This window comes from Durio zibethinus, chromosome 16, assembly GCF_047325235.1.
Source record: "Durio zibethinus cultivar Kanyao isolate XHJ-2024 chromosome 16, ASM4732523v1, whole genome shotgun sequence".
Taxonomy (NCBI): domain Eukaryota; kingdom Viridiplantae; phylum Streptophyta; class Magnoliopsida; order Malvales; family Malvaceae; genus Durio; species Durio zibethinus.
The window spans coordinates 20,684,929-20,826,846 of record NC_143177.1 but is presented as its reverse complement, the minus strand read 5'-3'; the positions used below and the strand labels follow the sequence as shown (position 1 = coordinate 20,826,846).

General features: G+C 30.2%; 10 protein-coding genes and 3 pseudogenes across 15 annotated transcripts; 8 read left to right on the top strand and 5 right to left on the bottom strand.

Moving 5' to 3' along the window:
* Positions 1 to 21,479: 21,479 nt before the first annotated feature.
* Positions 21,480 to 27,354, top strand: LOC111294990 (alpha-1,3-mannosyl-glycoprotein 2-beta-N-acetylglucosaminyltransferase-like). The gene is made up of 19 exons (XM_022888314.2): positions 21,480 to 21,830; positions 21,943 to 21,993; positions 22,201 to 22,288; positions 22,419 to 22,481; positions 23,039 to 23,073; positions 23,162 to 23,238; positions 23,333 to 23,378; positions 23,534 to 23,596; positions 23,743 to 23,809; positions 23,889 to 23,957; positions 24,055 to 24,124; positions 24,247 to 24,308; positions 24,825 to 24,915; positions 25,018 to 25,111; positions 25,643 to 25,705; positions 25,795 to 25,833; positions 25,913 to 26,083; positions 26,624 to 26,750; positions 26,920 to 27,354. Exons 1-18 carry the CDS (start codon positions 21,762 to 21,764, stop codon positions 26,738 to 26,740), a joined length of 1,335 nt encoding a protein of 444 aa, XP_022744049.2. The 5' UTR covers positions 21,480 to 21,761; the 3' UTR covers positions 26,741 to 26,750; positions 26,920 to 27,354.
* Positions 27,355 to 27,841: 487 nt separating this feature from the next.
* EMB2762 (CCAAT-binding factor) lies at positions 27,842 to 33,438 on the top strand. Of its 2 annotated transcripts, XM_022888302.2 has the most exons (15): positions 27,842 to 28,449; positions 28,533 to 28,625; positions 28,738 to 28,811; positions 29,159 to 29,220; positions 29,310 to 29,364; positions 29,661 to 29,761; positions 30,094 to 30,188; positions 30,349 to 30,450; positions 30,587 to 30,645; positions 30,727 to 30,901; positions 31,463 to 31,636; positions 31,770 to 31,926; positions 32,585 to 32,642; positions 32,728 to 32,833; positions 33,035 to 33,438. In XM_022888302.2, the coding sequence occupies exons 1-15, from the start codon at positions 28,087 to 28,089 to the stop codon at positions 33,239 to 33,241; spliced, it is 1,881 nt and encodes a 626-aa protein (XP_022744037.2). In that variant the 5' UTR covers positions 27,842 to 28,086; the 3' UTR covers positions 33,242 to 33,438. The 2 variants fall into 2 exon arrangements, with proteins under 2 accessions (XP_022744037.2, XP_089601478.1); XM_089745352.1 differs by lacking the exons at positions 32,585 to 32,642; positions 32,728 to 32,833; positions 33,035 to 33,438 and adding an exon at positions 32,397 to 32,569 and having other exon boundaries at positions 27,935 to 28,449.
* Positions 33,439 to 49,358: 15,920 nt separating this feature from the next.
* On the top strand, positions 49,359 to 50,754 carry HSK (homoserine kinase). Its single transcript, XM_022888290.2, has one exon. The coding sequence runs from the start codon at positions 49,475 to 49,477 to the stop codon at positions 50,567 to 50,569; it is 1,095 nt and encodes a 364-aa protein (XP_022744025.1). The 5' UTR covers positions 49,359 to 49,474; the 3' UTR covers positions 50,570 to 50,754.
* A 39-nt stretch (positions 50,755 to 50,793) lies between these two features.
* On the bottom strand, positions 50,794 to 57,518 carry LOC111294961 (monosaccharide-sensing protein 2-like). Its single transcript, XM_022888270.2, has 6 exons — positions 56,617 to 57,518; positions 56,242 to 56,376; positions 55,398 to 55,964; positions 54,040 to 54,977; positions 53,331 to 53,518; positions 50,794 to 51,424 (listed from the first exon to the last, which is right to left on the bottom strand). The coding sequence occupies exons 2-6, from the start codon at positions 56,318 to 56,320 to the stop codon at positions 50,980 to 50,982; spliced, it is 2,217 nt and encodes a 738-aa protein (XP_022744005.2). The 5' UTR covers positions 56,321 to 56,376; positions 56,617 to 57,518; the 3' UTR covers positions 50,794 to 50,979.
* A 9,790-nt stretch (positions 57,519 to 67,308) lies between these two features.
* On the top strand, positions 67,309 to 68,542 carry LOC111298340 (calcium-dependent protein kinase 4 pseudogene; annotated as a pseudogene).
* Positions 68,543 to 70,229: 1,687 nt separating this feature from the next.
* On the bottom strand, positions 70,230 to 79,120 carry LOC111298339 (uncharacterized; annotated as a pseudogene).
* LOC111298638 (uncharacterized) lies at positions 78,924 to 80,268 on the top strand (annotated as a pseudogene).
* Positions 80,269 to 88,165: 7,897 nt separating this feature from the next.
* LOC149514418 (cysteine protease XCP1-like) lies at positions 88,166 to 89,007 on the top strand. Its single transcript, XM_089745351.1, has 2 exons — positions 88,166 to 88,750; positions 88,870 to 89,007. The coding sequence occupies exons 1-2, from the start codon at positions 88,288 to 88,290 to the stop codon at positions 88,902 to 88,904; spliced, it is 498 nt and encodes a 165-aa protein (XP_089601477.1). The 5' UTR covers positions 88,166 to 88,287; the 3' UTR covers positions 88,905 to 89,007.
* LOC111298637 (cysteine protease XCP1-like) lies at positions 88,870 to 89,876 on the top strand. The gene is made up of 3 exons (XM_022893363.2): positions 88,870 to 89,103; positions 89,205 to 89,345; positions 89,465 to 89,876. Exons 1-3 carry the CDS (start codon positions 89,005 to 89,007, stop codon positions 89,678 to 89,680), a joined length of 456 nt encoding a protein of 151 aa, XP_022749098.2. The 5' UTR covers positions 88,870 to 89,004; the 3' UTR covers positions 89,681 to 89,876.
* A 659-nt stretch (positions 89,877 to 90,535) lies between these two features.
* On the bottom strand, positions 90,536 to 95,110 carry LOC111298636 (damage-control phosphatase At2g17340-like). Of its 2 annotated transcripts, XM_089745350.1 has the most exons (12): positions 94,727 to 95,103; positions 94,382 to 94,447; positions 94,170 to 94,236; positions 93,995 to 94,063; positions 93,470 to 93,610; positions 92,821 to 92,953; positions 92,601 to 92,683; positions 92,012 to 92,086; positions 91,846 to 91,923; positions 91,673 to 91,750; positions 91,184 to 91,246; positions 90,545 to 91,085 (listed from the first exon to the last, which is right to left on the bottom strand). In XM_089745350.1, exons 1-12 carry the CDS (start codon positions 94,894 to 94,896, stop codon positions 91,005 to 91,007), a joined length of 1,104 nt encoding a protein of 367 aa, XP_089601476.1. In that variant the 5' UTR covers positions 94,897 to 95,103; the 3' UTR covers positions 90,545 to 91,004. The 2 variants fall into 2 exon arrangements, with proteins under 2 accessions (XP_022749097.2, XP_089601476.1); XM_022893362.2 differs by lacking the exon at positions 92,821 to 92,953 and having other exon boundaries at positions 90,536 to 91,085; positions 92,601 to 92,687; positions 94,727 to 95,110.
* Positions 95,111 to 103,101: 7,991 nt separating this feature from the next.
* LOC111298338 (polygalacturonase-like) lies at positions 103,102 to 112,506 on the bottom strand. The gene is made up of 7 exons (XM_089744969.1): positions 112,341 to 112,506; positions 112,185 to 112,252; positions 111,905 to 112,015; positions 111,381 to 111,566; positions 110,485 to 110,710; positions 110,048 to 110,326; positions 103,102 to 103,214 (listed from the first exon to the last, which is right to left on the bottom strand). The coding sequence occupies exons 1-7, from the start codon at positions 112,504 to 112,506 to the stop codon at positions 103,102 to 103,104; spliced, it is 1,149 nt and encodes a 382-aa protein (XP_089601095.1).
* A 1,275-nt stretch (positions 112,507 to 113,781) lies between these two features.
* On the bottom strand, positions 113,782 to 115,602 carry LOC111294953 (uncharacterized). Its single transcript, XM_022888260.2, has 2 exons — positions 115,182 to 115,602; positions 113,782 to 114,244 (listed from the first exon to the last, which is right to left on the bottom strand). The coding sequence occupies exons 1-2, from the start codon at positions 115,359 to 115,361 to the stop codon at positions 114,071 to 114,073; spliced, it is 354 nt and encodes a 117-aa protein (XP_022743995.1). The 5' UTR covers positions 115,362 to 115,602; the 3' UTR covers positions 113,782 to 114,070.
* Positions 115,603 to 115,863: 261 nt separating this feature from the next.
* Positions 115,864 to 120,449, top strand: LOC111294938 (putative U3 small nucleolar RNA-associated protein 11). 4 transcript variants are annotated; one of them, XM_089745348.1, is made up of 8 exons: positions 115,864 to 116,061; positions 116,268 to 116,429; positions 116,540 to 116,630; positions 116,792 to 116,883; positions 116,986 to 117,079; positions 117,200 to 117,279; positions 119,655 to 119,738; positions 120,191 to 120,449. In XM_089745348.1, exons 2-8 carry the CDS (start codon positions 116,374 to 116,376, stop codon positions 120,216 to 120,218), a joined length of 525 nt encoding a protein of 174 aa, XP_089601474.1. In that variant the 5' UTR covers positions 115,864 to 116,061; positions 116,268 to 116,373; the 3' UTR covers positions 120,219 to 120,449. The 4 variants fall into 4 exon arrangements, with proteins under 4 accessions (XP_089601474.1, XP_089601472.1, XP_089601475.1 ...); XM_089745346.1 differs by having other exon boundaries at positions 120,140 to 120,449; XM_089745347.1 differs by having other exon boundaries at positions 115,949 to 116,088; positions 120,140 to 120,449.
* The last annotated feature ends 21,469 nt before the right edge of the window (positions 120,450 to 141,918 follow it).

The following is a 141,918-nucleotide window of genomic DNA, read 5'->3' as shown; positions in this document are numbered from 1 at the left end:
TTGCTGTGATTGTTTTGGTTTAGTGTGTTGGTGTTTAATAGGTTTCTTCTTTCTATTGTGGCTGCTTTGTTTGAAGTTCTAGGTTGATGGATTTTGTTTTTGTGTGCTTTATATGCAGAATTTGAATTTGCAAGGTTACTTTTGCGTAGAATTTAGGTTCTTGGGAATTTGGTTTTGAATAAGAGTATGGGTAGATGTGGATGGTAAGTGTGGTTGATTGCTATGGCCAAATCACTATCAAATCAATGTATTGCCTTACTCTGTTGAATATTTCTGCTCTCATAATTGCTTCCCCCTTGATCATTTCTTTTTGTCATTTATAATGAAAAAATTCATGCTAAATCAATTCGCCCTAAATTTGTGATTTTATTGGATTTGATTTGATTTAGAATTAATTTTTCTGTGAATGATTTAAGAATCAAAAATTAAATTTAAAGATTGAATTCAAGATTTTCTTGCAAAATTTTCGTCTCACATTCATTTAGTTGTCAATTTTTATTTATTTTTACTAATTAAAACACTAAAATCAAAATTAAAATTAAAACTAAAACTAAAATTAAAATTTTAATACTTTTAATCTTATTAGACCTAAAGCTTTTTAATGGGGTCCACTTTATGGTTGAAGCCCTTTTGGATTCCAAAAAAATTCTTAGACAAAATAAGGTGTCTATACATAATATTTTTTAGAAGTAAAAAAATCATTCATAGCCTGCTTCTTGGCCTTTTTCTCAGCCTCCAACTCTGACTTTAACCTCATCATCTCGACCAAGGCCATATTAAGCTTTAAGTTGACTTCTTACTAAAAGGACTCAGTTGTAGCTTTTTCGACTAACACGTCTTCAAGCTTCGTAGCTAAGTCTTCCACTTTCTTGTTGAGCCATTTCTTTTCCTTTTTTAACTTAGTATTGTAAGCTTTCAGTTTTTTGTTAGAGTCGATGGCATTATGAAGATCCTGATCATAATCCTTAAGGTCTTACTCAACGCGGTGACAGTGGATGAGAGCTTAGTAAACACTTGTTAGACCTCACCCTATATTTTAGGATATAGAGGTTAAGACCTGTTTAAAGACTACAAAACATAAAAATCAAGCTAAGACTTGGGTTAAAAAAGAAAAATCAAATAATAACAATAGTAATATGAGCTTAAAGACAACTAAACTTTCTTGAAGAGGGTTACCCTTGTGATCTTCTTGACCACATTAGGGTCCTCAAAAGCATTATCATTATAGTCAAACTCCAAGTTTATGGCCACCCACTTCAAGGTGGATTGTAATCTAGTGTTCGATCTAAAAATAAAGACCTCAATCCTTAGTCTTTTTTTAATAGTTTGGCCAACTAATCTGTTTTGCCTCTTTTGGGGCACAAAAAAGCTTGACTGATGTTGACAAGCTGGTTGATCAATTATTTTGTTGCCCTCTCTTGAGGGTGCATTAAGCTAGATAAAAGTTTTACCTCTTTTCTTCGATTAAGATGTGTGAGAAAAATGAGTAAAATCAAACTCTTCCATTTGGGCTAACAAATCTGTAAAATAAATACGAGCTAAATGTTAGAAAAAATTTAACAAAATACATATCACGTAAAATTACCTCGAACCTACCCTAATACTTAATCTATTTGATAATAGAAAGAAAGATAAGCTCTTTTGCTTCTAGAGTCAACTACTTTCTTTGAAAGTGGTTCATTAATGTATCTCAAGCTTTTAATTCTACGATCGTCAAAAGACCCACTGGACATCTTAAAAAATTCTAGGTCTATTGCTTATTTCCATACATTGAGCTTCCCATGGTCATCCTTTTTCTCTATACATAGAAAAAGTAACTTCTAGCCTTTTATTGAGCTCAAGTAATCAGTAAAATTTTTTTTAAGGGTCGAGCTATTACATAGAACTAGCTTTTATCATACGGATGCTTCTTAACTATAAAAAATTATTTAAACAAGGGAATGGTAGGGTCTAAGTTCAACTGCCTACAAAGAATTATAAAACCTATAATATACTAAAAAAAATTTGAGACGAGTTGAGTGATGGTTAAATTATTAAAAAAAAAAGTAAGTTAACAATGAAAAAATGTAAAAAAAAATTCATACTGACCATTATAGACTCCCATAACGCCCAAATCTTGTCGGTGTCCAAAAAAGTAGTAACTCGATCGTAAGTGGTTGGCAGTGTTATACTATATCCTTGTTTAAGAATATCAATCTTGACCTTCAAAACATGTGAGTGATGCATTGAACACATATTAGGGTAGTACTCAAGATTGGCCTTACTTTTTAAGCTCTAAATCACATCATTTGAGGTTATGCCTAAGTTATAAGGGGTATAAAAAGGGATAAAGTTATATGTATCACCATTTAAGGTGACCTTATCCTCGTTACCTCCCCCTTCCTCCTCAGCTTGGTTGGCTTCCTCTACTTGCTTATCTACAGCCTTCTTACTTTTAAAAGTTTTAATGTCAAACAACTCATCTTCTGAGAAGGTAATATAGGCCAGCATCCAAATAAAAGTAGAAACCTCCCTTACCTCAAAGGAAAAGGAAGATGAAAAAAAGGTAGGAGACTTCTTAGACTTAAAAGCCAAACCAAGGTTATAACCTAAGGTCGACGTAGATGGATGTCAAGAAAAAGTGTAAGCAAAAGCTTGAGGTTGAGAAAAAGGAACAAAAGAAAAAAAAAGAGTGAGAGAGAGAAGAAAAATAAAGGTAAGGATGAGAAAAAAAAAAGGCAAAGAAAGAAAGTTAGTTGGGGAGTTGGATTGACCTCTAACATTGGGTTTAAAGGGTTTTGAAGATAAGTGTAGATACTCCATTTTGTCCAAAGATTTTTCAAAACTCATTAGGGGTTCGAATTTTTATTTTGATTATGTAATTGGGTCTTAATTGAAAAAGTGAATTTTGAGCCTAAAGATTAAGTCTTAAATTTTATTTGTATTTTAAATTTTTTAGTTTAATTTTTATTTTTTAGTCAAAAGAGTCATAGTCAATTGGTAAAAAAAAATAGTCAATTGGTAAAATAAAAAAAAAAAGAAGAGATTTTGCATGAAAAATCTTGGATTCAATTCAACTTTAGGATTCTATCTTAGATTTTAACTTTAATGGTTGAATAATTTTAGTAAGACTTGGGGCTCAATATATTGAAGAATGGAATATTACACAGAGAATAAATTTTGGAGAAAAATCTTAGATTTGGTTGAATTTTTTTTTTTTAAATTGAAAGAGATTCAAACCCTACATAAGAACTTTAAATCTGTGATCAAAAGAGGGAGGACTCATAGTAATTGACTGCAAAATGAAACAAAGATATTGAAAAAAGAAAAAATTTGGGCAAAGTTTTGAATCAATAAGGAAAAAGCATTCAAGCAAAAAATTTTGCAAGAAGATCCAGTTGGAATTTTTTGAAGGAAGGCTAAGATTATAGTAAGAAACATTAGTTCTTTAAAGATGAAAAATTGTTAGAACTGTGATCCATTGAGGTAATGTTTACTTTCAATTTTTATTTTTATTTTTACATAACTTTTATAATATTTAATTGCTTATTCTTATTTTTATATTTATTACATGGTATTTATTTTTACATGAATTTACGTGATTAATATTATTGTGCATGATAATTTATTTGCTTAATATTTTTTTTGCACGATTGATGTATTTGCATGAATTAATTTGCTTGCATGATTTATTTAATTGTATGATTATTAATATATTTAATTGCATGATTATTAATATATTTATTTATGTGATTATATTTGATTGCATGATCATATATATTTGCATGAATGATTTTTATGGTATTATATTATTGCATGATAATTTTTACATGGTATGATTTTATATTATTGCATTATTTATTGTATGGTATGATTTTATTTATTGCATAATTTATTACATGATATGATTTTATATTTATTGCATGATAACTTTTGCATTGTATGATTTAATATTTATTGCATGATTGTTGATATTTTGATAGAATTTTTTTGTATGACTATGTGGTGTAAATAAAAAAAAAGAGGGGGGATTGGAATTGTTTAATTTGCATGATAAAATCATATTTGATTAAGGTTTAATTTAGATAATGTATAATTAACTTGGTACCAATTTTGGGTGTAAAAGGATGCTAATACCTTTCATACATCAACTCCCAAATCTTAATTCAGTTGATGTAGACTAGAATTTATTCTTTTTATGGATACTTAGCTTAGGCTTAGGATAACATTAAAAAGGATAGATTCACCTAGGTAACCAATCACATATAAGTAAAAAAAGATTAATGGTGACTCCATGATCTTTGTATCTAATGGGTAGGTTTCTAACCTAGACGTTATGACAATAGGCATTTATTGTAGTGAGAAACTCATCCACCCCATAAAGACTCACTCTTTTTTGGCCCGATCATTATCTTTAACTGACATTGGATTCAGCCAAAAAGTTGCTCAATGATAATCTTTTCCTATAATAATAAAAGGGAATTCATCATAGAAAAGGCCAAGCTAACCTCCCTTTAATTCTACCATAAAACTCCTAAAACTAGAATCAAAAGACATGATTTGAAAAGGATAAAAAAAACGTACCTAGAAGTTAAAAAGTAAGCAGGTCAGTTGAAAGAAGGTTGAAAATTATGAGGTCAACAAATTTAGGTTGGCATAAGAGCTAAAAGACTGTAAGACGAGAAATGGAGGCCCTAAAAGGCCTTTTATATAGTTGATGTAAAGATAAGATGAATGCTCTAGATTGTATCACATGTCTTAAATAGTTACTAACGATGACCCTTCACATTCTTAGTTTTAAGTTTTGTCGTTTAATTTTCTCTCTTCTCATTAAATGTCATTTTTAAATAATAAAGGTGCAAATCAATCATTACACTTACACATATCGATCAAACAAACATGGTACATTGAGTTAGCCATGCACCAGCATAAAAGCCAAATTTCAAAAAAAAAAAACACAAATGTCACGTTAATTCTCATTTACCTTCATTGAATACGGTGTCGGCACGTAAAACATGTCAACAATCATTCATAATTTGTCTAGTCTGATTCTCATTTACCTCAACAACCATGATTACCTATTTAGTACATTCAGATCGAACTAACTAAATAGAACTTTCAAAGCCCACGCTTAAGTGTTTAAGTTTGACACCTATAAACCTAGGCCAGACTAGCGTAAGATAGATTGGCCACGATTGTGCTAAAATAAAAAATAACTTATGTTCGATATTATCAAACACACATCAAATCAGTTTAATCAACACCCTTCAGTTTGACATTTAGATTGCTCGATAAAAAGACAAAATGTTATGGGTATTTTTAGGTCCAATGGACATTTTTGTCATATTTTTTTATTAGATACTGCTAGTAGATAGTCAGAAGCACTTTGATCTTTTGGGCTGACCTAAAATGATAGACTGACCTATAGTTATCCTTTGAGTGGATGGTCAATGTTAAGGTTAGCTCGATTTGTCAGGTCATTCCGACCTTACGTAAACCATGAGTTGTCCAAATTATCTAAAATCCCTTATCTTAAATCTATAAATAAGGCCATACAGAGAGTATCTAACCATCATATTTTTTTAAACCCTTTTTTTTTACTTTTTGTTTTCTTTCCAACCTCTATCTTTGACTGATCTTTAACTTAAGTATTGGAGAGCAAATGCATAGAACACTCCCTGCCTTTGTTCTTAATCGACTTTCTTTCTTTCTTGTGATTTCAGGGTTTTATCGCTAAGGTCGTAACTTGACAAGAACATTACTATATTTGAAATGGTGTTTAATATTTCAATTTTATGGATTTGATACTAAAACTCTGAAGAATATCTATAAATACAATTAAAATTGTCCTTATATTTTTTTTCTTTAATTTATTTGACACATTTTTCATGTCGTAAAAAAATTTTAAGGTAAATTTAGAGATAGAAAAATTATTTTACAAGTATTTGATTTTATCTTTTATTTTTTCCACTCACCATTATCTTAAAAATCAACAATTTTTTTCTCTTTCTTTTTCTTTTTACTTTCTTTCATTATTAAATCAAAACCAACCAAAACACTTTTTGACTATTTCAAACAAAAAATTCCTTTTTTCCCGTTGCTCTTCTATATTCTTTTTTTCAACATTAAATCAAATCCATATTTTAAATTTTTTAACCACAAATTAACCATATCTTAAGTTATCCACATGCCATCTTTTTTTTACCCAATATCTAACCCATATATCTCACATGTAATTCATCATTTCATCTTTTAACCTATCATCTCACCTTGTCATTCACGTTTGCTCAGCTTTTTCATTAATTTTCTTATTCTTTTCAGTATTTCTTCTTCCCCATATCAAAAGAAAATTTCAATCTTCTTCATACTTTTTTCCATTTGTTTTTTTCTATTCTTTTCTTTATTTCCTTTCCCATTCAACCTTTTTTTTTTTAATCTTGGTTATGAGAAACATTAAATAGCAAGATTTGTAGAGATAGCAATATTTTGTAAATTTTAATTTTAATTTCCATTTATTTATTCTTTTTTTTATTATTCTCTAAATTTATTCATGAGACATGGTATTTTTTTTAATTTTTTTAATTTTAATTTGTCAAATTTTAGGAATTTTTAGTCCCGAATTAAGAAGATATTACCACTCAGTATAAAAAATGGAACAAAAATAACACATTTTCTTTTTTTAGCCAAGTTTTTTTTTTCAATTTCATTAGTTTATGTTTAAAAATTTTTTCTATGCTTTTATCTATAGCGTAAAAAATATTCATTATTTCATTTAGACTGATTTTTTAAATGTAGAGTACTATAAGGAAAGATCACGAAAAAGTAATTGAGTTTGTATGGATGATAGGTGTAATTGTTCTATTTGATATATTTCTTTAATTTTTTCAATTGGTTTTATCTACATAGTGTACCGGTTATCATACACTCAAAATGCAATAAAATAATAAATTTTATCTTGTTCTTGTGTTAAACATATTCCCTATAATTGATAGTTTTCATTCAGTTGTAATTGATTATTCTCACTTCAAGCCATTATTACTAGCTTAAGAAAAAGAATTTTTCATTGTATGAAGCTAGATATTTTCGATAAAAGTCACTTAAAGATTGAGTAATTTAACTTATTTCATTAATTTGTTGAGTGTTGTACACGTATTTTTTTGCACCTTCAAGCTTGGCTTTCATCTTTACTTTGTTAAATGCTATTTCAATTTAAGGATGCTAGGGGTTTTGAGGCTTTAATCAAGGGAAAACAATAGATATATAGCGAATTGATATGAATGAAAGGATAACTAGTCTTGAAAGGCTCAATCCAACACCAAGGCCAAGAAAAAGGTGTTTATGCAAAGAATGAATTTTTGAATGTTCTTTTTTTGCATAACTTTTATTTGTTTATATAGCTTTCTAGGTTTCCTTTTCTATAAGGTTGATGGAATTTTGAGTTTTTGGATCTAGAAACCTAAGACTATTCACTATTAGAATCATATTTGAATGAGTTTCATTTTATAGCAAATGATCTTAAATTTTTTTGAATGATTAGCAGTTAATTTTCTTGTTGATCTTTTTTTACTTTGTAAAAGATTCCCTTAGACATTGGAAAAATTATCAAAAATGGATTTGTTTCTTAAGGATGTATATGCATAGGTTACAATACACTTGAAATTGCTTAACTTAATAAATATTTCCTTAACAACTTTATATGCCCGCCTACACAATTATCAGTATGGTCTTCTATATGAAGTGCTCCCTCTTACACTTTATATTGATGTTCAACTATCATATTTCTTTATTTAATCATGCGTAACATCATATTATTACCTGCTTATATAAGTCCTTACTTTCTTAACACAACTAGCCTAGACATTTTTAATTTTTTCCTAGGAATGTATATTATTATAGAAATTTATAAAAAGTTTCAATAATTAAAATTTGAAATAGATTTTATTACTTTTTAAAGCTATATATAAGTGTTTATGACTCTTTATGTGTTTCATTCTAAATTGAAATGTTGACAATAAATTGAGTATTGTTTTGATAATTATATATAATTTTCTTTTGTTTTGATGCTTACATCATTTGCATGTTACTTTCTTCTATTGAACTATAGTAATGGAGGTAATATTTAATTATTTATTTTATATTTATTTTATATTTCTATTACTCATTTATAGCTTCTGATTTATTAATCATTGATAATTAGTTTATATTTTCAATGCTATTAATGTTCTTTGCAATAGAAATATAGTAGAGATTACTAATTGAGTTTCATCATTATCATTTATAGCTTCCATGTGTCTACTCAAACTTTCATCATTATCAATTACTATATTTTTTTATGTAGAGTACCAATTCAATAATACATGTGAGTTTAAAGCTAACATGTAAAAAAATTGTATAATTTTGTGTCAGCAAATATAGCTTCCATATGACTTGACAAACATTTCCTTCAATTCTAAGTTGACAACAAATCATTTTTTACTCAATTGTTACAATTTTTGACATGGAACTAATTTTGTTATAGAAAGTTTATCTACAATTCAACCATCGGATGCCATGATGTTTAAGCAAAGGTATTGGTTAAAATATAATAATTAAGCTAATATTAGATGTTGGCTTGAAAATTAATGTTTAATAACCAGTAGTTCTAAGATAGTAATATTAGAAGCTAATACATTTTTTTTCTCTCTCTGTAGTTTCCTACTATTTTAAGCAAAATATATACTTGAAATAAATTTTCAAATGTATTGTATTTTTATTTTACATCTCTCCATTTTGATGCTTGTATTTCTTTAAATACTTCAACTTTATATTGGTTTAGTTTGTTGATTTTAGACTTAGCTTTTCTTACAATCATCTTTCCTTTTTTAGTTTTGCATTTGATAATTAATACCTTCCATTTCTTTATTTTGTTTTTACTTTTCAGGTATTGAGATGAAGTGAAAGTAAAAAAATAGTTAGGAGCCTTTAAGGGGTTTGTTGTATGTACTATTTGAATGTAGACATTTTTTTCTCAACTTCTTTTGCCATGACCTTTAATTGGTAAGCTTCACTTTGAATTGTTTTTTTACTTTTTTTAATAGATTGTGTTAAATGCTACAAAATATTGCTAAATAAGAGCCTAAAAGCTAATCAATTAACAAAATGTTATTTAAGAAATGAAACTGATACAAGATTCATTGTACAATATGCTAATTAATAAGGGATAAGACATTCATAACCAATATGTTTAGAAGTCTAAACTTCTTGTTACTAATATAGATTTATTGTAGTAAGTTGATAAGAAGGCCTTCATAGTTAATATTATTTTTATCTTTTGTGTACTTTTTATGACTTTATTTTATAAGCTATCTTGGAAAATATTGGAATGCATAATCAATTATGGTGATATCGACATTTAGTTGTTTCACTTTTTTCAATTTTTGTTTAATTTTAGTGTTTATTTTTTATCTTTAATGAAAAACGAGTCCTCATATCTTTACAATAATTAACAATGTATTTTAATTTTTAATTTTTAATTTTTTTCATCCTTATATTTTATGTTTTTCATTAAAGAAGAAATTTATCTATTAAAACAATTAAAACTGTCCCTGAACTCTTTCATTTTCTAATTTATTGGACAAATCTTTGATGTCAAAAAAATTGAAAGGTATATTTAGGGATAGAAAATTTATTTTTTTTATTGAAAATATCTGCCCGAGAGAAAGAAAAGGTCTAGAAAATGATAAGATTGAAAATGAAAGAGACTAATAGGAGAAAAAAATTTCCAAACGTGGGAGTTTGTAGGGGTGACAAAAAATTTCGTTAACAAAATATAAAAGCTTCAAAAGAAAGGATTGACAAAAAAAAACCAATATGAAAAGACAAGGCATGGTGAAGAGAGAGAAAGAGAAAGAGAAAGTAAAGATTAGGGTTTTTTTTCCCTAAATTCTCTCTAAGATAATTTTTTTATCCTATCTTTGTAAGTATTTTTTTTTTTAATTTCAACAAGATTAACTTATTTTGATAATTAATTTTTTGGTTGAGTTTGTAGATGAAAAAAGTTAAAACTATAAAAGTTTTAGGTAAAAGTTGTAAGGTTTTCATTTTCATATGTATTTATTTTTGGTAAGGTAGAGTGTTGAGAAATCAATTGAGAAAATTGAAATCAAAGAACAAATGATATCTTATATATATATATATATAAAAAAAAAAATTTTGATTATATAATTGGTATTGCATTCAACTGGTTATAAATCTTATCTAGGAGTAAATGCATTTATTTTTATTTTAAAAGATTTGAGATATATAATTTTGACTATATAATATGCGAAGTAAAGCATTCAACCAGGTACAAACCTTATCTATGAGTAAATGCATTTATTTTTATTTTAAAAGATCTAAGATATATAATTTGACTATATAATATGTATGTAAAGCTACGACATACATGATTCCCAAATGATGAAGGAATAAAGTCATATTAACATTTACTCTTATTTTAAGGATTTAAGATAATCAATCATTACATAGAATACATCTTTAACAAATGGCTCATAAAAGCATGTTTCCTTTCTTTCATTGCATGTAGTAATTATTTTCTTCATATATCACTTTGATCATTAATTTTAATTTTCAAAACATGTTGTTTGATTATTAGTCTTTAACATGTGTTATAACTATAAAAAAAAAAAAAAAGAAACATGCATATATATATATATATATATATAGTTAAGATTACTTTTTTTTTTTTTTTGTTTAAAGCAATGTCATACACTAGGAAATACAATTTACTATTGTTAGCATGGGTTTATTATTTTTTTGGTCCTATTGAGATATAATTGTATGAGTTTATTTGATATTTTTTATTTTTAAATATTTATATATGTTGATAATTTATCACCTTAGTTCTTTCTTAATGTCTTTTTTCATTTTTTTTATTACATTTATTTTTAAGTACATGATTTCATTTATTCTTTTAACTTTATTTATGACTTTCTGATAGTTAATAATAGTTTGAGATTTCTTTTTATGTAATAATAGCATGAGATTATAAAAAGCCTTATGGATTTGAAATATAAATTAAGAGGTAAGGTTCATATCCTTTTTAAGTTAATTTTGATCAATACTTTATTGTGGAAATGAAATGATTATTTTATATACCATAGCATTAGTTGATATATGTTGCATTATTAAGAGAGGTAAGTTTTATATTCTTTCTAAGTTGATAATAGTGAATACTCTATGGTGAAAATCATATGGTAGCTACATTAGTTTATATTTGTAGAATTGCTCATTGCCTCATTCATTTTTTTTTATTTTTTTATGACAATATGAATTTTAGAATGTTATAGATTCCATTTTTACATTCGGGAAGGCTTCATACTTAATAAGTTTATTAAAATTATAAATTTTTGTTAAAAAATTTGATCAAAATCTAGAGCAATATGACTATGAACTTTTAAAGCTTTTTCATTATTTTTATTGTAGAAAAATTTATAAGAAAAATAAAGCAAGATGGTTAAAATAAATACATGATAGTTTGGCCTTTAATTTTAATTTCAAACTCACTTTTTAATATGTATATATGTTGCAAATATTTTCATTAATGACAACTTCTAAAAATTAATGAAAAAAATTGACTAATTACGGATTTTACTTTCTTGATAGCAAATGTCAAATGGTGATATATTCTAGAAGAACCATGATGAAATGGATTTTGAGTTCTTGGGTAACATTAGAGACACAAGTTTTGAAAATTTTAAATTGATGTTTGTGAAAAAGAAGCACCTATGTTGGTAGAGAAAAAATGTACAATTTTTGGTTTGATCATACAAGTGATTTTCATCAATACAATATTGTGAATTCATTTTCAAATCACGTAAACATCAAAATCTATCCCTTATGTCTTGTATGTTAGTTGTTGTTGTTGCCTTACTTTTCTTTTTCTTTTATTGGTTAAATCCTTTAGTTTTCTTTTCGACTTCAATCACAACATTTTAACTAATAAAATTTTACATGATTAAATGGGAACTTGTTACTTTAAAGAATGTTATGTGAAGTTCTTATTGTAATGAATGGTCAGATTTCTTATTTAGAGAGGTTTATATATTGTACAATATGTACTCTACTTTTGATAATAATGATATCTCCTATGTCATTCAATCAATTTTTCTTCTAATAGAAAGACTAGATTTGTTTTGTTGTGATTTGCTTATTTAGAAAATAGATAACCACAAATAATTAGGTTAGAATTGTAGTTAAGGATTGTATTAATTAATAAACTATGAATTAATGTCAACATATATAGTGAAGATTATGATTTGGTCGTGTAGTACTGGTGATTGTAGATAATGTTTTGCTCAAAATTTTTTTCATGTTTTTGTCTTATTGGTTTATTTTTAATGATTGTTATTTTCTTTGCATATTTTATGTAGACAATATTCCCATTAGAGAGTTTAAAAGAACCACTATTGAACTTATTCATAGATTCTTATTATCAAGGTGTTATTGCTTTTCCAAGCTATCTAAGTCTAGTTAAAGCTATCTTAATTTTAGATTTTCTTTCTGTTTTGAATGTTGATTATTGAATATGTTCAAGTTTTATAATATTGCATTTTCATATGCTTTTATGTTAATTGAAGTGCTACATATATTTTTCTTTTATCTTTATAAGTTATATTTAAAAGATAAATTGTGTTTCACAATTGATTGAAAAGCATGAATATTGCAATGCCTTTCTAAATTTATAATTAATTACTTCGATTAGAAGGTAATGATTTAGAATATATATGTAGGACAATTTTTTGTCATTTTTTTTTCAAATTTATTTTGTATTTTATGTTTCTTGGATTGCTTTCATTGAAATTTCATAAAGGTAAGCTTGCAATATTAATGGTATCATTTTTTTTTGTTTAAAAAGAAAGGCCACAGTCATAAACAATAGTTAATCCCTTTAAGATAGCAATTATCAAACCCAAACATATGTGAATTTTTTACCATCTAATGTTTTGCATACAACATTTAATATAGTTTCCTTTTTTCCATCCCATAAGTAATTTTCTTTCTTAAATCTTTTTTGTATTTTTTATTTCTTGGATTGCTCTCATTTTATGGAAGTAAACTTGTAGCCTTAATGACAATGTTCATTTTTGCTTGAAAAGGAATACTAAAGTCAACCTTTTGATAAGATAATTATAAAATCAAAACATATTTGAATTTTTCATAGTTTGTTTTTGTTAGCTTTTTAAGTGAGATAGTGATCAAAGAGGGGATGAATTGGATTTCTGCAAATTCTTCCCAAACAAATGATTTCAATATAATTGAATGAAAAATAAAACAATAAGCACTTTTAATAAAAATGTAATGCAAACAATAACAATTAATGAACCTAAAATCAAATATTAACAACAATAAATTACAAGGAGATAGGGATAGAGCAATCAAACACAATGATTTATAGAGATTCGATCCTTATTCACAAGACACAATGTTATCTCTTCTTGGTTGTCACACCAAGGCTTCAATCCACTATTCTTGAATTGAAAATATAACCTATCTTTTTCTTTCTAAGGCTTAAGATAAAAACCTCTAATTTTTTATAGTGTTTTATCAAATCTCACTATAAAGCTCTTAAGAAGATACATCACATTTTATTTTTTTCCATCCTTGTATATCAAAGGTAATTTTGCAAACAATAAAACAACCTCTCTAAGGCTAAGTGTTTGCTAAGTTTAGGTACAAGAAAATAATGAATGAACAATAAATATAATTTGGATACAATAAATACAAAGATATGGACTTTGAAGCTCTAAAAATAATTTTCTTGCTAAGTTTAAGTACAAGAAAATGATGAATAAATATTTTGAAAAACTCCCCCTTAAAAAAATGCATGGCAAAACTCTTCCTTAATTAACACATCCTAATCTAACATAACTCAACAAACATATGTTAGTCAAATATATGAAATAAACACAATCAAACATATGCATGTCAAGTACAAGTAAATTTATTCATATGATATATCTCCCTTTTTCTGTCATAGTAAAAAGGCATGAGCATATTAATGAACAAATAAACATAAAAAGGCATCATTAACAAATATATTCATAAAACATTTTTTTTTTGTTTATGCTCTTTATACCAAATATTTAAGTTTCTATATCAATTGCTATAAGCATATAAGAAGAAATATTTCTAAACTCTTTCCCTTTTTTGTCATTTCAAAAGAAAAGAGATCAATTTAAAGTATAGGACAAAATGCTTGATACTAATAATATCAAGAGTATTTTGAAAACATGTAATCAAGTATAATATGCACAATAAAGTTCACATATATGTATTCAAGCACAAGAGCATAACTATATCCAATTTTAGCATTTTAACACAAGTCAACAAATTTACTATATGAAATTTATGAGCAAAGGATAATGAATGATATGCAATTTACTTATAAATCATGTTATTATAAGATGTGCTTAGAACTTAAAACATCAATAGCAATTAAGCATAAATTCAAGCACATGCATACAAGCTCATATCAATTGTTATGCGTACCAATTGTTAAAGATATGTTATCAAGAAGCATACCAATTGTTATCACAAAACAAATCAAGCAAAATTTTATTCTAAGATTTCTCCTCATTTTCAAAATAAAGATTAATCAATTTAAGGCACACATAATTTTGCATGAAAGGTATAAGCTATATCAAGGATAGGCACATAAACAAGTGTATATGAAAGTTAAAAAAAATCTTTAGTAATTTTGATATCAATTGTTACCAATTATTAGCAATTTTATTTAATAACTTTCATAGATCACACATACTTCAAGCATATAAAAAATTTATTCAATACATGCATAAATGATAGTAGTAATCTTTTATAAGCTATCATATCCAAACAAGAACCAAAAGCTCCTATGTATATAATAAATCATGAGTACTAATGAGCAATGAGATTCAATTATCATCATGTCATAACAAAGAGTATATAAGCAAGATTTTCCAAACATGATGAGCACATATGCTATAGCAAAGAAATAATGAAAGCATAATTATTCAATTATAATCCAAATTATTTCAATGTAAAGCAATATTCTTAATCCAGGCATATGCAAGTACATAAATATAATTCAAACATATTTTTCAATCAAAATCATACAAGCATATGTAAAAGTATTTCAAATTATATATAGTAATATACTAATAAAGATACAAACATTTAGACATAATGTGGTACATGCTATCTCAATGATCTTAATCAATGAACATGTATATAAAATTTCAAAAATGTAAGTTCGTAATCCATGAGTCAAGGTAATTAAAAGATAAAAAAATCAATATATTCAACATATTTATATCCAAAGATTCAAACAAATATTCATGCAATAAAAACTATTAATCAAGGCAATCAAGAACTAGGCATGAATATTAATTAATCCAAGCATTTAACAAAGTTAAAACAAATCTTATCAAGTAGCTTGGAGATTAATTTGTGCAAAGTATTCACAAATTCAAACATAATATCTCATTTTTGCATATATCAAAGCAAGTATTTATGAAATCGTGCATTAAACATTATAAATCATAGGCATATAGTATAAATTTAATACAATTACCTCCATCCTTATCAAGTTATATTGTTGTGCTCATTGTAGTTGAGTGAAGCTTTGAATCCTCCATTCCACATCATTTGAGCTAAGTCTTTGATGTACTTGAGCTTCATAAATGCAGATGACATTCTTTACTTGCTATACTTGAAATTCTAAAAATGTAGGCTCATCCATGCTCATTTCAAGTTCTCCTAACATAGACTTAAAAAAATTTTTTGACAAAGGATTTTCATTAGAGGCATTAAGAAAATCAATTAATCAAAATTATGCCAATTGTTAAAAAATAATTTTATATTCTAAGTCATTATAGGCAAAAGAAAATTTATTCAATAAGCATAAGTTGCCAATTACAAGGGAGATATATACTTAAGCTAGAGGCCATATATTCAATTTAAACATCAAATAGCATAAGAATGGCACTAAAGTAAAAGTTTTCATGCAATGTGCAAAAATTAAATTTTTAGATCATTCATGAACACAAAATAGACATATTCAATATTCATGTATATTCAATAAATCACCAAAGAATATGTCAAAATAAATTTTAGACCATATAAAAACTAAAAACTTAAGGAAGACATATTTATCTCAAAAACATATTTAAAAAAATTTTAGCACAAAAGCATAAATATGTCTACACAAATTATAGGCCATAATCAACAATGACTTAAGACAAACATAACCATCATAAGAAAATCCTTTATTTAAGCCATGTTGCAAGCATGTTAAATAAAAATAAATAACATTTATCACATAAGTATATACTTGACAAGAACAATAAATGAACAACATATTTCATTTACAAATAAGTAGTTCATCATATTCAAAATCACAAATTAAGAGATATATCAATTAAGCACAAAGATCCAAAATATTTCATAAAATTAATAAAACATTTAAGCATAAAAATAAATATATTTCACAAAATATATTTCACAATCAAGAGATAAACAATTCAAGCATTTTAAACCACAAACATTAAGGTCAAATTGAATTAATAATCATATGAGCACATATCTTGACCAAAAACATAAAGATGAGCCAAGAATCAATATATTCCATTTAAGCACATAAAGTTCATCAATTTATCAATCATAAGAGAAGAGATAGATCATGAATTAATAAGGATAAAGAATTAAAGCATATTTCAAGACTATTTCATAAGAAATCAAAAAATGAACAATCAAACATCAATATTTATGATTTAAGCACAAAATGATCATCAATTTTTAAAATCACAAATCAAGAGTTAAAATAATTTAGAATATAACGATCAAATTTTAAAAAATATATTTCACACTATCCAAGCATTAAGAACAAATTGAGTAATTTTAATTAATATGGTCATATAGGCATATACAAAATATGTCTCAAGCATTAAATACAATATCAACAAGCATGAAGAATATATTAAAATCATACATTCAAATAAATAAATAAATAAATGTATACTTAACTCAAGCTCGTATTTTCTTAAGATTATACAACATATGTCTTGTAATTAATGTCAACCAAATTTTGCATAATCAATCAAGCATTCAAATTTCATCAAAAATAGGTAATCAAATTCAAATTCTCTTCAAATAAAAGTTTAGAGGTTACCCATCTCCATTGTGTATCTAGAGTATTCAATCTTTAATCTCACATTATGGCTCATTGCTCTAGCACACCTATATGAGAAATCTCATTTGATTTTTGGTACCCAAATTACTTTAGATCCTTGAGAGTTAGTGAGCAAGTTTTTTATTTCTTTAGGAACCCATACCTGTCTAATTTTAAATGAAACTTTTCTTTTAATATGACAAGTATGTATAGTATGACCATGAAAATTATAAAAATTGCATTTAATCATTTTAACACTTAAACTCTTATATAAAAACTCTTGTTTTATTCATCAAAACATCGAATTTCTTTTTCAAATAAAAAATTTCTTTTTCTAAAATTTCATACCTATTTTGAAAAATTTCATACCTATTTTGAAATGTTTCAAAATCTATTTTCAATTTTTCATTTTTTTTTTCCAAAACATTTTTTACATTCATTAAAAACTCATTCTCAACATTCAACTTTGAAATTATTTTCTTATATTTCCTATTCATTGATTCATATTCAAGATATAGCACATTATAAGCATCTTACAATTCATCAAAATCATATGAATTTGAATTAATAGAATTAGATATTACCTCCAGATCTTTAAAAGCCATGAGACGTGATGTATTTCGTTTGGATTGTTGTCTTTCATGTATTTCATTCAATTTCTCCCATATTTAATTTGAGGTTGGACACTTTGATACCAAGTTGAATTTATGAAAGTCAAAAGCTCCATATAATAAGCACTTGGCCTTGGTATCATCTATCATTTGCCTCATGTAGGTTGCATCATTTGAAGAAATTTCAAGCCCTTTTTCAACCACATTTCAAGCTCTAAAACTTAGGCCATTATGAACATCTTCATCCTTCTTCTTCATTCACAAAATTTAAATTTATTAACCATAGGAGCTTTGAGGACTTCCTCATCATCTTGAAACCAAAATTGAGCCATAGGATTTTTACTCAAGGTGGTTAAACCTACAAAAAGAGATCAAAGCTCTGATATCAATTGTTAGCTTTTTAGGTGAGATAATGATCCAAGAAGAGGTGAATTGAATTTCTCTAAATTTTTCCCAAACAAATGATTTCAATATAATTGAATGAAAAATAAAACAATAAATATTTTTAATGAAAATATAATGCAAACAATAACAATTAATGAACCTAAAATCAAATATAAACAATAATAAATTGTAAAGAGATAGGGATAGAAAAATCAAATACAATGATTTATGGAGATTCAGTCTTTTTTCATAAGGCACTTACGTTCTCTCTTCTTGGTTGTCCACACCAAAGCTTCAATCCATAATTTTTGAATTAAAAATACAACATTTTTTTTTCTTTCTAAGGCTTAAAATAAAAACTTCTACCCTTTGTAATATTTTATCCAATCTCACTACAAAGCTTTCAAGAGGATACTTCACCTCTTATTCTCTTTCACCTTTATATATCAAAGATAATTTTGCAAATAATAGAAAAACTTCTCTAAGGCTAAGTGTTTGCAAAGTTTAGGTACAAGAAAATGATGAATGAACAACAAATATAATTTGGATACAATGAATATAAAGATATAAACTTTAAAGTTCTAAAAACTCTTGATTCTTTGAGAGAATGAAAATATGACTTCTTGACTTTTGCTTTTTTGATTCGTCAACCTTTTTGTTGTGTTGAAGTGACCAATATATGGAAAAATTGAAGAACTAGCCATTGGGGAAGCTTGGAGTGAAGAAATACCTGTTGGAAGCATGAAAAAGTAGTCGTTGGAGCATTCTGGATAAGACCTGATCGATCCCTTCCATGAGGAGATTGATTGGTTCATGATTCGAACGAATTTTTCTTTAAAAATCATGACCTGATTGATCCCTTCCTTGAGGGGATCGATTGGTTTAGCTAAAGGATCGATCTTGTCAAGTTGCTTTGTTGTATCTTATTTTGCACTCTACTCACTGATTTGATCATATCTTGAGTTATACAAATGCAAATTACAAACCGTTTTAAGATTTAGAAACTAGACTTAAAGAACTTTCTATCCATATAAAATCCATCTCCTAGTTCATTATGTACGAATTATAGTGAAATTTTAAAGTTACCTCTTATGCAATTTTTAGATAACTATAGAGTGTCTAGTAAAAATTCAAAATCTTTTCTTAAAAAATTTAAATTTTGATTTTGTTTAATCCATTAGAAAGTAGAATCAAAGAGCTTTCTAACCATATAAAATTCAAATATTAAAACTTTGTGAATTAATACAAAAAAATAAAATAAGTTTAATGTTGAAAAACTTTGTTCTTGTAAAACAACTTTTTTAAGTTAATCTATTTCTTAAAACCAATATTATCAAAATTGTATTAAGTCCAAATGAATAAGTTCACTTTAAAAACAACAATTAGATTTTCATTTAAGCTCAAATAAATAATCTTTAAAGATAAATTTAGTTTGAGAAATATGAAAATAAAGAAATATTTGTTTACACTTTGAAAAACATATTATTTATTTAATATCAAAATATAAAATTTAAGAACATGTACTAAATAAATCTTTTTTAAAATCTTGATTAAGCTTATTTAGATTAATATTTTATCATTTCAAAATAAGGATCATTTCAAAACTAACAGTTTTCTTCCATTACATAAGCAATTTAAGTATCAACATTTTTTCTTCATTTTCATATTAGTCATTACTTTTCTTTTCTTTGAATTTGCGATTTAATAGTAAAATTATTGTTTTATGCACTTATATTGACCTTGCTCTACATTTGTTGTTTTGCATCTTACAGATTCATCCATTATTCCTTTTCAAGGTGAAAAAAAAGCTTTTTTATGGTGGTGAATTAGGATTTTGCATTTGTAACTTTTTTTTTCTGGCATAAGTTTTATGGTGAAAGTATTGTTGTATAGAGATGTCAATGGGTAGAATACATATAAGGCAGAACATTCTTCATTCTTATCCCTAAATTTTTATATTATACCTATCTCATACTCATATTCAATGAGTATTTTAAAATTATCATCATCCTTATCCTCGTGGGTATTTAATGGGCATGAGTAATTCTCATACCCATAACTTAAAAAAACAAGTAAAAACTAAAATTTATTTTTTTAAAACTTTTTTTATTTTTATCTTGTATATTTAATTAATTTTTTTAATAAATATATATTAATATATATATTTTTCAATAAAAATGTATTAATTCTAATTAATTTAAAATAATAATTTATATTATTTAATAAAAAAATTATTTACTAAATATGTATAAATATATATAAGGTATGGACATGTGACATGTATTATATTATCCATTTTCAACTCCTAATAAAAATTTAAAATTATACACATTCTCATACCCATAATATAATATCTATCTTTATCCCAATTTAGATAAAAAGTCAAATTTTTTATTAGATATGAATAAAATTGACATTCAATTATTATACGTGTATTTTATCATCGTCTATATTTTTTTTTTTTGATATGTATCAAAGTCTAACACTGATTGTCCTTCTTTTATTGTATACCTTTTGAAAGGTTAGAATTTTATATGTTATGGATGTTCCCATGTTTTTTCATAAAATAACCTTGCTTTCATTTTGTAATTCTCTTGATTATTAAAGGAAGCTAATTAAAAAAAAATTATTTTACTTTATCCATTGAATTTATCGTAATATAAATTAGAACAATAACAATGAATACTAATAATCCCGAAGTGAAACGAGGGCAAAATTCTAGTGTGAATTAAGGTATACTATTAGATAAGCAAAAGTTATCATGTAACCAAATGCTTAGAACAATGAATTAGATCTTGTCTCATAAGAATTAATTCAATTGGTAGTGAGGAAATGAGATTTTTTTTAATCAATTAAGATTTGATTTTTTTAAAAGGGATTCTAAACATAAAATAATCTAATGTGTTTTAAGCTAGGAAGTTGTGGAATGGATACTTCAATTGTTCTAATTTGAAATTATCAATATAAAATTGTTAATTCAGGAATCCGGTAGTGTTTTTATTTTTCACTTCACTTTTTTTTTTAAGAAAATAAAATGTAAAATATATTTTAAAAGGAAAATTTTCTCTTAATTAAATGTGTATTTTCTTATTAACAGAATCTTATAAGAAAATATGTGCCTAATTTTTTATACATAAAAAATCATATGATCGTAAATTAAAAATAAAAAAATAAATTATAAATATTGATATTTAAAATTTAAATTTATTAAATATATTATTTTAAAAAAATATAAAAATATTTATATAAATAAACTAGTTAAACTCATACTTTTATCTTTATTTTCTAAGCATTTTTCATCATCAATAATCAAACTTAATCCAAAATATTGAGAAACTAAAAACAACAACAAATTGTAAAAGGAGAAAGAAAGAACTCGGAAAAAACGAAAAGTAGAGGCGCATGTTAGCGAGGTCTGCGTAAGTTGGACTCAACGCCCAAGTCAAATAAAAATTTTCCATTCACTGCTGCTTCTAAAATCACTACGATTAAATAAATGAAGATTGAATGACAAAAAATTCAAAATCAAATTTGCAAAAAAAATCTGATAGAAATTTGAAAATCTCCATTGTTCTGAGTCAGCCGAAGAAGAATTATAAATGGCTAAGCTAAGCTGCGATTACCGGTTCCTTCTCATCCCCGCTGCAATCGTATTCATTTACATCCAGGTAACCAAACCCTTGCTCCCTTTCCTTTTCTTCTTTTTCATTGAATTCAAAATTTTCAAGTTTTACTTATATGAAATTAGATGCTTATTTCGAAAATTGTTTTCTGTGTTAGATGCGGCTTTTCGCCACGCAATCTGAATATGCCGATCGAATAGCCGAAGCGGTCAGTATCTTTAAGTTTATTGCTTGATTTATCTCTCAAAAGCTTCAGCTTTTTTTTTTTTTGTTAAACTCAGTAAAAACCTAAGAAATATGAACAGTTTATGTGTTGAACATGCCGTCTTTTTCATTCTTGTATTGTCTAGCAAATAATGGAGAAGCTTTTTAATGATTGTTGTAATGGGATATTATTATGCTTGAATTTTGACAGATGGATGCAGAGCACCATTGTTCAAGTCAAATGCGCCTACTCATTGATCAAATAAGTATGCAACAAGAACAAATTGTGGCCTTGGAAGGTGTGAATTCCCCCCTCCTCCTTAATCCTTTATGCATGCTTCCTTTCAGTAGACAAGGTCGAAATTATTATTTTTTTCCTTTTTATTTCTGGTAGTCAATTCATTCACTCTGACCATGTTACAATTTCAGATGGGAAGAAGCGAAAGGAGCAGGAGTGTGCACAACTGAAGGCTCTTGTTCAAGATCTTGAAAGTATTTTCCTATCAGAAATGAATTGTTTATGTCTTGTTGTTTCCTTCTTGTTGCATAGTTAATGATATTTCATTTTCCTTGATTATGAGTATATACTCCTTAAGAAGATCCTTCTATGGATTGTAGGCATACATTAAGTGATGTTCAGGTCATGTGATCTTTCCAAAATTGTGATCTATGTAATTATTATAGTTAATTTATGTTACTGGTTTGCTGTTTATAAGTGCCTTTATTTGCAAATAAACTTCATTACCAATTATAACATTGTTATCCATGTCATTGCATCATCCACCCTATGTAGGTCTGTAGCCAGGTCTTGATGAAGGCTGTTCTTCTCCTTCATCAAAGTAATTTGGCATTTATTTCACTTTTTCCCTAATTATTTTTGCTAAGCATCTTTAAATTTGTTCTAAAATATTATTTATTTATTTTTGGTTTTTCATTTCTGTATGTACGAGTCTTTTTTTGCGTCATTCCTTCAGCTAAGGCATTTTCTTGGATTTGGCACTTGGAATGTTTTACAGACACTTAGCATTCTTTCTTTTTGGTTGTTTCAGAGAAAGGCCTTCAAAGAATAATTGACAAAACACAGGTTTGTGAGATAATGACTAATGAGCATTCTTATCTCCACATATCATCAGTCGTAATAACTCCAACCATCTTTCGGTTGAATGTTTTAGGTACCAGTGGCAGCAGTTGTCATAATGGCATGCAATCGGGCTGATTATCTGGAAAGGACTATTGCTTCTGTCTTAAAGTATGTTGATATTGACATGAGTTTGTTTGCTAGCTTAGTCTGTTTGACCAAATGGTGGGTACTTTTTAACTTACTTTGGCTCAAATCTCTGCAGGTATCAAAGCTCTCTTGCTTCAAAATATCCCCTTTTTGTATCTCAGGTATTTACTTTATAATCTTATTCTTTATTTGTAATAAAAAGTTGTTTTGTCTGACTTGATTGACACATTTATACTTCATGCACAACAAACACATTACTGTTCTTTTGTTGTCATTAATAGAAGCAAGGCTTCTAATTATGATAGTTTCTTCTCAGGATGGATCAGATCCAAATGTTAGAAGTAAGGCTTTGAGTTATAATCAGCTGACATATATGCAGGTAAATTGTGTTTTTCTCTGTCCCCCTCTTTCTCCCTGTTGTAAAAGTTTATTTGGATGAATCCTTTTTCATGGCCTATTCATATGGTTTATGGTATCCTTATTTACCAAAACCAATTCGGTGAATGCTAACTACGGTTCTTTCAGCACTTGGATTATGATCCAGTGCATACAGAAAGGCCTGGGGAATTGATTGCATACTACAAGATTGCTCGTAAGGATTCTTTTCTCTTTTTTCTTCATGTTGACATGGCTTCTACAAGTTTTAGCTCTTAAACATTTGGTTCCTTAAGGTCACTACAAATGGGCATTGGATGAGTTGTTCTACAAGCACAATTTTGACCGAGTAATCATACTTGAAGGTGATGTTGTCTTTTGGTTATTGTTTCAAAGTTTCTTCTGTATATCACTTATGGCAAAAGGAAATTCGTACTGACTGAGAATCACTTTTAAAGACAGACGATATGGAAATTGCCCCTGATTTTTTTGATTACTTTGAGGCAGCCTCAGCCCTTCTCGACAAGGATAAGTATGTCACATGAATGAAATCAAGCTTTCCTCTCTCTCTCTCTCTCTCTCTCTCTCTCTCTCTCTTTTGAGTTGTGATCTTTTTCCGTCTCCCTTCATCTTCTTGTTATTAAACTGTGATAGGTCAATTATGGCTGTTTCCTCATGGAATGACAATGGGCAAAAGCAGTTTGTGCATGACCCATGTAAGTTTTTTTTTTTCTCCAAATAGAATTAATTTTCCAGGAGAACAATCAAGCTTAATGCATTTTTATGTTCAAGATTTAGTTGGTTTGATAAAAATATGGTTTGATAGAACATCTCTTAATCTTCCCATTTGGTGCTTACTTGAAAAATTGGGGTGGACTCTGACTGTAAGGTGGAGCTTTTCATTTTAATTTTATCCTCGTCCTAGCATATTTATCAGAGCATCAGCATTTGGATGTTTGATCATTTTCCTGGCATCCATCTCTCTCTCTCTTCATGTTCAATATATACATGAAGTTCTGTCATTATGCAATCAACTTCTGGATGACTCCTGGTGGTGCAGAACACTAGTAAGCTAATTGAGGGATTAGCTTACTTAAGATTATATTTTGATATTCTTGTTTTTATGGGGCTAATTCTGCATCACTTGGGCTCTTGTTTTTGCATGCACATGCTTGAACAAGATAAATTTTGGTGCTTTCTATTTCTTAATCTGCTTTAATCATTCTATGCAGATGCACTTTATCGCTCAGATTTCTTCCCTGGTCTTGGGTGGATGCTTACTAGATCTACATGGAATGAGCTATCACCAAAGTGGCCAAAAGCATATCCTTCTTTGTTAAGTATATTGTGATTGCACTATTTTGTACATTATACTAATGCATATGATGTAGTTTCATCAATGAATTTTCCTTGACCAATGTTCACTTACTGGGATGACTGGTTGAGATTAAAAGAGAATCACAAAGGTCGACAATTTCTCCGCCCTGAAGTTTGCAGAACATATAATTTTGGTGAGCATGTGAGTATATCACCTTGCTGTTAAGAAGATTTCAAGTTTAAAATTGCTGTGATGTCAAATTGTGAATGTTTTAACCTTTTATAAGAATATTTGCTTGGTAGGCCATCCGGTGGTACATGTGTCTTAGTTGTGCATAGGAACTAGGTAGAACAATGAGGCACACGTTTTCTGTTGAGAATTTTATGTGCAGTGATTCTCGCTTCTGCAAGAATGAACAATAAACTTAGATGACTATAATACCTCTACGACTTCAGTCTATTCAGTTTTTCTTTTTTTTCTCTATATATTTTTAATTAGAGAATTCCCTTCTTCAACTTTTGGAATGACTTGTTCTCATGCTGAAATAAAATTAAGATTCCCATAAATTTAGGTGTGTGTCCCCCTCAGTAACTTCGCATAGGCAGCTTCTGTAATTTTAAATTTCCCCCAGAAAGGGCGTTGACATTTTGTGGTTTTTTGACAGGATCTTTGTATCTCCTTTTTATAACTGTGGACTCATTTCCTGTTTTTTGATCTTTTGATTTCAATCAGGGTTCTAGTATGGGACAGTTTTTCCAAAAATATCTTGAGCCTATAAAGATGAATGACATTAAGGTTGGCATAAAAATTTTCTATAATTCTCTTTAAAATTTCTTATATTCCTGCCATCATCCTAATAATGCTGTTGCTTTTCTGTATGAAAGGTGGACTGGAAGTCACAGGATTTGAGCTACCTAATGGAGGTAAAATCAGTGGAACTGGAAACTGCTTTTCCCTGTCATTTTTTTTACATTTTTCATGTATAATTGTGTTTCTTTCTAGGACAAATACAAGAAATATTTTGCCGACATGGTGGAAAAAGCAAAACCTGTCCCTGGAATGGATGCTGTTCTTAAGGCATCTAACATAAAAGGGGATGTGCGTATTCAGTATAAAGACCAATCAGACTTTGAACGCCTGGCACACCAGTTTGGAGTGTTTGAAGAATGGAAGGTAAAATGTTGTGATATTTTGGGTATTTTTCTTCTCTTTATTTCTCATGAAAATGCTTAGAGTTTCTGGTGATAATAGCAGAGAAAGGCCTGGTTACATATCTGGTTTCCTTGGCTGATAGCCTTATACTTGATTCTTGAAACTTGTGTTTGGTACAACTTCAAAGTTTTGGTGGATATGAGGTTTATTAGCTGTAGAATACGATTTCAGCTTATTTACTAACCACTGCATATGGTCTTTGCCACAATCTTGTACTTTCAGTTTTACCTGATCTTTTGAAAATACTGAAACACCTTGCATGGCCATTGATACTGTTGAAATGACCTCTCTCTTATTTTCATGTGCCCTGTAAGCATGTAGATTTATAAGCATACATTCAGTTTCACCTAATGCCTGACAGAATACGAAATGACGTTGATTTAAAAAGTATTGCTGTTTTAGTTTTGTTGTTGTAGTACAAATAACCACTAAAAATTTTCTCATATCTAAGATTTGATTAGTTCCATTCTTCTCAAAAACTTCCATTGCTTCATTATCTAGGATGGTGTACCAAGAACAGCATATAAAGGAGTAGTGGCTTTCCGATACCAGCCACCAAGACGTGTATTTCTTGTTGGTCCTGACTCTCTACGGCAGCTTGGGATAAAAAATGCTTGAAAACTCAAAGGTTAACAACCATGTCTGGTTTTAATTATTTCTGTTTATTCTATAATTATAGCACAATTATAGGAATAAATGATGGCATGTAGAATTAATGTGTTTTAGTCTTTTTTTTTTGAAGTTAAAGTTTTTACTGATGGTGATTTGCATCTTAATTTTTGGTTTTGTGTGATCAGTGATCCTGATAAAAGTTCGAAGTGAACGGCAGAAAGGATTCGGCAGATGAAGTTATTTTTTAAGGGTAAGAAAGGCTCAACGTAGGATGGAATACTGGTTTAAATAAGAAAGAGCTCCTGGCCATGCTTTTCTTACGGTCCATAGTTTTCGATTAGGGAATTTGACATGAATACATCCCGCAGGCATTCAGGTCTCACATATATTCACAAACAAAGGCCTTGATTTTTGTAGGTTTTGATACGATGGCTTCATCCTTTTATGATTTTTTTTTTTTTTTTAATTTTGATAGTTAGTTCTTCCATGCGATTGTAAAAGTAAAAGTTTTTTTTTTTTTTTTTTCTCTCTGGTGAAACCTTTCTTTTAATCAAAAGAATGTTAAATATTAATTATATATCTAGAAGTTCCAAGTTGTAATATGAAAATTGTTTAGAACATCTTATTTTCTTTGAGCAAAACCAACCTTTCCAAATTATTTTCATGGAAAAGACTAATAAAAGTGTTGTACGAATAGCCAACTGCTCACTCTTTATGCTAAAAGGGGTATAATTTTTTAGTTATTTTTTATATCGCTAGTGAATATTTTTAATTTTACGGATTAAATTAAAAGATTGATACATATTATTAATTTTAATTATTTGTTAGTTTTTAGTATATCTTTAAAAATGTGTCTTTTTATTAATCTCAAATATAAAATCTAAAAAAATAAAGGATAATATAATACTAAATTAAATAATTTTTCTTAAGATTTTGACACATTGATAAAAGAAAAAAATTTATCACGACTTTTTCATGGGCTCTTGATGGATAGAAAATCATTGCGGATTTGCCTTAAACAGTTTTTACCAACTGGCCCCAAACCATATCTAATAGGCACAGCTTTGGACACTTATTTAATTGGGCTAAAACTAAACCCAACAGCCCACTCCACGAAACCCTCCTTCCTTACCCTTCCCGAACACCCCCTCTACCGCCATGACCACTCTTCTTATGTGTCCATACAGTCCAATTCCTAACGAGAACGATAAACTCCACGTGACCAAACAGACTGAAACTGCTAAACCCTTTCTTCAAAACAAACCTAGCAAAACTGCGATATTTCTCTTTTTCACTCCCTCCTCCGTTCCCTCCAAGTTGAAACTAGCTCGAAGCTCTCTAAACTCTCAACAATGGCGTCAATTCTCACAAAAAAACCAAAGAAGACCAAATTGAAAGAGTTGAAAACCATAGGGCAGCAACTGCTCTCTTCACGAGCTCACATCAACAATCTTCCTATCCTCCTCACCTTCATATCGCCATCGTCGCCGCCTCAACACGTTCTCGAATCACTCCTCTCGCTGCAATCCTTCTTTACCACAGTTCTCCCCGACCTCCCTCCGTCTTCATCTTCAATGAAAAGGCAGCGTTTCGATGATTCAGCCAAGGAGGATCCTGAGTTTATCTACAGAACGTGGCTGAGATCAAAGTTCGATGAGTTCATAACATTGTTGATTGCAGTTTTGGTTTCAACGGACACCGAAGAAGCTTTGAGAGTAACAAATCCTTTCCTTTTTGGTTCGTTTTGTGTTCTTAAATTTGAAATTGGCAGCAGCGTTTTGATTGCTTTTCTTTTTAGGAAATTGTGTTGGATTCGTACATGGAATTCGTGAAGCTAGGAAATGGGGGAAGGTTTTACTCCGCTATTTACCACAAATTACTGCGCATTATAGTGAGTGTTTTTTTTTTTTTTGAATCCGTAATTAAACTTATGCTTCTAGGGGTTTATACTTATTTCTATTTACTTTTAATATCTTGTTTGTAATTGGTTATAATATTTTCAGGTTCAGTCTCCAACACCCGTTGAATTTTTATCAGAGTTGCTTGCATCGAAGTATTTTAAGTATATTGATGTCCGGTATGATTTGAACTCTGGATGTCCGTTGTAAATGCCCTACTAACATGTTGTTTGGAGTTTCATTATTTCAGAAATTGTTAAATCCTGTCTGTGTTCCAATTCCCTTCTATTTTTGGTTTTGGATGGCATGCTGACTATTTGTCATTGTTATTGATGGAAAAGGTGATAGTGCATTATTGTTGTAAATTCAATTCCTTCTTGTACTTTTCTACCTTCTTCTTGTCGGCTACCCTTCAACAGCACAAATTTATAGTTTCTGAGACTTTTATGCTATATCTCATAGTGTCTTTGGGAAGAGTCATTTCTTGCTTCATGTTAAATGGTACTTTGGTTTTTGACTCTCACAGGTATTTTACCTTCATTAGCATGGAAAAACTTGCTAAAACTTTGGACGCAAAAGATGTCCCTGGTACCTTTTAGCCATAGTCTCTATTCCAAAATACATCTCTTTTTGGAAACCTTTATTTAATTTATTTTCCATTTTTTTACATGGTTCAGATGATGACAAAGCTGTGCGTGGAGTTGGTGACAGTGGGAGTCAGTCAAGAGAAAGGTTAGATTTGGCAATCATATTGTCAATATCTTTGCAAGTTACTTTTTTCCTCTACTCTTATGATTTGGTGCTGCAAAATAAATCTACTTAAAAATCTGTTTTGTACTGAATGATGAACTTTGGATTGACAAATGAAATTACTGTCATTTTGTCACCTGTTTTCTTTTCTAAATGACATAAAAATTATTTACAATCATCTTATGTTCACCCATATCATCTTTACCTTGCTGGATGGTTGTTATAATAAAAAAAAACAGAACAGAAGGTTTCTGAGTTGCTGCTCTGTTTTGTTGCAGCATGGAGCTTCCTATTCACAATATATATTATATTATATCTCACATCCCCCCTCAGGAAGGCATTGATGGAAAATTTGAGTATGAGATGTGGAGTGGATCAGGTGATTCTTTTTGTTTTCTATATTTAGAGTAGTTGTTCTTTAACTATTTTATTATGGATTTTAATTTCAGAAGAACTATTCTGTTGATAATCATCTAGAGCCTTGATTACGAGGAGATTATGATTCATTTCCTTCCTTCTGCCTGGATAACAATATTAGTATGGAAATTTGCTGATTTTAATCTTCTTTTATTCCCTGTGCTTGATGAGTACTGTGAGTGATCTTGGCAAGTTGTTGACATTTTGACATAAAGTTCCCTTTTAAATTGCGTAGTAAATGTGCTTCTTCATCGGTCAAGCAAAATTTATTTATTTATTTTTTGCACTATACAGGATTTTTATCTAAAGAAGAGCATGATAAAAAAGAGCTTTCTAAGCTTCAAAAAGCAGAAGGCAAAGAGCTTAAGACTGAGAAACAAAACAATGATGTAAGTTATCAGTTATTTACTGATGCAGATGTTGCAATGCTATCATTTCCATTTAGATTAGCAGACAGTCTGCCTTTTTTGGCATATTTTACTTGATACTTTCAATATTAAGTTGTTCCTTTTTATGTTGTTTTTGTGGGTTGGAATATGATGCATTCAGGTGTTGTCCCCAGCCGCTATTGCCAAGAAGATGAAATTGAAGTTTACTAAAGCATGGATTTCATTTCTTAGACTACCAATCCCTATTGATGTATACAAGGAGGTAAACACTATAGCTGTCTTACTCTCTTGCCCTAATATTAAGTGCTGTTCTATATGCATCTTATTTTTCCTTTAATATGAGATATGGACTTTGTTATGCTTGTTCTTATTCAGTTCTCCTACCTGCTATTTCTCAGGTTCTTACCACTCTTCATCAGGCAGTCATCCCTCATTTGTCTAATCCTATCATTTTATGGTAAATTAATCTAACTTCAATCATTTTAGCTCTTATGGATGCATCGTCATAGAAATCTGATTTATCAACTACAATGTGCAGTGACTTTTTAACAAGATCATATGATATTGGTGGTGTTGTTAGTGTCATGGCTCTTAGCAGCCTCTTCATCCTAATGACACAGCACGGTCTAGAGTACCCCAACTTCTATGAAAAGCTTTATGCACTTTTGGCACCTTCTATCTTCATGGCAAAACATAGAGCCAAATTTTTTCAGGTAATAGAAAGTGCTAACTTGATCAGTGTTCTTTTTTAGAAGTTCACTTTTCTGTCTCTAGGATACTGTAACATTTAGCTTGAAATTTTATTCTGAAAACATTTTCTGTATCCTATTTACTGTTGTGATAAGTTGATAATTCCACTTTAGCAATAATGCAAACAGTGAAACTATATCAAACTTGCAAGATACCTTTAATTTACCTACTTATAATAATACTAAATGTAAATGCATTATTAAAAGCTGGTATCAACTTTGACCACCCTGCAACCTTGTCATGCATGGTTAACATTTTCATACTTCAAAAAATTGTAGTGATCTTATTGTTACTGGTTGCTTCTATTGATTCTTATTTCTTTATTTTCAGTTCTGCTTAATGTAAAACTTACTGATGTTAAAAGAACAAGATACGTTAAGTGTTTCTTGTTGTAAGCATTGAGGTCCTGAGCATGGTTGTCTGTACCATATCTAGAATTGTTGGATATTGAAATCAACTGAGAAGTTCTGGTTGCTGCAATTTACTACCTTCTAATTTAATCTGCTTTCTTCCTTATTTTGCAGCTTCTTGATTCTTGTCTGAAGTCACCACTTCTTCCAGCATATTTGGCTGCTGCTTTTGCTAAGAAATTAAGTAGACTGGCACTTTTTGTCCCTCCTTCTGGAGCATTGGTTATCATAGCTTTGATTCACAACCTGTTACGTAGACATCCATCAATTAACTGTTTGGTGCACCAGGTATTATTGTAACAAATGTAGTTAATCTATTTACTCCCTCCCATAATTATTGTGCAAGAAAGTTAATCAATTTGGCTGGTACAAGTGTTTCTCTGGGGGAAATGAATTTTTTTTTTTTTTTGGCATTCTGCAGGAAGATAGTGATGAAACTCCAAAGGGTAATTCAAAAGCTGAGGGCATAGTCAACAAGGCATATGATTCTGGATCTGGCACAGATATTTCTCACAAAAGACCTGGTATTGATCATTTCAATAATGAGGAGAGCAATATTATAAAATCTAATGCCATGAGTAAGTATCTTTCTCAATATGTCTCATTTACATCAAATTAAACCTATTTGCTTTGACTGGCCTGGGGTACTTTGATTGTTGAATATTTGTACCTTTGACCATTGTAAACTGGATGTATATGTATTTAGTATAAAGGATATAGCCTAACAAAGAATTATTGTGCATTCTATAGCAAAATGGAAGTATCTACTTAACTGCAGTGTTAATAACTTATAGGTTTTCAACTCTCTTTGTTCATAGATTCAACATTGGATAGTTTGCTGTTAACTCCTTGGACACCGATTCTTTTTGTTCTTGAGTGCATTGCTGCAAGACATAAATTTCTTATTGTTACCATATTATTCTTTCTTGTCAAAATAAGTGTATTTTGCTTGTAATTCCTTTTTGACTAGGCTGATTAACTTGGGAAATTGTGGTATTTTCCATCTTTCATTTTTAATGTGAATTCCATTTTATTTAATAATCTACAGAAACATCTAAGCTGCCTGAGGCAGAACCGAGTAGGCTTTGCATATGATACAAGTCATGAATATGTACTGTACAGCTTTATCCTCATGTATGTCATTTGTAGTTGTAGACACCAATATGCCATCTAAGTTTGGATGGTGGACATTCCTTTATTTGATGGGATTTTATAGGTCAAAGTTTCTTTGAACAGGAAGTTCACTTTGGGAAATAGACACCCTACGTAGCCATTACTGCCCACCTGTTTCAAGGTAAGAACACTATGATTTATCCTTTTGAACACTGTATGCATTATGCATATGATACCTGATATTTTCTGTTTCCTTGTTCTCTCAGGTTTGTTTTGTCGCTGCAGAATGATTTGACAGTTAGATCCAAAACCACTGAAATGGACATCAAAGATTTTAGTTCTGGTTCATATGCAACAATATTTGGAGACGAGGTAATATCATCTTTATCCTTTTTGGTCAATCTGCAGAAACATGAAAGAGACATTTGAGAATAAGCTTTCATTATTCCTGGGCTTTTTTATGTTGGGACGGCCTGCCATATAGTTAGACATTTTCGTTATTGCTTGTTATTTATTAAGGGAATGATTCCGTTATGCTCCTTTAATTCATTCTTTTACTTTTTTTAAGTACAGATTCGACGTCGGGTAAAGCAGGTTCCATTGGCGTTTTATAGAGCAACTCCCACCTCTTTGTTTTCTGAGTCTGAATTTGCTGGTTGGACGTTCAAATATGAAGAAGAAAGCAAGGAAAATGACAGTCGAAATAAGGATCTGAGCATTGGGAATACATCTGAAGAAAATGATGTTTCTATAAAACGAAAGCGGATAGAATACCCATGATTATGAATTGATTCTTCGGGGAAGACATCAATTAATGGAGAAAAAAAATGTTGACAAAATTTCGAGAAAATTGATCCGTCTTTTTCCCAGTTTTTACCCGGTGATGGATCTCACTATTGCAGTAATCCCTATGTTAACTGAGTAATTTCTCCTTCCCGAAATGTAATCATTTATAAAAGAGAATTTTCTTCGAATAATACTGTTGCACTAGCTCTGGTAGAATTTTCGATATGAAACTGACACTGCAGTAAAATGAAAACATAATATAATTTAAAATTTTAACAAAAATAAAAAATATATTTCGAGATTGATTGTCATAATTTTTGTGTTTTATATATAGTATTTTAGTACGGAATAGATTTTATAGGAATACATAAATTACGGCTAAAAATTTAAGTTTTAGAGGGACAGAAAATCCTACCTCTACGACGCAACGGTTTTTCGAAGAAATTGGTCGGCAGAAAAGAGGCTTTGAAAACATGGGGGCTGTCTTCTTATTGGAACGACAGCGTTTCCAATCCTCGATGCAGTCAAACCAATCACAGAAAGAATTATAGGAGCATCACACTAGGGACAGCGAGCAAAACTGCTTCAATTTCAACTTCCTAACATGTTTCTTTAACTTTCGACTAAGAAAAAAACAATTTTTTCTTTTAATTTTATCCATTTGTTTATTAGGAACACGTTGTCCACTCCCTCGATTATCCTTAAACGCAGACAAAAACGGAGAAAAAAGAAACTATTGTGGTATTATTATGAAAGAGAGGCGTCGTAAGGTTGTTTATAAATTGGTTTTAATAGAATTAATTGATTGATTTAATTTAATTTAATAAATTGATCGATTATTAAATTAATTTTAATTGATTAATAAAAATGATTTTTTAAAATTTTGATTTAATTCAAAAATTAAATTATTGAATTAAATGAAATTTTAATTGAAATATAATATAATTTAAATATAAAATAAAAAATTATATAAAATTGATTATTTTATTTTATAATTTGTTAAAATTTTTAATGTAATTCTTTAATATTTGAATATTGTATTAGATAATTTTATTTAATTTATTTAAAATATAAAAAATTTTAATTTTAATTTAATTTAAATATATTTATTATTTGATTAACAAAAATATTAACTGATTCAACCGGATATATGCCTATAGACATCAGTCAGCGAGAGAGAGGCCAACGAACACGTGAAGTTGTCGCAGTTTTCAGTGGGACAAGAAGCCCCTTCACCATTTTGGCTTCCACTTTCTCTTTTCTTCTTTGTTTGTTTGGGGTTTTCTTTCCACCAATGTGCTTATATTTTTGACACCGACATTTACCCAGTCTCCATTCTTTTGACTCTTTTCTTTATTGGATTAGCTTCTTCCTGTTATGGACTGATCGAGATAGTCACAGAGAGCAAAGAATAAAGCAGAAAAAGATAAGAGAAAGAAAAACAGAATTTGAGAGGAGGAAGGAAATGAGTCAATTCATTCGTTATGATTCCATTACAGTATATTCCTATATAGGCATATACGCCAATCATGAGGAGCTAATTACAATGACATAATCATCATAAATGCTAATTACAATTATTTAATACTAAGTAAGCTGACAGCTGTTTAGTACAATCCTGTGTTTCAGATGATTGAATCATTTATAGAGGCATTAACTTAGAATGTAACATATGTGAGTATGATTCTTAAGAAACAGTGTAAAAGTAAAGTTTCTCACCTGCTAAATACCTCACGGCATAGAGAATTGATTACTGCATTTTCTTTCTTCAGATCTTTCTAAATGCTTTGCCATCCCCCCACCTTTTTTTTTATGCATTTGACAATCAATTTTCAAGAAAAAGATAGGATTCTCTCTTATGTGTAACAACATTATTACTATTATTTTTTGCAGAAAAAGTCATAACTTTAGATAAAAAAAATGATTACAAATGCTAGAAGATGATTGCATGAATAATTGAATTAAGCTTCAAGTTCACAGCAACAACATTCTGCTACTGAGCTTATTGTCCCTCTTGATACTCGTGTTAACCATTCGGTCATAGAATCAAGCACTGAAAGGAAAATGCTGGAATCGCAACCAAGTTTATGGTTGTAGACTGTTGGTTACACTTGGTCTTTTATTATTCCTGCCAACAAGACAAAAAGGCAGGTCTTAGTAGTTGCTGGCTGGAGTAAGTAACGATACCTACTAGAGTCTCCGATGGCTAAGAAAGAAAAGATGGTAAACTCAGCTGCATATACCACAAAAATAAATGAGATCCTCCTGCACAAGATACAAAAAATGTAATCCTCCGATACTTAACTTCAATCTCCTTTATAAAGGGCTTCAATATATATATATATATATATATATATATATATATATATATAAAATATAAATAATCATTCAAAAAATTATAATGATATAATGATTAGATGACCGTATTTGATAAGTACCTTATGATCTTATGTAATAGTTATCTTAGATCACTATCTTATTTATCTTTAAAAAATGTATGAAACTTTTATCACAAAATGAAATAATATATAAAATTAATAATAATCAATATTAAATATCTAATATATGAATTAAAAAATTTTTTAAAAATTGAAATTATTTTATATTATAATTTTTTATATTTTCAAATTAATGTTCAAATTAATTTTCATAATCTTTTATTTGTGTATTTTTTTAATGTTTTATATATAATATATGTATTTTTTTAATGTTTTATATATAATATACTCCGTCTTTCTATTTTTTTGTCCATTTTTTTTTAATATCCTAAAATTATGTTTTTTTTTTGAACATCTAAAACTCTTACATTTTATATTTTAAAATTATTTTTTATGATTTTTTTTTTTACTTTTTGACATTAAAATCATGGAATTTTAATTTTATAAAAAAATAAAATTTAATTTTAAATACATTAAAATCAAAACTTTTTTTAAATTTCATGAAAGTCAATATATCCAAAACCTTTTGGGACAGTGGGAATAATTTTTTTTTTATTATGATTTTAATAGATTATTTTTATTTTTTAATTCAAATATTTTTTTAACATAATTTATATTATAAAAATTAGTTTACTTAATAAATAAATATATTTATTAATTTAAGAATTTAATCCTATTTTGTTATAAAATAAACAAACATTATTATATTTTAAAAATTATTATTTTTAAACAACATTAAAATCATTACTATATAACTATTGCAATATATATGATTATTTTCATATTTTTAAATAAAATAATATTAAATTTTTAGAAATATCAAATATAATAATTTTTAATTCCTATGAATTAATATTATTAATCAAATAAAATGATCTCAAATCACAAATAATATGATTATCTTGATAATAAAATTATTTTGATAATTATATTACCATAATAATTTTAAAAATAACATCAAATACTACCTTTATTATCAAAGGTAGTCTCTAACAGCCTACTCCAATTTGCAACCGATTTTACGAGAATTATATACAATATTCAAAATATATAAATGGATCAACACTAGATATTAGTATAATAAGTTATTTTTTATTAATACTAATTTATAATTAATTACATTTAATATCATTAATAATTTGTGTAAACACCATTTTATTTATTTATTTTTTCTTTTCTTTTTTTTTTTTCAGACACCTTTTCTGCCAGCCATCGGCAGTCGCACTATCAACAACTTTAATAGTTGTTGATTACCACCCTGACAATCATCGGTAGCCACCCTGATAGCCACCCCAACCCTAGGCGGCTAAAATTCAACAATATCTTAGAAAATCTTAGATTTTGATTTTGATCAGCTCTATAAATAAAGCCATAAAAGATCCAAAAAAATAAAGACCCTCCAGAACCAAAAACCCTTTAAAAAATTGAAAAAACATATCAAAAATTTTTTGCCTGCAAAAAACTTTTTTTTGTCAAACAAAAAAGGAATCAAACAGTACAAAAAAACAAAAACAAAAACACAATCCCTGAAACAGGATCTCAGCGTCAAAAAAAAAAAAGAGACACAAATCATTTTGGTCAAATCTTTCAGTCTAAATCTACGTAGTTCAAGGCTGTTTCTTGCAAAATTAGGCTCAGATCTATATTTAAGGGGTTGAGTAGAAGGTTTTTTGAAGTTTTAAGTTTTCCAACAACTAGCGATCGATGGACCACACAGCGCACCAACATTAGATTTTGGGAATAGTAATGGTCGACTGAAGCTAGAAAAAGAGTCTGGGAGAGAAAAATGGGTAAAGAAAGAAGGGGAAAAGCAAAATTGAATTAAAAAAAATTAGGCTTTTATAGTTGTTGTCAAGACCACAATGATCTCGTTTGGAGGAGGACCAAAACGATATCATTTTAACCCTAAAAGATCCTTACGTCGACCTGAGACCCAACTCGGGATCCGTGCACTTGACCTGACGACCCGCATTCCTCAATTGTTGACTGGTCCAATTGAACTACTATTCGATCCAAACTGGTCTAGATAGTAGCCAATTGACTCACCTTGATCGACGTTGACCAGACCATTAACAAATTCAGTTCAGGTAAAAAAAAATTTTTTGAATTTTTTAAAAATATTATTTTATTATTTAGCATAAATATTATTAATATTTATGCATGCTAAAATGTTTAAATTTGTTAGAATAAATGTTTGTAGTAATAATTAATTAATAAATAAATAAAAATAAATGATGAAATATATAGTTAAAATTTTTGATAATTTTGTTAATTTTAAAATAAACTTATAAAATAATAATAATTAAAATAATAATGAAAATAAAAAAATGTAATAAAAAAAATTTTATCCGACGATGAGATTCAAATGTACTCTGAGTAGTGATACCTACAAAATCTCTAGGTAAAAGGATTTTTTTTAAATACTACCCACGTATTGGAGTATTTATAAAGAGTTTTCAATACAATAAAAAATTTTTTTTTTGCTAAAGTAGTAAATAAAAATAAACCAACTTGTTAAAAATAAAATAAAAAAAAAAGAAATTATATCTGATGACAGGATTCTGAAAGTATTTCGAGTAGTGATACTTTATGAAATCCCTAGGTGAGAAGGTTTTTTAAAAATATTATCAGTGTATTGAAATATTTATAGAAAATTTTCAATATAATAAAAACTTCTCTTTTCTTCAAAAATTTAATGAAAAAAATAAAAAATCAATGAAATTTCTAAAGAAGAGAATAAAATGTATGCATCAACATATTAATATTTTGCATTACATACACAACATAATTTTTACGAAAAGTAAATTCGAACCTCCGAGGATGAGATTCTAAGATATTCTGAGAAGTAATACCTAAGAAATTTTTGGCTGAGAAAAAGTTCTTTTAGTATTACCAATATACTGAAACATTTTAAGAATTAATTCAATAAAAAGTTCTAATTTATTTTTCTCGAATAAAAATGGAACAATAAATAATAAAAGATATTAAAAAAGAAAAAAAAACTAAAATTTCAATAAATAAAGGAAGTCAAGGAAATTAATTTTTCGAATATTGAAACTATGACTATTTTTGTCAAAATCAATGGATAACACGTAATTAATTAATACTATTTTAAACGGGTGCTGTGGGGGTACTAATCATTTCTCACCCTAACCGACTCTTGGACCTAAATTATTTCGCAGACCTTAAAATTATCTTTTTAATAAATTTTAATTGATTTTAAGATTTTATTAAAATGATAAATTTTAATAGGTGGTTAATCGCATCTAGCCAAAAAAGATTTGTAGCAACTCCGTTATTTTTTTATTTTTTTTTCTTTTCATTTCTAAATTTGTTGAGCGAACACAAAACCATTATGACAGTTTAGCGATTCCATTGAGAAAACCATTTGTTTTTTAAAGTCAGGTCAAAATTAACTATGTGTTATCATCAATTTTATTTTAAACAGTCTTAATCGGTATTTAATTTTAAGTTTCTAGATTTTGATTCCTTTTAGAAAAATAATAAAAAATAAAAACAAATTGAAAACAAAAAGAAAATTTTCACATGCATTTCTTTACTATGCCTTTTATGCTTTATATTACTCTTAATAAATTAGGATACATTTGTACACATAATGATACGTTGCACTTTATGCATGAGCTCTATACCCGGACTTCGTCTTTTATAGGAGAAAGTAGAGTACATATGCCATCGTGAAGTGATAACATTCGCAATGACAAGTGAAATACTTTCACTTAGATTAAAACCTTTTCATTCGTAGCCTGTAATGGGTGAAGATCAGGGTGCCTTACTAGTCTAACGTAAATGATAGTGAGGAACAGTTTAAAAACCTTTAGACGCGTGTCAACCCGAACCAAGCATATAATAAACCATATGAAGCCAACCTTAGGTAGAGCTTCACCTAACATTTTTTAGAAAATATCTAAGTCCAAAACGTGTAGGACTAAAAGTTGTGTATAATAAAAAACACAAATAAAAATGAAAACAAAACAAAACAAAATCTCAAAAAGAAAAAAAAAACCTTTTTTTTAATCTCAAACCACATCCTCACACTAACTCAACTTTGATTTCCTTTTGCTTTTCACATTAATCATATCATACAATCTTGTATTGAGGTATTTACTCTAGGAAATTTTTCTTCCAAGAAGTTTTTATGGATCCCGTAGAACTACAAATTTGTTCATCCTCCGTCAATGTCCCATGTGAACTATATAATGAAGTATATGTTTAGTCAAAAGAAGCCCAACAAAAATATAAAGATTGCTTGCCTACCGATTATGTGTAAGAGTTACCCGAAAAGGTGCATTTAGATCTCACACAAAATGATTTATAAGACTTAACAACCATTTGGGGTCAGTTAAGTGAAGAAAAGAAAAAAAACTTTTACAAAAAGTATGGGCAAATTGCATCGCTCATTCCGATAGTGATTCAGTTAAGTGATTAAACCATATAATGAAGTATATGTTTGGTCAAAGGAAGCCCAACAAAAATATAGAGATTACTTTCCTACCAGTTACATGTCAGAGTTGCCCGAGAAGGTACATTTAGATCTTATACAGAATGATTTATAAGACTTAGCCGCCATTTGGGGTCAGTTAAGTAAAGAAAAGAAAAAAAGCTTTTACAAAAAGTACAAGCAAATTGCATCACTTATTCCGATAGTGATTGATGAATAGTTGGTTAGGGTAGCTATATAATTTTAGGATCCATCCTATAGATGTTTCACTTTTAATCAAGAAGATTTGGTATCAACTATTGAGGAGTATTCGATTTTGCTTGGGATAGAACTACAATGTTTGAATAAAGTGTTTACCCAAAAGCTAAAATCAAGTTATCGTAAAATATTAGCCAAGCTTATGAGGGTTAAAGTAGAAACCATAGATTTATTCACAAAGCCTAAAGGTGAATATCTCGGTATCTATTGAGATTTTTTTTGAAACTTTATTCGAGAACATTTAAATGATGATCAAGGCATGGCTGTGTTTGCTTTAGTATTATATGGCATGGTGATATTCTTAAATACTTTGAGTTATATCGAGATAACCATGGTGGATTTTTTCTAGCAAATTGAAACCTAAGCAATTAATCCCACACTAGCAATCCTAGCCAAAACTATTAGGTCATTGAATTTTAATCGATAGAATGGAAAAATATGGTTCATAAGGTGTGCACCACTGTTATATGTACGGGTTAGAAGTCATTTCAAGTATGAAAAAAGTTTATTTAAAATTGTATCTTTGAAACAAAGCACCAATCGAAAAGTTTTGTAAAAGCCAATGGTTGACAATGAAGACCAAAAAAGAGTGGATTCTATTCTTATGAAGGCTTACCGAATATGAAATAAAATGGATAGTGCATTGGATGCCTCGTGTGCCCATATTGTATTGTGAAGGAAACAAATCATGGATACCACTGTTAGGACTATGGGATGTTGTAAGTTACACTCCGTTGATGGTGCTTAGGCAATTTGGTGTAAACCAATTTGTTTCAACCACTCATGGCTTGGTCCAAGTAGAATTCATATACGAAGAACCAAATCCACCAAAAATCTCGGAGCAATTAATCCAAGCATGAAAGAAAACATAAAGAATGAGATTAAGCCTCTCATCGACAAAGTCACCCCCGCTTATCAGATTTAAAAAGTGAGATAACTCAGAGACATAGTACTTTTTTTTATAATGGCTTATATCAATCAATTAACCTTTCAACAGAAGTACAATTATCAGAAGTCAAGCTTGCTAGGAAAAGATTAAAAGTTGAAAAATAAGAAATAAAAAAAAAATTGAGACTTCGTAAAAAGATGAAACAGTTGAAATATAAAGCAAAAGTACAAGAGAGTAGATTAAAAAAAGTAATAAAAGAATGGGATATGGTCAACAATAATTTAAAAGATCTGCATTAAAAAAATAAAAGATTGCGAGTCTAATTCAAGATTGAAAAAGTCACCAAGTCTTACCTTAGTTGACAATATGAAATGGATGAGCTTCAAAAGAAAATGAACCAATGGAAAGGCAAAGCTCAACAAAAGTAAGAGGAGGCCACAATAATTTTTCAAGAATGCTAGAATTGGAAGGGGTTATACTCTATAGCTTCAGCAAGATTGGTGGAATGCAAAAAAAAAAAAATGTTGAAATACATGCTTACAAAAGAGAGAAAAAAATACCTTGAAGTACTGAACGAAAAAGAATCACTTTACCTGATGATCCAAGGGTTGGAGCTACAATTGCAAGATTATAAGCACCATATTTCAGTAATAATAGATAAGTGACAGAGAAGAAAAAAAGATTGGATCTTCACATGTGATTTAGAAAGAGATACCCATATGAGATGGAAAGCAAAAAGCTTAGAAAGGTAACAGTACATAGAGCACCTGACCAATTAAGTTTGCAAGGCAATGAAGAAGGCATGAGAGATGGTTGAAAAGGTAGAAGCGTTAAGAAGAAAATTAAATCTCAGGAGAATATGGACAGTGGCTAGTAAACTTTTTAGACAAAGTCAAAGATCATTATGATCAAGTCAAATACTTTTATGGATATAATTTTAGGATGATAAATCTTATGTAACAAAAGTTATAGGAAATTAATGAAAATTTTTAGTGCTAAAATTTGTTAAAGAGCAAATATCTTCTATTTGCATTCATGCATCATGTGTACCATTTTTATTTTTCCAAAAAAGTCATAAAAAAATAAAAAATAAAATTTTCAACACATGGCATTCTAATTTTTTTTAAAAAAAATTTTATGGTAATAAATGTTCAAGAATAGTTCACCCACAAAAAATTTTGACTTGACCTACTTGCCATTCATACAACACAAGAGCTCAAACAAAAATCATGAAACAAAAATAAGCTAATCGATTTGAAAGGATTGAAAAGGCTTAAGGAGAACTAAAAGAGGATCTTAATAAGATAATGGACATGTTCAATAATCTTGACAAAAAAAAAATGGTGAAAGAAAATTTTGGCTTTCAAGAGCAATCGCCAGACATGGTGGATCCTATATACCCTTTAGGGTTTAAGCCATGGTCAACCCAACCTTTTCAAGGAATTAGAATTCAAATTCCTATTCTTAGAGGATATTTCAATTTTTATCCAAGAATGACATCTACACCTACTCCAAGATAGTTTCAAAACTTTGCTAATCCTGTTATGATGAAAAAACCTCTTGAGCCAATCTTGGTTTTTGACTTGGATAATCTCAAAGAGAGAAAAAAGCTAAGGATAAAGATACTTGAGAAAGTGAAAGATACCAATGCCTAGCAGAAGATGAAATTATTAGAAGAAAGACTTAGAATCATAGAAGAAATAAATTTTTATAGCTCTATGGATGCAACTGAGTTTTGTTTGGTCCTAGACATGACCATTTCACCTAAATTCAAGATCCCTGAATATAAAAATTATGATGATACAAAATACCCAATAACTCATATCACCATGTATTGTCGTAAGATAATGACACATGCTCATGATAAAAAGCTGTTACTGTACGTATTTTAAGATAACCTTACGAGATCTACAGTTAGATGGTATATTCAGCTAGGCAAGACTCGTATTCATTCATGATAAAAGCTCACAAAGGTATTCTTTATACAATACTGATATGTCATGGATCTAGTTTCAGACCATCTATCTTTACAGAGCATAAAAAAAAGGTAACAAAAAGCTTTAAAGAGTATACATAAAGGTGAAGAGATATGACCACACAAGTACAACCTTCTTTCACTAAGAAAAAAATAATTGTCTTATTTATGAATACCTTGAAAGTACCATACTATAAGAGACTGATAAGCAATGCAATTAAAACTTTATAGATATAGTGATATTAAATGAAATTATTGAAAATGCTATAAAAAATGACAAGCTCGATACAAGAGAAATAATGGCATAGAGAGAGGTGCTACATCGAAGAAGAAAAAAAAATGAAGCCCAAGCGATAAACTATGTAAGACAACAATTTAGAACCTTCACGCCATACCCCGTACTAGTGTATCAAACCCATTACCTTTTCATAAACAATATTATATCCATCATTCATCTGTATCAGCCATACCAGTCATTACAATAGCCACCTTATCCACATCAATTTCAGCCATCTTTTTGGATACCCACTTATTCATATAATCATCCTACTGCATCTACCAGACTAGAGTAGAGGCCCAATCCAAGTAGTGGGTCAAAAGCCCTAAGAAATACAAAAAAAAAATCACTTTTGATTTTATGCCTATGACATATAGAGATTTGTACCCTTAACTTCTTGAGAAACATTTATTAGCCCCAGTTATTATTAAACCTTTCAAACTTTCTTTTTTCAAATGGTATGATCCCAATGCGCATTGTGATTATCATTATAGAAACCCAGGTCATTCTATTAAAAATTATATTATTTTAAAGCATAAAGTGCATGGATTAATCAATTAAGGGGTGTTAAATTTTGATACCAACTAATGAAAGACTTCAAATGTTAATGAAAACCCTCTACTGAACCATACTAGATCATCAATAAATGCTTTAATTAATGGGTAAGCAAACTACGTGAAAAGAGGGATAGAAAAAGTCAAAACTAGATGGCTAAGGTTTTTAAAGCCTTGGTCAAGGCTAACATGTTAAAGTCAATAAAACCTCAAAATTGTTCTGAAGCGATTAACTCAACCGAGAGCTATAATTATCACAAAGGTGTTTTAAGACATTCTATCGAAAGTTGTGACCAATTTCATTAAAAGGTACAAAAGTTAATGGATGTGGGTCAGATAGAGTTTTACGAGAAAGAGAATAGTTGATGAAAGCTGAAGTGTCTACTATTGATTCAAAGAATAAGTTTATGCATAGACTAGTAACTATTTGCTATGATAAAAAGCTGACACCAAGGCTAAAAAAGCCCATCTCCCAACCAGTAGTGACAATTAAAGTTTTTGGCCTTTTTTCATACCATAATGATAAAGCAGTATCATGAAAGTATGATTGTGATATTGTAGTTAATCCAGATACTGTAAACATAATGGGCATAAAAGGTATAACTCAAAGTGAGAAATGATATATTTTGAAAATACTAGAGAAAGCTAAAAAAAAAAAAGCAAAAATAAAAAAAAAAGAAAAAAGTCAGAGTAATCTTATTGTAGTATCAGATAAAGGATAATAGAAGCTAATTTCTGATAGTGAAACTTGTAAATTTTTAAAGCTAACAAAACATAGCAAGTATAGCATGGTAAAACAGTTGAACAAGATGCCAACTAGATTTTCATTATTCTCATTATTGCTTAGCTTAGAGTCATATCATAATGCTTAACTGAAGGTGCTTAATCAAACATATGTGTCCCATAATGTCTATGTTGAATACGTGAAATAATTATTAGCAATTTGATAATTTTAAACTACATCTCTTTTAGTGATAAAAAGATTTCTTTTGAAGGGCGAGAAAGTACTAAGGCTCTTTAAATTACTGTAAAATGTAAGAGTCATATAATGGTTACAGTTTTGATTGACAATGGTTCATCAATCAATGTTATGCCTATGACTACTTTAGCAAAACTACATGTTGATGGATCTTATTTGAAGCCTAGTCATATAGTAGTTCGAGCCTTTGATGAGACTTGAAAAAAGGTCTTAAGAGATACAGAAATGTCATTACAAATTGGTCCTTGCATTTTCAACGTGAAATTTCAAGTTATGGATATCTCCCCTCCATACAGTTACTTATTAGGTAAGCTATAGATTCATATGGCAAGTGCCATTCCATTCTCATTGCATCAGAAAGTCAAATTCATTGTTGATGAAAAACTGACATGTGTGGTAAAAGAAGAAGATTTACTGGTAACTTAACCAGTAAATACTTTTTATGTAGAAGCAGCAGATAAAGCCCTAGAGTACTCTTACGGATCTTTTGAGATTGCCAATGCAGCATATGTGACTGAAGGATCTAAATTATATTCATCGCACCTGTCTATGACTACTAAAATGACCGTCTTATATAAATATATAAAAGCGAAAGCCTTTGACAAAAATGGAAATTGTTTAATATGGATTGTTTATATAATTGACATGTGGATAATTTTAAAAAATTATCATGTATATTCTAATAAATTAATTACATTTATGTTGTATTATTTATCTTAAATCATTTTCAATTAAATTCACATTAAGGGTACTAAAACTTTAATTGCTATCATTATAAAATAATTTTGTCACCTCTTTTTCAATTGTAAATATTCAACTTTTAAATTAAATTTGTGTAAAAAAAAAAAATCAATAGCCAATTTTTTAACCTATAACCTATTTATTTACTCCATCATATAAGCTATGTTTTATATATATATATATATATATAGACCTATTAAACGTATATATATATATATATATATTATTTTGAAATAGTTAATCGATGATTAAACAATTAAAATTAATTTTGGTATATATAATATCAAATGAATTTCATTATCATTATTACACTAATTTCAAACTCTTTTTTTTTTTTCCATAACTCTCGAACAAGTTAATACACATTATGTTTGATTATTATAATTGTCAAGCATAAATTGCTCTCAATTTAAATACTATTATTGATCTTAATTTAGTTTGTAAATTCATTTTAATCAATTAGTCATTCAAAAATTACGACTCATTCCATAATTATTTTTAAGACGACAAGACCCATCTTATAAATAAATGTATTTCGGGATTATTAAGAAATTGATTGTATCATTTCAATATTTTTTTCTCATTGTCTTGATATTCCTTTTGCCATGTAGTAAAAATAGCTTAGGTTCTTTTTTTTTTCTTTGTGATGTTATATATGCATGTGGATTATATGGACAATTCTTTGTGATGTTATATATGTAGGTGGGTTAGATGTAGAAAGTTTAATTTAATCAATTATTTCTTAAAGTTTTTTATTACTTTATGTTTGGTTTTGTATTATTTTAGTTACTATTCTATTTTTTTCTTTTAAGTGAAACTCTTCCAAATTCATGATTTATTGTAATCATATAATAAGTTATGTTTCATTGTAATCATATAATAATTTTTTTTTAAATATCATTTTGAAAATACATTCCCTTTAAAGTAATTTGTTTGGGTTCTAAGAAAATTAAGTAAAATGTTTTGAAAATTTAATGAATTGGATTTTTTTTTTTTATGTTTTAGCTATTGCTTTTAGTTATATTGTAGTTTAAATTATAAATATATTTGTACATGTTATTTTACATTTTTTTGTAAGTTTTTGTTATGATATTGATTTGTATACCAAATCTTCATAATCCTTCTTTTTTTGAATCATGAAACAAGAGAGCAAGTTAGGTGGTAAATTAAAAGAAAGTGATTGCCCATCACCTATCATATCATATGTATTAAATATTTTTTAAAATTTTTTGCATGAAATGATTTTATTTAAGATAGGATTTTTGTTTTGTTTTAGTCAATAGATATGTTTGTTGCTTTGATATTATCATTTTCATTATTTACCATGGAGCTAATTACTATTCAAGTGTAAATGAAAATTGTTAAAAGTAGCTTTGGATATATTGATCCTATTTTCCATTTACCATAAATGGAGCTAATTATGTCCAAGTGTAAATAAAAATTTTCATTGATTCGATTTTCATTACTTTTATAATTTTATAAGTGTTTATATATTAAATAATTATTATTACAAATTGAATTATTTTTGGTGTAATTACTCTTAATTCTAATGTTATTGTTAGTTTACCACAAGCATTTAATATTTACATTTGACTTTATTTCAAAAACAAAGAAAAAAAATCTATATTTTACTTTATCTTGATAAATAAGATTATTGGGTTGCCATATATTATCAATATGAGTATTAGAAATAGCCTGTTTTACAAAATCAACTAAAATTTTGTATCCATCTCTTACGTAGTTAACTATAACATATTTAAGGCCTTCTCTTACTATAGATATCTTAGCCAACATATGGTTATGTTTACCTTACAGTTATTAGAGATATAAATGATATATTAGTACTCAAAAGTTATTTAGATTCAACTCGAATAAAATTCAAATTTAGCTTGATTATTATTGAATTGAACTCAGTTTGAGTAGCTTAATATAACAATCAAATCAAGTTCGAGTATTCTTATATCCGATTTGAGTAGCTTACGAATTTAATCAAGTTTTTATATTTTAAAATATTCTAATTATTTTAATTAATAAAATATCTCGAACTCGAGTTCGAGCTCGAGCACAAATAATTGAGTTTTGATCGAATATAAAAATCGAACTTATTTTTATATGTTAATCGAGCTAAATCAAGCGAGCTCATATAACTTAATTTTTATCTCGAGTCGAGCTCAAATTTTAAAAAAAAAAATTTCTATCGAGTTTGAATTAAGTTTCGAGCTGAAAATTTTAAGTCGAGCTTAAGCTTAATACTATATTGACTTAAACTCAATTTTTTATACCCTAATAGTTATCCACCTTCACCTTTGTGTCAAAATAAAAAAATTTACATCAAGAGTATGTATTGTTATTCCTATCACCTCAAAACTCTACAAACTATTTTTTTAACTTAAAATTTCAAATTCCTATTAGTATTTTTTTAGTTGCCAATTTCCTTAATCTGATACTTTGATTCTTATTTGATTTATATGATATATGTTTGTAAATATATTCATACAATATAATGATCTCCTTTACTTTATTTAAATATATAGTTTTCTTTCATTAAATTTTATTGATCGATTGAAATGCCATTGTTTGTTGTGTTACATAAGTATTTATTTTGATTTATTAATTTCTTTATTTTAGAATCAATTAACAAATTCAATTTTTAATGTATTAACAATTTCTCTGCCTTATTTTTTTTAATAATTTTGTTTCAAGTCTTTTATAGTATTGATAAATTTAGTTATTCCCTAACATGTTTTTTTTTTATAATGATTATTTTATGTTGGATGCAAACAATTTTGTTTTCATTTTCTTTTAATCGACTTTTAATTTCAAAATTTTAATAAAAATTCAACTAATAAAATAACATATTGGATTGAAAATTTTCAATTTTTAACTCCAATTGCAAAGTTACAAAAGGTACTTTTTGTAACCCATAAGGTTTTGCATTTATTAACATATGTGAGGTATTTTTTTTTAATTGAATGAAAAAAAATTTACTTTTTTTAAGGCAATTTAATGATAAAACTCCATTTAAATTTTTTTATAGTTACTTTTTATTAATAGATTTTTTTCCTTCGTTACATAAGATTTTTTAAAGTTGAATTTCATATTAGTGTTTTAACGTGATTGAATTGTTGTTACATTTTAATAATTCAACTATTTATTTTTCATTTTTCTTAATTAATTATTTTATAGCATTGATAATCAGTAAACTTTTATTAAGATTATTTTTTTTATTATCAAAATTTTAAAGTTATTGTTAAACATGCATATAATTTAATTTTTTTTCAAACTCTTTTTATATTGTTATTTTTTTATTTTAAAAAAATTATTATAAATTAAAATTGTCATTCTATGCTTGGCGCACAGACTTAAATCTCGTATATTTTATATATGAGTTACAAATTGAGAACACAATGAACTTAATTTAGTTTAAAGATAATAACATCTAATAAATTTAAATATGTTAGTTTATTTCTGAACTATGTTTTTTTTTTTAAATATTAAAATTAAAATTAAAATATATTAGTTTTGAAAGCAGTGTTGGACTCATCGCATCTTTCAACCTAAAAAAGACAGAATCCACAAACCCACCTCTGCAGCCATTGCCATTGTTCTCCTCTATTTCACTAAAAAACCCTAATTTCCCAACATAGTAATTTCTGGATGGCGATCTGCTTCCACTTTCAATCTCCTCTAAAACCCATCACTTTCCATCCATCAACGACCAAAGGAGTCCCCATCTTTAGATGCAAAGCCTCTCTTCCCACCATCACCACTACTACAGAGCCCGAGCCCCTCTTTACTTCTGTCAAGTCTTTCGCCCCTGCCACGGTAGCCAATCTCGGTCCAGGCTTCGACTTCCTTGGCGCCGCCGTTGATGGTCTTGGCGACTTCGTCTCCCTCAGCATCGACTCTTCTGTCCGCCCGGGTCACGTGTCGATCTCAGAAATCTCCGGATCCTCTAAACTGTCCTCCAACCCTCTCTTCAACTGTGCTGGCATCGCAGCGATCGCCACCATGAAAATGCTCAACATTCGCTCCTTTGGCCTTTCCCTCAAACTCGAAAAAGGCTTACCCTTAGGCAGCGGTCTAGGTTCTAGCGCCGCATCCGCCGCTGCCGCTGCCGTGGCGGTCAACGAACTCTTCGGCGCCAAACTCGGAGTCGACCAGCTGGTTCTTGCGGGATTAGAATCCGAAGCAAAAGTGTCTGGTTATCACGCAGATAATATCGCTCCGGCAGTTATGGGAGGTTTCGTCCTAATCAAAAGTTACGAACCTCTAGAACTAAAGCCCTTAATTTTTCCCAAAAGTCAGGAACTGTTTTTCATTTTAGTTAGCCCGGAATTCGAGGCCCCCACCAAGAAAATGCGGGCGGCTTTGCCCGCCGAAGTCGGGATGCCACACCACGTTTGGAACTGTAGCCAAGCGGGTGCATTGGTAGCTTCGGTGTTAGAGGGTGATGTGGTAGGGTTGGGGAAAGCGTTGTCATCGGACAAGATCGTGGAGCCGAAACGGGCGCCGTTGATTCCGGGGATGGAAGGAGTGAAGAAGGCGGCGATCAAGGCCGGGGCTTTTGGGTGTACGATTAGTGGTGCGGGTCCGACGGCCGTGGCTGTGATTGATGATGAAGAGAAGGGTAAGGAGATTGGGCAAAGAATGGTGGAGGCATTTCTAGAAGTGGGGAATTTGAGGTCGGTAGCTATGGTTAAAAGGCTTGACAGAATTGGTGCTAGGCTTATTGACAGTGTTCCCAGATGATGATGAATTATGATCTAAGACAGAAGAATTTTGGGTTTTCTTTTCTTTTTCCGTTTCTTTTGTGTGTGGAAAACTTTGAATCAAAATTATGAGCCATCGACATTGGGTTTTGATTTCAATAGTTGTAAGCCAAAGTGCAACAAACTTCTTCACCTTTTCTGAAATAAAAGTGAAAATTTCTGGTCTATACTTTCTTTTTAACTGTCTGTTCTGCCAAACATCTATAATACTTAACATCATTTGAATTAGAAAATTTAATTGAGAAGCAAATTATGTTTTTCTTCTTTCTTTTTTTACATAAATCAAACTGTCTAGTTGCCAACACCTGATAAAATGAAAGGGAAAATGGAAATGAAGATAAAATTTGAAGAAAGATCAAACCTTTCAATATCCATCAAATAACCACCGTCTCAATTGTTCTTGGCAGCGGCAACCTGTTTTGCACCAACGGAAAAGAATTCTGTAATGACTTCAAGAGGCATGCCTTTGGTTTCTGGAACTTTTAAGAAGACAAACACCCATGATATAACACACACGACTGCATACATGCCAAAGACGCCGGCAAGACCAACGGATTTAAGCAGCACTGGAAGTGAATATGTGACAATGATGTCACAAATCCAGAATGTAAGGGCGCATATAGCAATGCAGATGCCACGTACACGTGTCGGGAAGATCTCGGCGCAAAGTATGTTGGGAATAGGCCCATATCCCATGACAAAGAAACAGAAGTAGAGCAACACACTAACAGTTGAGATTGCTGCATGCACAACGTTCCCCATTTTCACTACACTTCCAATGACTAACATGAGGAGAGATATTATCAGGATTGGGATTGTGGTGAGTAGCAAACTCCTGCAACAGAGGAACCAGGGAAAAAAGATTGACAGATGAGAACAGATCAAGTAACAAAGCAGAAGGAAAATTTGTGAATCAGCATGTCAATGTCAAATTCCTTTGCAACTTTAAATTAAAAGAGCTTCTACAATATTCATTTTTTACTTGAATGATAGTAAGCCTTGTTGCACACTGACTCAGAAGCAAAAATGTCAAAAAAAGAGCACGTGCAGTGAATTATCCCGCGTCAAATAGAAAAGAAAAGGTCAAGGACATATAAACGTTGGCGCTATTAATCTCAATAAATCAGCTTATTCGACTTCACATACAGTGTCCTAACAACAGGGGTAGGTAGGATGGCCCAAATTGGCCACTTAACAAAGTGATGGGCTAAGATATAGTAGCAAAGTCCTGATCACACCAACTTTAAGGGAGAGCAGTCAAGCAAGTAGAGTGCTAGGCAAAGTTTGATTACGCTAAGCACTCCAAATGAGAGCAAATAGGATAACGACTGTGAGGTAAGTGTTCAAAAAAAATAAACAGTATGCATTAATTTCAGATTTCAAAGAGAATAGGTAAAATGTATTAATTTCACATTAAATAGAAAAAGAAAAATTGCTGGGTATACGAACATTGGTGCTACACCCAATAAACTTATTTTGTAGAAAAAAAAATAAAGATCACTTGATACAAATAGAGGTATAAATGAAATATTAGTACTCGTAAATTATTCAGGTTCGATTTGAAAAAAACTCAAATTCGGTTCGATTATTATCGAGTCGAGTTCGAGTTCGAATAACTTGACTTATCAATCGAGTTGAATTCGAATATTCTTATATCCGATTTGAGTAACTCGCGAACTTAATCGAGTATTTATATTTAAATATATTTTTATTATTTTAATTAATAAAATATTTCGAGTCCGAGTATAAATAATCGAACTCTTGTCGAGTATACGAATTGAGCTTACTTTTACATATTAATCGAACTTAATCGAACGAGCTCGAATAGTTCGAATTCGATTACGAATCGAGTTCGAACTTAAAAAATAAAACTCGATCGAGTTCGAACCGAATATCAAACCTCAAGTTATGAATCAAATTCAAACTCGAACTTCTCACTATATCAATTCAATTTGATTCGACTTGATTAAACTCTTAAACACAAGTACGTAAATGCTACCAATCACCATGAATAGCATTCACTGACCCAAACAAGACAAGAATGGACCGCCAAGGGGTACGGATGAGTTAGCATTTCTTACGAGGCACTCGGTGCCGCGAAGCATAAATATATTTTTTTATTTGAATTGGTAATACAAGCAAATATCTGCTTAATTTACAACATTACAAAAGGTCAAAAACTCATATTAAACGGAGAATAGTCATAAATAAAAGATAAAAGTAGAGACTTAACATTTTGTATTAGCTGTACTGCTGCAGTATAACCATAACCCGTTTTGGCATTGCTCAGTTCTATTTCACTATTTAGATTTCCATTTAGAACTAGCTCATAGACTTGGCATTTAATAGAGGGCAAAATTTTCAAACTTTGGTGGTTTTTTATGGAAACCACATTGAACATAAGCCATCAATCAAACCTGACTCAACAGTGATGCTTAATTAGTAGGCAGGGCATCATCTAATGAAATTGAAAAATAGAAGTTGTAAAACTAACAACTTCTTTTTCTATCCTGTCAAATGGACACCAGTAATTAACAAAATCCACCATTATAAATATTGGCACATTTGAGACAATAACTGTAACTACGCCTAGAGAATTGTATAAAAAGCAAGGATAAAGGATAACCAATTTCCACAAAACCAAAATTTTTATATTCGTTGTGGCAAAAGATATCTTGTGCTTTCGGTTGACTTGAGACTTCTTATCATTCCAAGGGAACTCAAAAAGGGAATAAATTTACCTTCTACCAGCTATATCCATAAGTCGCATTGCAACAGCTATACTTGGAAGCATCAGCAAGGTTGTAATACCACTGATAAGCAGTGATGCAGAAGATGAACTGATGCCCATGTTAGAAAGAAGAACTCCAACTCCTGCCTGCTCAAGAATTTGGGGAGTGTAGTATAGAACGCCATTTATACCAGAGAACTGCATTTTAAAAGGACAAAGACAAGAAGGATCGTCAACGCTATACCCCACTAACGTTAATGCATCAGCTCCAGTAAAGGGTAAAAGTAGGTGGCAGGTGTTCTGTTGAAATATTTTTGTGTATAAGGTTAAACAAGATTGTGCTATCAAAGCAAAAAAAAAAAAAAAAAAGGCTGTTTGTAGCAGCCATCTTCAATCTCAGACTTTACTGTTTGAAGAGCAAAATGCAGTGCCATGAGTTCTATTCCAGGAATGTTATTTCTGAAGGTTTAAATAAAGTTCTCATTTCAAAGCTGAAAATATCTGTTTTTATAAACTGTATCTAACCTCTGACTAATTCAGTATTCTTAGAACAGTAAAGCAGGTTGTAATACAGCCATAAGAAAATGATTTTAAGATGCGAAACAAAAAGATAACAGAATTCATAATTCTGCATGCACAAGCTAGAAGGGTTATTTGAGCTATTTCTGGAAATAGAACAAGAAGATCAGTAGAAGTTATGGTTAGGTTCTCCACATTACCTGCTGAAGTATTTGAATTCCCACCCCTACCATTAAAGCATGCTTGACTCCTGGTTCAAAGAGATTATTCCAACTTGGTCCCTTTGCAGTTTCAGCTGGATGAACCATAGCTGGCCCAACCGGATTCTGCTTCATAAGCTCCTTGGAATAAAGAGCTGGCTGACTCACCAAAGCTGCAGCCTGGATATACTCACTGTCTGCAGGGGCGTCAGCACCAGGCAGAGAAACTACTGACCCACGCCTAGATCCAGGGACACCCTCTTGGTGCAAATAAATTCTTTTAAATCCCCCTTCCTTTTTTCCATCTTGGCCTTCTTTGTCAGACCATTTCCATGCCAGCTGCCAACCACCACCGATCCCCATACCACCAACTGGTTCTCCAGCATTTGCTTGCATTAGACTACAATTTCTCAGGCTCGTAAGACTTCCATGGGCAGCTGGAACCATGTCTTTTTCCACATTGGTTGTCTGCCGTGAGATCAAAGGACTCTGCAAATTGTCATCAGAATCACCACCAGCACCATCAGATTGGTAGTCCTCACCCTCTCTGGTAACACTCTCCTCATCCCACTCTTCATTTCTAGCTTGATTACCTCCCACGCTGAACATGCTGCCAAAGTGTGGAAAAAGCATGCTTCGCATACTTCCTGTTTCGGGGAGTTTCTCATGGACACTTCCAAAGAGGTTGACAAGAGGATCCACAAGAGCACTCTGGTTTGCTACGCTTCCATGCCGAGAGACAAGACCCAGGCTACTCTGTCTAGTGGCAGGTCTGGCCACCCAGGAAAGACCTTCTTCAGTTCCATATAGCTTGATTCGATCTTTATCAGCAGATATATCAGGGTCCTCAATGTCCCCATTGGCTGGGCCAATTATGTACTCCTCTATGGATGTTTCACCTCCAACACCAAGTCCCTCAACTAGTAAAGCCATCTCACCTGTTCATCTTAATAATATCAGTACCATCCGCCAGATGCATCATTATTCATCATATTGCAGGCCATCGTAGGAAGTAATTGCTTTTTTAAAACTTCTGTCTAAAGAGGATTCGCAATCTCAAAAGTTACAGAATGTTTCAGTTACCAAGAATGATCAAATTAAAAAAAAAAAAAAGAACAAATATGATCACTACATTTGAATATTTTTATTGTCAGATAAATCAATTTTACATAGATGACTTTCTATTTCTCGCTTTGTTAAGGGGGAGCAAAAAGTATTCCTTCGAGAAATACCTATTTTGTGAGATCTGACAAACACACATGAACAGGAGCACGTACTCAAACACAATTTTGGTGACAAGTACAATGTGCACAGAGGTAGTAAAAAACAATGCAATGAGTGGCCACAGATGAACTAACCAGCAACATCTTCCCTGCCGCGTAGCCTCTGCAAAACCATTTTCGCCTCATTCATTCGCCCTTTACTTACTAGCCATCTTGGTGACTCAGGCAAGAAGAATACAGTTAATCCAAAATATATGAGGGAGGGAATAGAAAGAACTCCAAGCATCAATCTCCAATTTGGTAATGTCATTAACGACATTCCAAAAACCATGCAATATGAAAGAAACATTCCAATGGAACCAGTAAACTGTGGAAGGGTATTCAACAGACCCCTTATTTCTGGTGGTGCAGTCTCAGATATATAAACTGGGACCAGAGTTACGGCCAAACCAACTCCAAAGCCATCCAAAAGTCTTGCCAAAAGTAAGACATAAACATTAGGAGACCATATCATTACAATACCACTAAGAAAGTAAAGGACAGATGAGATTATTAGCATAGGGCGCCGGCCTAGCCAGTCTGACATGCCTCCTGAGCATGTAGTAATGCCGGTGGCTCCAATAAGAGACATGGCAACAATCAGGCCTTCTATAGTTGGTTCGCTTTCCAATTTAAACTCTCTCTTTATGTACAAAACAGCGCCTACAGCATAAAAGACAAGGAGGATAAATAATTAATGAATCTGAAGAGAAAGGCAATCACAAACGCTTTATATGGAAGTAAAGAAAAACCGTATCTGTTAACCATTATGGAAAAAAAAAAACTCCATCAATCCAATTAGATCATCAACTCAAATTTACCATAGATCTTTGACACATGAAAGTTATCATTTTAGTCCAAAAGACTGAATTTTCAATGTTGAACTACATGTATATAGCAATTCATGAAACTAAAGAAGAACTTAAAAGGAGTAAACTACCTGCAATGGTCGCATTATCCCATCCTTGCAATAAGTTACCAATAGCTGCTGCAACAGCTACGAGCACAGCTCCTCTCATTTTAACGGAAAACCAAAATTCCAATCCTCTCAACAGTGAGCACTAAACTAAGTACGCTGAAAGTTAAACAAGAAAATCCAGATCATGGATCAAACAATCAAACCAGTTCCTCATATAACCTCTGAAGAGGCAACAGATCACAGTTTCCATACAGACCATACCATGAAAACAGAAACTTGTCCGTGTATTAAAAGAAGGAAAAACCAAAATGGAAACAAACAAAAAGTACAAACACAAAGGTAAAACCCAGATGTCCAAATCCATTATGGGACAAAAAATAAAGTACTTATCTTTACCTAGGGCAGCAAAGGCAGATATGGCAGAAGCAGAAGTACAAGCAGAAAGCTGTTGATAAGAGATTCAGGTATCATCAGATATAAGGAAGGCCATAACAAGCTCCCTTGCAAATTGCCATCACCTTTGACGTCAAACAAAAATTGGTACTTGTTGGGTTGATGAGATTTTATTTTATTTTTACAATAACTAGGAAAATGAAATGCCAAATAGAAAACAGAAGAACAAGGCAAGTGAGCTCATCAGCCAGAGAAAAAGGTAAAGGAAAAGAAAAACCAAAAGGGAAACAGATGGTATGCCTTTTGCAACCGTGCCACCTGCCCCTTCTACCTCTCTCTAACCTGCACGTATTGGATTGCAATTATTTGTCACCCTCTAAAATCTGTGTATTACTTCACTTACTTTCCTTGGGTCTCATCAAAATAAAATTACAAAAGAAAAACACCCATCAATAAAAGCATGATTAGCTCTCCAGTCTTTTCAAGTTTCATGCTTTGTTTAAAGAAAAAAGCAGTATTGGAGAAGACTAGTACTATGAAATAAGTCAAAAAAAAAAAAAAAGGACTTTCATTGACAAAATTGTAATGTGAAAACTGTTTCTATCCTACGTAAGGTAAAGGGAATTGTTTAATTAATGAAGAAGAATAACGGGTCTTGATTGGGATAAGTCCAAAAAATCGGAATCTTCTGTTTTTGTTTTTTTTTTTAACTTAAACAACAATGACAACATATATTTTCAGGAAAAAAAAAAGTTCAAAGATAGATCCAAGGTTTTAAAATACATATTAATATTTCAAACTAATTTCTGAACCTGATTTGCTGCCATGCAAAACGACGAACATGCTGTGTTGCCTGCACGTATAATGTATTCATTATGAAAAAGACAAACAGTAGAAAAATGGTCTTTTTTTTTTTAGATGGACGGATAGTAGAAAAATGGTGGGGAGTCATTTTTTTTTTCTATTTTTTATTTAATTTATATTTTGTTGTGTTCTTTCAATGGTTTAAGAGATGGGGAACTTTTACTGCTGGAAAGAAGGATTACTTCTTCGAATTTTTACCTATTCAACTTCAAGTGAAATAAAACACAATTTATGTCTCAAATGGGTTATTAATGAACAATATTTGAGAATTTTCGAGTTTAATCCTCATTATCAATTTTAACTCAAAAAATCCAAAAAATTTTGAAATTCTAATTTAAAATCTCGAATTTAAATTTAATGACGAAAACCAAGTTTGAAATAAAAATGGTAATCTTTCCGATTATATAATTTGAGATAACCTCAAATTATGTATTTTTTTTTTAAGTTACACTTATAATCAAATATTATATTTATATAATGATAATTATTAATTAATTAATTAATTTAATTAAACAATCAAACTTACACATAGTGAACTTGAAGTTAAAACCTTAATATTCAAGGGTCTCTTCCATGCCATTAAACCAAAACTTCATTGGCTCAAATAATGTGCTTATTATTGATTGTTAATTTTAAATTGGAGTTAGGATAATTAAATATAGTAAGTCTAAAGAATTATTATGATGATCTAACATAATTTTATTTGAACTTATAATTTTTTCAAAACACATAACGTGTCACCATCATAAATAAACTCTTTTCTTAATTTTCGATAAATCTTTCTTATTTATTTGATTGTACAACTCTACAAATTGGTTTAACCTTTCAACTTACAAATTAAAGCTCTCCAATTATTTTAAGAGAATATTCAAATCAACAAATATTTAATTCCAGCAATTATCAATTTCTTCACCCCATTATCACAATTAATCCATTCATGAAGAGGAAATGAAAAGTTTCATTCATTAAACCCAAAGATGATGAAATCTCTTCCTCTTCCTTATTTAACCATTTTCCTTTCAATCTTTTTAATATCGTTGATCTTTCAAAAGCTTTTGTAAGAAAACCTTTAAAAAAAAATACACATTTTTAATCATTTAGTTTTCATTTAGATTTTGCTTCTCGAAAAAAATAAATTCTTTGATTTGTAAGTATTTTTTATCATTTTATTTAAACTCTTAAATTTTATTGATTAATATACTCACTAATTTATAATTTTTTTTGACAAATCTATCAGATAAAAGATCTAACTTATAAATTCGAAAGATATTGAAAGAATCAAATCATGAATTTATTGATTTGTGCTATAAAATTTTAACCTATTTCATTTTTTTTTTTCATGACAGATCTTCACTTTTGTTTTTAAAAATCTTAATATTTTATAAGTGTTTTTAATTATTGTTGTTATTGAACGGTAACAAGGGACGCTAGAATTTAGGTTTGGTTGACAGTTGTGAATGATGATTGCTTCCCAAATAAGCAAATGTATAGGAAAAAACCTCAAATAAACAAACAAAGAATAATAGTATTACTAATGATGATTGGTGGATCTCCCTTGCTTACGGTCATACTTATAGTAGACAGTGGAAAACAAAATACTACAATTTAATTTAAGTACACTGATTTAATAATGACAGATTACTTGTCTTTATTTTCTTAATTTGGTTGTTTCTCTTAATTTGATTATGTGATCACATATAATATGGAGTAAATTTAAATTATTCTTTTATCAGTAGACAAAAATCTTCTTTGATTGTAATCATAACGTTGATTTTTATTTTTTTTTTGGTTAAAAAAAAATTCGGGGTAGATAAATATGTTTAATAGTCTTTTCATTGATCATTTTAAAATGCTGAATCAAAACCAAATTAAAAGATTAAAAGTTTGGTAAATGAGAGGTTGGTACTTTTTTAATTCTTAATTTATTTTTATTTTTATTTTTCAATCTTTATCTACTTAATTTATTTGAATAGAAAATTACACACCTAAATTTTCTTGAATCTAGTAAGTGCTCAATGGACAGGTGTTAGTGTGTCTTAATTATTGGTTATGTAGCAAAGAAAAAGTTCATAGTGGGGTTCCACTTGTATAGTAAAAAAAATATAATTAGTTAGATCCAAAGGTGATATGCAATGCTTATAAGAAAATGTAAAGGTAGTACTGTCTTTTTTTATCTATATTTAATTTTGATTAAAAAAAAGCTTTTTATTACTTTATTGTTACTTCCAAAGTTTTTTTTCTTTAGTGAAAAGAAAAGGAAGAAAATAATAGCTAAAAGATGTAAAAAAAAATTAATGTAAAGAATGGAATTAAAGATGTAGATTTGAGACATATGATACTAAAAATATTAAAAACAAAAAAGAAAAACTTAGATGGGTGGGCGGAGGAAATAACAGATGATTGTGGTCTTTATAAATTATTCAATCTAACCTTGTGAAATAGTTTATAGCCAAAACTCTTAAACTTGGTGGCATGTGGCCAGATTGTTGTTTTAGGAAGAAGCTAACACACTCAGAAAAACAATCTAACTGTCAACTTGGTGGCTGTCGTGGTCATGGAAATGGTCATAAGAGCATCTATTTCTAACCCATGCTTTTTAAGGAGATTTGATCATCCACAAAATCAATTAAATACTATTCTTTTCTTTTTTTACTTTGTTTATTCTTAACTCCATTTGGCATGAAAGAAAGAAAATAATAATACTTTTATAATAGAGATCCATTTATATTAATATAAGTGTTATATATTTTTACCCTTAAATCAAAATTAAATTCATAACACTTATATTTAATAATTTTGATTCAATAATTAAAAAAAAATATATAATTATAATACGAATGTAAATGAATCTCTCCTCATAATTTTATTTTAAAAATATATTCAAATATTGAAACGAATATATGAGATTTACCGTATAAAAGAGTATGGTCTCATAATTTGTAATTTAACTCATTTACCAAAAGAAGGAAGTGTGCAATGGACGAATAAAGTCATTTTTGATGGATTACATAAGGGAATGCCTAGTCGTCTTTGATGCTTAATAATTCAAATTTGACATTCCATGTATGTCATGATTAGGGCTATAATTCATAAAAAAGTAATTTAAATGTTAGCTAGGGCCAGACACTCCAAGCCCAAGATAAAATAGTACGGAACCTAGGTTTAAACCAAGCAGCCCACCCAACGCTGGGGTACCCTGGTGAATTCAGTACAATCACAGATTCTCTTTTAGTGCTTCTACGACGCTGTAGGTGCAATAAACGCACTCCCTAATCCCCTAATTGTCTGAGCATCTTTTGCTTATAAAAAGCTGAGAGAATGTAGGTTTTTTTTTTTTGGTTTCTAATGAATAGAACAGTTTGGCAGTGAGAGATGAAAAGGGTTGAAAGGAGCTTTTATGAGGAGTTTTCACCTGGGTATTATGGGATTTAAACTTTTGGTGGAATACTCATCTTGATGTCTTGAAAGTAAATATGAAGGAGGGATCACTTTGATTCTTTTTTTTATTGTTTTCCCTTTCTTTGAAACTATTAAACATGATGATAATGGATGCTATTAAATTAAAATATATTTATTTTCTGCTTGATTTTTAAGTGATGTCTTTGAGGCTTTGCCTAACATGGCCGTTACGTATCCTTATGTTTATGAGTTCTGTGAACGTTACTGTTCATATTCTTGTTGTGGACTTAAGGCTGCTACTTGGTCTTGCTTGCCGTATAGTTAATTGGTTACTTGAAATACTTGGAAAAATAAGGCTAAGCTTTCCCTCCCGGCTAAACATTCCTCTTTCTAATGCTAGTCTAATCTAATCAAACCATAATTTATGTTGGCCAATGCTATCATTATCTTACTTTATAGAATCCTTACCATAACCTAGGAAAATACAGGGAAGATGGAACTTAATTAGTGATGTCCCTCAATAAATGACAAACTCGGCAGCCCACTTGCTAAGTGCCCGTTTGGATTCCATAAATAAAAAAATAAATGGTATAAATAATTTAATATGTATATCATCTACTTATTTATAAATAAAAGTGTAAATTTTAAAAATATTAATAGTAATCGATCTAAATACTTATATAAAATTTTAAATTAACAAATTTATCTTTAAATATATAATTTTTATAATTTATTTAAGTTTAATTTATATCAATTAAAATTAAAAATAGAGTTTATGAAAAATTAAACTACTTAAAATTTTAAAAGTGTTAAAAATGATTGATTAAAATATCTTTAGTATATTTTTTTATAAATTTAAATTTAAATGAATTTTTTTATTTTTAGACTTTTTTTTTTATAATTAGACTAAAAAAGTGTTAAAAGTGATTGACTAAATATTTAATAAAAATTTAATTTTAAAAATATTAAAAGTGATTAATTAAAATATTATTAGTAATTTTTTATACTAATTTAGTTAGATTAAAAAAGTGCTAAAAGTTATTGACTAAACACTTAATAAATTTAATTCCAAAAAATATTAAAAATTGATTGATTAAAATACTGTTAGTAATTTTTTATGCTAATTTAGTAGTAAATCAATTATACTTTATAACCATATCATTAATAACTTAGTAGTAAATCGCTAATAACATAATAATAAATTAATGATAACTTCTTTTTTAAGTTAAATTAATGATAACTTAATTATTAATCATTGATAAATTTTGTTATACTCAAAGTAGTTTGAAATTAAATCTTAGTTACTAGTAGAAACCTGTATTATTATAAGTAAAAAAATCAAATGAAGTAAAATAAATTGTTTCTAGTGAATTCTTTAAAGGTGCGACAAAATTTATTGGAATTATTTTTTGAATGTGTTTATGCCGAAGTTACATTCATTTATGAAAATTTATGTTGTTAATACTAAAAATGAGCTTATTATAAATTATATAGCTATCACATAACAAGTTTGTTATTTTTAGAATTGAAAATTTCCTAATAAAATATGACAAATACCAAGATTAGGATTTTATTTTATTTTTTAAATTATGTATTTTAATACTTTTATATAATAAAAATTTATGTATATTAAATTTTTTAAATTAAAGAAAATTTAAGTTTTCAATTGATAGAATGTATAATTACATCCAATTGATGGAAGCATCAATGAAAAATTATCTTAAGCAAAAAAATGAAATGTAAGATTAATTGGTTAGGTATAACTCTATCTTTTTCATATGACAAAGAAGAGTAGTATGATATGATGTTCAATGAAAAATATACAAATGTATTTATTTCAAAGTTTTTTAGAATTAATTATCACTATTATATTTAATATAAAAATATTATTATTAATTATAATTTAACGAAAGTTAAAAGTGATTTAAATGCATTTATTAGTAAAATTTATTTGATAAATCTTTATTTAATTGCGTATTTAGTATTTTAATCATTTTAAATTTTAACTTTTCATAATTTTGAGTTGGATTTTAGATTAATGATTAACAGCCAATTAAATTGAGTCAAGTTTTATTATTTACTTCTATTTATAGTCTACTCAATTATTTACCTATGCGATTGAGCAAATTTAACTCAATAATTGGCACATGTTTTTCATTTAAAAAACTATATTCAAATCGTCATAAATCCAAATAAAAAAATACTCCATTGCAATTTCATTTTAAAAAATACTTTTAAAAATTAATTAATTAATTCAACCACAAAGACAATAAAAATTAAACATTAAAGTTGAAGGAAAAAAAGTTTAAATAAGAAACTTTTAAATTGTTATGGAAGATAAATAAATAATATTATATTTTGATGGGGTTACTATTTCAATTTGGATTTTGGTTATATTTAATTATTTAATTTTAAATAACTACTAAATTGTTGACTTTTAAAATCAATTGAAATCAAGTTAAGTTAATTCATTTTTATAATTATGTGTATTATATTATTTTTTAATTAAATTAAAATTTAAAATGAGTAAAATTTTATTTATACTCAATTTGAGTTTTGAATTGTTTTAAGTTTGAGTTGATTAATTCATATTATTTTAGTGGTACTTTTAGAACACCAATAATAAATTTCAAAATAGAATGAGAACATAACATATGGAAAATTTAAATGCAAAAATAATGGAGATACCAATAATAATTCTAGAAGAAAAATTTTATATCCAAATGTAGTGAAGATTAAATGATAAATCTTCTTTTAAGAATTTTGAAATTCATATTACAAAAATATTAATTTAGATCAACGATTATATAATTGTTCATTTATTAATTAAGTTGTTGTTATATAGGTTGAAGGAAATAATTTAAACATTTTATTTGAAAGAGATTCATAGTTTATACTCATTTAGGAAGATAATATAAAGTTAAATATTATTTGAATTGTTATGAACTCTTACAATATTCTTTACTCTTTTTAAATAAAGATGTTGATTAAAAAAGTCAAAATATTAAAAAAATTATTTTGAATGATGGTAATAACAATAAAGCAATAATTAAAAATATACCATTATTTTTTTAATAGAAAAATTTTTTTATAGAGAATACGAAAGTAATTAAAAATATATCATTCATAAATTAGTAGCACATAATTAATAACTTAGTAATAAATAATTGTTAATTTAATTATCAATTATTGATAGCTTTTATTATATTTGAAGTGCCGAGAGATTGAACCTTAGGTATTAGCAGAAATGAAGTGAAAACTTTCATTTTAAGGATTAGGATAAACCTATCATGAATATATTCAATAAAGAATTAGTGAAAAAATTATGAACTTGAATAAAAAATAATGTTAATATATAAAAAGAAAATTATCTCGTATATTATTAGTAAACTTTTAAATTTCATATTTCATAATTGTAAATATATAATACCATATTAGTAAATTAATGATAGGTTAATAAAAAATAAGTGATAACTTAGTAGTTAATAATTGATAACTTAATAATAAATTGATGATAGCTTAATAGTAAATTAGTAATAATTTAATAATAATCTATTTCAATTTAATAGTAATTAATTGATAAATTTAATAGTAAATCATAAATAATTTAATAGAAAATCAATGATAATTTAATAGTTAATCGTTGAAAATTTAAGAATAAATTAATGTAACTTAATAGTAGTTAATTATCAATAACTTAATAGTTAATCAATAATAATTTAATAGTAAATTACGGATAATTTAATATAAATCAATGATAACTTGATAATAAATTATGGTTAATTTTGTAATAAATTTATAATAATTTTGAAGTAAATAATCAAAAATTAAATAATAAATCAATAATAACATGGTAGTAACTACATAATAACATATAGTAAATCATTGATAATTTAAATATAAATTATTGATAAGTTAGTAGTAAATTACTAATAATTTAATATAAATAATTGATAATTTAGTAGTTAATTAGTTGATAATTGATAACTTTGTAGTAAATCATTGATAAATTAATAGTAAATCGGTTATAACTTTATAAATCATTAGTAATTTAGTAATAAATCAATCATAACTTAGTAGTAAATAACTTATAAACTAGTAGTAAATTAATGCTAATTTAATAATAAATCATTGATAATTTAATAGTATATCATTGATAAATTAATAGTAAATTGTTGATAATATAATAATAAATTAATGATAACTCAATTATAAATCATGGATAACTTTTTTTAAACTTAAAGTTGTCTGTAATTGAATCTTGGTTACTAGCTAAAATAGAATTAAAAATATTATTTTGGGAAACTAGAATAAACATACTATAAACCTATTCACTAAAAAAATTTAGTGAACAAAAATTCTAAATTTAAATGAAACAATAATTTTATTGCATAAAAAGAAAATTATCTTATACTAAAACTAAATACATGCTTTTCTACAAGAATCCATTATTAAATATATGATGATACAAAATTTCTTTATAATTACAAAAAATATATCATAAGTATCAAAAAATTACTAAAATTACATCAAGAAATTATTAAAATTTTATTAGAAATTACCAAAATTGTATCATGATTATCAAAATTATACTATAAGTTACTAAAATTATATCTAAAATTACCAAAATTTTATCAAAGATTATCAAAATCAAAATTATATAAAAAAATTATAAAGTTTTACTTATACCATACCAAAATCAAAATTAAATTATTAATATTATCATTATTATTATAGTATAAAAAATTATTTATTGAATTAAGTTTTTAGAAATAAAAATTACACACACGTGTCAAAAACTAGTATATATATATTAATATATCTGGTTTATGGAATGGACTGACCCATCAAGAATACTCCGGATATTATGTGGTTTCTTGACCAGATAATTCCTTTGCCTTTGCCTTTGCCTTTGCCTTTGCCTTTGCTTTTGCCTTAGGGTTTGTGATGAAACTGGAGGAAATAAGCACTAACAGGATGGGAAAGAATAAGCTGAAGGAATATGATTGCAACAGTAAGCTGACAATTGAGCTAGGGAAGGAAGGAACTACGCTGACAATTCAGCTAAGTTAGAAAGGAGCTAAGCTGACCGAGAGAATTGAGCTGAAACAAGATGAAACAGAGCAAGGAGTGGAGCTGAAGCTGGCAGACCAGAAGCTAAATGTGAAGATACAGACAAGGAAGCTGGTACAACTATTTCTGCTGATGTGGCTGCTATTTATTGGTCCATGTGCATGAAATTTTGTATTGGTAGCTGATCACTGGCTAGTCCGTTATGATAGCTGTCAATTACTTTGTCATTTTGTTAGCTGAATTGCAGCACATGTGGTGCATATATGTGTGTATAAATAAATATATATATATTATTATTACAACAATGCTGTAAACGATGATTATGAATGAAACTTTGCAATTTCCTGCTTCCTACTCTCTCTTCTTTCTCTGGTCTATTTATTTCTTCTTCAAGTTCATTTTCTGGTTAACCAAACACTATCATTCTGTTACAGGAATTAAAATTTCCTACTGCTGTTTAACCAATCTTAAGAACGTAGACACCTAGAGGAGTTGCATTCAAGTCATCACAGCTACTTCTTTTCCACTAACATCAAACCTTTTCAAAAAGCAAGGTGAGTTTTCAAACCACAACCTACCTCTTTTCTTCCATAAAAATGGTTTAGAAAAATGTCAAATACACCATCTCCAAATCCATATTAGCAAAGGTTGCCAGACTCCATAAAGATATATTTTTTAAAAATTAATAAATTCATAAATAAATAAAAAAAATGTCATATTAAAAACTTCATCGGCCGTGTACATATGAATTAATAATTTTTATTTTTACATAAAAAATTTTAAATTTCAAATTATATATAATTCGTTTTTCACCTACAGCATTCCTACATGACTTTGTCATCTGTGTATCCAGCTAAACTTTCTCGTCTTAAACAATTCTCTGCGATGAATAAGTTAAAGAAGATGGCTTTACGGGTAAGATTCTCAAGATGTGTGCATGTATGAGTCTTCATCAGTGTATCTCTGTCTGCGCATTAAGTGAAAGGAAACAGGGAGAGAAACTAATGGTCTTGATGTATATTAAAACTAGTTTAAGGAATCAGGTAGTTTTTTCTGCTTGTTATGAAGGGGTAATGCTCAATTGATGCAGAAAAAGCAAGCTGTTTGTCTCATTGAACAAAGAATGCATCATTTGTTTCAAAAATTCTACGCCTCAGTCTGGCAACTCTTTGCATTTATTTTGTTTAGAGTTTGGTAAGCACAGTGTAACTTCATGTTGGCTTTAAATATGCTTCTTTTTAGAGTTAATATGGTCAAAGTCATTCTGACAGAGGAAGCTCTACCTTTTTGTACAATCAGGAGATAACTAAAAGTCTCTCCGAGAAGGAGATTGCTGGTTTGAGAGAAATGTTTACGTCTATGGACACTGATAACAGTGGTGCAATCACATTTGATGAACTCAAAGCTGGTTTGCGGAGACATGGCTATACCTTGAAGGATACAGAGATACGGGACGTTATGGATGCAGTAAGTTTGTTTTGAAACAGATATCTAAATATTTGTTTCCTTTTCTTTTTCTTCTCCCTGCTTTTCTTTCAATCTTTTGTTTCTTTATTTCCTCCTTGCTTGATAAACCTTCGTATTGCTTCTTGTTCTTTTGGTGTAAATGTCGGCTTGTATGTGTTCATCAGTTTGTGAGGGATGCAGCATTTTTACCCTTCTTGATATTTTTCTCTTATGTGGTTACTGTGCTTGATATGTTATTTTATGTGTTAATTGCAACCCAATCATCTAAGCTATTTTATTTATTTTCAAGCTGATGTTGACAATAGTGGAACCATTGATTATGGGAAATTTATAGCTGCAAAAGTTCACCTCAATAAATTAGCGTGAGGAACATCTTGTTGCAGCATTCCAATACTTTGATATGGATGGAAGTGGCTATATAACAGTTGATGAGCTTCAGAAAGCTTTGCTGAACACAATATGACAGATATTTTGCTTGAGGTTATAATCAGAGAATTTGATCAAGGTAATGTAAGTCATCTTACCTTGATTTTGTAAGGGAAAAAAGGAAAGGGGGAGGAGGTAGAAAGGTTACTAGAAGGTTGTCTTCCATCTCGGAATAGAGAGAGCGAGAGAAGGAGGGAGTAAAAAGACAGAAAGATTACTGGATGGGTTGGCTTTCAATTGCATACCTATGTTGGGAAAGATAAAAATGTTATAGATGGTTCATTTGGTCTATGTCTTCACATCAAATGATATAGATTGGACAAAGCAGTGGGGTTTGGGTAAGCAGGTTCTTCTTTCACTATTTTCTCAGTTAGAATAGGTCATTCTGTTTCCTTCATTTGTTGATTAAGCTTCAATGTTCTGCTACTTCTGCTTATTTCAGTGTGGAAGAATTAATTATGGTGAATTTGTTGCCGTGATGCAAAAAGGCAGTGCAGGAATTGGTAGACGCACCATGCAAAACAGTCTGAATATGAGCATGAGAGATGCACCGGTGCTCAATGATTTCCAGCCACAAACGTCATGTACAGGCATCTTTGAGCTGTCTGTTTATACCCTCTTTCTGGTTTCTAATATCTTCTACCCTGTCTCGGGCTGGCTTCTTAGAAGCATCATATCTATTTTGTTATGGAATAGTTGAAGCACTAGTACAATAAAGCAACTTGCAGTCTGTTTAGGTTATGAATTGGAATAAATGGACATTCCGACTCACTTCTAACTTGAAAATTCAAATAGTCTGCGATGGTGTAATTGTGAAGACTCATACAGTAGTTGGTTAAGATTCAAGGCCAGCTTCACCACTAATCTGATCTACTCATTCAAGTAGCTTAGAACTGTTGTGATACTTAGAAGTTATGGTGAAGAATCAAGAACGCATTAGAAACTTTATAATTTTGATGCACAATCAGTGAACGAGCTCTAACTGTGCATATACTTTGTATGGAACTTCCAAGCAGGGACACTTCTGAACCCCTCGGTACCCTTGCCGTATCCGGACACTTGCGACATATCGAAATATATATCGAACTTGACCGAATATGATAAAGAATATGAAAAAAACAATTCTTCTATGGATAATGACAGCATATATATATATATATGTATATATTCTTTTATTGTTGTGTTTATCATCAATTTTTTCTTCACAAACATAAATATTTTTTAAAAATCAGTCAAATATCTATCATATATTTTTAATTGATGATTACGATAATAAAAAAATATTTTTTATTGCCGTGTCCTGTCATATATGTGTCCTCACTTTTTAAAAGTTGTCTTCTCACCGTATCCATACTGTGTCCTACCCTTGTCCGTGTCCGTGCTTGATGGGTATGGAATGATAATGAAGTGAAAAACTCCAATTTAGTTGTATTGGTTTTGCGTTATCGTTAAAGGATTGAGAGATAGATTTCTCCAACTGTGTTTTTAGATCTATCAGACTAGCAACTAGAATTCACAAAAGAATTTTGTCAATTTCTCTCAAAAAATCCGGTCCGCATCATCTTTTGTAGGAACTTTTAACCTTCTGCTAATTTTATGATACCTGGCTGTTCTCTCAATTCTTAGTCCAGAATACTGACGTTTGCTCGTTGGCAGATTGTGTAGCCAAGCTAGGAGAAGATGATCGCCGACAAAGCTTTCAAGAAACAGTTTGGTTCCTGCCATGCTGCAGGGCTGTCCCTGAAAAACTGGTCATGGAGGGTTCTTTGTTTGAGCATTTACTGAGATGCTATTGGTTTATGATGCTATATGACCAATCATAACCTTTCTAAAGTTCAGGAAGGTGAAGTGTTGCAGTTAATCAAATTACCAAGTTATTAGCAATGTCTTTAATTGGGGCTTTTTGTTGATTTTTTAAGGAAACGATTTGCAGACATTGTGCTTTGAAACTGGTTTCTTTTTTTCCTACTTCCCGTATGCAAACGCCTTTTGGGCTTGGCTGAGCAAATAGATGGGCCTATTTGCATGATAGAAGGTTAAAGGGTTAATTAAACATGGATAAAATATAAAAATTATAATATCGTGTTGATATATTAAATATAAAACATATATTTTTTTATTTTTGTAAAATTTATATATAATTTTTATTAATTTTAAATTATATCATTTTTATATCATGTTATAATATTATATTTAAATAGTTATTGCATATGAATATAAATTATAAACTAATATTTTATGGCCGTCAAACTCAAAAGCCATAATTATGGGTGTGATTTCTCTTTCTAGTGTTGGGATCAACTTTAAACCATCCGACTAATATTGGATTCACCAAATTGTGAACTGTGCCTGTCAACCATATGTTCCTTTTATTATCATCCAATAAATTTTACTGCATAAATGCGGATAATTCACAACATCTTTAATTTCCATGCGTTCATATTTGAGTTAGAAATTCATGAAGTTTTATATGTTCAACAAACAAAACCATGCTGAAAGAAACACGATATTGGATGGTGAAGGTCATCCTAAAGGATAATCCACCTTTAAGATCCAGCAAATGCTGCTGCACATGTTATAGGATTGCAGAAAAAATGAAAAATTTTACAATTTATAGCCAAATTCCTATTCTTGTGGTTCCACTAAGATATAAGTAAAACTATTAACGCTGATTGGAATCCACTGTCGCTATAATTCCTCCAAAACTGTAGTTTCGCGTGCTACTGAAACTTCCTGCAAAATAAACAAAGAGTATTGTCATAACAAGCATGAAATGACATCCGTTCCGTAGAGTGGCCATAAAACCCTGGTTTTTCAGCTTATCGTACCCAACCAAATGAATGAAGAAGAAAACGTAGACCAGTAAACAAGAATGCAAGTTGAAAACATACTTTTGGTTTGTAACGTGAGCATCATTTTGACCAAAAAAAAATCTAGGGAGTTTGTTCATATTGGCCTCAAAAGTTAAGTTGAAGCTTCAAGGACCAAAGATGAGATTCTCTATCATAAAACATGATTAAACAAGTGGGCCTTTGGACAGCACATAACCCTTAGCTCTGGTAAGGTATATGAATCATTATTTGGTAAGTAGCTAAATCAGAAAGTTGAATCCTATAAAAACCTGTAAACAAAACTTGCCTTCAACTTCCCCCCACTTGAGAAGCTGCATCTTCATGCAATAGCGTATCCCTAATCATTCAGCCACCCCACCTCACAGCAGGTTTCACCTTCTCCTCTTTCTTTTAGAGAACACCATAATAATGTGGGAAGCAATATGAGATTGCTTTAATCTCTTGTTGACTTCAGCGCCCCGTTATCTTTGAGCTCTTGCAGAAAGTTTTGGAATTTTTGAAAATCAAGTTCACGATTAACAGTGATCAGGCTATAGAACAACATTCTTTTCGTCAAAATCATGCCTAATTGCCTACTAATGACCCAGAGGGATACACAACTAATTTAAGTTGGTGACATATTTGACCCTTGGCTCGATGCATAAAACAAGAAACTAGAGCAACATCTAAAATATTCTTCAAACTTTCAATTCAATATGAAATACAATAATGCATGGAAAGGGAAAAAATTTTTCAGAAACTCAACTATCAGTCCATATGTAGTGAATCTTAATTGGATCAGCTTTTCTTATAAAATCACCAATTTTGATTCACACATCATCACTTAGTTCAAGTTGAAACTTAATGGTACATTAAGTCGTGTTTTATCTTTGAAGATTAGAGAGGGAGAATGCCAAGCAAACGAGCCAGAAGAATTAAGCTATCAATAAAAAATAAGAATATTAAAAGCAGACTTTCAAGCTACAAAAAAAAAAAAAAAATGCTTAGCAAGTGAAGGTAAACTTTACACTCAAGTCCCCAGAACTATCAAAACTGGCAACAGCAATAGGCCCCTGCCGTACACCAGCAACATAAGAAGCTTTTGTGGCAGCTGTTGATGCAAAAGCAAAATCATAGATAGCACATCCACCAAGCTGGTCACCATTCTGAAATGAACTGTACTACTGTTCACAAAAGACTCTAATATTTTGTAGCACAAACTTTGTACCATCCACGCGAGCAACCTGAATTATCCTCACACGAGACTCCCTTTCCCAAGGACTGATCAAACAATACTCCAACTCTCATAGTTTATGTGTACCATTATCTACAACAGGCCAGACAGCAGTGTAACATCCACTAGATTGATATGCAAAGGCAGAAACTTTATTATCTACACCCCCAATGTTCCTCTCATCCATGCTTATAACGTTTTGCAGCATCTGCTTCACATCCAACAGTTGGAAGTAGTTTTATATTTGTGTAAGTCATAGCATTTTCCCCTGGTTCAGCAAGGGTGGGGCACTGGGTCTGCCAATCATAAAGCTTAACCTCCCATTCCCCGTAAGCTTCAGGTACAACAAACTCAGGAAGTTCAATTGGACTCCCTTCAATTGAGAAGTCTGCTCCAAACCCATCCCATTTACGTGACACATTTCTAGCAAATTCTGACCAGGCTTGACAAATAAAAGAACAACATCATGAATTTTGGTTACAATTACAATTTACAACAACAACACTAACATTACGTTCATTGTATCTTCCAACTAATACCTAAAATAAGTGATTTAAATGATCAACTCGTTCAAGAGCAAAAGGGCGCAAAAAGCAAAGTTTCTAAAATGGGTTGTGCGGGATCAAAAGCAAGAAAGAGGAACAAGTAAACGACAACTTAGTATTATCGGCGGCTTAATCATCATCTCTTTTTAATTTTCCTAACCATTGTATTATTGTGATTTGATATTTTCATTTAGAATGATAATAATGAGGTTTAGAAATTTTACATATTATATGATGAAATGATGTAAAAATATAAAAATAATATAAAAATAATATGATTTAAAATTTTAACAAAAATTATATATAAATTTAACAAAAATAAAAAAATATGTTTCGTATTTAATGTATTCAGATAAATTATGGCATGATAAATTTTTTTACATACATTTGATACAAATAGACATAAAATAGATAAACGAATGTTTATGTTTAATTACTAATTTGCAAACTAAAATTTTAATACTAATATAATTTTTTTTTAAGAAAATAAACACCATCAAATTATATGATTTTTACATATTTCTTATTTAGTTGCACTATTATTAATAATTTTTCTCATTTTTTTGCATATATTATTGTGAAAAAAAATGGATAGAGTCGTAAAGATGTTGATTTTGAGCTACATGAATTCCAAATTCATAATTTGTTTTATGTATATATTACTCAAATTTCTCTGCACACCAAAGGCATTTCTTGTGCAATTTCCGCAGACAAACCATATTGCTGATTGTTGCGCCTGAAGCAATAATCACAACAATACAGAAGCAATAGACAACAATTAATAATCAAATGCGCAGAAAAATAAAGCACACCAAGATTTACGTGGAAAACCCTCCAGTGTAGAGGGAAAAAACCACGGGCCGCCAGAAAAATCTTCACTATCAAATAATAGTTATACAAAGTTCTTCTCTAGCTAAAACTAGAGCTAATCAACAACTAGAGAAACAATTGGAGAAATCTCACCAAATAAGTGACTCAACAAATACACCCTGGATTTGTTCCTAGAGAGCTTCAAACCCGATCTTCACCGTTCAGAATGTCAAACTCTGAATCATAAACCTCCTGACAAGGTTCCAACTCAATCGGACCACGGATCGACTTCCGTTCAACCAACTCTCCCTTCTCCTTTTTCTCTCTCTGTTTTTCCTGGCTTTTCTTCTTTCTCTGCTTGGTTTTCGACACACACACAAAACAACCCCACCTCTTTTTTTTATTAAGTAGCTAGGGCTCTGTGTAAAATAAAAGATCAAGGCCCATGGCCTTTACTTGGTCCAAAACCACTTACATGGGACTGGACCCCATTTTCCTAACAATCTCCCCCTCCAGCCCCATTAGGAGGAGATTCATCACCATAGCAGTTTCATTTGGAACTTACCTTGGCCAGGGAACTCATTCCGGCCAAGTTACTACAAAGCTCAAGCTTTTCCCTGGGAAGTATCTTAGTCAACATATCTGCCACATTTTTATCAGTATGGACTTTCTTCAATAGCATCTGCTGTTCTTCAATCACTGAACGTAACCAATGATATCTAACATCAATGTGCTTTGTTCTAGCATGGTACATGGTATTCTTACTCAAATCTAAAGCACTCTGGCTATCACAAAATACCACATACTCTTTCTGATTCAACCCTAATTCAAGAAGAAAACGTTTCATCCAAAGCATTTCTTTACATGCTTCAGTTGCTGCAATATACTCAGCCTCTGTAGTTGACAAAGCAACACACTTCTGCAACTTAGACTGCCAAGATACAGCTCCTCCTGCAAAAGTAAACAAATACCCTGAAGTAGATTTCCTACCATCAAGATCGCCTGCCATGTCAGCATCAGTAAACCCTTCTAGAACTGGTTGTGAAACTCCATAAGTCAAGCACATTTTTGAGGTACCCCTCAAATATCTAAAAATCCATTTCACTGCTTCCCAGTGAACCTTCCCTGGATTAGAAAGAAATCTGCTCACTACACCAACTGCATGAGCAATGTCAGGCCTTGTACAAACCATAAGATACATTAAAGAACCGACTGCAGAAGAATAAGGAATACTAGACATAGCTAGTTGCTCTTCCTTAGACACTGGACAAGATTTCTTACTTAGGTGAAAATGGTTGGCAAGTGAACTGCTAACTGATTTAGCATGTTGCATGTTGAATCTACCAAGCACTCGTTCAACATACTTTTCCTGTGACAACCACAGCTTTCCAGCTCTCCTATCTCGGATAATGTCCATACCAAGAATCTGCTTTGCTGGACCTAAATCTTTCATATCAAAAGACTTAGACAATTGTTCTTTCAACCTGCAAACCATACTAGCATCTTGTCCTACAATCAACATATCATCAACATATAATAATAGGATAATGAAGTTACCATTAGAGAATTGTTTAACATACACACAAGAATCCGCTGCTGTTCTTTTATAGCTATGACTCACCATAAAAGAATCAAACTTCTTGTACCACTGTCGTGGAGCTTGTTTCAAGCCATACAAGCTTTTCTTCAATTTGCAAACTAAGTGCTCTTTCCCTTTCACTTCAAAACCCTCAGGCTGATTCATATAAATGTTCTCTTGCAAATCACCATGCAAAAATGCAGTTTTAACATCAAGTTGCTCAAGTTCAAGATTCAAACTAGCTGTCAATCCCAGTACCACTCGAATAGAACTCATTTTTACAACTGGAGCAAAAATCTCATCAAAATCGATGCCTGGTTTTTGAGAAAAACCTTTTACTACCAATCGAGCTTTGTACCTCACTAGTTTGTCACCATCCTTTTTCAACTTGAACACCCATTTATTCTTTAATGGCCTCTTTCCTGTTGGAAGTTTAACAAGATCATAAGTACCATTCTTTCGCAATGACTCCATCTCTTCTTTCATTGCTTTTAACCAGTGCTCTCTATCCGGAGTAGCCTGCACATCTTGAAAGCTTTCTGGCTCCCCTTCACTGGTAACTAAAATAAAATCTGAACTTGAATACCTGGTAGATGGCCTGCGCTCTCTAGTAGATCTTCTGGGCTGAGACTCTACATCACTTGATGCTGAAGGTAGCTCCCCCTGCTCAACACTCTCAGGTAGAGAGGATTGCTCCCCCTGCTCAAAACTAATAGCATCTGGCTCATCACCAACTGTAGCTGGCTCATCCATATCCCCAAGTTCTGTTTCTGGCTCATTTTCACCATCTGTGGCTCTTTCCTGTGAAATCCCTGTCGGTGTTGAAACATCACACTCAACAGTAACTCGTGTAGTCTTCTCATTTTTTTCAAGATCTGCTATGGTTTCTTTTTCATGAAAGACCACATCTCTGCTTCTGACTGTCTTTCTCTTTACTGGATCCCATACCCTGTAGCCAAATTCCTCATCACCATATCCTACAAACACACACTGTGTAGCTTTACTGTCAAGCTTTGATCTCTGCTCTTTCGGCACATGCATGAATGCTTTACACCCAAAAATTTTCAAGTGAGAGTATGAAGCATCTTTTCCTGTCCATACTCTTTCTGGAATGTCAAAGCCCAAAGGAACTGATGGTGACCTGTTAAGTAAATAACAAGCTGTGTTGACTGCTTCACCCCAGAATGGCTTTGGTAATTTTGCCATCCTCAACATACATCTGACTTTTTCCACAATGGTGCGATTCATTCTTTCAGCTATACCATTATGCTGCGGTGTTCCAGGTTCTGTCCTCTCATGCCTGATCCCATGCTTTGAGCAATACTCTTCAAAGCTTTTAGATGTGTATTCCCCACCATTATCAGTTCGAATACACTTCAAGGGTAACCCTGTCATCCTTTCAACCATGGCATGAAATTTTTGAAAATACTGCAGTACCTGACTTTTATATTTCAACATATACACCCAAATCTTACGTGAAGCATCATCAATAAAAGTAACAAAATATCTGCTACCACCTAATGACTCAACCTCAATGGGACCACATACGTCAGAATAAATTAATTCCAATCTATTTTCTTTTCTCTGAGAACTTTTACGAAAAGAAACTCTATGATGCTTACCAAACAAACAATAATCATATGAATCGAGAGACATACCTTTGGTCAAGGGAATGAGAGAGTGCCTTGCCAAAACCTGTAACCCTTTTTCACTCATGTGTGCCAGCCTCCTGTGCCACAAGTTTGCTGAAACATCATTTTCAACGGTATTTACCTGGTTACCGTTCAATTGCATCCATGTCTTATACATTGTGCAGCATAATTTTCCCCTTGCAACTACCATAGATCCTTTGAGAAGCTTCCACTGTCCATTCTTTTGTCGGCTTTCATATCCCTCCTTATCAAGGACATTAATAGCAAGCAAGTTCATTCTCATATCTGGAATGTGTCTGACATCTCTCAAAGTCAACATGCAGCCTGTACTAGTTTGTACAACAATATCACCAATCCCAACAATCTGCGACACACTCTTGTTTCCCATCTTGGTACAACCAAAGTCTCCTGCTTTGTAAGTTGTAAACAACTCTCTCTTAGGAACACAATGATATGCCGCTCCTGTGTCAACTATCCACTCAATGCCGGGATCACTAACATGATTACAATCACCATGTGTACAAATCAAAGTAACTGAATCACTATCTGAATTCACTGCTGCAACATTGCCATCATCTGAACTCTTGCCTTTCTCATCTTTTCGCTCTTGCTTTAAGATTCTACAGTTTCGTTTTATATGACCCGCCTTACCACAATGGAAACACTTCACTTTACCTCTAGACTTGGATCTATGTTTAGACTTACCACGGCCTTTTGAGTCCTGACCTCTGTCGATGTTTCTACCCCTATTCTCTGTGACCAAAGCTTGATTCCCAGGGTCTACATCTTTTCGCCTCGCTTCTTCATTAAGCATACTGTCCTTTACCATCTCCAATGTCACCTTATAATCAGGAGCTGAATTAAGAACAGTCACAACTAGAGTATTCCAGCTGTCTGGCAATGAACCCAAAAGAAATAATGCCTTCATTTCATCATCCATCTTAAGTTCCATAGTAGTCATCCGATTAAATATATCTTGAAAATCACTCAAGTGCTCTGTAACAGATCGTCCATCCCTGTACTGTAAAGTTGCAATCTTTTTAACAAGCATAACTTTATTCATACCTGTTTTTCTCTCATACAATGCTGCCAATTTTTCCCAAACAATGTGAGCATCTGACTCCTGCGCTACATGATGGAACACGCTGATATCAACCCATTTTCTGATTGTAGCCAGCGTCTTTCTACCTAGCTTCTTCCAGCTTTCATCTTTCATATCTGCTGGTTTAGCCGAATCACCCAATACTGGCTCATACAAATCTTTACAGTATAGATGATCCTCCATCATAGGCTTCCAAATTGAATAATTCGATGCTGTCAATTTTATCATGGAACCTGTATCACCCTCCATGATCTCAAACAGAATTTACTTCTATCCTGGGTTGCTTCTGTATCGATGTCTCAAAATAACCCTCGCTCTGATACCACTTGTTGCGCCTGAAGCAATAATCACAACAATTCAGAAGCAATAGACAACAATCAATAATCAAATGCGCAGAAAAATAAAGCACACCAAGATTTACGTGGAAAACCCTCCAGTGTAGAGGGAAAAAACCACGGGCCGCCAGAAAAATCTTCACTATCAAATAATAGTTATACAAAGTTCTTCTCTAGCTAAAACTAGAGCTAATCAACAACTAGAGAAACAATTGGAGAAATCTCACCAAATAAGTGACTCAACAAATACACCCTGGATTTGTTCCTAGAGAGCTTCAAACCCGATCTTCACCGTTCAGAATGTCAAACTCTGAATCATAAACCTCCTGACAAGGTTCCAACTCAATCGGACCACGGATCGACTTCCGTTCAACCAACTCTCCCTTCTCCTTTTTCTCTCTCTGCTTTTCCTGGCTTTTCTTCTTTCTCTGCTTGGTTTTCGACACACACACAAAACAACCCCACCTCTTTTTTTTATTAAGTAGCTAGGGCTCTGTGTAAAATAAAAGATCAAGGCCCATGGCCTTTACTTGGTCCAAAACCACTTACATGGGACTGGACCCCATTTTCCTAACACTGATTTCTCAGACAAATCAGAGACATTCTTAAAAGAAAAAGCTTTTCTTTTCAAAATATGCTTTCCTATTTACTTGAATTCTACTATTGGAAACAAGGAAGCAGAGGGAAAACGAGAGGGAATGACTGTGAGTCGTAATTAAACAAAGATGATGACCTTGCAACCAACATCCCCAGCCAGTACTGACGGTCCCTACGCTCACAACCCACCTCTAATCTTTCGGCCGCCGTCTCCCCACACCGCAGGCCCCAATCATTTCCAACCTCTTTCTTATCTGGATCCAACTTGTCGATGGCTGCCTCCTATTTTGTATTGCCCTTTCATAATTTGCTTTTCATCCAATTTATACTTTTTTTTGTCTATTTTTTCATTAAAAATAACTTGATAGTACTAAAAAGTTTTTTATATAATGCAACATTGACGTTGCTTTGTATTATTGTATAATTGTATGGTATGTATATGCATAATGGAAAATGAACAGTCAATGGATCTAACTTGGTTAATCATTAATGATTAATCAACACCTAGGTTGAATTTTTAAAAAATGGAGAGGTATAAATAAAATTTGCTCTAAATGTTGAATAAGATCACGCACCCTACTACCATCATCCATTTTCCCCCTACAAAAAGAGAATAAAACAGCCTGTGATAGAGCTGTGAACACTCCATTTCACCTCTTTCTTTCTCCCTTCTCCCTCTTTTTCTTCTCTTTCTTTTCACTTCTTCTCTTAGCAAGAATAAAACAGCCTGTAATACAATTAATTGTCACTCTCTTTGGCGTTTCTTGATCTTGTTAGAGATCAGCAGGCATGAGCTCCATTATCCACTGCTTTCAGAAGAGCCAAGCACTCCCTGTTTCCCAAACCGAATCAAAAGAGCAACTGCCAGGGCTACGAAGAAGGCTTTCCTCTCTGTCTATCAAAATACGGCCTATATCTTCACCAGCAGCGTCATGGGCATTTCACCGATCAAAGTCTTTGTCTTCCATGGGAGAGTATGCTGGTAGCTCCATCAGGAAATGGTGGGTCTGGGGCTGGTCTTGGGTTCTCTCGAGAAAATCCATGTTTGCTAAAGACCTTGAAATAAACGACGAACAAACTAGGATTCTTGGCTGCCACAACAAAGGCAGCTGGACACATGTTTTTTACAAGGTTAGATCTGAGATAAAAAAACCGTTGGGATCTGACAAAGTAGGCCTTCCATAAACTTACAGCTATAATTCTTTAGATTACCCCAAGAATTTTGATGATGGAAAGAAAATTTACAGGTGATTTGGAAATTGGAATTCTTGATCTTCATTTTTGAGGTGTTCAAAGAAAGCTAATCAAGATTCAGATCATAGATACTGTAGAATTCTTTTTTTTTTTGTATGGCTCTTGATTTTTATTTCTTGAATTTCAGCTTTCCTTTGTTTTTATAATGCAAATGTTCATTTGTGAAAAGAAACAATGGCATGTAATTATATATATTGTTCTGTTACATAATGTGATTTTGCTTGGAGGGAAGAGTTAAAACTTCAACTACTTGTTGGTTGAGTTGAATCCACCTTACTCTACAAATTGCACTCTTCTCCAAACTCTCCAACCATACCTACAAATCTACATTGTTCATAAACTCAACTGGCTAGCTTTATGGCTATGGGGTGCCATTAATGAACAAAAAGAAGTTGTAGCACCAGGGTGGATTCACTCTATTAGACAACATCTGTTAGCTAAAAATACAGTTGTTATCATAATTTTTTTATTTCATTATTTATTTCTGCTGCAGGTTCAATTGTAGATTTAAGTGTTGTGTTTAGTTATGTAATGTAATTAATATCGATTTTTTTTTTTGCAAGAGATATTTTTCAATTATTCTAATTAATTTTTTTATAAAAGAAAATACAAAAAGCAATTAATTAAAAAGAAAGATCTCCTCGTCTCACTATAATTACAACACCATTATTATAAATAAATAAATGAAAAATCATTTCCATAAATCACATTATTACATAAATGATAGATCTAGTGGTTTGCATGATATTGGATTTTTCCAGCATTTTTGTGGCATTTCTATGTAATTAAAGTTACAATAAAAATTAACATTATCTTAATTGATTTATATAAACATTTTTAAAAATGATATGTAACAAATCTATAATTCAAATTTTAATATCTCCAAATCTTTTGATATTTAACTACCAAAATATTGAGTCGCATTCTCCTATCTCCACAAAACGTTGGTGATATGGAATAAAGTGTAATTTCAATTAATCATTGTTGGTAGTTTAGAATGTGGAGCATCCTTCATTGGATAGAAAGATTTAATTATTAATGAATAAAATTAATTTTTGTATTAATTTTATTCATATTTTAAATAATTATGTTTGAACACAAACAATTATTATATGACAAACAGTCATAATTATTTGAATATAAATAAATTATTATTCTTAAAAGTTATGATTATACAAAATATCATAACTATCTAAATAGAAGTTTATGTTTATTTACTTATTATGAATACTCTTTTAATATAACAATTTTCACTGCTTCTGATTATAGAGTTTGAAGTTTTGTTATATCCTAAAGGTATAATTGCTTTTAATAAAGTATTCTTCACACTTTAAAACCAAAATTCTTTTATATTATTTCTCTTCTCTTATTTATTTTTTCTAGCAATTTAAAGGTAATTATGATAAATTTATATTTCGCATGAGGAAGTTACAAGAAAAAGAAATTGGCATGATTTGGAGATCAATATTAGATAAGGTTCAAGGTGTCAAAGGATTAATGTTTTTATGGACCAAAATGTTAATTTTCATAAAGATCTTTATTAGAGGAATGTATTTTAGTTTTTGCATAATTGCTAATAAAAAGATTAACTGAATGAGATTACATGTTAACAATTTATTTCATTAGTATGTAAAGTCAAAACATAATATATAAAATATTGATTACATTGCATAAGTTTATGCATATACTAAAATTGACTCCACAATTGGATTTAATGAACTGTATTATATTTATTTGAAAAATCAATGTTTATAAAGACTAAGATGGGAAATAGCCTGAAAACATAAAATAGAAAGACATGAATTGATTTATGACCAAAAGAATTATCACTTGTTATTAAGTAACGAATTAAATTAGGTTCTAATGGAATGATCAATTATTTAATTATCATGTCTTGGTTATATATAAAACAGGCAAATTATCCCATAATTTCTACAAAAACAATCAGAAATGGGTAAAGAAATTTACCATGATAAATTAAATATAAGTAGAGAATATATGCAGAAAAATAAAATTTGGCCACAAGATTAGTTTTATTATTAAATCATGGCACCAAAATTGAGATAATAAGTTGAGTTAAGTTATTTGTATGATTCTATCTTCGTTGGTCGTTTATAAATCAAATATTAATATATATTTTTTAAATTTATTATTGGTTCAAATTTTGATTGGTGTTTAATTTCCATGAAAACTAATTAAAATTAAATTGATATATGTGAATAATTATTATTAAGATATGGTGTTTCATAGATTAATTGGTGGATAATAAACCAAATAATTATTATTATCAGAAATATGGGTAGTGTGACATGTATTACACTAGAAGTGATTTTACAAAATAAAATTTTATTGTGAACACTCACAAAGTGAAAATCATAAAAAGTTGTCAAAGAGTTAATCAATGGTTAAAAAAAAAGTACTGTTGCTTTTCACATATCGGATACTAATTAAACAAAGAGGCATGCCATTAAAAACTATTGAAATATTTGTCAATTACTAGCATTTTGAAAGATACTTATAAATGTCTAATTAGGTATGTTTACAAATTAGAAAAGAACATGCAAATTAAATGTTCCAAAGGCACCAATACGTGCATGTGTTTAATTCGATTTTGTGATGGAATGAAGAACATTGGTACAGTTTGCCATATATTATAAAAATGAACTGAATAGGATGAAATTTTCTTTCTTATACATATAAGAAAGATATAGACTATTGAGATAGAAGTCATCATCCAATTAATACATTATTGGTTAAAGACAATTAAGGTATTTTTACTTCTTGTACCCGAAAAAAATGGCTTTTTATAGGCTATTAAAATGAAAAGTGAATAAGTTTCCAAAGTTTTCAATAGCTTCATGACAATGGCAAGGATGTGGCTGGTTATATACCATATTAACATATGGCTTAGATAATAATATTGGTTTGTGAAAGTCGTAAGCCTTAGAGTTAGCCAATCAATAATTTAACCAATGCAAATTTATCATGAATTTTTGTATGAAATATGAGTAGAACTCATATTGTAATTATTGTTTATACTATTTTATGAAAATGATTCTTTGGAGTCATGTTTCATGAGTTGCATTGATATGGTGATCTAGATATAAACATATTGATCACAAAATGATTGTGAAAGTATTTGAAATTGGAGTTAAATATACTATAAAATTTTATTGTATATAGACATATTAGTCTTATGAGTAAAGTTTGAATTTATTATATATTCAAGAATGTTTTGACCAATTAAAAGTGGTAAATAACATAGATATATAGGCTATACAATGGTGAAAAAATAAAGTTCTCATAAAAATTTGAAATCAAGTTTAGAGGTTTCAATAATCATGAACTTGGAATTGGCCATTGAACAATTACTATATGTATTAAAAACTCATGATAACATTTGAGATAGTTGGTTTTCGCTAAAAGCCATCATTATAAATGAGATAATTTTAATAGCCAAATCTTCATAATTTGTAGGTATGAAATGGATTATTATAGTTGGTTTAGAATAGCCAGAAGCCAAAATTGACGCCGCAATCTTGATCACTTTGTGATACTTTTTGTTATGTATATGGTCTACTTCACGGATTGTACAAATGATTTATCTTTTATAGTTTTATATAGTAAAAATTTTAAAGTATGTTTACTTTGAAAACCATGAGTGATTTAAAGATCTTGTGAATTTGAAACTTTTATAATAGTAAAAAGAATACTATTTGATCCATTTGGGTGATGAAAATGATTTTGTTCATGGTAATAAAAAAATTATTAATAATGTCCGTGATGAAATATATTCATAAAAATATTTATGAATTGACATAAAAGTCTTAAAATGAGACTATAAAAGCATGATTATATTTGAAATCTGCTTATTGATGTAAACTCTTATATTGAGTTAAAATATAAAAATTTTAAAATTTTTTATTGAAATATTAAGATATCAGCTAATTATTTTTCATTAAGGGTGGATTTAGAGGCTTCTTACTTTAAAAAAAAATCACCAAATAGTGAAAAGATAAATGAAATGGTAACTTGATTAAGGATAAATGATATCTTAATAATTGAGTGAGATATTTTTTAATAAAATAATGCATACTTGCATATGGTGGGGGTGATATTAATCAAAAGAAATAAAAAATTATCACCATGGTGTTGTGAGATTTTAGTATAATTTTATGAGCAAATTATACAAACTAATGAGTTTAAACACTTATTAAAGTCATAAAAAGGTCCTTAAAAATCTTAAAAGGATTAAAATCATTCGGTTTATTCATTAAATTTATCCAATTGTAGTAGAAGTATAATTGTATTAAAAATGTATAAAAATATGGAAATAGAATGGTTGCAATTAATAAATATAGAGTTGTGGCCACAACCAAAACCAAATGTTTATTAAAATAATAAGAATGAGACAATAATTTTGGAGTATATAAATAATATGCAGAATGAAAAGTTTAGACATATTAGCCTGAAATGATTATATTAGAGATTAAATCTCAAGTGAGGGTAATTACCATAAAAAAATTGAATTCCAAAATATTTGATTAATAGTACTACAAGTAGAATCGATTTAAACCTTACTATTAGACACCAATAATGAAAACCCGACTTTGAATTAGTAACCTCTAATTATAAAGTTTAATGGATAAAAATAAATTATTGTTATGTGTCTATTAAACACTAGTAAAATCCATTCCAATTTTAGATTGTATGGAGAAGATAAGTTTTTATACTCTTAATAGAGCTTTAAATGTCTAAAGTAATGGAGACATAATGGAAACTCTACCTATATAAACATAGAAGTGGTACCGTTTCAACAAAAAGAATTGAGATCTCTCTTGTAAATGTTTATGAATAGGATAAGCATATGGTTATAATAGTACTAAAAGAGGTTATAAACCTTTGATAGAAAAATAAATAAGTATTATGTGTGCTATATATTCAATTCTAACACTAAAAGTTAAGGTATAATCTGCAGACACCATCAATTTCGTTAAAACTCTAAGATATATACGTTAATTGAAAGTTTAAATTGAGGGATATCTTCTTATATTTATAATATTTATTTATGTGAAAGGTAAAAATTAAGTACCAACATTCCAAACTAGTGGGAGATTGTTGGTAATTTAGAATATGATACATCCTACATTGGATAAAAAAATTTAATTATTGATGAATAAAATTAATTTTTGTATTAATTTTATTCATATTTTAAATAATTATGTTTGAACAGAAATAATTATCATATGACAAATGATTATAACTATTTGAATATAAATAAATTATTATTCATAAAAGTCATGATTATACAGAAGGTCATAACCATCTGAATAGAAGTTTATGTTTATTCATTCACTATAAATAAATCTTTCAGTATAACTATTTTCGCTGCTTTTGATTAGAGAGTTTGAGCTATTGTTATATCCTAAAAGCATAATTACCTTTAAAAAAGTGTTCTTTAGGTCTTAAAGCCAAAATTCTTTTCTATTATTTCTCTTCTCTTATTTATTTTTTTCTAACAATCATTGCCAGCAAAGATAACATGAATACATGAGGATGAGCTTGGGTGCTCACTACTAAGCCACGTGAGCTTATTCTGCAACACAGTTCTTGAAGCCAGCAAAGCCCCAATGATTCTTAAGACCAAACCAAAGCTTCCCCCCACTGCTACAGGTTGAAAGACTTTTTCTACAGCCAGTTTCCTTCCAAGTTACTTGATTGAAGCGTCGTTGAAAGTGTTGGTGTCCCAAGTATCCTCCTACTAAGATTGCCTGGTGGTGTTATCACTTAGCATCACCTTGAACTTACAGAAAAGGTGTCATTGAATAAAATTTTGGATTTATTGATCCATTCTATGGTTTTTTTTTATCTTGTAATATAATAAAAATTAATATTTGATGAATTATCAGATATTGTACACTGTAAATAATTCATACAATGACATCTTATAAAAATTAATTTAAAATATTTAAAAAACAAATACATTTAATCTTAAAAATGTATTTGTTTTTAATAGCCTAATACTCAATTCCATATAACAACGCAGACCTTAAAGTTCATTTTATATAACTTCACTTTTAACTTTAAAAGTATGTTGTGCTCAAACAATAAACTCGACACACTTCACCACCTCACTTATCCTACTTGAATCCTATGATTTATATCATTTTCTATCTCAGCATCGCTATGAATAACTGATCCTAAATATTGAAAATAACTACTCTTTAATACTATCTCACCATCCAATTTGATTACACCAACATTGGCTTTCTTATTATTATTAAACTTATATTTCATATATTTAGTTTTAAGTCTACTTGATTTAAAGGTTTGGGACTCTAGTGTATGTCTCCATAATTCTAATTTAGCATTAAGAACATCTTTAATTTGAGAAAAAAAATTAAAAACAAAGGAAGTTATAAATAAATTCTCATTTTGATTTTTTTTTCTATTTATCTCCTATCAAACAAAAAATAAATAAATAAAAGAAAGTTATTTTTCCTTCCCATTTTTTCTTTTATTAAACACAATATTATAAATCAACTTTAGATTCAAAAAATGAAAAGAATAAAAGAGTCTGTGACCTTGTGTCTTAAAATAAAATTTTGAGATTCTAGATATTTAAGTGTAAACAATTAAATAAATTAGGTGAAATAATAATATAGTAGACATTTTATTTATTTCACATTTGCAAAAACGTTGTTACTTGATGCATATCCTAAAAGTTGGATGAAAATATGGGAATCCATATGACAATTTTTTTTTGGAAGGCATTGTCACATTGATAAATATTATTATTTGTACTTTAAATTAGAACATTGTATTATATTATATTTAATATATATATATATATATATATATATATTAGCATGAATACTATTGTTGTTTACAACTAGAGGTATCAAAAAGTTGGATTGGGTAAGGTCCAAGTTAACACCATCATATGTTTCTCCAAGGTTAAATCTAACTTGTCTATTTAAGCTAAACAACAATAACAATAACAAACCAAAACTTATAACTCATAATTTTGAGCTCGGTTAAATGAAAAGTTAAAAAAAAAAATTATGTTAGGTCGTAATTTTAAATTTTCTTGCATCACTTATTTTTATAAAAAAATAATATTTTTATTTATTTTCTTAACTCTCATATCATTTTTTATTAATTGTATGCACATCTTTCATTGGCTATCTCTAAAAGTTTTGATTTTTCCTAAATTAAAAGCTTATTTGCCTTAACCAATGTACAAATTGCCTTATGTTTCACATGTCTAAACTATTTTGAACGACCTTCTCTTACTTTTTTTTTTCAATTCGAATTACCTTTAATTTAAGCTCATATTATTCAAATTTATTATTAAATATTTTAAAATTAAAATTAAATAAAAATCATTTTATAATAAAATATTTTCTTAAACCAAATCAAGGTAAGGTTAAAGTTGAAAACCTTTATACAAGACTCAATTTGTGGACAAATCTAGTTATGAAATCTTTTACATTGATAATTCATATCTTAGATGGAAAATTAAAAAATTTTGAAAAATGAAATCTAAAAGAGAAAAGAATAAGAGGAAAATGGAAAGATGGTTAATATTTAGTCTTTTTTTTTTCTTTTTGTCAAATATTATATAAATAAATACTAAAAAAGAGAGATATAAAACCTTAAATTCACTGATACGAAGCTCAAGTACTATTTTGGGCCAAAGAAGCCCACATATGTTTGGATATGTTTAGATAACGTGCTTTTCGATATGATATGTCCCTCCAAACCTACGTGAGAGTCTAAACCAAAATGCAAGTCCATTCCTACTCTCTTCAATGCTCAAATTTGAGTGAAGGCTGGTGCAAAGATTGTTATTTTATATTCCAAAATTGACTGTGTCTGGTATTTTCTTGTTATCCCAAGGTTCTTAAACACCCCTGGAAAATATAACAGAACAAGCACATGATCTAATAGCTATTAACATACCTTTACTGGCTAAGCTGAAAATCCTATAGCTAACCGAGTGACAATGTAACCCATGGGCTGTTTCCTCATCTTATAAGCTGGAATTATACGGGTTTCCTAGCACTCCAAATCAAGCTTCCTTGGGTCTGTATTTGCAATAATGTTTCTTGGGACGACTCTTGCCAATTTTTTGATATAAAAAAGTATTTAGTTTAAAAATTAAAGAAAAGATTGTATGTATTAAGATTTAAATTTTAAATTTGTTAAATGTTAATTTTTTAAAAGTAATTGTATAAATTAATTAAATTAAACTTATTTAATTTAATTAAAACATGTAGAATCCAATCTTTGACGAAACTTAAACTTAATGAGCTTGCTTGGAAGAAAAGCCTGTCAAAAGAACCAATCGTGAAGACTTAGTATTCTAGAACCATTTTCTCCAACTTCACTTGAAAGCAACATCTGAAGCTAAATCTATATATTAGCCCCCCCAATTCCCTCCCCAAATCCCACCCACCTGTTCTTCTCAACATCTATTGGAAAGCTGAGTTATCAACAAAAGATGGCTTTCTCCTTGCTTTCAAAATTCTCCATCCTAACATTCATTGCATCCATCGTCATGTTTTCTGCCCTGGCTCATGATTTCTCCATAGTGGGTTATTCACCGGAGCATTTGGCTTCCACGGATAAACTTATTGAGCTCTTTGAATCATGGGTATCGAAACATGGGAAAATTTATGAATCCATTGAAGAGAAGCTGCTAAGGTTTGAGGTTTTTAAGGAAAACTTGAAGCACATTGACAAGAGGAATAAGGAAATCAGTAGCTATTGGCTTGGGTTGAATGAGTTTGCTGACTTGAGTCATGAAGAGTTCAAGAACAAGTATTTAGGACTCAAATCAGAGGTTCTCAGAAAGAACCAATCACCTGGAGACTTCACTTACAGAGATGTGACTGACTTGCCAACTTCTGTCGATTGGAGAAAGAAAGGAACTGTTACCCGAGTCAAGAATCAAGGTTCTTGCGGTAAGCATATGCTCTCTCTCTCTCTCTCTCTCTCTCTCTCTCTCTTTGCATATGTAAATGGTCTTCTTGGGATCAATGCATAGCAATTTTTATGACAACATTGCGAAACATGAATGCAGGTAGCTGTTGGGCTTTTTCAACGGTCAGCTGTTGAGGGCATAAACAAGATAGTAACAGGAAACTTAACTTCCTTGTCGGAGCAAGAGCTGATTGATTGCGATACATCTTTCAACAATGGCTGCAATGGAGGTCTGATGGATTATGCATTTGAGTTCGTCGTCGCCAATGGTGGACTTCACAAAGAGGACGACTACCCGTACCTCATGGAGGAAGGCACCTGTGCAGAAAAGAAGGTAGATACAATATTCATATATAAACATTTGATGAAACCTAAGCCCTACATTGTCATGTACGCATTGGGTTATTACATAATTATGCCTTTGGTTATCTTCAGGAGGAAATGGAGGTGGTGACAATAAATGGTTACCACGACGTACCAGAAAATGATGAGCAAAGTCTGTTGAAAGCCCTGGCTCACCAACCACTCAGTGTAGCCATTGAGGCTTCTGGCAGAGATTTCCAATTCTATAGTGGGGTAAGCTTGTTAGCTTTTCCACATAATCTGTCTCATAGCATACACGTTACAGGATTTCTCAGTCCTAATTTACGAAATGGATGTTGGGGGGGGGGGGGGGGGGGGGGGTGTGTTTGCAGGGTGTATTCAACGGGCAATGTGGAACTGAACTAGATCATGGAGTAGCAGCAATTGGCTATGGAACATCAAAGAGGTCAGATTACATCATCGTCAAGAATTCTTGGGGACCAGAATGGGGAGAAAAAGGGTACATTAGGATGAAAAGGAACACAGGAAAACCTGAAGGTCTCTGTGGTATCAACAAAATGGCTTCATATCCTACCAAGAAGAATTGAAGAACTGACCTGAAAACTTTGTTTTTTTTTTTTTCTTTTTTTTTCATTTAAGCTTTTTCCATAGTTAAAATTTGTTGGCCTACTCTTGCCAATGTTCCTTAGTTAATAAAAATGGCTAAGAATTTCACTTTAATAGCTTCCTACTCATATTGAGAAATCACCTTGAAAGCAAATGATTTTATGATGATTTGCAGGCATCCACGCCGGTCATTCTCTTATGTAAAGATAAATTGAACATATTAAATTGAACACCATTTTAATCAGAATAATAATCTTCTGTTTTTTGGTTTTGTTGCACTGGTTACGAGACCAACAAACCCAATGGGCTTAGGATCTGGAAGGGCCGCAACATCGCTATGGATAAGCAAGTCCAGAAGGTACCCTGAGCTAGAACAGTAACTTTTTCAGCATTAAAAATAAATAAAAATAAAAAAGGGAAAAAACCCCCTCTCTCACGTGGATTATAATGAAAAATTATCTCATACCTGATGATAGAATTTTTAAACTCTTCTAGTAGAGACGGGGCAAACGGATGAGTTTAGGCGGTTCCGACCATTTGAGTTTTTGCTAGTTTCGAGTTTTGAGTAATTACATTTTTTTTTTGGATTTGAATCTTTTCATTAAATCATTTCGAATTCAGATTCGAAATAATCACATCATTTTTTTAAAATTTTATCAGAAAATGTAACATTTTAATATTTTTTAATACGAATCAAATTTTTTCTGATCATTTCTGAATTCAAATTTTTTTAATTTTGAATTTTTTATTTCTTTATCAAATCAAGTTGATTTTTTTTTTTTTTTTGAATTCAGAATCTTTAATTTTTTTATTTATCAAATCAAGTTCAGATTCTTTCCAACAATTTTGGGTTCATTTTGCCATCTATATTAACACGTGGGATACCCGTTGCTTTATATATTTTGTATGCCCCTTTCTCACTTTGTTTCTAAGATGAGTTGCTTGGAGGCTAAATTCCAAGCCGGCTTGCCATCCACATACTCCGGACGCTATCAGCATTTTGTTGGACCTCACTCCTCAGTTGTTATTTCATTTGACAAAAGCATGATGATGTGAAGACCAAGCATAAAGCCTATGCATTATAATTTTTCTTTAATACTTCATATTAAGAGATATTCAGCATCCAAGTTTACATACATGCATAGAATAAAAATCAAACGCATGCAACTAGTTTTTACATTTCATTATTGGTGGAATGGCTGCTTTTGACGTTCAAACATAAAGTTTCTAGGCACTACGACCAGAAAATATATGCATTGAAAGATAAACAAATTGCATTGAGAAGAGTAAGCAAGAATGGCATTATCAACCCAAACCTTCATTGTATTTAAAGACACAATCGTACAGCCTTCCTCCAAGAAACTGAGCAACTTCTGGATGTTTCACCTGTAAAAAAGGGTGACCTATAATGTTCGATGAAATTTTGCAATGTCCTGTTAACTGAAATGCTGCAAAAGGAATGTAGATAGAGGTGAAACCATTACCATTCCGATCTTAAGGGAATCGCACTTAAACCGAGCGTAAAGATTAGTCTCTATTCCACGACCCTGCAAAAAAAGCAATGAATATATCAAAATACCACATACAGTTTGTCAACAAGGATACAACCCGAGCATAGAACATGCAACTGCACATATAGAATAATGATAGACAAACCTAAACTAAATAAAATATAAACCACAGACAGCAACTTTGTCAACCTATTCAACCAATACGTGATAAAGATTTTTATCATTGATGATTTTGCTCATCATTAAACATGTTAAACACTGACTCAATCTATAAACAACATTATAATCCATCCACTTACCTATTTGGACTATAGATAACACTGTTTGTATAGCTGGGGTTCAAGTTTGGTTCTTGTCAAGTTCTCAAAGTCATAAAGATTTAACATGAGCAAACAAATAAAAATTTTCAACCCAGAAATCTTCTGGACATTAACTTAAAGTTGTGGAATATGAAAAACCTACCATGCCTTCCAAAATAACTAGGCCTGCATCACTTGCCAGGTAGGCAAGCTTTTGTGATACTCTTGTAAGATCAATAACCTGCAAAAACAGAAGAGACTATTACTTCAATAACCAACAAATAAATTGTTTATTGAGTTTGGATGCATTAGGCAAATAGCACAGCTGCATCGTACCGGTAAATCATTACCAGAATTGGCAGTCAAAAGATTTGAGGTATCAACACCAACAAGCTTACCATCTTCATCCTTCAACTGGTAAATTAGCATTTAATGTCAGATTAAACCAAAAAAGTAAAAAAAAAAAAAATGATAATTCCAATTCTGTTTTTCTTTATATCACCTTTGATATAATCTCAACCAGCTCAGAATAAGTTACATCATTGATGGAAGGTAAGTCATTAGCCGCCAAAACAACCTGAGCAAATAGGAAAAAATGACATACTAATTGATTTTTTTTCTAATGAATATCTACCCTTACTTAAGATTGATCATACATCAGGAAACAGTGAAATGCTTTTGTAAAGCAAAATCTATGAGTAATTTAATTTTTTAATTAATAACAAAACCACACATTGAAAGAAAGCAATAGTGACTAACTCAGAATCATGTCATTTTTAATCTTGATAGTTTAATCTACTCTTAGCATCCTCGTATGAGGATACATAGCACTATTAAATTGAAAGTAGGAAGACAGCTTCATGACACTAAATATATCTGAGACAGACTTAAAGATTGTTGAAACCATTAACACATGGATGACAAATTTTGAAGCTTCTTTTCTTTTTTATTGTTTTCCATATTATCAGTAAACAGAAACTTTGTTTTTTATAAAAGAACAGAAACTTATAACACCGATACACATGCATATGTATAAAATATATATCATCGAAAATATACATGAAAAAGTTCTTGGGATTTTGACTACAAACCTGGGTCCCACGTCGGAGCAACTCTCTTGCAAATGGCAAAATACCCAAGATCACATCTGCACCAGAGTTGTCAACAAAAATGACTGCCTGCCATTGCAAACAAAAAAAATTAGTTGGGAAATAAGACACATGTACAACAGCATTAACTTCTTTCAACTTTATTCAAAAAGTGAGCACTGCAAATAGAAAAATTGTTTTGCTAAATTCATTATGTACGGACTGGCCTTTTTCCAAGATTTCTTGCTCCATTTTGCTTTAAAAATGTCCAAGTCATCAATGACCCAAGGTCGAGGAACAAGATTTTGACAACTAGCTAAAAAGGACATTCCATCTCTTGAGAAAACCTCAGCAAGCTTCAAAAGGAGAAAGAAAATAGTTCAAACAAAAAGTAAGTACCACTGCAAAAGTTATCCCTATGACAATAAATTTAATTCAGAATGAGTATCGATACCACATAAATCATCTCAACCAGATTGCATGAAACATGGTATAGCATAGGCCGACCAAAAGAGAAGATTTTCATTTATCAATGATAGTTCATCCATGGGCAAAGATGACCACGGCAACAATAACAAAACCATGATCTAAGCGAAAAATGTTAAAAAGGAAAAAAAAAAAAAAGGGTCTCAGGAAGCATGAGAAATACAAGACAATTTCTGTTGTAACAAATCCAGATAAAGCCAAGAGATTATTATGATTCAAGTTGCCTATCTAAGACAACTGTCGTTCAATTCTTGATGGAGATCAGTTCTAAACATAATAAGTTTGAAACCACACCAACAAATACGATATGGCACATAGAGTGAGTGTAAATACTTTTGACGATAATGATGATTGATGAGGTCAATATCACATTATGATTGAACTACCTGTGCAGAACCAAGGTCGAATATGTTTCCAGCAAATATTCCTCTAACCAGATTCTCCAGACGCTTCCCTCCTTCTTCAATATTATCATTAAGACGAACTACATCCGGAAATAGGGAGATGGCCTTTGCATTTTCTTCATCCTGTTGCAAGTTTTCCAAATCAGAAGAACATGGTTAACAAAGAGGAACAGCATAAAACACTGGCAACTATATATCTTAATGCCTAACGCCTCCATTTCCTTCTTTTCTCACATTGCAAGTTGAACAATAGAAATTGTAAGATGAACATAACAAGTATATGCGCACAATCCCTCCTTCCATCCGCAATGTTGGTTTTGTTTGTCATTCCTTGAAAAGGTATCAGTTTACTACAAAGAAAATAAAATCACCAGTATCGTCCATCCAAGTTGATATATTTTCACTCATCAAAATTATATAGTTATAAATCGGTATTCTGACTGCTTGAATGTAAAACTACAGTTTTTAACATTGCAAGAAGCTGTAGCATATAGTGTTAATACTCACTTTGACTTTCTTGAATATATCTCTAAATCCCAATTCTCTAAGAATCTGTTCGCGAAGTCTGCAGAGAAGCTACATAACCCCAAAACTAACATGAGTGAACACATATCTTCAAGAAAAACCATTCTGAAATCCATGAAGTAATATGTAGAAATTAGTTTCAAGAAATTTGACTTACAATACAATCAGGTGGCCCGCCATGGCTTTCAGGATCTTTCTTTAAGTCGTCAAGTATCTCTGCATACCTATCACAAAATTAAGGAAACAAAAACACAAATGCGATAAAAAAAAAAAATATTGAAGGAGACGGTGGCAGATGCTTATAAGCAAACCACTTAGGCATGCTTTGGTAGAGAAGCACAAGAAATTTAGGGGGTAAAACGCCAATACCTTTGAGCAAATTTCTCAGCTTTAGCTGGAGCATCAGCCACAGTATTATCGCTCTCAGCTCGTTTCCTGCATCAAATTGAAGTAATGAGAATAACTCTCCAGAAAACACAGATAGTAAACTTTCATCATTTTAGTTTATCATTACCGCCTAATTATCAGCAAAGCAATTTATTAAAAATAAAAATTAAAAAAAGGTAAAATTCATCAAAACAACAATCATTAGAGTGGAATAACGTAATCGGAGAACCTCAAATTACCCATTTTTTTCAGAAAAAAAAAAAAAAAAAAAAGAGAAGAAAGCAAGATACAGAAAGAGTGGAAATAAAGAAAACGAAAAAGGGGTACTTGAAGGAGGGAATGGAATTGCGGAAGAGGTCGATCGAGGCGATTTCGGTAGGGGTAGCCTTTCGAGGATTATCGGAAGGGAATCTGTAGGGAATGGTGCATGCCCTGTAGTTGGATTCGATGGGCGTCGTCAACAATGGAAACACCACCATCCCTGATTCGCTCTCCATCCCTTTTCTTTTCTTTGCCCAGTAGCTAACCCCCACGCTAAGATATCCTATATAGATCCTCCCTGAAGGTTTGGGTGTTTCTTCTATTTTCTCTTCTCGCAAATGTTTAGCAATCAAAGTAAAACCGACATGAACACGAGAGTTAAAGAGAATCTCTTCTACTATTTATAAATATCGAAAAAAAAAAAAAACATGCTTTTTGTTTGTTTCCTTTTTTAGGCACGTTTGAGGATGCGATGTTTCTCTACTTCAATCGTTTCTTTCTCATGTTGGAACACGCCGTCAAACCAATGTCTTCTTCTTTTGCGTTAATTAGTAAGTGTTTCTTTTATGTTAATTAGGTAAGCACTCGTGAGATGTTGCGGGTTATTTACTTCTAAAAAAAATAATTAAAAAATTAAATAAGGATGCGTAAATATTCAAATTGATATTTTATCTGGAATTAAGTTAATATTGGTTTTAAAAAATATATTTTTATTTAATTGAAATAGATAGAAATTTATTTGATATTTCTGTCAATTGACTTATTTTATTTTAAAATCTATTTAATAAACATATTGAAAAATATGAAATAAATAAATAAATGGAGGTGTTATGTGACATCTTAAGTAACATTTTTTAATAAAATTTAAATAAAATTAAATAAATATAAAATATATACTACGGAGTGGTTTGGATAAAGTATTCTAAATTCATTGTTTATTCATCCCTACTTTTCTATAAACAAAATATCCCATTTGATTCAATACTAATTTTTAAAAAAATGCTCATTATTGAGATTAATTTAAATTTATTGGATTATTTTATCAAACAAAAATATGGTGGCTTAATATTTTTTTTGTTTGCTATCTCTATTTTTTTCTAATTTATTTATTAAAAAATGAAAAAATCTACATAAGGGTGACATATGAATAACTAAATTGACATCTTATTATCACAAAATATATCTAATTAAACAATAAAAATCTAAAACAAAAGAATTTATAGAAAAGAAAAAAAGCAACAAAAAAGTAAAAAATAACCCATAGAATGTATCGCATAGGCAACCCCATAAAATATTAAATAATAATTTTATTAATATAATATATATAAATATAAAATTCACTTAATAATAAAATATATTTTATATTTACCATGAAATAAGTTTGGATAAAGTATAATAAACAAACTTTCGCCTTAATGTCATTTTTATAAAAATATTAATTTTTAAATTAAATTATTAAATAATAATTTGATTAATTAAAAAATAATAAATAATAAAAATAAAATAGGATGTTACGTTTATACATTCATTTTTTTTTTCAAAAAATGATCTTATTTTTAAAAAAAGAAAATAAGATAAAAGAAAAAATAAAAGGAAGAAAGTTGAATTACCACAAGATATTTGAAATGATGAATTTTTTTAAAAAAATTTATATCATGGATTTAAAAAAAAAAAAAGATTGAAAAGGGAAAATAAAATCAAATTCGAGTGTCACATCAATACATCTGCTAATATTTTTTATTAAAAATTATCAAATTAAAAGAAATAAAACCAAAGAATATGAAAGTATATGTTTTAAATATTCATGTCAAATGGACCTATAATAAAGAAATTTTTTTTAAATTTTTTTAAAATATTAATTTAAAAAATAGCTAAAAATTGAAAAAGCTAAAAAGTGAGTTAAATGACTTTACCTGTGGCAAATTCACATACTCTTGATATCAAGTAGATTTAAAAAAATAAAAATTATTTATTAAATATATAAAAAAAAGAAATAAAAAGTTAAAAAAATAAAACATATGACGTACCATTAATATCAAATGAGTCTAAAAAAAATAAAATAAAAAATTATTTTTTAAATTTAAAAAAAGTTTAAAAAAATGCAAAAGAAAAGTAAAAAAAAAAATTGGCATAAGTGTTTCACAACACTACAAGAAAATCTGATATATAATAATGCTCAAAAAAGCATCAGTAAAACTTCAAAATCCATCAGTATAACACCGTAAACCCTATACCGACGGTCAAAATATGTTTTCTTACAAATTTTTTACTGTCAATATATCTCTTATCAATATAGACCTATACTGAAGGTTTTTAATGTGTCGGAATAGCTTACAAAGATATACCTACAGTTCAAGACCATCAGTAAATGTATATTTGTTGGCGTAGCATCTGTTGTGTGTTTCACCATTATACCTTTTATCGACAGTTAACACTTGTCAATATAAACTTGTATGTTTTAATTTTTCTCGCTTATACCAACAGTTAATGGTAGTCAATATAGACTCATATATTTTATTTTTTTTCAACTTATACCAATGATGTCTCTATTAGTATATCTTTTACAAATGGTCAATACCCATTAGTAGTCTTATGTGTTTTAATTTTTACCAATAGTCCGTGATGACTGTTAGTATAGCCTGAAATATTTTAATAGTAAAATATGTCGGTATAAATTTTAAGGCATCGGTAAAAAAATTTTTTGAATTATATTTTTAAGTATTAATATTAATTGATTTATAATCATAATATGATATTGTTTCATATAAAGTAAAAATACACAAAAAAGTAAAATATTTAATAACATTTGAAATAAAACAGCAACCAAATTATTTTATAATCCACAAATTTAAAATAAGTTAAGAACTAACATCATTGTACCAAATCCTAAAAAAAAAAAAAAAAGAACATTAATATCTATAATTGAATGTCTACAAACATGGTGCTCAAAGTTTGCATCAAAGAATCTTCCTAGTACTATTACTAATGGTTGAACCTCAAAATTTCTATATATATTCCTAATAATATTTTGAAGATTGCTCACATCATATGCATATTGATTTGTTGCAACTCTTGTTCCAATGCCAGAGCCACATAATTCATTTCCCAATTAGCTAGATTGTTATTTAAGAAATTCCTATAAAAGCGAAACAGGCATTTAAATTTCAAAAAGAAAGATTTTTTCTGTATTGTTTTTATTTGAGAGGCCTAAGGATAAGCTGCTTACTAGATTAAGAGGAAAAGCTCTTCCCTAGCTACATGTTCCATAGTCACATTTATCAAGAGGCCACCAATTCATAGTAGAACAAATGAAGTTTTCATCAATTTTTTCTATTGAAGTTGTTCCATTAACAAAAATAATGCCCTTAATAACATTTTCAGGCCTTTCTCTACTTTTTAAGGTGACAAAGACAGAGCTAGATTCATCCAATATAGCCAAAAATACAAAAAAAAAAAAAAGGCATGCTTGATGACACAAAATTGAAATGCAAAAAATGAAAAATACCTTTGAGAAATGACGAGAGTCTCGATGCTTCAACTTTGATTCAGCTCTAAAACAAAATGGATGTCAATTGGTTTAAGTTAGTAAAGTCAGTGCGAGGTGGAGAGAGTTAGTGGGAGGTGAAGATTAAGTATGTAGAGCCGGTGAGAGGTGGAGAAAAAAATATGATTTAAATTCATAAGCTCATCATCTTTTTTGGGATTATTCAAAGCGTTTTTTGCCAAAAACGCATGAATAATTCCTTACAAAAAATTCAATGGGGTTATTCAAGGTATTTTTAGCCAAAAAGGCATTGAATAATTCCGTCAATAAATTGTTATGAATGATTATTGAAGAAATTTTTTGGCCAAAAATGCCTTTATTAATCCCCTCAATAAATTTTTATGAGGGATTATTAAAGGTATTTTTTATCAAAAACGCTTTCAATAATCCCTTATAAAATTTTTCAAGAGATTATTAAAGGCATTTTTTACTAAAAATGCCCTTAATAACACTCTTAATAAATTTTTATGAGAGATTATTGAATGCATTTTTTGTCAAAAATACCTTCAATAATCCCCTTAATGAATTTTTATGAGGGATTATTGTATGTATTTTTTTGTCAAAAACACTTTCAATAATCTTTTCCAAATTTTTTCAAGAAATTATTGAAGGCATTTTTAGCAAAAAACACCTTCAATAATCCCTTCTAAATTTTATTGAGAGGGATTATTAAAGGTATTTTTGGACAAAAATACCTTCAATAATCTCCTCTAAATTTTTTTTAGGGATTATTGAATGTGTTTTTGGCAAAAAACGCTTTCAATAATCCCTTCAATAAATTTTTATGAGGGATTATTAAAGGCATTTTTGATAAAAAAAAGGCCTTCAATAATAATTTTCAAATTTTTTTAGAGGATTATTGAATGCGTTTTTTATCAAAAAAAAACCTTCAATAATTTCTTTAATAAATTTTTATAAGGGATTATTGAAGATATTTTTTGCCAAAAATACCTTCAATAATCCCTCTTTAAAATTTTTTATATGGATTATTGAAGGCGTTATGACTGAAAACACCTTCAATATTCTCTCTTCAAAATTTTTGAATGGATTATTAAAGGCGTTTTTGGCTAAAAATGATTTCAATAATCCCATTCAATTTTTTGTAAGCCAATAGTTTTTTTTAAGCCAATACTGATGATTACATTAATAACCATCAGTATATAACATATTTATATTGACGGATAGTCATATATCGTCAGAAAAAGTTTATTTATACTGACGGTTAAATAAAATATTGATATAAGCATGATATATTCTGATCTATTAAAAATCTGTCAATAAAAGTCTCTTTTACTAACAGAATTTAACCGTTAGTAAATAATTCATATAAAGAAATTTTTGTATGGATTATTGAAAGCGTTTTTGGTCGAAAACGCCTTTAATAATCTATTTTCAAAATTTTTTGAATGAATTATTGAAGACGTTTTTAGCCAAAACGCCTTCAATAATTTCATTTAATTTTTTGTAAGCCAATAATTTTTTTGTTTTGAGCATATACTAACGATTACATTAATAACCATCAGTATAAAATATATTTATACTGACGGATAGTCATATACCATAAAAAAAAGTTACCGAAGCTGAGACATAACATCCAAAACCTTACTTTCACCCAAGTTTGATTTAAAAAAAAAAAAAAAAACTCAATCTAAATGATCTCTAATTAAAAGAAAGTGCACCAATTAAATTATAATGAATTGAAACCAATCAGATATGGGTTATTTTGTCATCTATATCTCAATTAACTTTTTTATTATAAAATTTATTTAATAAAAAAACAAAAGTAAAAAAATTAAATAAAAAAAACCCAGAAAAAAAATAAAAGCTTTAAAAAAACAAAGAAAATGAATAAAAAAAGGGAGTTGCCCACATGAACAGCTATGAAGGGATGGAATGCCTTAAATAAATCTCCAACCTGGTCTTATTTTTAAAATAAATCTTGACTTGATCTCCATTTTTTTAGAAAACGCACTATGTTAGATCGTTGCAAATCAAAACCACTTAAATACAAATTGTTTTATCATCCCTATCTTTAGTGACATCTTTTACAAAATTATTTAATAAAAAAATAATAAAAAAGCCAAATTAAAAAGTTAAAAAAAAAAAAAATGGAGAAAGGATGAGATGCCATGTATACATCCTCTCCTTCTTATATTCTCTACAAAATTAAAAATATAGATGCGAAGAAATATCTTTGAAATTTAAAATTTTTATTATGATACTTAAATTATAAATATATTAATTAATATGGTTAATTTCAAATGATGACACATGATGGACAAATAACAATATCACTTTAATTAACAAATTTCTAATTTAGGTACCATGTTGAAAATTTTTAAATTTTGTATATTATATTGAATATTTTACTATAATTCAAGAATTATTTATGATATTATTCATTTATTTTCCTATATAGTATTACTATTATTCTATATTTTTTTATGTAAGGATCTTATTTTAAGGGAATTAACTAATCAAATTAATTTAATTCAAGTAATTAGTTAGTTATCAAATAAATTTAAAGTTGTCAAAAATGATTTTTAAAAAATTTTGATTTTTGATTAATTTAGTTTGATAACTAAAATAAGTGAATTAATTAAAATTTTAATAAAAATATAAAACTTAAAATATATAAAAATGAATTGTTTTATTTTGTAAATTGTAAGACTTTTTAAATTAAATATATTTTAATATAAATATATTTTATTATTTAATTAATTCAAAAATTAATCAAATTAATCATATTAGATTCATTCGGTTAAATTTTAACATAGCAAAAAAAGTGAACCCAATACTAAAAATTAATGATTTGAATTAATTTGATCTAAGACTTTGACATTACCATTAATTCAGGATTTAATAATTGTCGTAAAATATGGATGTTAGTGTTACAATTCTTTTATTAACAGAATTCAAAAGAATTGAAACTTAAACATTACTATTTTCATAAAGAGAGAAAACAAACCTCTTAATTTGAGTATTTGATGGTGATAATAGTTATGCACATACTCCTTTTTTTTTTAACTTTTTGTTTTGAAAAAAAATAGTTAAATTATACAATTAGCTCTTATATTTATATAAAATTTGAACTTTAATCTTTATATAATAATTTATATAGATTAGATTCTCATACTAGTTTAATTTAACAATGTTAGTCCAATTGATAATAGTGTTAGTTGATATCCGTTAAATAGCTAATGTGATCGTTGACCATACTGATGTGATGTTGACTTTAATGACGTAGCAATGACTTATTAACGTGATAATCGAATTGATGAAATCAGTTGTTAAATTATGTAAATCATCTCTGTACTCATACCAAATTTTATATTTAATCCCTATACTTACATAAAATTTGAAACTTAGTCCATGTACTTGCACGAAATTTAAAATTTAGTCTTTATTCTCACATAAAATTGTTATTTGATAGTTTTAGTAACTTAACGTTGGATCACTGGAACTTTTTATTTCGATGGCCGATATGGTCCAACTTTAGATGCTTTTAATAGTACAAAATGTGATTTTTCTAGTGGTATAATTGATTTGTTCAAATGATCTATAAGCTAATTAATAGAATCGAAGTTTCAAAGTAGGCATTATGAATTTGGAATCCAAAAAATTTGACTTGTTTGTGATGATTTGCAAAATTTTGACCTATTAAACTTAGATTTCTTAAAATCATTTTTGCCAAAACAAAATTCTAAGTTGTAATATTACATTTCTATGTGAAATTCATGCTTTATTTTGTCACTAAAAACTGTAAGATGTTATAAATTTTGTGGTTCAAAGTAAGCTAAATATTCACAAAATGCCAAAAAATTTTAAATTTAAAAATTTTATTTTTAATTAATTTTAAAATTATTTTCAACAAATATTTGATGTGTTTAGTTATAAATTACATAAATTTTAGTTATACTATTTTTAATGAATTTTTACTTATTTTAATATATTTTTACTATATTAATTTCAAGTTATTAGCTTGTTATAAAATTATTAAGTTAAATTAAAACTTAATGTAAACAACATTTTTTTCATTATTATTATTATTATTTTATTATTTTTATTTTTCCTTTCTTTTTTTTTCTCTCTTTCTTTCTTTCTTTATTTTTTATTTCTTATTCTTTCCTTATCCGATCCAAATCTAGTGCATTAAATGCACTCTCCTTAAAGTCTAAAATCACCATCGGCAGCCATCGACACCCTGCCTAACGCGTGAATATCAGTCACCAAAAGTTAATCACGCCAATTGAAAAAAAGGATTCGAATCCCAGAAGATATGAGATTTGAATATAAAAAACCTCTATAAATAGAACTTATTACCTGCAAGGAAAAAGACATAGGGGAATCGAAAAAACTGCCAAGAAAATTACCAAAAAAAAAGCATTCTGTAAAAAAAAAAACCCTTACAAAAAAAAAAAAACAAAAAATTTAGAAACACAGTCCCCTAGAACGGGGAACCCAGCATTAGCATAAAAAAAAATGACACACAAACACACAAAAAAAAATTTTTTGGTCAAAACTTTCAGGCCAAATTTACGTCATTTGAGACAATTTCAAGTGAAACGGAAGCTGGATTTGTATTTAGGGAGTTGAAGGGAACATTTTGAAAGATTTTGAAAATTTTTTACATTAGTGATAACGGTCAGAGCTGGCCCTCAGCAAGGACTACAGCGACCGTCACGATGGACGGTCACCGGCTCAAGTTGGCCTAAAAAAAAAAGGAAAGAGAGCTTTCTTTTTCTTGGGAGAGGGAGAAATGAAGTGAAACTTTTTTTTTTTTTGGCTTTTATATAAGCTGCCAATAACCAAAACGACGTCGTTTCATTTAAGGACCAAAACGATGCCGTTTTGAGCCTTGAGGATCCGTGCGTCAATCAGTGACCTGACCCAAGATTCACGCACTTGACCCATAACCCGCGCCTCCTTCAGCCTCTGACCGGTCCATCAGAACCATTGAGACTGAACCGAACCACCTCTGAACCATTGACTTGAACCGCTGAGACTGAACTGGTCCACCATAACCGCACATTGACTGGACCATAGACCGGTTCGGTTCAGGTAAAAAATATATATTTTTAATTTTTATATATATTTTTTGTTATTTTAATTATTATTCTTAATATTTATGCATTTTAAAATGTTTAAATTTACCAAAATAAATTTTTATTATTTTATAATAATAATTAATAAAAATAAATAATAAAATGTAATAAAAGTTTTTGATAATTTAATTAAATAAAATTAATATAAAATTAATAAAAGAGAAAAAAAATTTTTCTCGATGATAAGATTTAAAGATACTTCGAGTAGTGATGATATCTACAAAATTTTTAGGTGAGAAGATTTTTTTTAAAATACTACTAGTGTATTAGAGTATTTATAAAAAATTTTCAATACAATAAAAATTTTCTTTTCTTTAATAGAATAATAAAAATTAATTTATAAATAAAAATAAAAATAATATAAATGAGAAAAAGAAAATTTTATCCAATGATGAGACTCTAAAAATATTTCAAGTAGTGATGCTTTACGAAATCCATAGGTGAGAAGATTTTTTTTAAATATTACCAGTATATTGGAATATTTATATAAAAACTTCAATATAATAAAAAAAATTTTTCTTCAAGATTTAAATTAAAAAAAAATTAATAAATTAATAAAACAATTAATAAATTTTTTTTAAAAATAAAATGTGTATATCAACATGGTAACATTTTGCATTGCATGCATGGCATAAATTTTTTACGAAAAATAAATTTAAGCCTCCGAAAATAAGATTCTAAAGTATTTCAAGAAGCGATGCCTAAGAAATCTTTAGGTGAGAGATAGTTTTTTTAATGTTACCAACGTACTGAAGCATTTTAAGAGTTATTTCAATAAAAATATTTTAATTTATTTTTTTTGAATAAAAATAAATAATAAATAAATTCTAATAAATAAAAAAAAATCAAGAAAATTATTTTTCAAACACCGAAAGTGAGACTGTTTTCTATCAAAATCAAAGGATAACACGTAGTTAAGTGGTACTATTTTTTAACAGGCGTTGTGGGGGTACTAATCCTTTTCCACACGTAACTGACTCCCGAACCCAGATTATTACGCAGACTCTAAAATTATCCTTTTAATAAATTTTAATTAATTTTAAGATTTCATTAAAATGATATATTTTAATAGGTGGCCAATCGCACCTAACCAAAAAAAGATTGGTGACGACTCTGTTATGTTTTTATTTTGTTTCCAAATTCGTCGGATAAACACAAAACTGTTATGATACTTAATTATTTAAATAAATTTTTTTGAAGATAAAAAAATTTGAAAGTTCTCATTATGATACACGATATTGATGTTTCAGTTTATCAAATAAATAATTTCCCCTTTCATTTTATTAAGATTCAAAGTTCATCATTCAAATGGATAGGAGTTTCTCCTTCTTAATAATTTAGATATGAATATTTTATTTTGTTTGGTTAGATAGAATGATCATTTCATTCATGGTATATTTCATATTCATTAAAAATGCAATTCTATTCAATAGTTTGGTGCTTTATAAATTTTGTTATAGGATATATTTATACTAATTAAAATAATATTAAATTTGATATATTAATTTAAATTATTAATATTATATTGATTAATATAAACAATAATAATATTATTAATATGATATTATTAATAATTAATTATATATAATAAAAACTAATATTAGAGGAGCTAAAATTTTTTTAAATGTTAATATTTTGAAAAAACTAAAAATTTCAAAATATTTTTTATATTAGAGGGATTAAAATATAAAATTTTGTATGAATAAAAAGATTAATTTTTAAATTTTATATAAGTATATGACTAAATTTTAAATTTTGTATGAGTATATGGATCATTTGCATGTTTTAACAACTAAGTTCATCAATCATAATTGCCACGTTAGCAAGTCAATACCATGTCATTAAAGTCAAGTCATGTCAGCATAATCAATGACCACGTCGGCTATTTAATGGAGATCAAGTAATGCTGTTTTCAGTTGGACTAATATTATTAATTAAACTAATAAAAAAATCTAATTTTTGCAATTTATTATATAAAGATTAAAGTTTAAATTTTATATAAGCACAAAAACTAAATGCATAATTTGACCATAAATTTTTGTCTTTGCGTTATTCATCTTTTTACAGGTTAAGCATTTTAAATATGTATAGATGGTTATTTATTAGTTTTTCTTTTTACTGAAACAAGAAAAATTGCTCCTATAATATTTAAAGATGTCTATTTAAACCATTATCTTTTTATTACATCTAAATAAACTTTTAGACTATTATTATCTCATTAACATGCTAGCTTTTTTAACACACTTGGAATGATGACTGTTATAACATATAGATCTATAAATCTATAGTTAGATTTAACAAATGGAGTCGTCACCAATTTTTTTTAATCAGGTGTGATTAGTCACCTAAGGAATCTATCTTTTTAAAGAGCTCTTAAGCTTGACTAAGGGTCCCTAAAGAATAGTTTTAAGTCTATAAACTAGAATAGGGTTCAGGAGTTTGGTTACATGAGAGGAAGGTTATAGCCTCACATGCCTATTCGAAGGATGGTACTATATTATTTTAAATTTATCATAAGGTTTTGATTTTAATAGTTTTAATTTTTATGTTAAATATTTGAAATAACTTTTTAAGACTCTCTATCAATCTAGTTAAACTCTTAAAAAATATTTTCTCGCCTTAAAAGTATTCAAGAATCCCATTTGATATCTTAAAAAGGTTCTGTCATCAAAAAAATGTTTATTTATTTATTTTATAAAAAATATATATAATTATTTCACCATTTGGGTCAAATTAAAAATATTTTCTCTTTTTGAATTTCTAAATATTTTATCATTTAGGCCTATTTAGAAATTTTTTTTTTTATTTTTTTTGGAAAGAAGATAATATGACAATTATTTTTATTAAAATTTCATTTAAATTATTCTACTGTTTGGAACAAATTTAAAGAAAATTTTTTACCTAGAGATTTTTTAAAAATTTACCATTTGAAATTTCTAAGAATCTCATCACTGGATAATTATCAAATATTTTCAACCCAAATTTTTATTTGAAAAAGAATACAATTACTTTTATTAAAACTTCATCTAAATTATTCCACCATTTGAGACAAATTTAGATAAAATTTCTCACCTAAAGATTTCTTTGAAATTTACTATTTAAAATTTCTAAGAATATTATCCTTGGGTAATTTGTATTTAATTTCAAAATTTTTATATTTTTATATATATATTTTTTGTTTTAAAAATAAATATTAATTATTCTTATTAAAATTTTATCTAAATTATTTCACCATTTGGGACAAATTTAGACAAAATTTTTCACCTAAGAATTTTATAAAAATTTACCATTTGAAATTTCTATAAATTCAATTATTGGATAATTAATATTTATTTCCAAATTTTTTTTATTTTTTATTATATGTTTTTCTAAATTTAATCATGCAAAAATACTAAAAAATAAACACACAAAAAATATAAAAAAATGACTTGGCTTCAGAAATAAAAAGTGACTCGATGGTATAGCTTGGGCGTGGCTCGATTCGGCTCAACTGCAGAAATTGACTGGGATGTGGGTCACAAAAGTGGGCTGAAGGGCGGGTCGGGTCACCCGCTAGAAAATGCGTTGATATTAGGGTTTATTAAACTTCAAAACGACATCATTTTAGCAAGATATATAAAAATCTCAGCCTTTTCAACAAATCTCCCTTCTTCCCTTTCTCTCTTCTCCCCCTTTTCTCTCATTTTCTCTCTAACAACCCAGAATCCGGTTGAATGTTTTACCGAAAACTGAGAAAAGTTGTTGGAAACGGGAAAAACACATTGAAAATATGAATTTTGTCCAAAAATTCATCGAAATTAGAAAAAATTTCAAAAATTATTTAGAAAAAAAAATCACCAAAATTAAAAAAAAAAAATCTAAAAATCCTAGGATTGCCTTAGCACTTTTTCTTTGCTTTTGCCTTTTGTTTTCTTTGTGTTTCGTGTTTTTTGTTCTCTCTCTCCTTGTTCCTCTGCTTGATCAGTGTGTTAATTTATAAGAAAAATTAGAGGAATTTTTGTTCGATTATGAGTCCACCTTGGATAAGATCATCACAAAACAGATTCAATCCATGTACAATTCTACCAATCTAGTCACGATCAAATTTATTTATTTTTTATTTTTTTCATTATCACCACCTAATAAAATAAAAAACAAAAAATTAGTGATAAACAAAACAAATAAATAATCCAAGAACATAAAACCCAAAATAAATAAATAAATAAATAATTGGGCTTGGTGGTCTTGATCCTGTTAAATCAAGCCCAATGAGCTTAGATTTGGATCTTATTGAACAAAATTTAATGGACTTGAATCCGGATCAATTAAAGTATCTATAATGACATGAAAAAATAAACAGATAAGTAAATGTCAATAATAAAAAAAAAAAACTCTTACTTCTGTCGATTATGACAAAAAAAAAAAAAAATAGACCTTTTCATTTGTCTCGCATCTATACCTAATCTGTCTCATCTGACTCTGCAATTAAGGAAAAGACAGAATTCTAGATCGAAAACGACAATTGAAAAATATCTTAGGAGGAGAGAGACAGGGAGAGAAAGCGGAAGATTAAGTGCCAGAGTCGGATCCTCGCGAATCTGAAGACCCCGATGATCCAAAAGCAAACGTTGAATTCGGCTCCGATATAGATTCGAACTTTTTAATCATAATTGGGAACTGACAAGTCCCATTAGATGGATTCTGCTTGACAAGCTTGGTTAAACACTGGAAATCACATGCTGCTTCAGATTGATTTTGCATTTGGTAGTACATGTTGAAAACCAAACCGAGGCATTAATGTTAAGATCCATACCAGAATTTGAAGCTCCAGGTACTAAGCTTGTGCAATCGGTATTATTGATAGCCCATTCAACCTTTATAGCCAAATCTGTTTGGTTTTGGAGCATCCTTGTTCTGCACGCACCATTGCTTTTCCAAGTATGGGAAATCTTTTGCACCAACAGGTGACTTGTTTTGTCCTTTCCCAAAAAAATCCATTGGAAACTTGGGTTGTCCATCAAAGCTAAAATTTCCCAATGCCTCTCAAGCATTCCTGGATTAGCTTGTTGATGGTGTTTTTGGGAGTTTTGTCAGAAGGAAGCTGCTTAGAGGTTGAGTGAGAAAACCTGAACCTATAGCAAGAATGCACGATCAAGAGGTACCGGAATTAATTCTCCCTAAACGCGTTCTAATGTTCAAGTCCATAAAAGTGTTTAGGCTTTGACGAGGAAGAAGATATGCAGTGTATATAAAGGAAGTGTCAAGAGGAAAGAAGCTTAGTTCATACGTACTTGGACCTCCTTTTTACTTCATACATAAGATGAGATGCGGTGATATGATTGAAGTAATTGATCGTTGTTAGTAAATCTAGGTGAAATTCAAAGAAAAATTAAGTGACTGTATATTATATTTAATGATTATAGATAAAAATGAATTACATTTAATAATTTTATACAAATTAAAAATTAAATGTGTAATTTTAAAATAATATTTTGATAAGATGTTATTAGAAATATCGGATGACAAAGAATAAATTTATTTTATAGTGATGAGTTTGAATATCAAATTTTATTTGTGTCATGATAGTCAGATACATGTTGATTAATCAATTAAGAAAATTGACTTTGTTGATTGAGTAAATAAATCCACATCCAACCAACAAAATATATAGTAATAAAAGTTCTTCTTTGGTCGAAGTGGAGTTCCATCGTCGCTAGCCATTTCCTTTAACAGCCCATTGTAAAATCTCTGATTTTTCTTTTTGGATCAAGAGTTCTTTCTTCTCCTTGAGTGCGGATTAACATGAAAGAGATGAGAAAGACTAGGTACGAATGAAGAGAATCGAGAAGCTTTTTTGGGCAATAATTAACCGAGTGAAGGCGTTTTTTACATTGGAATTTGCAAATCTGTTTTTTATTTTTTTTATTTTTTATGTCTTCAAGTGTGCTAAAAAAGCATGCATGTCAGTGAATTAATAAGTGTCCATTATTCAATCCATTAAGGGGCTTTGATAGTGAACAATAATGGTTTAAAGGCTTATTAAGATGTAATAAAAAGATAGTAATTTTTCTGTCCCGTTTTGTTTTTTTTTATATCCCAATTTAAAATTTTTTTTAACATTTAAATGTCTTAATTTTTTATATTCTAAAATTATTTTTGATGAATTTTTTTTATCATTAAAAATTAAGAAATTTCAAATTTATAAAGAAAATTAAATTTAATATTATATAAACTAAAGTCAAAGTGTTTTTCTTAATCTCTGTAAAAATTAATGAAAGACTAATATTATGGGACAGGGAAAATAACTTATGTAATTAAATATCTTTGAATATTAGAGGAGCTTCTGTCCTTATTTTGGTAAGCGATAAAAGATTTTTAAAATTTGTCCAAAATGTTTCTTTTTCTATTTAAATAAATTTATTTACATTCAAGAAAAAACATATTTTTTACAATTTTCCACTCCAACCCAAACAACAAAAGACAGATGCCTACTTCGTGTTAATTATTGATCCACTCAAACCCGTATATTAATCAAATCATTTAGGAAAAGTTTCACAATTTAATACGATAATATAATATAATATAATATAATAATATAATATAAAAATAAAATAAAATATAATTTAAAAATTATAATGATAATTATATATAAATTTTTAAAAAATTATATTATATATTTTTTAATAATATAATTTATAATAAATAATTTTTATATAAAATATGATATAAATTTATAAATTTTAATTTTTTTTACTATACCAACGTTCGAATCATCGTGATTAGAGCCAACACAACGCATCTTGGTTAACCGCATAAATATTGCCGATGCATTCCAGGGTTCCTTGAAAATATCACAATTTTGTCTTAACATGAAAGCTATGCACGTGGGTGGTGGGACTTGGGTGCCAACGTATTTAGCCCTGTCACTTCTATGAGTGGAAGTCGCTTGTTTCTCCCCTGATGCCAGCTCCAAGTGCACATATCCAAGGTAATTGTCTTGGCATGGAATCCCTTTGCTACATTCTAGTGCTACTGTCGCTGTAGATGATGATGTTCCCTTTAATTTCTAGAAATATATGTCATTCAGTTTCACTTGAGATGGTCCCTGCACTCGGTCATTTGTGGCAATTTTTTTATCGGTCTCTTTCCGGATAGATATTGCAGAAATGTAGACATATATTGTCATCTGGACTTACCTTTGGGGTGCATGATGTGAATGGACAATATGCATGATCGATTGTAATGGGATTGGTCACATATATTGTTCATGTCAATGTTTTCGAACGTCACATCGATGGCAACACTTCTGCCTGGAGAGTTAGCCCATGTCTTGATCCTAATGCCATTCATGGTCCCGGATGCAGTCTCTAACCACCTACCACTTGCATCACCGTTGTCCTTAATTTTCCCATACTCCCAACGCTACAACAGGCAATGGCAGAATAAGAAAAAAAAAATTTTTTTGGAGTTAGTAGATCAAAGATTAGGATAAATTGTCAAGGATTAAACCCCTTTTCTTACAAAAAAACGATGACAAATGCAAAAAATAAAAATATTATACGAGAAACACACGAGATTTATAGTGATTCACTTGGAAGCATGACAAAACTTTTTACTATGATGAAAAATAAGAAAATTAGTAGATTACAATAAACAAAACTCTGTAAAAGTATACACTTCTTTAGACTCCTTCCCAAAGCATAAGGCTTTTCTACACTTTTTGCAGTCTTGCACTACTCTTGTTTTTCACTTGCACTTTTTGCACTTCGTTCAGCCTGTTTATAACATGCAAAAGTTTTCATTTTGGAGCCGTTGGTGCAATATGGTCTCCACGTCTCCACTTGATTTGCCTTTTGGTGTAAACCAAATAATTCTCTTTCGGCTTCACACTCCATACTCCAACACGAAGTATACAATTATAAGAGAAAAGAGGAATATGGTGCAGCAGGTAATTAGAAAGTTAAAAGAGTACCTGATGCCAGGACCTGGGCTTCAGTTGATGCTTGTGATGGTGACCTGAGAATTTCCTTGTCCACTGGAGATGCTGTCATCATATGTACATATAAATGCTGTCATTTCCTTGTCCAAACACCTGGGCCTCAGCTGATGCCTGGATGGTGACCTGAGAATTTTCTTGTCCAATAGAGATGCTGTCATCACCTGTACCTATAAATGATGGTGAAAACTGGACACTAGAGCTTCTCTCAATGTTGATACCATCAGTTTGGACTGTCTGCTGGGGCTGATATCTTGATTTTACTGCCCTTGAAGTTCTTGTCTTCAACAAGAGATATATGAAAGAACTTGCTATTTACTGTTGTTATGCTTCTTACAACCATCTTATTCATCGCCACAAATTTTACAGTCTGCAAAAAAGAAAGTTTTTCCTCATTAGATTTGATCCGTATTCTTGGCTGCAACATGTTATAACTCGTAAATGCACTGAATGCTTGCTCCATACAGACTGCAAAAAAGCACGCTTCTTTTCAATCTTTAAGCCCAGGGTCCTACTAGAAGCGGTTGGGTGCAAGGTACAAAAGTATAGTCAATGTGCAAATACAGTTGATCAGAGCTAAAAGAATAAAATGTTTAAGGGTAGAAGGTTATGAAACATACAGTCGGAAGAAGTATGCAGTTAAAGTCAGTGGGCACCTCTCGTATGGCCATGCTTTGGCATCCTTTCCATCGAAGGTCCCTCCTCCAGTCAAGGTTATCCCCTTCGCCCATCTAAATTCAACCCAAACAGAACCATCTCCATTAGACAAGCAAAATTTGTTGTTGCCTTCAGATAACACTGAAAGCTTCTTACTCAATCTTGGTCTAATTATGCGTGGAAATGCAGATGGGAATTGGGATAGAAGAAAATAAGCCGGGATGTATTAAAAAATTTACCTACACGGACTGTCATTTTAGACACATTTTTGCAGGGGTCTGCCAATTTAACAGGGCCAACCGAGTATGTCCCTGTTGGAATCACAAGATCTACCTCACCCTTAGTCTGACATGCTTTCTTCCGTGCTGCTCTGAAAGCCTGGCAGAAAGAGAAGGAAACCAACTTTGCTATCATCAGTCAGTCCATCGGTTCGAGCACCAAATTTCTTGACATTAAATAAACCGGAGCTCCTTCCCTTAATGTGATAGCCATCTTCCACGTTGTTCAAGACCTTCCATTGCTGAATCTCCTGTTCTTCCTCCGTTTCCTCCCGCATAAACACCATTGAAACAAAACAAGGAAAGCACCAAGATCAATTTGGTGTCGATCTCAATTAGCTGTTCTTCCGACAATGTGTTATATCTCCTTCTTGTTCAACCCTACAGTTTTGTGAGAGTATTCTCGTAGACTTTTGATAGAGTTCCGATCAGCAAAACAAAATAATTTCACACCAACGAGTGATTAGTTCAATTGGCTAAGATCATTTTTTTTTATCGAAAAGATATTGAGTTTGAATCTGCCGGTGATCATTTGTTGAAATTATTTTTAATGCAAGGTTTACAGTCACCTGTCTTAAATTGTTAAGTACGATATATTTTGTCTTGACTTTGAGTACTGAACATTTATCTACCTCGAATTTTTCTTAAAAAAAAAAAATAATAATAATAATTTCACACCAGTCCAACCGGGATGGTTTGAATTTTCAAGTGGCAATTGCAATTATATATATAGGTAGCCTGCTTCTATGTATTTGTTAACAAAAATCGTCACGTTTTGGCAAAAGGCTCCACAATAATTCATGTTTCTGGAACTATCGGGTGCAGAGAGATTAAGGGAAAGGGTAAGAAAACTGCAAATATTTTAGTTGAGTGAAAAGTACAATTCAAATGCAAGTAGGTTTGATGTGGCCTGATCGCTCCTTTCGTCACATCACATGTTTTCCTAAGACACCTGGTTTGACAGAGAATCCACGATCAAACATCTTAATCTTAGTTAATGGAACCCTGGTCTGGTGGGTCATAAGCCTTTGCATTCTAAACCATGCCTTAGCATCGATTAAGGTTTTACCCTAGATCTCCCATTATGGCCTTTTTCTTGCTCAGTCTTCACATATCCCTCTCTTGCACTGAGTATTATAGAGTCCAACAGGAACCGTAATAAGAACTCCACAATTTGGGCAAAGCAACTTTGTTAAATCCACCTTCTACAATTGCATGACTTCCACACGAGATTAATCAAGTTTCTTGTTTCATTAGTTTCTTCTACGTCCCATTTAAAATAAGGATAGATAATGAGACCCTTTCAATTTCCACTTTTAAGTGAAAAGCAACTCATCTCATAGAAACTGCAAAAAAAAAAAAAGTTTATTTTGGTGCTTGAGACTATCAGGATTTGAACTCTGATTATTGGGACTAAAAATCCACTCTATCAACAGGCTACACTACACACCACTGTTGGCAACAAAGAAAATACACGAGAATATTCAATTATTGCTACATAGCTTCATTTAACATACCAGTGGCTTCATTTAACAGATTGGGTTTGAAAACAAGCACCTATGTAAATTCTCAACCATGCTAATTATAATAAGTACCATTAACGTAAAAGGATCACAACCTGTTTATTTTGGTCAGTTACAAACACCATTTTTTTTTTTCTTTTCTTCATTGTAAAGGAATCATACACTGGACACCATCAATAGGCTGTACTGAAAGCAAACCTACATGCATATCATCAATGCATCTAGAATGAATAAAATTCTAAAATAGCAAACTGGCTCCAGCGAATTTAGGAAAGGACATCATACACATTATACCCGCATTTCTTTTCTTCATCTTCTTTATAAAGCCTCATTTCTTCGCCTTAGCAAACCTGAGGCATCTATATTTTTCGCCACCTACAGTGATTTCAAGAGCTCCATCTTGGTTATCCTGATTAGATGCTGTTCCCATGAGGACACTTTTCTCTTTTTCAAGGTTTTCTTTTTCCATCTTCAGCCTAGCCTCTTGTCGGGCAATCTCTGCCTGGAAGATTAAAATAACATTTATGAAGACCAAAACAGACATGGTCAACCAACAGCACACAAGTACACACTTTTGCAATATGATGTACTTTAATACCACTTTTATGCTATCTCAATCACAGTACTCTAAATCATTCATGTGCATACTAAACATATCAAAGATAACCTCACACTATTGACCATACATCTACACATAATTGAACCATAATGAGTTAGGATTTAGAATTCCCTTTACTATGCCAAAGACTATGGACTAATAAAACTCAATTTATAAAAGAACAATCACTTTAATTTGACTATTAACAAAGATAAATACATGTCAAAAACCTATGAAGAGACAATAACATAAAATGACTAAACAGAAGAGACAATAACAACAAGAGCAACAACAATAATTTCAGCGAGGAATTTAGCAATCAGCACTATGCCCTGGTAATGGAGGATACGGTTCAAGGCAATCTGACAGCATGACCCGTAAATCAGGACAACAAATGCTCATATCCATTTCTTATCAATTATCTTCATTAATGAAAGCTGATACCGATAGATGAATAGATCTGTATCTATAACCCAACAGCCCATTACTTGCAAAGTATGGACATGTCAATACTCCATACTTGAAAATTAACTTCATCGTCGAAATATACCAGCAATCATTAAGATTTCCCATTTCTCTATATTTGAGAAACTGCCCCTTCTGCCGATCACCACCCCAAAAAAAAAGGAACCAATTGAAGAATCATCGAAAAACATTCAATCATCAAAGACTGTTTTCAATATCAGTACCGATCAATCTCAGTTTCCACGAGCTTGAAAAGTTTAAAAACACTTGCAACGCAGCGTAATCAAGCAGCAAACTTTGGTGTTCGAATTTGTAAATCAACTAAAGTTTCACAATTTTATTCTTTGAATAGGCAAAGATAAGAAGAAAAGCGGACCTCCCGGCGAGAGAGCTCAGCCTTCCAGGCGGCTTCACGCTCGGCGACTTCGCGCTCGCGTTCCTCGATGTAACTTTGCATCTCTCTCTCCTTCATTATTCTATCTTGTATGTCCGCTTCCAACGCCTCTTTCAGCTCTTCCACGAACTTATCTACCACCGCCTTTATTCTCAGCGACATCTCTTTCTTCTCTTCCTCCTCCTCCACCCTTTTCTTCTCTTTCTTTCTTTGCTGAACCAGAATTGTTAGTTACTACGAATCTCTTTCAATTGAGTGGATAGAACACCGGAGGAGAGACCTTCGGTCCCATTATTTTCAGCGGATACTTCCCATTTTTTGTTGTAAATAATGAATCGAAGGAACCCAAATGATAAAAACAACGGGAAGGAAGGTATTTCACCGACTCAAGGCAAACTATTGTATATTGATAATCGCTGAAAAAGAATTTATTTTTATTTTTTTGGGTAATATATACAAGAATTTCTTTTTTTCTTTTTTTGGTGCATGAAAGAAGTTTTTTTCAATAAAAAAATATAAAATAAAATACGTAAACAAGGAGAGCTGAGCAACCGATTCCCAACCTTTTGTTTCTTTTATGGACCAGGCCCACGTTGGCTTCTTGTCTCATCCCAGCCCACCATTGATTCCCTAAAAAACGCTGCGTTCTCATCTTTTGCTTTCCGTCTTCGCTATCACGGTCTTATTATTCTCTCTCCTCTTGCTTTCCATACTAAACGCCCCGTCTTCATTTACTCTGCTAGATGAATTAGTAAACGTCTGATATCGAAGGGACCTTCCCAGGCTATGAAAGTCATGGCAGCCATGGAAAAGCACGGCATTTATGATGATTCAATCACCTACTAGCAGTCATTTACTTGAGGCATTTCCTTTCTTATTTCTGAATTTTGTCGGTTTCCCTCGCCTTACTCAATGTTTCCTAATAAATTAAGTTCAACTCTTATGCTTCATGGCCTTTTCTTTTTCTTTTTCGTTTTAATTTGAATTCGGTTGTTTAAGACTATAGAAATTGGTTGGTAGCTTTTCCGTTAATTTCTAGTGCTATTTTGATTTTGTACGTTTCTGTAGATTTGAAGCGCATATATAAGTTGCTCCGTGGGCAGCCGAGCCTCGATCTCCTAAACTACGCTAATAGTGAAGTGCTGGTGATTGCTTGCCTTCCCTTTCTCCAAAAATGTCATCATTAAGGAATGCCATTAGCAGACGATCTCACAAGGAACGAGCTCAACCGTGAGTGATAGCTTTCCCCTTCATTATGCCAATCGTTCTAAATAGCTTTTCTGCTTTCAAATGATAGATGCCTCCTTATATTACTGATGGGTGCTTGTTTATATAATTAGGTCCTCGAGGAAAAAATTCGGCCTTTTCGAAAAACACAAGGATTATGTTGTTCGTGCGAAAGCATTGCACAAAAAGGGGGAGACTTTACGGGTGAGTTTATGCTTTTTTTCTTCCTGCTTTTGATATTTGTTATCGCATTCGTTTTCTTGCTTCTTAGATTGTAGTGGACTGCTGGCTATTATTTCATGGTTATTATGTACTGTAATTTTCTTCCATTTGCTTTATTCTCTTTTTGTCAATGTGCTCTACAGAGACTCAAGGAGAAAGCCGCGTTCAGGAACCCTGATGAATTTTACTTTCAGATGATAAAATCAAGAACTGTGGATGGAGTTCATAAACCTGAGTAACATACGGCTCTCATGTTTTTACCATTTTTCTATTTGGGCTTGCAGTCTAGAATGCTTATTCAGCCTTCTTTCTTTTTCCAAATTCTTTATTTGTATAGGAATCAGGCTAACAGATACTCTCAAGAAGAACTCATGCTAATGAAGACCCAAGACATAGGATATACAGTACAGAAATTGCAAAGTGAAAGGAAGGTACCTTGGATGATTTTATGACGATTTTTGGTTTATCAAGGGCTGTATAATATTTCCTAAATGGTTTTGGTAATGAAATTATGTGCAACTAGTTATTAATATTCTTTTAATCTGCTGCAGAAAATTGAGAAGCTTACTGCAGTGTTGCATTCTGTTGATAATTATCCATCTAACGGACACATTTACTATGCTGAAGACAGGTTTGATTTCTTAGTATCACCTTTCTTTTTCATGTCTTTGGTGGTTGGTTACAATGAAAATTTTGAGCTGTTACTGTACAAAGAGAAGATAACTATCAGTTACTTTTGACATGATTATTATTCTTTCTGAGTGCTACTTTCATGTTCTTCTTGAAGTGGTCTCATTTTATGTCATAATGATCATACCTGTATTGCCTTTTTAGCATGCCTACTTTGAGAAGGCTAACACTGGGTGATGACCATTTAATTAAAACGGATCATTTACTTTTAGTTTGGCCCCTTTGAAGCTTGACCCCCAAAAAGTATACCAACTTATCTTGTTATTGTTATTCTGCCAAAATCTTTAAATAATATCCATTATGACATTTGATATTTAACCTCTTTGAAACCTTGTAGTAACATTTATCAATTAATTTGGAAATCAATGTATGTCTTCCAAAGAGTCAGAAACTTGCATCCATGGTTGGCCAAAAAAAAAAAGAAATGTGCACCCATGGTACATTAGTATTTTTGCAGTTTATGTTAATGAATACAAACATAAGATTAGGGAAAAAAAAAGTATGGCTTAGATTAGAATGTAACACTAGATGTTTGTATGTTTGAGGAAGCATAAGATTAAGAAGAAGTGTAAAAAGCTAAAGGTGGGCTAGCACCTGTTGTGGACAAGATAAAGAAAATAGATTGGAGGTAGTTTGGAGAAATAAAGAGGAGACCTACAAATATCCCTGCATGAAGATCTGAATTGTGAAGGATTCATGACTTGAGAAAGAGAGGACGGCCAAAGTGGACATTGGTGGAAATTATAAGAAGTCCAACTTTTACTGAGATTACTTAAAATATGATCTTAAGGGCAATAGTGATCCATATAGTTATCCCCTCATTGTAGTAGACAGGCTTAGTTGTTGTTGTCATTGTTTAGAGACAAGGAAATGGGTGTATTTGTGTTTTCGTGTTTGTTGGTTGGATAGACAAACAAATAGATCATTACTAGTTATTTTGTACATCTTGGTTTTGGTATGGGTTAGAGAATGCTAGACTTAAGGTGTGCTTGGTAGAGTAGAAATGTGGAAAGATGGATAGCAGAGGGTGGAAAGAAAATGAATTTAGCGTATGCTTGGTAAGAAAGAAAAGTAAGAGGAAAGAAAAAAGAAGAGATGATCATTGTTCACACTTTTTCACAAATACAAATCACTCCAAATTGGAAAGAAAAGAGGAGAAAATGAGAGAGGTGTGAGTAAGTATTGCATACATACAACATTATCCATCATATTTAAGTTTTTTTTTTTTTCCTTTTCATCTTAATTTACAGAGGTTATAATAGTAAAATAATATATTTTCATTTTCTTTCCTTTCATTATTCAACTGTACCAAGCAATGGATGGAAAGAAAATTAAATTTTCTTTCAAAATTTCCATCTTTCCAACCAAGCATACCAATGGAAAAAATATATATTTTCTATGTTTCCACTTTTCTTCTCTTCCAATTTTTCATCTTTTTATTTCTCTATCCACCTTACCAAGCAAAGCCTTAGTTCTTTGTGATACAAGCAGGACAGTCCTAATTGTTTCATTTTTAGGTTGTATTATACTAGAAAGTACTAGCTGGAAAAAATTGAGTGTTTTTCTATTACATAGATGTATTTTTTTTTTCTATTACTGTAGATATCTAAAAAACCCATAATTTTATTACTATAGGACTGTAGCAGTGAATGTTATGTTGTAAAATATTTTTTCTTTTCTATTCTCCAAATAATATGCCATGCATTTAGTACCAAGAAATTGATGTGCTGGCTGGCTATGTGATAAAATAGTAAAGGGAAATGTTGGGATTGAAATACAGCATGCTGAGGTAGACCAACATGGTAATTACTAATTTGCCTAAACCCAGTTAATGCATGCAAGATTAACAATTCAGGTCACCATTATTCAAAACACTAAACCAAGTTTAACTCAATAGTTATAAATTGTCCCCATGTTTTTTTTTTTGCCTTATTATCTTGTTCTCTCAATTTTGCCCTTCAATATCCTTCTTTTTCTTTTAAAAAAATCACAACTCATTTCTGTATTCTAACATTAATTCTGTAAATACAGTTGAAACTGCTTGCTTTTGCATCCAATGATTAGCACAAATGCTCCAAAATTTTATTCGTTGTTTGCTACATCTTGACATAGTTGTAGGGCTGGTAAAACTAGTTGAAATATGGTTCTTGTGCCCTATGATATAGGGCACTTTAGTATATGCTACTCTCTGTCTCTTCACAAAGAAGGGGAAAAGAAGGACCTTCATGTGAATCATAGTCAAGTTTATATTTATTCATATTATTCATTGTTTTGAAATGTAAAAAGGTTTGTATTCATAAATATTCTTTTTTACAGGGAAGAGGTTAGAGAATTGCAATCACAATCTCCAGAAAGCAGAGTTACTCCCCCTTCTGATGATGTCCCTGATCATATTAAAAGGTTAGTTAATTGACAATATTTTGCTAAGTGTTTTGTAAATAACTGGATTGGCTATCTAATTTTGTTCACTCATGAAGTCAGTTGTTTACTTTTTAAACCATACAATTGCTAAAGCTCGAATTCAGTGGAAATTGGAAAGGGGGTTTCATTAAAGCAATTGCTCTTGATTATTTTGATTTGTTGAATTTGGCAATGAGATTTTTAGTTTTGGACCAAACAATTTGTAATAAAGTCATATATTTGGAACATTATTGGAGGATATTTATGAAGTTTTACATGAAATTTCTTCATCTCATTCTACTAAAATGATGTCACAAAGATGGGGTTATTATGGGCTATTTTCATGGCTACATTGTTGAAAAATATTGATTGCAAAATTGCTTCTATATGCTGGTAACAAGGTGTTCATGGCCCGTGAGATTAAGGTTTTTGTTGGTGGCAACTGATTTTAGGAGCTTCATCATGTCTGTGAGAGATTAAAGCCTTGGATATTGAACCGGCAAGCTAGTAAGAGTTGATGACAAGTTTTACGTTGTGGAGATTTTCTGTTGGGCATATGACTTCAATTATAATTCATTAGAATTGTAGTATGTAGCGAACTCTTCACTCATTCATATAGAGTGGTTTTTGATAAATTGATTTAAGTGAATTGCATTTTGGCCTGTTTCTTAATATTGTGCCATCAGCTTTATGAATCGAACATTATCTTCACCTTCGTTCTTTTTATTTTTCATTTTCCATATGAAAAACAATAATTTTTTTTTGTTCCTTTCTCATCTTTTTCCTTCTTTCTTACCATTTTTTACAAATGTAGTGTAAAATAATTTCTAATATATTTATAAGAAAATTCTATGCACAGCGGTTCTTTTATTCTTACGTAATGTTTTGAATAAATATTAATAAAGAAAAAAAGGGTAATAAAAGTTTTTTTTTTTAAAAGAAAGGATATATATATATTATTTATTTAGATAATTAAAATTAATAAAAAATAATTTTAATAATTATTGTTTGAATAAAAAGTAAAAAGAAAATTATTATAATAATTTTTTTTTATAATAATCTTTCATTAGTTGTGATTTTAAGATATTTTTGGATATAATAATTTTTTTATAAAAATAAAAAATTTTTAAACTTTACTTTTTTAACTTTTTCTTCAATTTAAAGTATTAAAAAAATAAAAATTATAAAAAAAAATAAAAATTTATTGAATTTTCACTTTTTTTTTTCAAATTAAAAATTTATCTAAATAAATTTTTTTTTTTTTTTTTATTTTCATTACTTTTTTTTTTTTTTTTTTTCCTTTTCCTTTCCTTAATCCAAACATAATGTTATCATTAATGCACATACGCCAATATTTCAAACACATTTTAACAAAATTTGCACACTGCAACCAGTTGAATCTTAAGTTATTTTACATTCAAGCCTTTACAGTTGAGTAATTTTACATAAAAGCCTTTACAGATAAGGGTGATAACAAATTGGGTTCGGATCGATTATTCATGAATCGATAGTATTATTAATTTTCCAAATTTAATCTAAATTCAAATAAATTTTTATAAGAAATCAAATTGATTCGAATCAAATTTTATGGTTTGAGTTGGTTCAATTAATTGGTTTTGAAAAATTATTTGTTATAATTTTTTAATAATGTTTTAATAATATTTTAAATATATTTAAATAGATATAAATATAAGATAATTATTTTTATTTTATAAAAATTTAAAAAATATATAAAAATTAATTAAAATATATAATTCAATTTAAATATTTTCAGTTTTTTTCATTTTTCTATCCCAAAACTGATTGAGCCAAGATGCCGGTAAAATCAGTGGATGAAACTAAATTTGAGACTAAGATTTAGATAATTTCTTTTCCTATTCGAATCAAATTTGTACTTTAATATTTGATGTTGGTATGTTTTTCTGTTAAGACTGATATACATTTTCATCTGATTTTAAATAAGAGGAATACGTCTATCCGTTCGTCTTTGAAACGATATAGATATGGATATCCGTATGGTTTAAAGGAGAATCTTTTCGTTTAAATACTGGCAAAAATTCTATATGCAACCCATTTTTTACTCAAATTTTATGTAACCAAATTTGGCAATCTGCTTTTTAAAATCATGGTTTGCTCAAATTTTGTCCATGATCATCAACCCATTGGTCGAAAATCCATAAACTATTTTCCTCTTTAAATTCTATACATTTAAAATCCATGATCATCAAACACAAAATCACAATCTTAGCCAAGCCAATTTTTGCAAGTTTCGAACAGAATCTGCACCCTAAACCAATTATTATTGGGTATCTATCTGCTTTCGAATACGGACAAATATGAATATCCGTTTACCTTTAAAAACAGACGAATAAGCATATTCCTCCGCTTTTGAACCAAACCAATAAGCGTATACATCTGCTTTCAAAACTAGACGGATATCAATATTCATTTGGATTGTGTTTGAAAAGATCGAAGGATTAAAAAGTAATTTTAATATGAATTGTTATAACGATTTTGTGTGCATACGATGAATTTAAAAATAAAATAAAAAATAACGGAGTTATTATCAATTTTTTTTATTAGATATGATTAATCAACTATTAAAACATATCCTTTTAATAAAATTTTAAAATTAATTAAAATTTATTAAAAAGATAATTTTACGATCTACGAAACAATTTGGGTTTGAGAGTCAGTTACGCGTGAGAAATGATTAGCACCCTTACAGCACTTGTTAAAAAATAATACCAATTAACTACGTGTTATTATTTAATTTTAATAAAAATTATCTGACTTTTGGTGTTTTAATAAAATAATTTTCTTATTTTTCTATTTATTAGAAAAAAATTTTTATTCTCGAGAAAAATAAATTAAAACTTTTTTATTGAAATAATTCTTAAAATGTTTCAGTACGTTAGTAACATTAGAAGAATTTTTTCTCACTCAGAGATTTTTTAGGCATCGTTTTTCGGAATACCTTAGAATCTCATTTTCGGAGGCTTAAATTTACTTTTTTGTAAAAAATATCATGCATGCAATATAAAATGTTATCATGTTGATGCACACATTTTATTCTCTTTAAAAATTTTATTAATTATTAATATTTTATTTAAAATTAAAATTTTGAAAAAAAAGGAATTTAATTATATTGAAGACTTTCTATAAATATTTCAATACACTGGTAATATTTTACAAAAAAAATTTTCACCTAGGGATTTCTTAAAGCATATCTACTCGAAATACTTTTAGAATCACATCATCGGATAAAATTTTTTTTCGTCTCATTTTTATTACTTATATTTTTAATTTATTAATCAATTTTTATTTATTACTAAAAGAAAAAAAAAGAAAAATTTTATTGTATTGAAAACTTTTTTATAAAAACTCCAATACACTGGTAGTATTTAAAAAAAATATTTTTCACTTAGAGATTTCATATGTATAACTACTTGGAATGTCTTTGAATCTCATTGTCGGATAAAAAATTTTTTTTCTTATTTTTTCTTATTCTTTATTGTTTTAAAAGATTTATTTTAAAGTTAATAAAATTATAAAAACTTTTATCATATATTTTACTATTTATTTTTTTATTAATTAAGATTATAAAACAATAAAAAATTATTTTGATAAATTTAAACATTTTTTACATGCAAAAATATTAAGAACAATAATTAAAATAACCAAAATAATATATATAAAAAATTCTAAAAAAATTCTAAAAAAAATTTTTTTTACCTGAACCGGATTGGTCAACGCGTGGTTCGGACCGACGGTTCGATCGCGTTCAGTGGTTCAGTTTCGGTCCAGGTCAAGTTTAGTGGTTCGATTTCGATTCAGTGGACTGGTTAGAGGCTGATGAAGGAAGCGGGTCGCAGGTCAAGTGTGCGGATCCGGGTTGACGCGCGAATCTTTAAGGACCAAAACGACGTCGTTTTGGTCTTTATTGAAACGACATCATTTTGGTTTTCACCGTTTATATAAAAATGTTCAAATTTTTTTCAGTCATTCTTTTCTCCTCCAAAAAAAAAAATCTCCTTTTTTTTAAGCCAAACGCAAACTGGTCGGTTGGTCGGTCAGTCACCGTCGCCTTCGCCATCATTGCCGTCGCCAATAGTTGGCCGCCGTCATTGGTGACCAGAAAAAAATCAAAATCACCTAAAATGCTCTCTTTTACACCCTAAATATAGATCCAGCCTCTTTTTCACAAAAAAGAGTCCCCACTTCTTTAGATCTGCTTTCAAAGTTTCGGTGAAACTATATTTTTTTTTTGTATTTTGACTTTTTTTTCTTCTTTGTGCAGGAAGCTCGACGCTAGGTTTCTCTTTACGGGGAGGATTGTGTTTTTTTTTGTTTATTTTTTTACAAATTTTTTTTTATTTTGCAGCGTCCTTTCTTTTTTTTTTTTTTCTCAATCAGGAGCTCTATTTATAGAGCTCCGACAGTGCCCCGTGCCTAAGAGAATGGCACAAGGCTAGGCATGGGGGTGCAAGCACGACCCCTATGCCTCTTTTATTTTTTTTGGCAACATCTGACAGTGGTAGGGTTGGCAGCAGGATGGGTGATAAAGCATGGATGGTAAGATAAGGTAAGGGGTGGATGGTAGGGCATGGTGGCAGTGGTGCTGGGGAAGGCACCACTGCCATCCCCGATTTTTTTTTTCTGTTATGTTTTTTTTATTATTATATTTTTGTATTTTGTATTTTTTGGTATTTTATATTTTATATTTTTTTGGTATTTTATATTTAATAATAATATTATTATTTTATTTATTATTTTATCGGGTAAATTTGATGTCCACAACTGCCCCTATTTGTACATTACTGATAATCAGTAATAAGGCAAAGACAAAGATAATAATTTTATCCGAAATCCAAATGGATTTTTTTTTTATTTTTTTCCTCTTTTTTTTTAAAACATAAACTACTCAAAATGTTTGTTTTTTCAAATCGAAAATGCTCCTCTCACTTGAGGCTTGACAACTTTTGAAAATTTAAAATCTGAAAAAGACTCATCTCAGAAGAGGCTCAACAATTTTAAAAATTTCATCTTGAAAAGGGTTCATCTCAGTAGAGGTTCAACAACTTTAAAAATCTCATCTTGAAAAGGGCTCTTCTTAGCAGATGCTCAACAATATTAAAAATATCATCTTAATAGGGCTCCTATCAGTAGAGGCTCAACGATTTTAAAAATTTCATTTGAAAAAGCTCTTCTCAGCAGAGGCTCAACAACTTTAAAAATTAAAATATGAAATAGGCTTCTTTCAGCAGAGGCTCAACAACTTTAAAAATCTTATCTTGAAAAAGCTCCTCTCAATAAAGGCTCAACAACTTTAAAATTCATCTTGAAAAAACTCCTTTTAGCAGAGGCTCAACGACTTTAAAATCTATCTCTTAAAAAAGCTCCTCTCAACAGAGGTTCAACAACTTTAAAAATCTCATCTTGAAAGGCCTTCTCTTAGCAGAGGCTCAACGACTTTAAAATCTATCTCTTGAAAAAGCTCCTCTCAACAGAGGTTCAACAACTTTAAAAATCTCATCTTGAAAGGCCTTCTCTCAGCAGAGGCTCAACGACTTTAAAATCTTATCTTGAAAAAGTTTCTCTCAGTAGAGGCTCAACAACTTTAAAATCTCATCTTAGAAAAGTTATTCTCAGCAGAGGCCTAATAACTTTAAAAATCTCATATGTTTTTCAAATCGAGTTCTCATCTTTGAACAAGTAAATTTCTCTCTTTTGAAATCTTTGTTTGATTAGGAAATGGAAAGTCTTTGTCCTCTTTATTCATGGATGCATGTACTGAGTGCTCTAAATGCAATGCATGTAATGCAATCAGAATTATTCATTGTGGTAAAAAGGTTTTCAAAATCTCTCACTTTTTGCTTTTTTTATCAGAATTCTTAATAATTGCCATATGATCAATCTGTTCTCAACATCTGACCATTGAATTTTTTCCTACCAATATTTTTCTTCAAAAGTCTACAACATTAATGTCTTGTCATGCTTTTTTCTTTTTTTTTCATTTGCCTTTGTCAACTTTTCAAAAAGTAATGCTAAGATGTTTCATGTTTGTTTTTCTTTTCATTATTTTAAGTCCAAGACCAATAAAATGCGATCACATATTTTTCCTATTCGTATGGAGGTCAAAAAAATAAGAATAAAGGAATGGATAGGTGTTATTTCTAAAAGAAGGATAGCATATTTTATTAGACCGGTAACAAGTGTATGGCAAAGTATTTGATTTGAAACAAAGAAGCCAAAATAATGATCATAAGATAATCATGAACAAAATATTCCCAAATTCTTTTTCTAAAACTAAATTAGATAACTTCCTTGATCCTTCAGAGTTCATCAAACTACACTTCCCCCTGTATTGTGGAATGATATTTCTTTTTCGCATCGAAGCCGTTTTTTTCAGGTTTTCAGCTTAGATGAGTCATTATTTTTTATTTTTTACTTTTTTTTTCAAGCAAAATATTTTTTCACAGCATCTGAGTTTATCGAAGTAGGTAAATCACTTCCATCCATCTCTGCCAAAATTAATGCCCCACTAAAAAATACCTTTTTCACCACATATGAGCCTTTCCAATTTGGTGTCCATTTTCTTTGATTATCATGTTGATTTTAAAGGATATTTTTCAGCACTAAATCTCTTTCCCTAAAGTAACGGGGATGAATTTTCTTATCATGTGCTTTCATCATCATTTTTTGATATAATTGACCATGACAAAGTGCTGTAAGTCTTTTCTCCTCAATGAAGTTCAACTGCTCGTAATGATTTCGAACCCATTCTGCTTCCTCTAATTCTACCTTCATTAGGACTCTTAGTGAGGGAATTTCTACTTCGACCGATAGCACAGCTTCCATTCAATATACCAAAGAGAACGAAGTGGCCCTAGTAGATGTTCGGACTGATGTTCTATAAGCATGCAAAGCAAAAGGCAACTTCTCATGTCAATATTTGTAAGTATCAGTTATTTTCTTCAAGATTCTTTTGATATTCTTATTTGCAGCCTTCACTGTCTTATTCATCTTTGGACGATATATGGTCAAATTATAGTGATGAATCTTGAACTGAGTGCAAACTTCATTCATCATTTTATTGTTTAAGTTTTTGGCATTATCAAAAATAACTATCTCTGAAAGTTCATATCTTTATATTATCTCATTTTTTATAAACGTGCATACCACAGATCGGGTCACACTAGCATATAATGCTACTTTTACCCACTTGGTGAAGTAATCATTCATCACAAAGATGAATCTATGGCTGTTTAAAGCTTTTAGAGTAATGGGACCGATGACATCCATGCCTCACATAGAGAATGGCCATGGAGGAGCCAAAACATGCAATGCTGTCAGAGGAGTATGGATCTTGTCGGCATAGATCTGACACTTATGATATTTTTTGATATAATCAATACAATCATTCTCTATTGTCAACCAATAGTATCTAGCCCTCATAATTTGTCTAGCCATCATATGACCATTTGCATGTGCCCCACAAACTTCATCATGCACTTCTTCAATAATCCTTTTCGCTTCAACTGCATTCACACACCTTAAGAGTACTTGATCTCGACCTTTTTTATAGAAGACGTATCCATCAAGAAAGAAACTCATAGCCAACCTTTTAATAGTTCTCTTATCATTTTTTGTTACATGTTCTAGGTATTGCTGGCTTTTAATGTATTGCATGATGTCATGATACCATGGTTTCTCATCAACTTCTTCTTCAACACTTGAACAATGTGCTGGTTCATCCTTTACATCCAGCCTGATGGGTTAGATTTTAATAATTGCATCTATTTTAATCATTACAGCTAAAGTAACCAGTGCATCAGTAATTTGGTTTTTCTTTCTAGGTAAATGCTCAAATTAAACTTCTTCGAATTGTTTAAACAATTGAGAGATGTACTTATGGTACTGTATCAACTTGGATTCTTTGGTTTCTTATTTTTCCTCGCAACTGATAGATGACTAGAGCTGAATCTCCAAACACATTTAATAGTTTGATTTTCTTTTCAATTGCTGCTTGTAAACCCATAACACAAGCCTCATACTTAGCCACATTATTTGTGCAATTAAAATTTAACCTGGCTGTAATGGGATAATAGTGCCCATTGGGAGATATTAAAATTACCCTAATACCATGACCTAAAGCATTAGCAGCTCCATCAAAATACATCCTCAAAGACTCATCAATAGGTTCATTTTCTTCAATGGCCATCATATCTTCATCAGGGAACTCCAGGTTCATTGGTTTATAATTTTTGACAGCACGATCAGCAAGAAACTCGGCTATGTCACTTCTTTTTATAGCTTTTTAAGTTACATAAATGATATCATATTTTGAAAGCATAACTTACCACCGTGCTATTCTTCCTGTCAATGAGGGCTTTACGAAGATATACTTAATAGGATCCAGCTTTGCTATGAGCCAAGTAGTGTGATAAAGCATGTATTGCCTAAGCCTTCGAGTTGTCCAGGTTAATGCACAACATATCTTCTCTAATGGTGAATACTTAGACTCATAATCAATAAATTTTTTGCTCAAGTAGTATATTACTTGTTTTTTTTTATCAGTTTCATCTTTTTATTCCAGCACATATCTCATAAAATTTTCATGTACCGTTAAGTATAAGATCAAAGGCTTTCTTGGAACAGGTGGTACCAATATAGGCAGATTTGATAAGTATTCTTTAATTTTGTCAAAAGCTTCTTGGCATTCATTATTCCATTCTTTTAGATCATGTTTTCTAAGAAACTTGAAAATAAGATCGCACTTGTAGGTGAGTTGAGAGATGAAATGAGCAATATAGTTTAGTCTCTCTAGAAAACCTCACACTTCTTTTGGGGTATGAGGAGAAAATAAGTTTTGGATGGTTTGTACCTTATCTGGGTCCATTTTGATTCTTCTTTCATTGACCACGAAGCCCAATAGTTTTCTTGATTTGGCACCAAATGTACATTTAACAGGATTCAACTTCAGCTGAAATCTTCTCAACCTGTCAAATAACTTTTTGAGATTGACTACATGATCTTCTCCTTCACGAGATTTTGTAATCATATCATCCACATATACCTCTATTTATTTATGCATCATGTCATGAAAGAGAGTCACCATTGCTCTTTGATAAGTAGCATAACCCAAAAGGCATGACTTTGTAACAAAATGTCCCCCACATGGTCACAAATATAGTTTTCTCCATCTTATCTCGAGCCATCTTGATTTGATTATAGCTTGAGAAGCCATCCATAAAGGAAAATATAGAATGCTTAACAGTATTATCCACTAGAGTATCTATGTGAGGTAGAGAAAAATTATTCTTAGGGCTTGCCCTATTCAAATCTCGATAATCGACGTACATTCTCACTTTTTCATCCTTCTTAGGAACTGGCACTATGTTGGTTTCCCATTCAAGATATTTTACCACATCTAAAAATCTAGCATCAAATTGTTTCTTCATTTCCTCTTTAATTTTCAACAGCATCTCTAATTTCATGTGCCTTAACTTTTACTGCATTGGCTTACATCATGGTTTTAAAAGGTAACTTGTACTCTACAATATCAATGTTGAGTCTTAACATATCTTGGTAAGTCCATGCAAACATATCTACATATTTTTAGAGTAACTCTTCTAGCTTCTGTCTTTCAGTTGGTAAAAGAGATATACCAACTTTAACCTTTTTTTTATTTTCACCATCTCTCAAATTCACTAATTCGATAATTTTTTGGTGGGATTTAATTGGCTTATCTTCATGTTCTATTAATTTTAACAAATCAAGAGGTAGTGTGTAGTTAGCTGAATCTTTCTCATTATCAAATTCATCAACATGAATTAAGTTTTCAAAATCAAATCCGAGATTATTGTCATGATTATCTTCGTGTTCATTGTTTGGGACCTTGCAAAGTGTAAGATGAAGAGAATATTAGCACACAAAAATGGAATGACAAGAAAATGATGGAAAAAAAAGAATGGAAAGCAAAATAAAGATGAAAACAATAAAAGAAATACGGATGTATTTTCTAAGTCTTTTATTAAAATGACAAACATAAACATATCACTAAAGATCTCCTAATGCTCGTAGAAAGTAATTAAGGATTTAAAGTTTTACAGTACATTACTTTTCTAAAGTTTTAAAGATAATAGGCAGCTCTATGACTTTTCAATTATCCAGCTCAAAATCTGGATGACAAGGGTACACAAACAGCTCTTCACTTTGACTCTTCTTTTTTTCATTATCCACCATTTGAATGGTCAGCTCTGAAAATTCTTTCATGAATCCTGCACTTAGGGCTTCCGGTAAATCTGGATAAATATATCCTCCCAAATGAAAAGAATTATAGAGGTATGGAATGACCATAGGCTCTGACTCTGGCTTATAACCCCTAAGATTAGCTATCCTCTTATCTCTTTTCTCATTCACCATTCTTATTATGTCCCCTCTTGTTAGCTTATATCCCAAGCTAAATCTATCTATCTTTTCATATATGGTCGATGACTTCGTGATTCCTTGTAGGTTTTTTTCAAGTCTGATTTCAGGTCGCTATGCCATTTTGGTAAGCTATTTGACTACTATTTTAGTTGTCGTAGACAAGTGTGATAAATACAATTTAGATCATCTAGCTATATATGTTGCATTGGCAATCTTGAAAGATCTATAAGAGCATTCCAGAGCTTCATCTACTAATTCCACATAAGGAGTATTTATTGGTTGAATTACCAATAAATTTTCTTTTTTTACCATACATGTTAGCTTCCTTTCAACAATGAATTTGACTTTCTGATGTAATGAGGATGGAATAGCACCTGTCATAAGGATCCACGACCTACCCAATAAACAACTGTATGAATGAGAGATGTTTATAACTTGAAATTTCATGTTGAAAGTGCATGGGCCAATTTGTAATGGCATTTCTATCTCCCCTAGCACCTCTATTTAGGTTCCATCAAAGGCCCTCATTATAATATGACTAGGTTTCATATAAGATCCATCAACAAAAAGTTTTTTCAAAGTAGTCACAAGCATAACATTGATGGATGAGCCATTATTAATCAAAACCTTAGCCATTATATGACCTTTACATTTCATAGTAATGTGAAAAGCCTTGGTACTTTCTCGACCTTTAGGAGAAATTTTTTCATCACTAAAAAAGATATAATTTAAAATTGTCAGATTACTAACAAGCTATTTCACATATTCAACTGAAGTATTGTGAGATATATATGCTTGATTTAACATCTTCAGCAAAGCATTACGGTGTGACTCTAAACTGAGCAATAATGATAATAGTAAAATTTTAGCTGGCTTCTTGTTAAGCTGTTCTACCATGCTATACTCATTATGTTTTATTAACTTTAGAAATTCACATGCTTCACTCTCAGAGACTGGCTTCTGACATTTTTTTTAGGGTTACATTAAGATCATTCTGACTTTTTTTTTCTTCTCCTACCTTGGCTTTCTCTTTTTTAGCTTTTTCTAGAGCGTCTGAGGTATAACACCTCTCACTTCGAGTCATGCCTTCTACGCCCATTATGTTTGCAGTATCTGGATTGACTACGACATCACAATCATATTTTCACGGTACTGTTTTATTATTCTAATATGGAAAAGGGTTAGAACTTTAATTATCACCACTGGTCGGGAGATAAGCTTTTCTAGCTTCGATGTTGGCTTTTCATCATAATAGATAGTTACCGATCTACGCACAAACTTATTCTTTGAATAATGGTAGACATTTCAGCTTTCATCAATTCTTCTCTCTCTTGGTAAAACTCTATTCGACCCATATCCATCAACTTTTATATCTTTTGACAGAATTGGTGACAATTCTTTATAGAATGCATCAGAACACCTCAGTGATAATTGTATCTTTTAGTTGAGTTAATTATGTCAGAGTAATTTTGAGGCTCTATTGGCTTTAGCATGTCAGCTTTGACTAAGACTTCGAACATTTTATCCATCAGAGTCTTAACTTCATTTATTTTTTTCTTCATGTGGCTTCTTTGCCCATCAATTAAAGCATTTATTGATGGTTTGGTATGATTTGGTAAAGGGTTCCCATTAACATTTGGAGTCCTTTGTTGGTTGGTATCAAAGTTTAATACCCTTTCATTGATTAACCATTGCACTTTATGCTTCAAAGTAGTACAGTTCTCAGTGGAATGACCTGGATTCCTATAGTGATAATCACAATGTGCATTGGGGTCATACCATTTGGGAAATAGAGGTTTCAAGGGTTCAATGATAATAAGAGCAAGCAAATGTTTCTCAACAAATTGAGGATACAAACTTGTGTATGTCACGGGAATGGGATCGAAAGTGATTTTTTCTTGGGTGTTTCTCGGGGCTCTCAAACTACTATTAGGACTAGGTCTCCATTCTGGTCTGGTGGATACAGCAGGACGGTTGTAGATGGGTGTCCGAAAGGTTGACTGAAAACGGGGTGGATAAATTGGTTGTGGTAATGATTGGTATGGTTTATATGGATGAAAGATGGTGTAGCATGGTTTACGAAAGGGTAATGGGTCTGGTAGATTGGTACAAAATAGAGTGTGAAACCTCTAAACTGTTGCCCCATATAATTCACTATTTGAGCTTCATTCTTTTTCTTTTTAGGAGCTTCACCTTTCTTTGCTCCACTTGTCTTTCCTGCATCGAGCTTACCATTTTTATGGCACTTTCGATAATCTTACCTGATATCATCATATCTGTAAAGTTTTTTGTTGCATTACCTATTAATCTCTCATAGTACAGTGCTTTCAGGGTGTTCACAAATAAAATAATTATTTTTTTCTCAGTGAAAGGAGGTTAAACTTGTGCAGCCATATCTTTCCATTTTTGTGCATATTTTTTGAAGCTCTCAGTTACTTTCTTTTCCATACCTTGTAAAGATAGATGATCTGGAGCCAAATCTCTAACATGCTGATATTATGTAAGAAATGCCCTTGTGAGCTCTTACCAGGAATGAATATGAGTTTTATGTAGTTGGACATACTATCTAGCTACAGATCTCGTAAGGTTATCTTGAAATATGTGCATCAATAACTTTTTATCATGAGTATGTACTGCCATCTTACTATAATACATAGTGATATGAGTCATTAGACATTTTGTGTCATCATATTTTTTAAATTTAGAGAACTTAAATTTTGGTGGAATGACCACATCTGAGACTAAACAAAGGTCAGCTGCATCTGTGGGGCCATAAAAATTTATTCCCTCTACAGCCCTAAGCCTTTCTTCCAATAACTTCATCTTCTCTCGAACACTGGTATCTTTCACTTTCTCAAGTGTCTGTATCCCTAGCTTTTCTCTTTCCTCGAGATCATCCAAATCAGGAACTAAGATTGGCTCAGATGATTTTTCCATCATAACGGGATTAACAAAATTTTAAAATTATCCTGGAACAGGTATGGATGTCATTCCTGGATAAAGATTGGGATATCCATCGGGAGTAGGAATTGGCACTCTAGTTCCTTGAGAAGATTGGATCTATCATGGCTTAAACCCTGAAAAGGTAGACAGGATCTACCATATCTAGCGATTGCTCATGAAAGCTAAGATTTTCTTCCACTTCTTTTTCCTTGTTAAGTTTTTTGAGCATATCCATTATTGTACTGAGATCCTTTCTTAGTTCTTTTTGAACTTTTTCTATTCTTTTAAATCAACTGGCCTGTTCTTGCTTCATGATTCTTGTCTGAGTCCTGGTATTGTATGGTTGACGAGTAGGTTAGGTCAAAATTTTCGACGGACGAGCTATTCTTGAATCTTTATTACCATAAATTTTTTTGAAAAAAAAAATCAAAATGCTATGTGTTGAAATTATGTCTTTTATGAAAAATGATGTACATGATACATGAATACAAGTGGGAGATATTTACTCTTGGATGAATTTCAACATTAAAAATTTTTATTGATTCCATACAACTTTTATTACATGGGATTTACCATCCTAGAATTATATCCATAGAAGCATCTGACTTGTTTATAATGGTCCTTTGTCTCATTTAAAAAGTTCACTAGGTGCTGTCCATATTTTCTTATAGGATTGACTTCTCTTCTTAATGCTTCTACCTTTTAAACCATCTCACATGCTTTCTTCACTGCCCTGCAAACTTGATTAGTCAAGTGCTCTATGTACTGTTGCCTTCCTAAGCTTTCTACCTTCTATCTTATGTGAGCATCCCTTTTTGAATCACATGTGAAAATCCAATCTTTTCCCTTTCTATGCCACTTATCTATTATTGTTGAAATATAGCTCTTGTGATCTTGTAGTTGTATCTCTAACCCTTGGATCATCGGTGAAGTGATTTTTTTTCATTCAGTACTTTGAAATGCTTTCTTTTCTCTTTTACGAGCATGACTTTCAACATTTCCTTGTCGTTTTGGCATTCCACCAATCTTGCTGAAGTTGTAGAGTATAATCCCTTTCAATTCTGACATTCTTGAGAAATTCTGGTGGTCTCTGCTGGCTTTTCTTGAGCTTTGCCCTTCTATTGGTTCATTTTCGATCGGAGCTCATCCATTTCACGTTGCTGACTAAGGTAAGACTTGGTGACTTTTCCAGTTTTAAATTGAACTCGTAACCTCTTATTTTTTTGGTGTAGATCTTTCAAATCACTATTGGTCACATCCCATTCTTTTATGACTTTTTTTAATTTACTCTCTTATATCTCTACTTTATATTTCAGTTGCCCTATTTTCTCACGAAGTCTCAAATTTTCTCTTTTTATTTCTTCTTTTTCAGCTTCTAATTCTTTTTTGATAAGCTCAACTTTTGATAATTGTACCTCTTTTGAAAGATTAGCCAATTGATATGAGTTGTCATCAAGAGGGAGTACTATATCTCTAGGCTGCCTTGCTTTCCAAATATGGTAATCAGAAGTGACTTTATTGATAAGAGGCCCTAACCTCATTCTTCGTGTTCTCTTCCATGCTTGGATCAACTATTCTGAGGTTCTTGATGGATTCGGTTCCCCATAAATGAATTCTACTTAGACCAGGCCATGAGTACCAGGAACAAACTACTTTGCACCAAATTGCCTAAGCACCATTAATGGAACATAACTTGTAATGCCCCATAGCCCTAATAATGGTATCCATGGCTCATTTTCTCCACGATACAATAAGGGCACATGAGGCATCCAAAGTGCCATCCATTCGATTTCATCTCTAGTAAGCCTTCGCAAGAAAATGACCCACTCTTCTTAGTCTTCAATGTCGGCCATTGGCTTTTACAAACTCTTCGATTGGTGTCTCATTTCGAAGATATGGTTTCAAAAATGCACTCTTCCAACACTTGAAATGACTTTTAACCCATACGTATAATAGAGATGCACATCTTATGAATCGTCATTTTTCATTTCGTTGACAGAAATTCAATGACCTGATGGTTTCAGCTAGGACTATTGGAGCGAGATTAATTGTTTGGGTTTCAATTTGCTCAAAAAAGTCTACCACAGTTATCTTAATGTAACTCAAAGTCTTCGGACAGATTACCATGCCATACAATGCTAAAGTAAACACAACCATACCTTGATCATCATTTAAATGCTCTTGAATAAAGTTTCAGAGAAAGTCTTAACGGACATCGAGATGTTCACCTTTAGACTTCACAAAGGAATCGATGGTTTCTACTTTAACCCTCATAAGCTTGGCTAACTTTTTGTGATAACCTGATTTTGGCTTTCAGGTAAATACTTTATCTGGATATTATAGTTCTATCCCAAGCAAAATCAAATGCTTCTCGATAATTGGCACCATATCTTTTTGATTAAAAGTGAAGCATCTATAGGATGGATCCGATCACTACTGAAATGAGGGATGCAATCTGCCCGTAATTTTTACAAAAGCTTTCTTTTCTTTCTTCACTTCACTGACCCCAAACAGCAGCTAACTCTTTTAAATAATTCTATGTGAGATCCAAATGCACTTTTTTGGGTAATTCAGACACATAATCGGTAAGCAAATAATCTCTATTCTTTTGTTGAGCTTTTTTTGACCAAACATGTACTTCATTATACGACTCACATGGCACACTGACTGAGGATGAGCAAATCTGTAATTTTATGGGATATATGAAAACTTTTTGGGAGAAATATGTCCTAAAGCAAATATCTCGGTGCGAAACTGTATGATATGATTAATGCAAGAAAGAAAAAGAAAAAGAAACAAAATTGAGTTAGTGTGAGGATGTGGTTTAAGAAAAAAATATTTTTTGTTTTTTAGTTTTGAGATTTTTTAGTTTTATTTTGTTTTGTATTATACATAACTTTTATTTTTAGGTATTTCCTACAAGAAGGTGGATGAGACTCTATATAAGGCTGGTTTTCTAAGCTTATTATATGTTGGGTTTGGATTGACAAGGTCTAAAGGTTTCCAAATTGTTTCTCACTATTGTCCATGTTGGACTAGTAAGGCACCCTAATCCTCACCCATTACAGGCTACGAACGAAAATGGTTCAATTCGAGTGAAAGTATTTCGCTTACCATTACGGAGGTTATCACCTCACAAGGGCATAGGAACTTTACTTCCTCTTATAAAGGACGGAGGTCGGGTATAGAGCTCATGCATGAGATGCATCGTGTCATTGTGTGCAAATATATCCTAATTTATTAATAGTAATATATACAGAAAAATAAAATATAAGAGGCATAGTAAAAGAAATGTGTGTGAATTTTTTACTTTTTATTTTTGATTTGTTTTGTTTTGTTTTTTTTTTTACCTTTTTTATTGAAAATGAAAAATAAAAATCTAAGAAATTGATTAAGACTGTTTAAATCAAAATTTAAGGATAACAAGTAGTTAATTTTGGCCTGACTCTAAAAAATAAAAGGCGTCCCCAACGAAGTCGCCAAGCTGTCATAACGATTTTGTGTCCGCCCGACGAATTTGAAAATGAAATAAAAAATAACAGAGTCGTCACCAATCTTTTTTTGGCTAGGTGCGATTGGCCACCTATTAAAACATATCATTTTAATAAAGTTTTAAAATTTATTAAAAAGATAATTTTATGGTCTGCGAAACAGTCTAGGTTCGGGAGTCGGTTATGCGTAGGGAATGATTAGCACCCCCACAGTGCCCGTTAAAAAATGATACCAATTAACTACATGTTATCCTTTGATTTTGATAAAAATAGTCTAATTTTTTATGTTTTTAAAAAATAAATTTCTTGATTTTTTTTATTTATTAGAAAAATTTTTTTATTCTTGAGAAAAATAAATTAAAATCTTTTTATTAAAATAATTCTTAAAATGTTCCAGTACGTTGGTAACATTAGAAGAACTTTTTCTCACTTAGAGATTTCTTAGGCATCGCTTCTCAAAATACCTTAGAATCTCATCCTTGGAGGCTCAAATTTATTTTTTTTTAAAAAATATCATGCATGCAATGCAAAATATTATCATGTTGATGCACACATTTTATTTTCTTTAGAAATTTTGTTAATTATTAATATTTTATTTAAAATTAAAATTTTGAAGAAAAAAGAATTTAATTATATTGAAGATTTTCTATAAATATTCAAATACACTGGTAATATTTTACAAAAAATCTTCTCACCTAAGGATTTTTTAAAGCATCTCTACTAGGAATACTTTTAGAATTCTATCATCGGATAAAATTTCTTTTCTTCTCATTTTTATTACTTATATTTTTAATTTATTAATCAATTTTTATTTATTACTAAAAGAAAAAAAAGCAAAATTTTATTGTATTGAAAATTTTTTTATAAATACTCAAATACGTTGGTAGTATTTAAAAAAAATATTTCTCACATAGAGATTTCATAGGTATCACTACTCAGAATGCCTTTAAATCTCATCGTCGGATAAAAATTTCTTTTTCTTATTTTTTATTATTCTTTATTGTTTTAAAAGATTTATTTTAAAGTTAATAAAATTATAAAAACTTTTATGATATATTTTACTATTTATTTTTTTTATGAATTAAGATTATAAAACAATAAAAAATTATTTTGGTAAATTTAAACATTTTTTACATGCAAAAATATTAAGAACAATAATTAAAATAACCAAAATAATATATATAAAAATATAAAAAAAATCCTAAAAAAAATTTTTTTTTACCTGAACCAGATCGATGGTTCGATCGCGTTCAACGGTTCAGTTTCGATCCGGGTCAGGTTCAACGGTTCGATTCTGATTCAGTCGGACCGATCAGAGGTTGATGAAAAAAGTGGGTTGTGGGTCGCAGATCGGGTGCACGAACCCCGGGTTGGGTCACGGGTTGACGCGCGGATCTTTAGGGACCAAAACGATGTCGTTTTGGTTTTTATTGGAACGGTGTCATTTTGGTTTTCATCGTTTATATAAAAGGTTCAAAATTTTTTTTTAGTCATTCTTTTCACCTCCGAAAAAAAAAAAACCTCTTTTTTTTTTTAGCCCAACGCAAACCGATCTGCCAGTTGCCGTTGTCGCCGTTGTTTCCGCCATCATCGGTGACAAAAAAAAAACCAAAATCACCTAAAATACTCTCTTTAACACCATAAATACAGATCCTGCCTCTTTTTCACCTAAAAGAGTCCCTCACTTCCTTAGATTTACTTTCAAAGTTTCGGTGAAATTATATTTTTTTTTTATATTTTGACTCTTTTTTTTTAAACTAACTTTTTTTTCTTCTTTGTGCCGGAAGCTCGGCATTGGGTTCCTTCTTACGAGGAGGACTATATTTTTTTTTGTTTATTTTTTTTGCAAAATTTTTTTGCAGTGTCCCTCTTTCGTTTTTCTTTTTTTTTTTTCGACCAAAAGCTTTATTTATAGAGCTCCGACAATGCCCCATACCTAAGGGAATGGCACAAGGCTAGGCATGGGGGTGGAAGCACGACCCCCATGCCTTTTTTATTTTTTTTTGGCAACATCTAATAGTGGTAAGGTTGGCAGCGGGATGAGTGGTAGAGCATGGGTGGTAGGGTAAGGTGAGGGGTGGGTGGTGGTAGTGGTGCCTTCCCTGGCACCACTACCATCCCTGATTTTTTTTTATTATATTTTTTTATTTTATAATTTTTTGGTATTTTGTATTTAATAATAATATTATTATTTTATTTATTATTTTGTCGGGCAAATTTGATATCCACATGAATAATTAAATCAATCAGTTTAAGGATATTTTTTATTAAAACAAATCTATCGTTATAAAGAACATAATCTTGACTGTATATAAAATTTTTCATATTTATATTGAGAAAATATATACTAATAAAGTTAATATGAGCTTTGCATCAATTTTGTTGGAATACAAATAAAAATCGAAAATAACCCAAATTGATTTAAGTGCATCGATTCAGCCATCGATTTTATCATTTTTTTCCATCAAGTTTTAGTGATAATTTTTTTGGCAATTTTTAACAATTTCAATGTTGTTGAAGGTTTCATCATTCGATAAAAAATAACAAATACATTATCATTATTTGTTGTAATTGCATTCCAAACTTTTTCCAAGTTTTACATAAAAATAAAGGTTGATAATTCGTAACAAAGTTTTCCAAGTGAAGAAATTGATAATTAGTCAATCTTTTTTAGTGCCTTAAATTCTAATTGTTGCATCAATTTAACCAATATCCCTAATATTTGTGCATTGTGCAAAATCCAAGTTAAAGGAAAGCATATGAAATCACAACGTTAGTTAGAAGTGAAAAATAAAAAAATAAGGAGCTAAATAGAAAATTAAAAAATGAGAGGAATGAGTGATTTGGGTTACCCGGAGAAAATGTAAAGGTATTTATACCTATGGGATGATGTAAATGGGTTTAAAGGATCGGACTTTAAGTGGCAAACTTTGAGCCAATATGATTAGATCTAGCTTGATGTGGTCTTTTAGCTCCCAATGCTTGAGTGACATGTCAGCTTGGCCAGGTTAGAATAAAATGGATTGCCACGTTGACCTGAATAAGGTTTGCTTGAAGAAATTAGGTCACTTGCCATGTTAGCTTGGCCAAATGATGAAGAATGCATTCATAGTTTGCTTAGACATCTTTTGTGGGAAAAAGACATAAATACCTTAACATATAAAATACCCTTATCACCTAAGTTGTGTGTATGAGTGACTAATAAAACAAAGAAAATGAAAGTTGAATGATTGATCTACTGCCCACTAGTGTATCATCGGTAGGGGAATCAAAGAGGACATCACATGATAGAGGTGAAGAAGATGGCTTTTAATTGTTGAGTCACAGAGAAGAAAAGAAAATAAAAAGATTACCACTAGTGATCAATAGGGGAGTCCAAGAAAAAAAAAAGAGGTCATGATGTTGGTAAAGGAGTGAATAGGCTACTAGTCGATGGTGGTGGCTGTCTCAGTAAGAAAAAAGAAAAAAACTAGAGAAATAAAGCTAAGAGAAGAAAATAGATTTGGTTGAATTAGCTTTTGCTTAATCTCTAAGTATGATTTTCTCTCTTTAATTCGCTTAACAATAAATGAGAAAGTTTTTTTATTTAATTAACACTAGTTATTTTTTTATAAAATTCAAGCTTAAATGAATTAAATTCAAAAATAAAAAGATTTCGTCGATCCTCTAGCTTGTAAGGTTGATTTATTCTTTAACATAAAGGTTCTTTAAAGTTTTTCAACTAAAAGAAATCGATCCTCTTTCAAACAAGATCGATCTCTTAATGAAAAAAATGCCACATCAGCTAAAATAAATGGATTTCATCTATCTAAGTTTTTACATTAGCAAAATCAATGCCATACTAGCAAAGTCAACAACCATAGTAGTAAAGTTAACGGAGAGTAACTAATCACATTAGTTATTAGACCAGTGTTATCAAATCCAACTTATATGATGATGAGATTTTCATGAATTATATTAAAGGGACTAAAGTTCAAATTTTGTGTGAGTACATAGACCATTTGCATAATTTGACAACTGATTTTATCCATCCAATTACACTATATAAGCAAAGTTAATGCCACATTAACAAAGTCAACATTTACGCCATCCAGTCTATGCAATGTGTTATTATTTAAAAGCAATGTTATATAAATCCCACCTTGTTCCACCAAATAAATAAATCCACCTTGCATTCTTTGGTTATGATTGCCTACATATGATAGTGATGAACTCTTTGGTGCATTGGAAGAAGGCCATGCTATTGGTAGAAGTGGCTTTGGTAAAACTTTAAAGCAAAAGGTGGACTTTAATTTTATACATTGCCTTTTATGTGGCCATGATTTTTTCCTTTTTTAAGGCCTTTTTGAAATGATAGTCCATGCATAGTACTAAACTTAGGCTTGCATTTGGCAAAAAAAAAAAAAAAACTTAGACTTGCATTGCTACAACTCTCATGAAAGGGAAAGTTACTTTTCACACCCCTAAAGGTGTTATTCAGAGAAAAACTCCATGGCCTTAACATATGTTTTAGTTTAATCATAATCTATAAAGCTGGAAACATGGTGTCGTTACTCTTCAAACTGGGTTCCTAACATTAAGAGGAAGATTCTTGTAAACAGAATAGACAAAATAGAGGAGAAAGAGAGGATAACTTCTTATTGATTAATATGAGAATTACAATGATTTAAATAGACTAAAATTTAAATTTTAAAATTTAAACTTCATATCTACCAACAACTTAATCACTAAAAATCCAAATTTGTTAATATTTAATAGTTTAGATTTTATAACAAAATCCTGATATTTCTGCACTCCTCTTCAAGTTGGTGCATAAATGTTAATCATGCCAAACTTGTTGACTAGTGCTTCAAAACTAGGCCTAGATAAACTCTTGGTTAGAATGTCTACTATTTGTTGCTTTGAGGTTACAAATGGCATGTAGATTACTTCACTTTCTAACTTGTTCTTAATGAAATGCCTATCAATCTCAATATGTTTTGTACGATCATGCTAAACTGGATTATTAGATATGTTGATTGTTGCTTTATTATTTCATAGAAGGTTCTGAGTCTAGCTTTAGTTCTTGGCTTCAGTTCTTTAAGAATTCTCTTCAGCCATATCATCTCACATATTTCATTAGCCATAGCTTGAAATTTTGCCTTTGTATTACTTCGTGCAACAACATTTTGTTCTTACTCCTCCAAGTGACAAGATTACCCCAAATAAATGCATAATAATAAAAGTTGATCTTCATCAGTGATTGAGCTTACCCAATTTGCAGTTGTGAAAACTTTCACACTTTTCAAATGGTTTTTCTTGAACAATAATCC

Coding starts and splice junctions, on each gene's coding strand:
- LOC111294953 (XM_022888260.2), bottom strand. CDS start 115,361: ATGTCGCTGAGAATAAAGGCGGTGGTAGATAAGTTCGTGGAAGAGCTG. Junction 114,245..115,181: donor CTGAGCTCTCTCGCCGGGAG/GTCCGCTTTTCT, acceptor TTAATCTTCCAG/GCAGAGATTGCCCGACAAGA.
- EMB2762 (XM_022888302.2), top strand. CDS start 28,087: ATGGCGTCAATTCTCACAAAAAAACCAAAGAAGACCAAATTGAAAGAG. Junction 30,451..30,586: donor CTATTGATGTATACAAGGAG/GTAAACACTATA, acceptor GCTATTTCTCAG/GTTCTTACCACTCTTCATCA. Junction 30,646..30,726: donor TCTAATCCTATCATTTTATG/GTAAATTAATCT, acceptor TACAATGTGCAG/TGACTTTTTAACAAGATCAT.
- LOC149514418 (XM_089745351.1), top strand. CDS start 88,288: ATGGCTTTCTCCTTGCTTTCAAAATTCTCCATCCTAACATTCATTGCA. Junction 88,751..88,869: donor CAAGAATCAAGGTTCTTGCG/GTAAGCATATGC, acceptor ACATGAATGCAG/GTAGCTGTTGGGCTTTTTCA.
- LOC111294990 (XM_022888314.2), top strand. CDS start 21,762: ATGGCTAAGCTAAGCTGCGATTACCGGTTCCTTCTCATCCCCGCTGCA. Junction 22,482..23,038: donor TCTTGTTCAAGATCTTGAAA/GTATTTTCCTAT, acceptor TGGTTGTTTCAG/AGAAAGGCCTTCAAAGAATA. Junction 25,834..25,912: donor ATTTGAGCTACCTAATGGAG/GTAAAATCAGTG, acceptor GTTTCTTTCTAG/GACAAATACAAGAAATATTT.
- LOC111294938 (XM_089745346.1), top strand. CDS start 116,374: ATGTCATCATTAAGGAATGCCATTAGCAGACGATCTCACAAGGAACGA. Junction 117,080..117,199: donor AATTGCAAAGTGAAAGGAAG/GTACCTTGGATG, acceptor AATCTGCTGCAG/AAAATTGAGAAGCTTACTGC. Junction 119,739..120,139: donor GTCCCTGATCATATTAAAAG/GTTAGTTAATTG, acceptor GCTGGTAACAAG/GTGTTCATGGCCCGTGAGAT.
- LOC111298637 (XM_022893363.2), top strand. CDS start 89,005: ATGGATTATGCATTTGAGTTCGTCGTCGCCAATGGTGGACTTCACAAA. Junction 89,104..89,204: donor GCACCTGTGCAGAAAAGAAG/GTAGATACAATA, acceptor GGTTATCTTCAG/GAGGAAATGGAGGTGGTGAC. Junction 89,346..89,464: donor ATTTCCAATTCTATAGTGGG/GTAAGCTTGTTA, acceptor GTGTGTTTGCAG/GGTGTATTCAACGGGCAATG.
- LOC111294961 (XM_022888270.2), bottom strand. CDS start 56,320: ATGAGAGGAGCTGTGCTCGTAGCTGTTGCAGCAGCTATTGGTAACTTA. Junction 55,965..56,241: donor GGATAATGCGACCATTGCAG/GTAGTTTACTCC, acceptor TTTATGCTGTAG/GCGCTGTTTTGTACATAAAG. Junction 54,978..55,397: donor CGGCAGGGAAGATGTTGCTG/GTTAGTTCATCT, acceptor TAAGATGAACAG/GTGAGATGGCTTTACTAGTT.
- HSK (XM_022888290.2), top strand. CDS start 49,475: ATGGCGATCTGCTTCCACTTTCAATCTCCTCTAAAACCCATCACTTTC.
- LOC111298636 (XM_089745350.1), bottom strand. CDS start 94,896: ATGGAGAGCGAATCAGGGATGGTGGTGTTTCCATTGTTGACGACGCCC. Junction 94,237..94,381: donor GCTGAGAAATTTGCTCAAAG/GTATTGGCGTTT, acceptor ATTTTGTGATAG/GTATGCAGAGATACTTGACG. Junction 92,954..93,469: donor TCGACCTTGGTTCTGCACAG/GTAGTTCAATCA, acceptor CTCCTTTTGAAG/CTTGCTGAGGTTTTCTCAAG.
- LOC111298338 (XM_089744969.1), bottom strand. CDS start 112,506: ATGGTGTTTATGCGGGAGGAAACGGAGGAAGAACAGGAGATTCAGCAA. Junction 112,016..112,184: donor TGTCTAAAATGACAGTCCGT/GTAGGTAAATTT, acceptor GGTTGAATTTAG/ATGGGCGAAGGGGATAACCT. Junction 110,711..111,380: donor AGGCATCAGCTGAGGCCCAG/GTGTTTGGACAA, acceptor TGCCTGTTGTAG/CGTTGGGAGTATGGGAAAAT.